The following is a 144,179-nucleotide window of genomic DNA, read 5'->3' as shown; positions in this document are numbered from 1 at the left end:
AATGCAGAAACACTTCAACAAATAACAATCATTTCCTAAGAACTTTCTGTAAAACATATACTATACTGTGTGTAGACCATGTAAAGACCTACCTGTTCTTTACTGTCAAGGGACACACCAATTTGATCTGATAGTGCATGAATTGCACATAACATTCTATCTTGTATTGCATTATAACAGACATAGTGAGGAATATAGCGAGGAACTTTCATTGATATTAGAAATATGTAACTCAGTAGATACGGTACTTTTTGAAAACTGGCTGTCAAGGAAAGGATCACCTTGATTGCCACACCTAGACTTTATGCCTGACATCTAGTGGCCACTATAAGAATTGCAGTGTAGGCGTTCACGATAGCAAAGACTTGGAACCAACGCAAATCCCCATCAATGATAGACTGGAAAAAGAAAGTGTAGCACATATACACCATGGAATATGATGGTGCCATAAAAAAGAATGAGTTCACATCCTTTGCAGGGACATGGGTGAAATTGGAAACCATCATTCTCAGCAAACTGACATAAGAACAGAAAACCAAAAACCGCATGTTCTCACTCACTCATGAGTGTTGAACAATCAGAACACACGGACACAGGGAGGGGAACATCACACACTGGGACCAGGGGGTCGAAGGTTAGGGGATAAAAAGCACGGGGGTTGGGGGGAGGAAATTGGGGAGGGATAGCATTCGGAGAAATATCTAATGTAGATGATGCGGTGATGGATGCAGCAAACTACCACCATGGCACATATATATCTATGTAACAAACCAGCATGATCTGCACACGTACCCCAGATTATTAAAGTATAATAAATAAATTTAAAATTATTAAAGTATAATAAATTAAAAAAAATTGCAGTTCAGGCATATACACCATGGAATACTACGCAGCCATATAAAAGGATGAGTTCATATCCTTTGCAAAGACATGGATGAAGCTGGAAACCAGCATTCTCAGCAAACTAACACAGGAACAGAAAACAAAAAACAGCATGTTGTCACTCATAAGTGGGAGTTGAACAATGAGAACACATGGACACAGGGAGGAGAACATTACACACTGAGGCCTGTTGAGGAGTGGTTGCTAGGGGAAGGATAGCTTTAGACGGAATACCTAATAGAGATGACAGGTTGATGGGTGCAGCAAACCAACGTGGCACATGTGTACCTGTGTAACAAACCTGCACATTCTGCACATGTATCCCAGAACTGAAAGTGTATTTAAAAAAATGCATTGCAGTGCAGGATACCAGATAACTATTGCCTGAGAAAGGCCATATGAAGGATCTGAGGTAGTTGAAATGAAAAATGAATTCCCACCAGCTTTCTCTCTTGCAGTCCTGAATCTACAATATATGTCCATCTTTGAAGAGCATCTTCAAAATATGATCCAAAATAATCACTTAATTTTAGAGATAGAGGCCCACATACCATTTTCATTTAACAATATTCTAATTATTGGGTATGAAAAAAAAATATAAAGAAAAGCAACATTTTAAATGTTCTGACTTTAATGAGCACTTTCTTAGAATTAACTTACTGGAAGAGAAATTGCCTCATGTTTACATCGATTATCTTTTGTCATGTTTTCTTCTTTTAAAAAAAGGGAGGGGGATGGCAATACTCATTTATTCATAGGCTTTACCTATGTCTTTACCTTTAAAACAGTGAAGGTTATAACATAACTTTTAAGCTTTCTGGGGGAATTTAAACAGTTAATTCATGTAAATAATTTTGAACAGTGCCTGGGACGTAGTAAGTCCAAATGATATTTGCTATTTTTTTATTTGGAGTTTTATGATGATAATAAGTATTACATAGTTTTGAATATATGCACATTTGTGGCCTTATTATCTTGGAGAAGTATTGTTTCCTCCTCATAGTAAAGTCTACCTATTTGGAGACTTCAAATATTATATGCGATACGAAATAGTCATAGGGATTCAAAGTTGAAGGGACAGACTGTAGTCCAGCTCTCTCCTTTACGTATGAGGAAATATTACTAGAGATGGTTACACAACTTTTCAAAGGTTATACGGATAGTTAAGAATGCACCTAAAATCTGGGTTTTTAGATCAAGTTTAATCTTGATTAAATCTTGGTTTAATCTACCAGCACCATGTGTCTCATTTTTATCTTCAAACTAATGATGACAAATAAATTTTCACTCATGAAGAGACTATTTTCATACATGGCTATGGATTTATACTATACAATTATAATGAAAAGAATTAATATATTTCTACATTTTGAAAAAATAGTAATAATTTTGAGAGTGTCAAAAAGCAATTCTTTTCACTGTTGGAAATAGTAATATAGGTAAACAAAAAGATGAAAACATAGCCGTAATCCATTGTTCAAATATACATACACATATACACACACACGTAATAAACACATACATATTTATTATGTCTATGTATGTCCTTCCATACTGTTCTATAAACAAGTACATTTATGTTTCAACTAAAAGTTAGATTTAAACTGTATAGTTTTTGTAATTTGTGTTGTTCATTTAGGTTATAACATATTTCTGTACTAAAATTTATCTATGACATAATTTTTGTTGGCTGAATTTTATTTTATGCTTTTACCAAAATGGTTTAATTAATTCCACTTTGATATCATATTAATGATGAAAAAGGAAAATTAGGCAGTTGCTTAATAGCAGGGGGCAATTGAGAGTAAGAGAAAAAATTGGTAGTGTGCTGTTTCTTCCCTCATTCTTACATCATTATGTGCCAGCAAAGGGCATTAAATGATTAAGGAAGACATCCCTAGATAACAGTGTATTTACTTGGGTCCTGATGGGAGAAGAAGTGGAGTGTTCAGTTGAAGAAACATCAAATAATAAACTTGGAAACATGGATTCTGTAAATGGTAACAAGTAGAGTACATTATGGAGTTCAAATGCCTGAGGATAAAATAACAAAGAGAGAGCCTTTGGTCAAAGAGAGTAAGCCTCCAAGTCTTCTAGCACCTAGAGTAGACCTGTACATCACTGAGTTTGGACACAGTTCTTAGTTTATATATGCCTTTAAAAATTTAATATTGGGTTATAAATGTATGTGCTTGAAATATGCATGCGTATCCCTTTCCATGATTGTTTTCTGAGACTCCAGCAAAGGGTGACTGACAGAGGCATATATTCCCAAGTGTGGGGGGCTGAGGACAATGCTACTAGCACATAAGCCACTCTAAGAGAGTGACTTATCCAAGGTCTCATTGCAGAACATTCTGCATAGGTTGGAACTCTAATTGTAAAGAGTTCACAAAATTTCCAGGCTGTAAGAGAAGAACAGATAACAATGTAAAGTTATATGGGAATATGAAGGAGTCAAGGCAGAGCTACATTACTTCTTGTCTTTCTTTGAACCTAATGTTTTCATTTCCACCCATCACAGTTTTATAGTTGAACAAAAACATCTGTATGAAGGATATTTGGAAGTTTCCCCGACTCATACTGTGGTTTCCTTTCTTACATGCACTTCTAGAGCTCTGTGTGACCTCTTTTGAATCCAACATCCAAAACATACATTGTATGTATTTTCTTTATAAGATGTGTTATCACTTAATAGTGTACTCCTTACTTCTTTTTTGCAATACTAATAGCAAATTATTGAGAGCACTAATAATGCTCCTTGGATCCTGCTGGGTGTAACCACAGGGTCTGCCTTTATTCCTCGTATCTGTCTTGTGTACAGCCTGTCACAGTGCGAGTGAACAGGGGGAGCCAAGTGCCAAAGGCCCTATTTGGGGACAGGTTCATTGTGAATGTCCTGCCAACAATGCCGGCCTTTAGGAATTAGAGCACGAGTGGACTGTCAGGTCCGCACCTAGCATGCTGACAGGTGGAAAGCACTGGAGAAGAATTGGCAGTTTGTATCTTCCAGGAGGCAAAGGCGTAAAGTGCCTTATTCTCATCCTTAGGTGGGGGCACTTTCTATTTCTAAAAGACAAAGGTAGAAATAATAATAATCCTGAACAGAATACTATAGTTTACCTATCTCCAACATTTTTCTTTGAGTTTCAAATTCAAATTTGTCTTTTGTGATCTGAGAATAAAATTCCCTGGCCATTTTATAGATGTAGACAATAAATCACAGCTACAGATTAGCTATACCAACTAATTGGGATATTTACTTTTTTGAAAAACTCACTTGCCCTCCATCATTTCTCAGATCAGATAAAGACAGACAGCTCTTCAGAAACAGCACTATTGAAATAGTATTCATACCTTTCCACTAGATAGTTCACACACTTTAATTCCCGCTTAAAAAAAAACAACAACAAACCTTAATTAAATTGCATGATTTATTAGCTCATGTTAGATGATGAGAAAAGTGATTTGGAAAACCTATGCATTCTATGTAAGATCAAGCCAGTTGTCTCTGAGTAAAGACTTTTGGTCTTGTGCAAATTTTGCAAACTACTGAATTGCTGATGGGCTCCTTGTTGGATGTTCTTATACTCTTAATAGACTCTACATCACTTGTAGAAAAAAAAGTGGTGTTCTAAAGGAAGAAGAGGTAATGTCTATTTCAATAAATAAATTACCAGAGTCAATAATGATATTTTATTTGATGCTAACAGATTCTGCTACATTTTTATAACGATCTGTAAAGGTATTTTATAACAGTCTACTTCTAATTTTACTTTCTCTGAAACCAATTGTCAAATATATTTATTTCCATGCATTCAGACCTTTTACGAATACACATCTTCCGTGATCACCTTTAAGAACACAACCTTAATTCAGACTTTCTACACTGTCTGGTTTATGGTGATATTAAACTGAAGTGATTTTATTTATTGAAATCAATCTGGGCAAAACTCACAGGTCTATAATTTAAGATTATTTGACTGCTCACTGGCAAATGATTAGGCAGCATAATCATTTACTGGGCCTCAATCTGCAGTTTTTTGAAAATTCTTTTACATATTCTATGATAGAGGAGAGTAGAGAAATGAGAGAAAAATCGCAGCAAGTATGAGACAACTGAGCCATTTTGCAATGCTTTCGTTACACGTATAAGTTAAAATGCCTTCAGAGAGATTGGGAGAAAGCTGACTACCAGAATCATCCAAGGTATTTCATATTTGTGTATAGAAACACACAGACACACATGTATGTGCATGCACACACTCACACACACATACACACATTTCTTGTAATGAACTCATCAGGGAGCTCCTCCCTAATTTAGGCTCAAGCTTGCAAAGAAGTCAATTGTTTTTTTCTTTTTCCTGACATTATTACATCAAAACAGTATCCAGGCATTAGACATTATTTATTAGCTTGTAAGGCCAGAGATAATGATCCCATTCAATCAGAACACATGAATAATTCAATAGCCCCAACTTCACATAATTTCTGACTCTACTTTTAAAACCAGAAAAAGAACCATTTGTATCATTTATGTATTTTTGGATACAATGGGTAAAAGATAAAGGAGCATTCATTTTGTGTGTGTGTGTGTGTGTGTGTGTCCAAGAAAGAGAGACTTTTGGCCCTTTCATTTCAAATTGGTCAAAGACAGTGCCAAAAGAACATGTATATGTATGTAAATATGAAAAAGCATGATTTTACAAGGGGCACATACAGTAATTACTTCTATGAATTATTTCTACATAAATTTGTTGAGGGTATTTTAATCACTGTAAATGGTTTCATATTATTTTACACACTACTAGGAAACAATTATCGTTTCTGCAAGACCACTGAAGCTATAATTTCAGGGGTCATTTCTGCAGTGTGCAATTTGAAAAGTACATTTGAAAGAGGATGAACTGTTTTAAACACCAAGGAGAAGTTGAAATAATCTTATGACAGAAAATATTACTGTTTCTCATTTTCTAACATGAAAATGAGAAACAATGGAGGAGAACCAGTTTTCCTCTAAAGCAGCTCTGTACTGTAGAACTTTCTGCAGTGTATAATATCAAGACAGCCCAATATGGAAGTCATTAGCCACATGTGGCTATTGAACACTTGAAATGTGACTACTGCAACTGAGGAAATGAATTTTAATTCTTATTTATTTTTAATTAATTTAAATTTAAACAGCCACATGTGAATAGTGGCTCCCTGTCGGACATCACAGCCCTTAAGTCCTCAAGGAGAATGGCTATTACATTGTAAATACTAACAGGTAGATATTTATTATTAAGATATTTTAATGCGCCGGGCGCGGTGGCTCAAGCCTGTAATCCCAGCACTTTGGGAGGCTGAGGCGGGTGGATCACGAGGTCGAGAGATCGAGACCATCCTGGTCAACAAGATGAAACCTCGTCTCTACTAAAAATACAAAAAGTTAGCTGGGCATGGTGGTGCGTGTCTGTAATCCCAGCTACTCAGGAGGCTGAGGCAGGAGAATTGCCTGAGCCCAGGAGGCGGAGGTTGCAGTGAGCCGAGATCGCGCCATTGCACTCCAGCCTGGGTAACAAGAGCGAAACTCCGTCTCAAAAAAAAAAAAAAAAAAAAAGATATTTTAATGCTTCTTTTTTAAGTTTACAATTTCAAAATTCTCACTTTCTTATTACAGACTATCCAGATAGTGTGATTAATCCATCTTGTACTTTATTTTGAGAGTTAATTTCACATTTTGTGAAACACTGTTTCAATTGATGCTTTTGCTAAGGTATACCATATAATGATATACTATAATAAATGATATATAATGTAGCCATGAGAATGTATAAGAGGAAGAAACAGATAAATTGGATGAGAGAACACTTCTATTTACATCTCAATGGCTTAACAATGTGATTGTATTAATAATTTAAAAGACTTTGGAAAAAAACTTTCTTTGGGAAATATTTTCTAAAACAATACCCAGTTTTCAATAAGATAGTTTTTCTAAAAATATAAAATAGTTATAGGAATTGTGAAAGTGTTGATTGACATTATTTTCTTTTTCGTGCTCTTGCAGTGGGTCTTTCCTTTCCTACATCCTGAATATTATAAAGAAGAAGAGTAATCCATAAAATTAAAAGTTAAAGGACAAGAGTAAGTGAGGTTAATCGATATACCCCTCAGGTTTATTTAAAATTTGCAAACAGCGACCATATGCCTTGTTGCAATCAGTTGTCCCATAGAAGGAAGGTCATTATCAAATTCCAAGATACAGATGCTTTGTTAACTTCCAAATACAGTCCAAGTGTGTGCTTACGCATTCATTCTGGCCATTAATTAAGGGCCACTTGGAAAGACTTTAAGCTCTTAAACTGGATTAGTGAAAGTGATCAAAAGGACTAATTGAGTTTTGTAAATTGAGTTTCACATTACAGGGGGTGGACTTTGAAAAGAACTTCCTAAATCAGATATTATTGATTTCCTCATCACAGCCTTAAAATGAAGGTTGTTATTAAGAGGATTGGAGGAGAATCATAGACTGAATGTTGATACTATCTGCACAGTAGATGAAATGTGATATAAGAACAATCAGTGGCAAAACACCAAAAGCAAAATCCAATGATACTTCATGATCTGGAAGTTCAGTTTGACACTGAAAGTTGCTTTCCCTGTAATAGTGACGGATTTAGAACAAAGTATCATAGCAATTCTCAAGAGACACTAAAAATATTTTCATAGGCCTACATTTATGGATTTCTGAGTTAAATAATTGGAATATTGTTAGACACAAGCATGATGCCTATATAGATTTTCTACTATTATTGTTGTATTTCGTTAAGAAGCCACTTTTTGGGTTTCAATTTTGTATATGTTATTTCGAATTCTCACAAAACCATGCAGACCGTGTATTCCTATTTTATGGTGACTCACGCCTGTAATGCTAGCACTTTGGAAGGCCGAGGCAGGTGGATCACATAAATCAGGAGTTTGAGACCAGTCTGACCAACATGGTGAAACCCGCTCTCCACTAAAAATAGAAAAATTAGCATTGCATGCTGGTGTGTGCCTGTAATCCCAGGTACTCGGGAGGTTGAGGCAGGAGAATCCCTTGAACCCCGGAGGAGGAGGTTGTGGTGAGCTGAGATCTCGCCACTGCACTCTATCTGGATGATGCAGTGAGACTCCATCTCAAAAAGAAAAAAAAGAAAAAAAAAAAAAGAAAACAAAGTGAGCAAAAAGGGTTTAAAGGGGATAAATTTCTTTACGGTTTCATGGGCAGTGGGTGCTCAAACTAAAAGTGTATCTTCAACCATTCAGATTAAAAGCCCTTGTTTATCTTCAACACCATGTTATTTCTCTAATCTTCAATATAAGCATACAATATTTAAGTCTGTCTACAAAACATTAATTTACAATAATAAATACATATGATATAGGTCATTTTTCTGGGGAGAAATGTTGTTTACACTTAGGATTCTATGTTATCTATGGAATCAAGCAATTGACTATTACTGTTCATTTCCAAGAAGCATAGAATTCCCCAAGATTAGGCTCAAAAAAAGTCTTTTTTTTGGTTAACACTTGTCTTCTAGCCATTCTATGTTGTTCATTTTTGGATTCAATCGCAATGGTTCTGATTTAGCTTTAGCTTAGAGCCCCAAGACTTGAGTGTGTATGGATTTCTTTCATGGGAGAAAAGATAAATATAAATATATATATATATATATATATATATATATATATGTAAGTAAAAATATATTTCTATATACAAAATAATATATATATAATTTAAATTTACATATGTATACATATATAAATATATGTGTATATATACAATTATCCAGCCTTCAATGACCACTTACAGGTTTATCTAAAGTATGCTAAGGAAGATAATACTATATATGAGTTCTTTATGAGAAGCTAGAGGGGTCAGTGTGTCAGCATCATAGGGTTGCCATAATAAATGGTAAAAAATTTGGTGACTTAAAACAGCAGAAGTTAATCCTTATTCTGTCACTGTTCTGGAGGCCAGAAGTCTGAAATTATAGTGTCAGCATGGTTGTCCTCCCTCCAGAGGCTCTGAGGAAGAATCTTTCCTGGCTGCTCAGCTTCTGATGGCTCCAGGCGTTCCTTATATCTGCATCATTCCAGTCTCTGCCTCTGCCGTCATGTGGCTCATTTCAAGATTCTTAATTCAATTACATCTATAAAGACCTTTTCCAAATAAGGTCACATTAACAATTTCCAGGGGTTAACAACATGAACATATTTTTCATAGGTCATCATTCAACCCACTACAGTCAATAAGGCCTATTTTCTTTTTAATCTCATTGTCCCATGTAAGTGGTCCAGTACGGAAAATATTTCTCATTAAAATGTAATTAACTCAAGGGTGGGGGATAGTTAAAAAATGCAATTAACTCATAATAATTTACAAAATCAAAAAACAGGCAAATTGTAGATCTACATAGGAGATAGTATGTTTAGTGGTAAATGATGCAGATCTGAATGTTGGACTCAATACCTGGGTTACAATCCCACTCACAGGATCTGTGTCTGAGGACAATTCCTGAACATTTGTCTTCACTTTTCTCAGGTGCATAACAAAATGAGTATCCTCCTCATAAGGTTGTTGTAAAGATTAAATGAAAAAAACCCAGGTCAAGAATTTAGCATAGTGCTGACCATGAAATAAGTGCTAAATAATGCTAAACAACAGTATATGCTTCCCTGCAGCATTCCTTGAAGTTTCTTAGGCATAGTGTATCTATCCATCCATCCGTCCATCTGTCCGTCTCTCCGTCCGTTCGTCCATCTGACCATCCATCTATCCATTTTTCATTGACCTATTTATTTGCTTGTTTGTTTTACTAAAAATTATTGTAAATAAACCACAGTCCCAGAAATAAGAAGGCTTTCTTTCTCAGAAGTCATCTTCATGGACATTAACAAGTAAAATGACCATTTTTTTAATCTATAGATATTCTAAATATCCATTCATCCACTCAGTATTTATTAAGCACTATTATTTCTGGTCTCAAGATCGAAACAAAATAACAAATGATAATTTGGAAAATTTCAGTTGTCAAATAATTTACATTCTATTCAGTGAGAGAAATGAGTGATATGATATGGAGAGCATAATTGGTGATTTAAAAATGTAATATGAGGCAGTGATGGAAACAGAATGAAATACAGAGAACAAGCAGTTTAGGAGCATGAGGGTAAATAAAGATCAGAAGACCTTTTCTCAAATGGCAGCATATTATAGAAGAAAGGTCATAGAGAAGTCTGGGAAAAGTCAGGAATGAATCTCATTGTTGCCACTAATGAATGATTTTCTTAAACTCTGAGCATCTTCATCTATAAAATTATATAATATCTATATCACTGAATTATTGGGATTACTGAAATAATGCATACAAAATAATGTCTGGTACCTAGCCCAAGATAAACAAATATTAGCTATTTAGTTGTTGTTATAATCACTATTAGTCAATTTCCTAGTGCACAGCAGAAGTTTAAATAGTTTCCTTCCTTTTCCTGGATGGCAGTTTCCATTTCAGAACCATTTCACCAAGGAAGCCCTTTGTACATGCACTGCTTCTTTCTGCCTCATTTTTCTATAGTCTATGACAGTAACATATAGCTGTTGAAATAATGTCGTCTTCTCTATACTATAATAATCTCCCTGAAAATTGGAAAGATAGCCTATTCATATGTGTTGTCCTGGCATACAATAAAATGTTCAGCAGTTAGTTAGTAAATGTTTCTTGAACTAATACGATGTCAGACACACCTTCCTCCCCTCTACCCACCAAAATCTGATAGCTGTATTAATGCCGTCTAAGATAAAGAAAAATTCCATTTAGATAACTTTAGATTAGAGCTTAATACAAGTCTCCTTTAGTGTCATTGTATTCGTTTTTTATTCCTATATACTAAGTTATCATAAACTGACGGATTTGAAACAACACATTTCTTATCTGATGTTTGGGGTATGGCTTAGCCAGGTTCTTTCCTTTTCCTGATGTATCTATTAGTTGATCTATTATAGCAGAGCCATCATTAGAAAAATAATTCATCATAATGGAAGAGTTACATTGTGTGTTACAAATTACTATAATGATACACTGCACCTGATAGTTATTAATTTAATGCCATCTGATTTGCCATAATATTTAACCATTCTGTATTCGAAGAGAGACAAATACAAGTTCATTTGCTTGGTTTCTGAGAAATGGCAAACAAAATATGCTGAAAAATCATAGTGAGAATTTGGAAGTTACTGTATTTTCTGTATCAGAGTCTGTGATTACCTAGATATGGTAGTTAAATTTCTTAACTTCATTTTTATTAAAGTCAGGTGATGTTTTATTACATCATGATGGTTATAAAGCTGTCCCCTAGTGAATGTCCCACTCCTTCATGTTTTTGGAGATTTTGTCCATTGTATACTCTCTCTACTTCTAAATCCCAAATAATTCTTTGTTGTCAGGGGCAGGGCTATACTGTGCATTGCAGAATCTTTGGCAGCACTCTTGGTCTCTACCCACTAGATATCATTAGTACCTGTCCAGTTGTGACAACCAAAAATATCTGCAGACATTGTCAAATATCAACTAGAGGGTAAAATGACTACAGTTGGGAACGACTGCTGTAATCCTAAACTTACTCCATTATCACCCTCTTAACCTCATATTTTGTCTTTTTTTTTTTTTTTTTTTTTTTTTTTTTTTTTAACATAGCACTTGTCACTATCTGACATTGTTTATTGTCTGCTCATCATTCTCCATTCCACTAATGGACTTGATGAAGTCAGGGACTTTGGTGATAGCTCCAATGTCTAGAACACCACTATATACACAATAGGTGCTAAGTGGTGACTGAGTTAACAATAGAGGATACCCTAGACATTTTTTTCACCACTCCAAATAGTCAAAATGACACAGCAGCTTCCAAAACTCTTTGCACTTAAAACTTTCCTCTAATGAAAGCCCAAATTTCCAGAATGGGGATAATAGTTCACTACAGGCATCCTTTTTCAAGTGTTTATACACAATATATTATATATAATTATATTGTGCATTTAAAAATATTTACTGGGAAATAGTTATTGAATGATTGATGAACTTAGCATTCAGTGATAAATAATTTTATTTGCTAAGTGAAATATAAAATGTATAAGAAAAATAATGGAATTTAAGCCTTTGATTTATTTATTTATTTTTGATATGGAGTTTTGCTCTATCCCCAGGCTGGAGTGCAACCTCTGCCTCCTGAGTTAGAGAGATTCTCTTGCCTCAGCTTCTGGAGTAGCTAGGATTACAGGTATGCACCACCATGCCTGTTTAATTTTTGTATTTTTAGTAGAGACAGTGTTTCACCATGTTGGTCATGCTGGGCTCAAACTCCTGACCTCAGGTAATCCACCCACCTCCCAAAGTTCTGGGATTACAGGCATGAGCCACCTGCCTGGCCAATGGAACTTAAGCATTTTAAAAATTAATCTCTTTGTGGGTAATTAAACTTCAAAAGTGATAGACCCTTCCCTAATCATAGTTCATGGACACCATTAGGCCCACATTCCTGAGTAGGAATAATTCACTGAGCATGAATAATATTTTTTCCTTGTGGATGATGTGTGTATTTAGCTTAATTGCCGGACACGATAAATTTTTACTCTGTAACTCCATCATTCTGGCTCCTGAAGTCATTTGAATGGAGTCCTGATTTAGAGGTTCCATAAAGAAAGCCCAACAACTAGCAAAGTCCTCTTCAAGCTTTGGAGGTTTATTTTTTCATTAGACTGCAGGCTTTAAAGAGGCCTGTAAGGGATAGTGATGAGGGAAGAGGCCACTTACTCAGGTAGCCGGATTGGCCAAATCAAGCAGACAGAAGTGTTATTTGAATTCTGGTGTTAATTGTATTGAAGAACACAATGCAGATGATATTCTGATGTCCTTACCATATATATTGGATTGACACTTGTGAATATCAGATTGGCTGAATATTTCAGCAATAAATTTTCCTAAAATGAGTATTGAAAAATATTGGCTAAGTTAGATCTCAACTGTTTAGTTGCTTTGTTGAAGTATTCTTTTTTTCTTTTCTTCCTTCCTTCCTTCTTTTCTTTTTGTGTCTGAGTTCCTGTTTAGGAAATCATTTTGGGTATCACACAGTTAAATTCTGGAAAGCACTGATAAGTTCGAATTCTATGTAGTGGTTCTTGTTGTTAACTTTAAATAGGCCCGTGCCTGGTGGCTGCTATTATGAAATACAATTGTAATTTTTTTTAATTTTAAGATTTTTCAGGTAAACTTTTGAGTATCTTAGACACTTCTCTTTGAGTGGAATTCACAATCTTATATTGTAGGTGATGGGCCCCTGAAGTGGGTTTAGAATGAATAGTCTACTGGGGAAAAGTGAAAAAGACTTGATAACCCCTGGTTCAAGACTCTTCAGGGTCCTCTAGAAAAAAGAACCAATATAATGGATAGATGAATACAGAAAGAGTGAGACACGTGCAGACACACACACACACACGCACACACACACACACGCACACACACGCAGAGAGAGAGAGAGAGAGAGAGATTTTAAGGAATTGGCTTTCCTAATTGTGAAGACTGGTAAGTCCCAAATCTGCTGGGTAGGCTGGCAGTCTGGAGAGCCAGGAAAGAGTTGATTCTGCAGTTTGAGTCTGAAGGCAGTCAGCTGGTAGAATACCTTTTTCTTTGTGAGGGGTCTGTCTTTATTAAGACCTTCCATTGATTGAATGAGGCCCACCCACATTATAGAGGATAATTTGCTTTACTTAAACTCTACTGATTTAAATATTAAACTAATCTAAAATGTACCTTCATGGAAATACCTAGAATAATGTTTAATCAAATATCTGGATACTATGGCCTAGCCAAGCTGATTGACACATAAATTTAACCATCACAGCCCATATAATATATCTCTTTTTTTCCCCATATCTGACAGCATCAACTGTTTAGGAGAGAAAAGCTGTTGTGAGAATTCTGACTGAGAGCTCTTCTACCAGAGCAAGGAGTATTTAGTAATCAAAAGCCAGCAAACAGGGTCAATCATTTTTGCCATTAAATTTAGAATAGGCTATGCCATCAACTTGCGTGGCTTTAGATATTCATTTAAACAGTTCTAAAACAGTATGCGTCAGTTTCCTTATTGTCAAAAATAACTATACAATCACACAAATGTGGAATGTAGCATACACATTGTAGAACACAATCATTTCTATTGCCTTGTTATTTCTGTGATAAATGCAGAGAATCTAATATTGAATATTGGAAATGGAACCCCAGAGGCTAGAAGCTGGCTCTAAATTTAGAGTGTAAGATCTAATTGGGTTCTAAATTTGACAAAATGATTGTTCCTAGTTCCCAGTCAATGGTGAGTACTAGAAGAGCCATAAACTGCATTTGTACCACATTTTCTTTTACACTTGCAAGTACACCAATTGCTTTTTATCCATGTTTGAATTTTTCCACAAAGCACAATCAAGAATGCTTGTAAAAACATTTGTCTACATGGGAAAGGGAAGCTCCATATTTTGGCCATGTGCAAAGACAAGTAGCCATCTGGAAGGGGACTGTTTCTGTGTGTCTAAGATGTGACTGGCCTTCCCTGGTAATAAACAAAGTGCCCAAAGAACTCGTCAAGGGGTTTGTCATAAGGTAGACCAAGTGCTCACAATCCCACACAAGAAAGACACTATGCAGTGGGGTCTGTTCTCTACTTCATGCGTGCAAGTTCCCTTATAGCTAATGGAAATTACATGTGCATTTTCAGAAAGCGCTATGCTGTGTGAACTGCAGAGGAAGAGGAAAGATAGGCATGAGATTTCAAAGAAAGAAATAAGGAAAAATAAGAGAAAGCAAAAGAAACCAAAATCATTTTTTTTTTTTCTTCTGTGCTCCTGTATTGATAAAAACTGTGGAGGCTGAAAAGGAAAGTGTGCACTTTTTAAAGAAACTGTAGTTATGTGCCCTCCCAACTATGGGGAGCCTAGATTCACAAGAACATATTTGGCAACTGGTACTTTAGCTATTCATTTGGTTCCATAAAACAGTAGGTATACTGCATGGGGTTGTTGACTTTATTTTTCTCTTTTTAGTTCTTTATTTTAAATGATTTTAAAATATTATAATTATAAATTCTGGAATTAATGTAACTGTATAAATATAAACTTCCTTTTACATAGACCAGAAAATACAGGCTGTGGAAAGCATTTATATGTCAAAATACACTTCAAATAGTGACAGTTGTGTAGATAGTATCAGAATATATTTAAAATTGCATTTTTAGGCAATAGTTGATATAAATTATTTTTTATTAAAACAGGTAACATCAAAAACACAAATAAGGATGGTTTTTCTTTGAAGTACATAAAATGTTTGAAATGCATAAATATTTTGAATTCTTGCCACATAACTAAGTATGAATTCCTAGCATGGATCAAAATCTTCCAAAGAAATCTTGGCAGAAAAACACAAACCACACACCACAGAAAATATTGAGTCAGTCCCATGAAAAGAAATAAACAGACTACAAATAGAAATTGCTTTATTTCCAAGTCAATTCATTTTGGCAAACTGCATGGTAATATAATGCCTTTTCTATGGTGATGAAAGAAGTGTAAGTCATAAATAGACCTTTACTAATGGTTAACATTTACCACATGATAGTTAATATTCATAATAGTGATAGAAACAGTTTTATGCAATATAATTCAATCAAATGCCGAAGAATTTTCTAGCTTTTTTTTTTTTAACTGACCAACATCCAATTATCCCTGTGTGTGGTTCTGTGCACAAAGGAGAGAGTTTCTCTTTTATATTCTGCCATGACCCCTGGGGCTGTAAGAATTATTAAGATCACAGCCACTACTTAGATTTGCATGAGCAATTAAAAATTCTGGAACTTTTCTAGTCCCACTGGATGGATTTTCTAACATTTTAATAATAAAGTTGATAAAGATAATTATGATGATGGCATTTATTAAGGTTCTACTCGATGTTCCACAAAGATCACTGTTCCTTCACACAATAATCGTGGTATGTACTTACCGCAAAATGCCTATTACAGACGAGGAAACTGGGCTCAGAAAAACTAAATAACTTTTCCAAGATTTCACAGCTGACAAGTGTCTGAATGACTAAGATCAAATGTGTTTTTGAAGCTTGTGTTTTTCTCCATTTACTATGCTGTCTTATCTTTACGTGGCTAAATGTTTATCTTATACTTAAGAATTAACTGACTATATATATTAGAGATGATCAAACAAAAATTTAATATGCCATAAGAAATAATTTTTATTTAAAAAAGAAAAAAGATATTTCTCATATAACTTAGTTCACAACATAACTTTTTAATTTTAATATAGTCTAAATAAAGCCACTATTATATTTTTGTTATGTTTTAAACTGTAATATAATGACTACAATTTTGATGCAGGTAAAATACACACTTTACCAAATATATATGTGTTATGCAAGTGTGTCCTGATAAAAAAAATGCTTCAGCATATTTATTTAAATTCTGAAATTGGAGGATGTCTATTAAATTAGGCCATTAAAGAGCATCAAAGTACTAAGTTATTTTTGCTTATCTTAGCCATTGTCTAAATTCTTTAGAAATGAGCAATGTGGTAGTCTGAAGGTTTTGAGGGATCTGTTTCCTAACCAAACATTCCATAGAGTTCCAACCAAGTACATAAATATTAGTAGTTTTTGCTAGCAGAATAGATGCTAGATGCTTAAAGCTTTTTATTCCCCCCCGCCACCCCTGCCATGAAGTTTTTGAAACAGAAAAGAAAACTTCCTTCTATTTGACTCAAATTGGGTTTCCAGATGTCCAGGGTCAAAGGTTGGAAATAAAAGTTTTGAGTTTTAGCCTACTCAAACCAGAGAGCATGCTCAAATGTGCGAGAGCTTCCCCAGAGGCTGTCATTTTGTGGTTTTTATGTTTTTTCTGTTCTCTGCTACTAAGAAGTCCATACACCTCTGCTGACTTACGCCATTCTGATTCCACTTTGTAAGTGGTCTAAGCCTTTTGGATTTACCCTTTAGCAGTTGACTATTTTGGACCATTAAAGTTATAAATGCATAAATTTGGAAAGCTGATAATTCTCTTCTTCCTGAGTTTGATGTGTAAGGTTCTATTTGGTAACATCTGATGTTCTCTCTTTCTGTCAACCACCAGTATGAGATGAGACATGGGGGTAAACTAATAAAATATAGATACATCAATAATTTGATTTTATTTTGTTCTGCTGAAGGGTTGATCTTTAATAATTGCTTTATACCTTGAGAATATTTTTGCAGGCCATACTTATTCAGAGAATACTCTGGAAATTGACAATTTTACTAGAAAATATTTAAAACGATTCATCTTAAAGGCATGAATTATGATGGCAACTTGAAATACCATGTTACCAAAAATAAACCAGAGCAACATCTCAAACTTTTGTTTTCCTTAATTATGAAGTTTACAAAATACAGTAGTTTATTATATTATAGGAAGTAAGAACAAATACACTGTGAGGACCTCTTAAGGCAGTACTTACCACAGAGCAGGAGCAACAATACCGAAAATGGTCTCTTCTGTTCTGTTATGATTAAGTTGAATTATGACACATGCTCTCCCTTTTCCATAGCTTATTATAAACTCTGAGCCTTTTATGTGGATTTTAAAACAATAGGAATCTCATGAAACAGTCTGTAAGGCTGTCTGTCTAACTAATACCTCAGAGCCCTTTAGTGAGGAGGCCACAGAGGAGAGTGAAAGAAGTCAAGAAAGACATGATGTGGGGAAGAAGGAATAACAGTCGTAAAATATTAGTATATATACCCAAAGTACCCTATAGTCTGTAATCAATGTGGGAGAATATAATATAGGAAATAATGCAATGCAAATGTAAGCACAGCTATGAACTTGGGTTCTGTTCTCAAAGTCTCAGACATTCCATTCCCATTAATATAAATATGTCCATATTCATTAACTATGTCAAAATTTAAAAATATGTCATATTCAAAAGGAGAGTTTTCTGTAAATTTCCTTTTCAATGACCATCAGGAAGTCACAGGACAAACTTCTAACGTAATCTGCTCATATATTTCAAAATCTGTATTTAACCAAGGGCTCCTTGCTGTAAGAGTTTGTTATACTCATTAAGTATTGTATTTGAGAAACATGAGATTGTTAAATTGCATTTCCCAAATCCAGTGAATAAATAATAAAGTGTGCTAATATTAACAACTATTAAGTTCTTTACATAACCTTAACATAGAATTATATTTTTTTAAAAAGTTATGACCTGCACTTGGTTGTTTTGAATAATGTATCAAACCAATTACTTAAAAAGAAATATACTGGTTGTAAACTGTTAAACTTTAAGTAGTATTCAATGTGGTGCTTGAGGGGTAAGCTTAGAAGTCACATTGCATGGCCATTTAAATCCTGGCTGTTTCCATTTGGCCAGATACTTTATTCATCTGTGTGACTGTTGCTCTATCTGTAACTATCTCATAGATTTATTGTGAGGAATAAAAGATGTGGTATATATGAACCCTTTCGAATAGAATCTAAACACATAACTATTAGTATTAATCAGAATGAGAGCTCCATGAGAACAGAAATTCTTTTTGTCTTATTTGCTCACTGATGTATTTCAAATATCTGAGAGACTGATTTCCAAATAAATAAATAAATCTACCAATTTAAAGAATAACTTTTAATTATACTTTGATAGTAAAGTATGACAATTTATATTAATTAACATCAGCAGAGAGAAAAAATAAAATTCTATTCAAAAGCAAAGAAAATATCATTTTTTTCTGCCTGATTTATTATGTTTTCAAAAGACATAGCTGTGAAAAAAAAACACATAGTAATACAAGAAAAAATGGTAAGAGAAAACGTATACCGGCAACTCTAATTAAAATAAAAATTATATAGCAACATTATTTATATATATATATATATATATATATATATATATATATAGAGAGAGAGAGAGAGAGAGAGAGAGAATTATACATATGATTATACATATTCTCTATCCCTTGTGTCCTCCAAGAATGACCCAAGTCCAAGTTCATTGCATTATGTGCCCATTATGGTTTTTCAAGATCTTAAATGTCTTTCTTTTATTCTGAGCCTTTTCCTCACCCTCCACCATAGAGTAAAAATAAAACAGACATAAAACAACTTTATTAGCTTTATATTGCCGCATAACAATTACAACAAACTCAGTCGCTTAAACCAAAGGCAAATCCGTATTTTGCCGTTGATGTGGATCCGGAGTCTCACATGGCTTGTGCCGTTCTCTGCTCAGGGTCTCTCATGACTGAAATGAAGCTGTTGGCCAAGGCTACCATCTGATTTGAGCCTCAGGATTCTCTTCCAACCTTGTTGAGGTTGTTGAAAACATTTAGTTCTTTGAGGTTGTGGTCTTGAGGTCCCTGCTTTCTTATTGGCACATGACTAGAGGCTGTTCCCAGAGGCTGCCTGCATGTCCTTGCCTTGCGACCTCTCCACAGGTTATTCACAGCATGGACATTTGTTTGTTTGTTTGTTTTCCAGGGGATTTGTAAGTCCTCTCTCTGATGACTTTGGAGGCCAGCCGGAGAAGCTGAGCTTCCAAATGACTTCTCTTATTAGGTCAGACCCACCCAAGATAATCTTGTTACCACGTAAAGTACCATGTATCATCATCCTGAGAGCACCATATCGTTTTATTGACTGGTTCTCTTCACACTTGAATAGCAGGGGATTATGCAAGTGTGAGGCTCATTGGGGATCATCTTAGAATTCTGCCTTCCACAGCACCCAAAGCAAACAGAAACAAAACAAGGAAAATAAAACAAAACGGCCTTTCCTTGCAACCCCCTTTCTTATTTCTCTTCCCTGCTACACTTGAGATAACACTGTATTTGCTGATTTCTATACTTTCTCAACTCTTATTACAAAATATGCTTTTCTTTAAAACTATTCTATGCCTATCCAATTGCTCATTAGCCATCTCCATTCACAACATCTTTAAAAGCATTATGTCCACATAGAAATGTATTTCTTTTCTTCCTTTCATTTCTTTTATTTTTCGATATAATGGCCCAATCAAATATCTTTTCTTCCAAAATAAAAATCCTAAAATTATACTTGATTCTGTCTACTCCTTTATTTCCCACAGAAGGTAGTAATTAAATCTTGTAAATCTTACTTAGAAATGTGAATACTGGTCCATTTCCAAGACGTCCAGACATTGTTTTCACTCAGTTTCTCTTCAGCATATGGGCAGCCTCCTCCCTGCTTATCCTGTCATCTGCAGTCACTGTCTCTGTTTCTCAACAGCACTGTTATTTCCCACTGTTTCCCTAGAGATAAAAATGTCCAACAAATGAATTGAGGCACCTTTCAAAATTCTAGCACAGCGTTTTTCAAGATTTAATACTCAGTAACTTTGTGACTTTTGAAGATGATCATTGGTACTTTAAAATCACAAACTGGTTCGAGTTTGGGGATTTTTAAATTACTAAAAAGTAAATCCAACCTCATTTGTGAACAGTTACAGTTCTCTCTTGGATATGTCATTTACACAGCAGAAATGTTTTCTAAGTAAGGAAACTCTGGCATGATGAAATATTAAATGTTGCTGAATAATGTTCTAAAAACCCTCAGGCCATCTGTAGGCTTAAAATGGGTTTGTGTTTCATATCTTTGCTTTCAAAGTCCTCCAGTGACTTTACATATATTTTTCTGGTAATTTAGATATCATTGAACTGGAGATTCCTTAGTGAAAACCTTTAATACTCTTGAAGAAAAATTAAAAAATAATAGTTTGATACACTAGAAAAGTCTTTTTTCTCTTGCTTTTCCTACACGCTAAATCTGAAAATTTAGTCTTTGCTAAAAGGGTTGAGATTTGTGCCCATTATTGGTTTTCAAGATTTAAATAAAAGTTTTTGTGTTTGCTTCTGGAATAAAAATGCAAAAAGGACCCAAAATACTTTTAAAATATTCAAATTTTCCAACTGTGCCTAACATGACACATTTTAAACTTCAAAGAAATATTGATTTATCCCATAAAACAAGTTGTATGTTTTTGAGCAAAGGCTCAGAGTTCCTTTTGCCTATCTGTGCTTCCCATGCCTGTCTGTGATTTAAGTCACTGAGTGTCTTGTCTCCATTTGGAGGCCTGCATATATTTTTTTTCCAATTTATAGTCTTAATTTACTTCAGATTTTGTGGTTTTGTTTTGTTTTTTTAGAGACAGGGTCTCTCTCTTGGCCACACTGGGGTGCAGTTGCATGATCATGGCTCATGTAACTTCAAACTCCTGGGTTCAAGTGATCCTCACTCCTGAGTAGCTGGGACTACAGACGCCCATTACCGCATCTGGCTAAGTTTTCTCATTTTTTTTTATAGAGACAGGATCTCACTGTGTTGTCCAGGCTGGTCTCAAACTGCTGGCCTAAAGCAATCCTTCTGCCTTGGCCTCCCAAAGTACTGGCATTACAGGCATGATTCCCTGTGCCTGGCCAGTCACTCAGTTTTAATATGGTTTTTCTATTTTTATTTTATTTTTTGAGGGGAAGTATATATATAAATATATATATTTATGGAGTCCATGAGATACAGGCATGCAATGTGCAATAAGTGCATCATGGAGAATGGGGTATGTATCCCCTCAAGCACTTATCCTATGAGTTACAAACAATCCAATTACACTCTTCAGGTTAATTTATAGTGCACAATTATTATTGACTATAGTCATCCTATTGTGCCATCAAGTAGGTCTTATTCATTCTTTCTAGTTATTTCTTTTTGTACCCATTAACCATCCCCACTTCCCCCCTAGATTCCAAATGCCCTTCTCTGCCTCTGGTAACTATGCTTCTACTCTCTATGTCCATGAGTCCAATTGTTTTAATTTTTAGATCCCACAGATAAGTGAGAACATGTGATGTTTGTCTTTCTGTGCCTGGCTTATTTCACTTAACATAATGATCTTCAGTGCCATTTATGTTGTTGCAAATGATTGGATTTCTTTCTTTTTTATGGCTGCATAGTGCTCCATTGTGAGTATGTACCACATTTTCTGTATCTATTCATCTGTTAATATTGTTTTTCTAAAGAAAGAGCTAAAATATTTTATTTAAAATTCATCAATGTATAGACTATGATAATGTGATATGTGAAAAAAATTGCCTGTGGAAGTAGGGGTCATAGCCATAGTTTTACCGAAAATCATGAGCTTGAAAGAAACATCTGAAAAAAAGTTCTAAATAAAATTTTAATAGGAAAGAAAAAATAATCTGTGAAAACACACAACTTTTTCAAATATTAAAAAATATTGCTGAGATGTGTTCCTGAGCTTGCTCCTTTCTGCCTGTGGATGCCGCTGAGGAAGCATTGTTAAAAAGTCCTTTCTTCGCCCTACTGTCATGTCCAAGTCAGAGTCTCCTAAAGAGCCTGAACAGCTGAGGAAGCTCTTCATTGGAAGCTTGAGCTTTGAAACAACCAAGGAGAGCCTGAGAAGCCATTTTTGAGCAGTGGGGAATGCTCATGGACTGTGTGGTAAGGAGTGATCCAAACACCAAGCCCTCCAGGGGCTTTGGGTTTGTCACATATGTCACTGTGGAGGAGGTGGATGCAGCCATGAACGCAAGGCCACACGAGGTGTATGGAAGAGCTGTAGAACCAAAGAGAGCTGTCTCAAGAGAAGATTCTCAAAGACCAGGTGGCCACCTAACTGTGAAAAAGATATTTGTTGGTAGCATTAAAGAAGACAGTGAAGAACATCACCTAAGATTATTTTGAACAGTATGGAAAAGTTGAAGTGATTGAAATCATGACGGACAGAGGTGGTGGCAAGAAAAGAGGCTTTGCCTTTGTAACCTTTGACGACCATGACTCCGTGGATAAGACTGTCATTAAGAAATACCATACTGTGAGTGGCCACAACTGTGAAGTTAGGAAAGCCCCGTCAAAGCAAGAGCTGGCTAGTGCTTCACCCAGCCAAAGAGGTCAGAGTGGTTCTGGAAACTCTGGTGGTGGCAGTGGAGGTGGTTTTAGTGGGAATGACAGCTGGTCATGGAGGAAACTTCAGTGGTTGTGGTGGCCTTGGTGGCAGCCATGGCGGTGGTGGATATGGTGGCAGTGGGTATGGCTACAATGGATTTGGTAATGATGGAAGCAGTGTTGGAGGTGGTGAAAGCTACAAAGATTTTGGCAATTACAACAATCAGTCTTCAAGTTTTGGACCCGTGAAGGGAGGAAACTTTGGAGGCAGAAGCTCTGGCCCCTATGGTGGTGGCGGCCAATACTTTGCCAAGCCACTAAACCAAGGTGGCTGTGGTTGTTCCAGTAGAGCAGCAGCTATGGCAGTGGCAGATTTTAATTAGGAAACAAAGCTTACCAGGAGAGGAGAGCCAGAGACGTGACAGGGAAGCTACAGGTTATAATGGATTTGTGAACTGAGCCAAGCACAGTGGTAGCAGGGCCTAGCTACTACAGAGAAGACATGATTTAGACAAATACTCGTGTGAATGGGCAAAAAACTCGAGGACTGTATTTGTGACTAATTGTATAACAGGTTATTTAGTTTCTGTTCTGTTTAAAGTGTAAAGCATTCCAACAAAGGGTTTTAATATAGATTTTTTTTGGTACACATTTAGTTTTATTGTAACAAAGCAACTTGTACACTTCTAATGTTTAAAACTGAGCATCATCTTTCCTTTCCAGTGAAACAAAAAGAAAATTTAAAATTAAACAGGAACAAAATTACGATAGAGAATGTCAATTCCAAATAAGATCCTACAGGTTCTGCTGATTCTCCCATTGAGTGGCAGGGCTCAAGTCATCATTAGGAGAGAATTTATTTTAAAAGTGTCATCTTAAACTGCAAGGATGTCTGTCAAATGTCACAATTAAACATGCCAAAGGAGAAACCATGTTGTCAAAATGCCCACTTACCCCCGCCAAACATCTCAAACCCACCTTTTGCTGACCTTCTATAACCCCATTTTTTTAAGTTTTTTTTTTCTTTTTTTAAACAAGAGAAAGTAGACAGATGCATGTTGGAAAATGCTAACTGTCCATATTCACATAGAGACACAGTGTACTCTTTGATCCCAATATACAGAGAAAGGAGGAAAAAAGCTAGAGTTCTATGCACTACTGCACAGGGGCCTCGCACCCTCCAGCTTCCAGCAGAGCGAAGAGGGCAGGTTTTTCTTTTTTCCCGCAGAGCTCGATAGTGTTGATTCCATACAGTTTTTGTTAAGACAGGAAGGGATAAAATGAATTTCAAATAGAAAGGGGTAGAGACTCTTTTCCCATTGTATCCTGCTCAAGATATTTCCCCCAAAATAAGTTGAGAACCATGGTGTAGAGAAAAGAGACCTCAAAAACAGGGTGACTGAGCACAAGAGGGAAGAAAAAAAAAAAAAAAAGACTGCAACTTGCTCCCAGGGACTGGAGAAAATTTTAAAAAAGGAAGATTGGAATCCATCAGTGTTCTGTTCGTCATCTTCTCCTTCATCCTCCTCTCCTTCCTCCCCTTCATCATCATCTTCATCTTCTTCACCTTCATCCTCATCCCCTTCTTCATCAATATCTTCTAATCCTTCCTCTTCATCATCATCATCATCATCTTCTTCTTCTCCTTCTTCATCATCCATATCAGGAACCAAGTAGTATTGTAATGGGTTTGGCCAAATATCATCTTTGATGACCTCTCCTAATTCATCAGCACCTGCATCAGAATGGTCAGTAAACCAGGTAAAGAAGCTCTCTGGTTCCTCATGCTGCCTCTTCCTGCTGGCTTTATTCTGCGTTTGACTTGAACGTTTCGTCAAATCCTTTCCAGATTTCCATTTGATTTCGGTAGACTTTGAAGATGGATCACCAGTCTCATTCAGATGAAATTCTTTGGAGAGAACTTTATTTTCAAAGTAAGGATTTTCATCAAAATAAAAATCTATTCTGTAACCTGATTTAATATCTTCAAATTCTGTCACTTCAACGCTGGTCAAATCATGCAGTGCCTCTTCGTCCTCCTCCCCACGCAGTGCAGACACTCGTGGATGGTTGACAAATGTTGTTACCCAAAAATTTGGGATTTTGGCGATCAATTCTGGCCTCTCCTGAGAAAATGGTTGGCAGAGTTTGTTATATTTCGTTCTACTTTCAAAATCTCCTCACTGGCTTGTTCATTAAGTCTGCCTATTTCATTTTGTACTTCATCAATGTGTTCAACTGCTTCTCGCTGTTCTTTTTCTCCCTTCTTTGGCAAGCCTACAGAGGCCGATGTCTCCTCTGAGGAGTCCCTAAGCAGGAGGTGGTCTTGGTTTCTTCTTTTGAGGCGAGAGTGGAGACTGGCGTTTGGGGGCCATGCTGCTGGGGAAGTCTGAGAACCGGAGCACAAGTCTTCTAGCTTGTCCGGAAGCAGGCAGAACGCTCTAGATTTTTTTTTTTTTTTTTTGTACTCATGCTGTTGATTGCTAAATGTAATAGTCTGATTGTGATGCTAAATAGAAGTCTTTTTTTGTTTTTGTTTTTAATTTGCTGTGTAAAGTTAGTATACTCTGAAGCCATCTTGGTAAATTTCCCCAACGCTGTAAGTTAGAATTCCTTCAGGGTGATGCCAGGTTCTATTTGGAATTTATATACAACCTGCTTGGGTGGAGAAGCCATTGTCTTTAGAAACCTTAGTGTAGTTGAACTGATAGTTACCCTTGTAACCTGAAGTTCACCATTCAAAGGGATTACCCAAGCAAAATCATGAAATTATTGGTTATAAAAATGATTCTTGGAACATCCTATCCAATATATCTAAATTGAATAATTGTATCAGATAAAATTGTAGATGGGAATGAAGCTTGTATATCATCCATTATCATGTATAATCAATAAATGATTTAATTCTCTTGAAAAAAAGAAATATTGCTTTACTATGTATGATACTGTGGCTTAAATAAACTTCTTAGATTATTGGACCTAAATGATAATATTCTTCTCTATCATCATTAAAATATTGGCCAAGACTTGCTTACATAAGGCACTTAGTAAGAGTAGGCAAAGTTAGTTAGAAAGATAATCCCTGAACACATAGAATTAATTATTAGACAAAAACTTTTGAGGCCGATATAAATAACTAAAATGTATTAAACACATACTATTTGGCAGTACTTTTCTTTGTATTTAATCCCTTATAGTTATATGCTATTATATATAAAATATCATTTTTCAGATGAGGGAAAATGATGCACGGAGAGGTTAATCTATTGCCTAAAGTAAATAATTAGTAAGTAAAACATTTAGGATTCAAACTCAGAGCCCATAACCTTAACCGTTATGGTATCCAGCCTTTGAAGAATCAACTTAACTTGATTAATGTGATATTTTTAAATATTAGCTTTTAAAAATATTTTTGTGTGTATGTGTGAAATCCTCTACAAGAGTATTAGCTTTAAAGAGACACAAATTTTGCTCTATGTGGAGAAATAGAAACTGGAAACAGAAAATCAGAAAATATGCTTTTTACTAGTTGAGGATGTAAGAGAGTGTGGGGAAGAATCTATATTAGTGTGTTAGAATCAAGGACCTTTAAAGTCATATTAATAAATACACTTATTTTACTTCAACAGTAAAGTTTTCTCAGATTGCTACCTATTTTAAATATAACCTTTGTATTTAATTTATACTAAATGTATTATCTATATTTACCTCCATCAGGAAGGCTTCTGATCTTTCTAAAATAAGCCATTATTTCATTTCTTTAAGAACATTTTTAAAAAAATTTACATTATTTTTTCTATTATTCTGTGAACAGTAACAACATCAAAGGCTTGCAGAAACTTAATGGAATAAAAACAAAATTGAGCTGCTACCCAGACAAAAGGCTTTTATAAATTAATCACTATCATGCAAAAAAGATCAGAAAGCAATTTTTCCAAGAACAAAAACTGCCCTATTTCCTGTCGTGTGACTCGCACTCTGAGCTATAAATAAAAGAGACCCAGAGAGACAGGACAAGAAAGATAAGAGTAAGTGAAAACACTGTTAGCTATGAATTCTGAACTAAATGAATAAGCAATTGACAAGTGGCTCATAGGATTTTTTTTAAACTCTTAAAAAAACTCTATAGGTTTAGTTAAATTCATTGCTTGCCATAAACCACTATAGTATATTTCTGTGGATGTGTGTGTCCATGCATGAAGTCAACTATTTTATGAATCTATATCCCTGTGTATAACTTTAGTTGACTGCAATCACGCTTTTGGAAATAGGGAGAGCAGAAATGAGTAAGTAGCTATATATGTTTATAATTTATAGGAATATTCTGAGATACCAAGAATTATTCTTCTTTGTTAGTAACAGTGAACTCAGAGATACAGTATTTTATTAGTTTTCTCTGTGATGGAATTATACTTACTGCCTCTCGTAATCTCCGTGTATCCCAATCCCATACCATTGTATGACAAAAAATTAGATTTATCAAGTACATTTTTACATACTTTTTTTTTTCAAGATTCACTCTGTCACCCAGGCTTGAGTGCAGTGGCAATCTCGGCTCACTGCAACATCTACCTCCCAGGTTCAAGCGATTCTCCATCCTCAGCATCCTGAGTAGGTGGGGTTACAGGACTGCATCACTACATCTGGCTAATTTTTGTGATTTTAGTAGAGATGGGGTTTTGCTACGTTGGCTACATTGGTCTAGAACTTCTGACCTCAAGTGATCCTCCTGCCTTGGCTTCTAAAAGTGCTGAGATTAGAGGTATGACCACCATTCCTGGCCCATTTTTACATATCCTTAAATAAATAATGCAGGACCCATAAAAACAGCATAAACATTTATACTTATAATTATTTAATTTTAAAATACATTGCCAAATATAAGCTAGAGTAAGAAATAATGAAATATATGAAATATGTTTTTTCAATGAAATATTATTTAACTATAAAAAAGGATGAAACCTTATTATTTAAAGCAGCATGGATGGAACTGGAGGATGTTAAGTGAAATAAGCCAGGAACAGAAAGTTAAAAACCACATGTACTCATTTATATGTGGAAACTTTAATTTATATATAATTTATATATAAATATTATATAAATATATATACAAATGTAATTTATATAGATTCCCCCATATATAAATATATATAATATATTTAGTATAAATTACTCATTTATATTGGGAAACTACAAAAAGTTGATCTGACAGAAGTAAAAAGTAGAACAGGAAAAAACTGATGCTACAGGACAGGAAGGGTATGGTAAAAGGAGAGATAGGGAGAAATATGTTAAGGGATACAAAATTTCAGCTAGGCTAGGTAGGAGAAATAAGTTACAGTGTTCTATACCACTGTAGGATGACTATAATTCACAATAATATATGTTTTAAATAGTTAGTTCTTTTTTTTTTTTTTTTTTTTTTTTTTTTTTTGAGACGGAGTTTCGCTCTTGTTACCCAGGCTGGAGTGCAATGGCGCGATCTCGGCTCACCGCAACCTCCGCCTCCTGGGTTCAAGCAATTCTCCTGCCTCAGTCTCCTGAGTAGCTGGGATTACAGGCACGTGCCACCATGCCCAGCTAATTTTTTGTATTTTTAGTAGAGACGGGGTTTCACTTAAATAGCTAGTTCTAACACAAATAAATAATAAATGTTTGAAATGATGAATATGCTAATTACCCTGACCTGATCATTATACATTCTATGTATCGAATATCACTATGTTCCCCATGAATATGTACAATTATTATTTATCAGTTAATAAAGTAAACTTTAAAAGAAATATATGTTTTTAGTACATAATAATAACAGAAACTGTTCATTAGCTCTAATAGAAAAAACTAGGACATGGATAATTGTAACCAAAGTGTCTGTAAACCTCATATTTATAGTCTTCTGGCTCACTTATTGCCTACTCTTACTAACTGTGGTGAATTGATTGTCACAAAGTGTCTGTTTTTTTTTAAACAGGAAATATGAAAAAGAATAAAATATCTAAAAGGTTTTATGCGCGTATTTACTATAAACCTTTTTCCTTTTCTTGGTATAGTTCTGCACTTTTATCTACAGACTCCAAAATGAGTCAGGATTCGTTTTGCCAACAGACGGGCAATTGAAGTAAATTTCAAATGTAGCCAGTCCTAATTTTACTAGAAATGGCCTTCAGCATTCATTCTTCTCTTTCCTGAAACTTCCCTGGTCCCCTCCTACAAAACTATAGTAGCAACAACTTTGATGTGATTTTTGTCTTTGAGTGTAAAGCAAATGCTTTCAAAATATACTTTAAAATAGTGTTATTGTGATCTCTTAGGCTAAAATGGCTTTATTTATGCACAAATTCAACTAATGGCTCCTAGCTCATGGAGTCTTTGATTGCAAAGATCTATTTTCACCAGATGGGGATGTGGCATTAGGAAAGAGCAGCCCTGTAGAGTAAAAAAACAGTTCTACAACCAGGGAAGTGCAGAGGGCAAAAAGCTACCTGTGCTTTTTAGGATTTGGCCATAAAATAAGTGACAAACATATTTTGAAAATATTTCATGGTGATACTAATCTAGATGATTTACGCTGGTTAGACATCTGCACATTGGACTTGATTTATTTATTTATTTTTCTTTGTTTCTTGCTTGCAAAAGGGACTTTGTTGTCAACTGGCTTTTTTTCTATTCAGGTAAAGCATTTATGAACATCTAAATAAATGGTATTTTAAGAAGAAGGGGCAAGAATTTTTTTGTTTTTTTGAAAGTCTCTTAAGATAGTAATGTGAGGCAGTATTATTTTACCATTTCACAGTTTGTTTGTTTTAAGACAGAATCCCACTCAGCTCCCCAGGCTGGAGTGCAGCAGTGCAATCTCAGCTTACTGCAACCTCTGCCTACTGGGGTCAAGCAATTCTCCTGCCTTAGCCTCCCGAATAGCTGGGACTACAGGTTCATGCCACCACACCCAGCTAATTTTTATATTTTTAGTAGAGACAGGGTTTCACCATGTTGGCTAGGATGGTCTCAATCTCTCAACCTTGTGATCGGTCCACCTCGGCCTTCCAAAGTGCTGGGATTACAGGTGTCACAGTTTGTTTTTTATCCATTTTGCATTTCCTTGTTCTTAGGATGCTGTATTCTAAATTTTCCAAGTTGGTAGTTATTTATAAATATTATTAGTAACCATTGACATATTTTTGTCTATACAGTTAACCCTTGAACAACATGAAGGTCAGGGTGCCAACCCCCTTGCAGTTGAAAATCTATATATAACTATTGACTCCCCCAAAACTTAACTACTGATAATAGCCTACTGTTGACCAGAAGCCTTACCTATAACATAAATGGTCAGTTAACACTTACTTTATATGTTGTATGCATGATATGCTGCATTCTTACAAAACTGTAAGCTAGAGAAAAGAAAATGTTATTAATAAAATCATAATGAATAGAAAATATATTTACTTATCATTAAGTGGAAGTGGATCATCATAAAGATCTTCATCCTTGTCACCTTCACATTGGCTAGGATGAGAAGGAGGAAGAGGAGGGGCTGGTCTTGTCTCTGGGTGGCAGAGGCAGAAAATGCCGTGGAGGTGAAAGCAGAACAGAAGAGGCAGACACACACTCGGAGTTAACTTTTGTTGAAAAGAAAGCCAATAAAAGTGGACCCACATAGTATTGTTCAAGGGTTAACTGCATTATATTTTCACTAGTATTATTTTATCACATTTCTGAATAAATGGGTGCAGTTGACAAAATAAAATTTATAGGTATACCTCAGAGATATTCCAGGTTTGGTTACAGGCACCGCCATAAAGCGAATAGCACAATAAACTGAGGTACATTAATTTTTGATTTTCCAATGTATATAGAATTTATGTTTACATTGTAGTATAGTCTATTAAGTGTTCAATAGCATAATAGGTTAAGAAAAAGCATATATCTTACCTTAATTTAAAAAAATACTTTATTGCTAAAATGTTCTAATGATCATCTGAGCCTGTAGCAAGTGGTAATCTTTTTCCTGGTGGACTTTGGAAGGTCCTGCCTCATTGTTGATATCTGCTAACTGAAGCTTGGGGTGGCTGTGGCAATTTCTGAAATAAACAAGACAATAGAGGAGTTTGCTGCATCGATTGACTCCTTGAGGAAAAATTTCTCTGTAGCATGTGATGCTGTTTCATAGCATTTTACCCAGATTAGAGCTTCTTTCAAAATTGAAGTCAGTCTTCTCAAACCCTGCTGCTGTTTTATCAGCTAAATGCATGGAATATTCTAAATTATTTTTCATCATTTCAACAATGTTCACAGCATCCTCACCAGGTGTAAGTTCCACCACTTGCTTTGCTCATCCATAAGAAGCAACTCCCCACCTGTTCCAGTTTTATTATGAGAGTGCAGCAATTCAGTGACAAGTTCAGGCTCCACTTTCAGTTCTATTTCTTGGGCTATTTTTACCATATCCACCATTACAATAGTAACATCAAAGATCACTGATCACAGATCACCATAACAGATATAATAATAATGACGAAGTCTGAAATATTATGAGAATTAACAAAATGTAATACACAGACATTAAATGAGCACATGCTTTTGGAAAAATGGTACCAATAGACTTGCTCAATGCAGGGTACCCACAAACCCTCAGTTTGTATAAAAAAGCACAATCAAGTGAAGCACAAAAAAGGAGGTGTGCCTGTATTCACGTGATCATCAACATTTCAAATCGTGCTGATTCGATTGTATAACATGTTTTATTGTGTATAGCTCTGAGGTAAACTCTCAGCATTTAGAGTTGGAGAAGAAGTTTTCAGGAGAACTTCATTTTAGGGAATTATTTGATGGGATTAGCTTAAAAATACCTATACCCACAATTTAACAACATAAAAATAGAAATTAATGTGCTCGGATGTTCCCATATAAATTTTAAATGTTCATTATTAAAGCATTATTTTTAGTAAATTGAAAACAACTTGAATATGCATAAGTGGGTAAGTGACTAAATTATAATACTCTTCTGTTATCCTAAGAGGATATGTTCCAAGACCCCCCGTAAATGGCTGAAATCATGAATAATACTGAACTTGATTGCCATTAGTCTCTCACCTGCAAGTTTCGTGACTTTTTCATATTAACTAAGAACTTATCACTGTGGCCATAATCATTACAGTTTGAGATGTGACAGCAAAACTAGCATGAATTTCTTTTTTTTCTTACTACTGCATGGACGGTAAGTGCACCAGAGATGAGTTCTTATGGTAGATCTTAGCAACCTCAGCGTAAGATTTTTTTCTTTCCTTAAGTTGAGAACTTTCGTATTTTCACTTACAGAAAGCACTTAGTTGGCTTCTTTTTGGCATATACAAATTGCCAGCATCACTACTCTTGCACTTTAGGGTCATTATTAAATAAACACTTTAATATCTGACAGTCAATCTGATAACTCAGGGGTAGGGTAGACAGTATGAATATGCTAGACAAAAGGATAGCTCACATCCCAGTGGAAGGGAGCGAGATTCATTGTGCTACTCAGAATGGTGCACAATTTAAAATTTGTAATTGTTTATTTCTGGAAGTTTTTCATTTAATATTTTTAGATCATAGTTGACCATGAGTAATTGAAACCCATGAAAAGTGAAACTGCAGATAAAGCAGGACTATTGTAATAGATAGAGATTAAATTAATTAACAATTTTGCTACTCTAGAATTCCATACTTACAGTAAATGTAGACTATCTTCAAAGACTTGAAGGGATGTCCTTAATAGAGTTTAATTTTTAAAAATGCATGGCCCTATATAGTAATATTTTGTCATTCTGACTTAATGAAGTCTGTTTTTTAATCCCTAGATAACAACAAAAAGCCTTATAAATGGGAACACGCAGATATACACAAAAAGGGCCATTTTGCACTTAATCTATCTATTCTGCTTTAAGTAAACTCCCCAAAATTATACAACACAAAGTTTACTTTTAAAATTTTTGTTAGTCATAAGTGAGCTACAAACATTACATGTCATTCTGTATTTCAAATTGAGGGACTGGAAAAATTCTTCGAATCTTACCATAATACATTGCTTTTCAGATTGCTTTGCCACATCTCCATACCTACATGGGTAGATCTAGGAAACAAAAAACAAACAACAACAACAATTAAAAAAAAAAAAAACACAGCAGTGAATATCACAACAACAACACAAGAAGAAGAATGAAGAATTTATCCTAGATAACTCTCAGTATAGTAAACCCTCCACAGCTCACCTCCCATATCCCAAAGGCAGTTATTGTTAGAAAATTCCAAAAGGGCTGACCCAGCAGCTCTCACAAACCTGTCTGCTATGGCTATCACACTTTGTCCATTCTGATCTTTTCTCCTGCATGGCTTCCACTTACCCAATTCCATGGCCTAAAAAAATGTTGTCAACTGTTCATCATGAAACTAACAATGACCATACAGAGGAAAATATTTTGTCTGACTTCCATCTCATTTAAAATAGTAAATTAAGCATTACTTAGAAAATAAAATATTGGAAATTTTCATATTAAAAATATGTATTATCGCTTCTCGGCCTTTTGGCTAAGATCAAGTGTAAAAATATGTATTGCCAGTAAAATGGGCTGAGCTGAGTAGGAAGCACCCACATTAGAGAAATAGTAGTAGCTCGGAGTATGTGTGCTTTTTCATTGGGTAGTGGCAGGGAAGAGTTGTGAGAAAATTTACTGTTAACACTACTAGCAACTAGTCTATACCAATATTCTTAGAACTTATATGCCCGCTACAGTGCTAAGTCCTTCACATGAATTATCAGGTTGATTTTCAGAATAATCTTATAAAGTAAATATTGTTATTATCTTCATTTATGGAAAGGCAATACAGAAACTTCTATGACTTAAGTAGTGAGGGCACATAGCTAGTAAGGGACAGTCAGGACTGACACCATATAATGTGCACTCTGATATTCAGCATTTATTTTGAGTACCTCATTGGTGCACATTTCTGCATTCTAGATTTTGAGGGGACTATTAAGAATAGTGTTTACACTCTAGCAATGCATGTGATGGTTTTGATTTTAAAATATATTAAAATGTATTACATGAGGGATCCTGGGAAGATTAACCTGGCATTCAGTGGAAGATTGAATTGGAGTAGGGGGAGATTAGAGGGAAGGGTATCAGGTAAAAAGCTGTTAAATAGTTCAGAAAATAAGCTAATGAGGGTGTTGGGAGGGGTGTTGTTGGTAAAGTTGCTTTTACATGAAAAATGGATTCTCTTCAAAGCAGAAGAATATGCATATGTAATATTAACTTAAACTGCAGCTTTGGAATGCCTCTAAAGTAAAGAGCTGTTATTTTACAATCACATATAGGCAAAGGTGTGTGATGTTGAGCATACCACAAAACTATTTCCAATTGAGAAAATGATTTTTATAAACAGCTCAAACTATCACTTAAATTATAAACATTTTCTTATGTAAATGAATAATTATTTCAAGTTTCCTTATTCAACTTTTAAATTAACATTTGTTTACTGAACATTTACTATGTGGTGCCATGAGCTAGAGTTTTCATTCATATGATAATTGTATACCTGAAACAATGTCAACCAATGAAAGAAAAGAAAAAGAAGCTAAAGGTACTTTTCTGAAATCCTTATTAAACTCATTTTTTCCTTCATTTCAGGATAGGTACATTCTTACATTGTTTCTATGTCATTGGAAACTGTTTGTAGTCTTATTGCTGTCTATCAAAACATGAGCATGCTTTTAAAACATGAAATCTTGTGATTAATCTGTTGTCATGCATTGATCACCCATAATACATCTGTTAATCTTGAATCTCATAATCTATCAAATTTGCTTAGAGTGAGAATTATGTATGTTGTTATTTGCCCAAACAACTTATTAAATGAGACCTTCTCTATATACAGGCGAAGATCAATATTAAAATTATACAATACCAATAATCTTAGGAAAAAATTTTGGGAAATAAAAAAGTTATTTTCTAATCCAGATTAAGAAAAACTTGAGCTGCTTAGCATTTCAGTGTCAGTGAAATTGAATATTTAGAAATATTTTACTCCATAGAAAATCTGTCTAGTTTCATATCTCAGTTGCTTTCCAATCAATTGCATTTGTTGTGGTATAGAAATGATTAAATATTATTAAGAAAGTGATATATTGAGTCAAACTTGATTCATTGTATCTGATGCTCTTGAGAAAATGTCAGCTTCCTTTCATGTCTCTCTTTTGCTCACACTTGAAATGATGAGGTATAAATGACCAAGGAAAGCTACGGACTTTTCTAGTCCAAAGGCTGAAGCAGACACTCAAATTGGGATCTTGTCAGAAGGAGGTGTGAAGTCAGGCTGCCAGAATGATGATATCACATTCTTGGCCACTCTGATGTGAACACTAGAGAGAATTATTTAGTGATAAATGCTTCTTAATTCTAACAAAGTGCTAGCTCCTTCTTGGGTAGCAAATAAAACCCAGAAAATTCTCAAATGTTACAGTTATTTGAAAAGCGTTTAATATTCATATTTTATGTACATTAAGTAGAGCTCTGATCTCTGATGTTTGGAGATGCAAATTCTACTTGCATGAATGACATATGAACAAGCTGCAGAAAATATAATGTAAAAACGAGCAAAATGTTATGTAGCAAAAACTAATTGTCTTCCTCTAATTTTTTATTTTTATTCTCTATTTTATGTTCATTATATTGGTTTTTAACATATTAGAATATTAAGAATGAATGTATGTGAACATAAACTATCTATGTCATCAATGATAGGCTGTATAAAGAATATATTTTTATTTTTATTTTTAATTTAATTTAATTTTAATTTCTGGATTACATGTGCAGGGCATGCAGGTTTGTTACATAGATAAATGTGTGCCATGGCAGTTTGATGCACCTATCAACCCATCACCTAGGTATTAAGCCCCAGATGCATTAGCAATTTAACTTGATGTTCTTCCTTCCCCCACTCCCTGACAGGCCCCAGTGTGTGTTGTTCCCCAACCTGTGTCCATGTGTTCTCATTCCAACATTGAATCTTACCAATTTTACACCTAAGATGTCTCTCAAATCTTCCCACTTGCCTTCATCATTATCACTGCCACCTCCTTAGTCCAAGCTACCATCATCTCTTGCCTGTCACTCTAGTGGCCTCCTAACTAGTTTCCTCTTGGACACTCTTGTTCCTTTCTTTCCTCTCCAGGTATTCTTCACATTCAAGCAAAAATCATCTATTCAATATGCAGATCTGATTTTATCAGGCATGTGCTTAAAATCCTTCAATGGACTTCTGATTGATTTGAGGATTAGGACCAAAGTCATTAACAAGGTCTGCATAATCTGGTCTCTCCCTAACTCTTCTCCATGAAAGTCTGCATCATCTAGCCCCTCCATAACTAAACCTTCTCCTTCTTCATAAAAGTGTTATTTATCTTGTCCCATCACATGACTTTTATACTTGCTGCCCCCTCTACCCGACCTGCTCTCCTGATGCAATCATCCTTACCCCAGCTCTCCTGAGTAATGACTATTGATCCTTTAGCTTTCAGCCCAACTGTTTTTTTCTAAGGGAGGCCTATCTGTTGCTTCAGAACATACCAAGTCCTTCAAGAACCTTTTATCTGAAGCTCCTACCATAGTATAATTTACATTTTTCTGTTTGATTATCGGTCAATGCCTGTGTCCCTCCCTAGCCTGTAATCTCTGTAGGATCAGGGAGTTTCTGTATACATTACTATACCCCAAGTACCCAGAATAGATCCTAGAATACTTTTACGATCAATAATATTTGATTGATGAAAGAACCATTGGGAGAAAGGAGGCTTTATAATGAACATCACCAAGAAGCAAGAGGATGCCATTAACTCACTGGGACCTGTGGGTGTCAGGCAAGATAAGGCAAAAACTTTAGGGAATAAACATTATAACTGACATGTTTTGACTTTACCTAGGTTGCCTTTGATGCCCAATTTAGTGGTAGTCCTACCTATTGTGACATGCAAAAAGGTCTTCAACTGAGTTCTGGAAATTAGATACCAAATAATTGGCTCAAAATCATTTTGATTTAAATTAAACAGCACTTAAATTGTAGATTTAAATTATTTTTCATCCTTTAGCACATCATCTGATTTATATAATAACTACATTTAAAAATATTTCAATCCCATTAATCTGGGAACTAAGGGACCTGAAGAAGCTGACCCTGAGATTTTTTTACATTTATAGAACACTTGTTTGCAGAAAGATGAATGTTGGTAACAGCTTAATAGATCGGGCAGCTACACAATAACCCTGCACAGGCGGTATGTATTAAGATCAGCTTTGGGGGTGCTGAGGATTTTTTTCTTTTTTGAAATGTGAGATCTAAAATAATTTGGTTTCTAGCCGTTTGCCACTGTTCTCACTCGACACTTGCCGTTTTACATATGAGTACTGAGTTGACCCCAAAGGCTTTTAGGTTGAGAGGCTGCAAGGTCAGTGTCCCTGCCACCTCCCAATCGCTGCCTGTACCTACCTCAGACGTGTCTTTGTACTATCCCTGCTGGACACTGCACCTTTCCATAATTATAAATGTCTGTTTTCAGTCACTTCAAAGGTTTCCCAGCACTGGGAATCCTCCTTCAAAGCCTCTGCATTGCTGAGGAACTTCTGTCATTGACAGGAGGTCTTGCTTTGAAGTTTTTCATGCCATTTATTGATTTCTCCCTTTAAAGATGTTCAGATTAGAAAATGCTTCATCCCCTTTGAACATGTGCATATTTTTATGATGTTGAAGGGTTAATCCTTTGAAGATATTTACATTTTATAGCAATGTCCTTATATGAATAAATTTGACATCAGATATGCCACATGCTTTATGACACTTTCCTTTTCTCTGCTGGATCCTTCAAGATCAAGATCCTCTCAATTTAGTGTGGTGTTGGTTCTCATATTATGCTTTTGTTCCATTTTTAATATAATGCCCAAGAAATCAGCAAATGTGCTAAAATAAAAGGGTTTGCATAATTTGAAAATAGCCTTTATTCCAGTTATTTATATAAGTTTACTTAAAGTTGGGACATGTTTAATGTTTAAGTGTTTTCAATGTTTTCTGGATCTCATGACCATTTTTAGTGTCCTAAAGTTATACATTAGTACCAACAAAGGTTAGCTTTGAAAGGTAGCTCTATCCTAGTTATACAATGCATGATTTCATGCATATTTTTTCCCTGTATATGTGCTTAAGCCTCAGTTTCCTAATGCCTTGAAAAGAATAAGGATGATATGAGGATTAAATTTGGAAATTTCACTTTAGGAGTTTAGTACAGTGCCTCACACATAGTAAGTTTGCTATGTTTGTGGCAATTAAATGACCAAATCCAATTAGTTCAATACTGGATAACGGCCCATGTAATGTTTTAGGCATTAGCTTTAGGACTGTCCCTGCTGATCAGAAATACACCATCTCCCTCTAATGAACTGATTTCAGCAATTCTACCACTTGGAATTTCTCTCATTTAGCTTAAGATTTCGATTACTAATACAGGTAGAATCAAGTACTATTAGGAGAGGTAATGCTTTAAATCCTGGTGTAAATGAAGACTCTGAAGCATGTTGTGGTGATACAGACGAACAAGGAAAGGAGGAAACAGAGCTTAAGAGTAGAAAAGGAGCTATAAACATTGAGGGAGCAATGGAGGTAAAGAAAATGGGGTTAATGTGAACTTTCACACAATTTTTTCAAAGGTTGAAAATATATACCCACAAACACACCACCCCTAAGCCTATTTTAAAACTAAAAATGATAAGTAGTATCATAATGCAAACTAAACTACAGATGCCAATTCAAGAAATGCCACACACACAGAAAGAAAATAAATATAATTGGCATGAATTTCAATGCCTAGTGGGCTGGTAAACTCATATTAAGTGTAGTCTAGTTGTCAACCAGGAATCATATATGACCTCCCTGTGCATAATAAAAATAAAGCAGTTCTATTTAATTTCTATGTTTGGCATAATAAGATTGTAGTCATAATACCAGGGAAGCATTTTCATTTTCCTGGATGTCAGTGATTGACTTTCATTTCCCTAGCACTCCAAATGTATTGTTTCATTCAGTAATTTAATCATTTATTTATTTGATATTTATACAGTGGCAAAGAAGTACAAATGACCAATAAACACATAAAAGGATACTCAGCTTTACTATTCATGAGGGCAGTATAGAGTAAATGTAGACAACAATCAGGTACATATTTTATCCATTATCCAGTAATAGCAAGCGTTATTATCTTAATAGTATCAAGTGTTGTGGAGGAATTAGTGTTTCTTATACATTGTTGGAGGAGAAATAATTTGATATATATACATTTTGGAATATGATTAGAAATTATTTATAAAAATGTAAATGAGTATATCCTTCAATCCAGGAATGTTCCCTCTCAGTTTTATTTGTAGATGCATTGTGTTTGTGGTAGCATTATATTAATAGGAAAAAAAAAAAAGAAATAAGGAAAAGAAAGAGAAGGGAAAAAAGGAAAGAAGGAAAAAATTAACTTAAATATCTAAATTCCATTAATAATGGAATGTTTAAATGAACTATAGATGTTGAATTGCATAAAATACTGCACAGGAGTTAAGCAAAAAACAAACAAAAGCTATAAGCTACTATCTACATGACCAGACATGGAAAAATTTTTCAGCCATATGGAAAGAGAAAAAAAAGCAAAACGTCAAGAATAATATGGAGAAATAATAATATGAGCGAGACTGGTAATGTAAGATATACAAAGTATAAAACATACGTAGTCATATGTGCGTGTAAGAAATACAGCACTGTGTCATGAGGCTGCATTTGCAGTGTTAATCAATGGCAGTTCTTAATCAATATTTAATTGATTATTATTTGTGCAATAAATGTATAATAATATATAAATATGTTTATATATTCTGTGAAATCCTTTGTGTAATAGGAATATATTCATATATTCTTTGTGTAATTAAAATAATTACTTAGTAAAACTAAGTATGTACATATTTCATCAATCATCTTCTAAACAAGTTAATATACCAGATTTCATTCCAAACATGCAAATATCGAGGTTGTTTGTTAGTCATTAAATTTGTATTTAATTTTATGCAAGTTCTTTATTAGTCAAGTAATCTAAAGTTCTGCATCTTATGAATTTCTTAGAAGGGTACAAAGGGATATGGCTTTATGTTTTTGGATCAGGTAGTAATAAGATTACTGTCCCAAAGATACTTTGGATGTAAGGTGTCTGCCTTTTATATATAATCAGTGGGTACAGGCAAGAAATGTGTCTCAAGCAAAGTCTGATGTATGTTTATACCCATGCAATCTCCCACCAAGGTTTCCTAACCCCAGAGTTGCCCAAGAATCTATAGTGGTGCCAGGACTACCAAACTGTTCTCCACTTCCTCAGTTGGAAGTATTGGAAATAGAGCAATACATTTTCTGAGTTGTATACATAACATCAAAATGTTCAGGTTTTCAAATATATATTGCATGTCAAAGAGTCCTCCTTCTCTTTTCTTAATGTTTCTTACATGAAAATATATCTTTCCTACTCTTAAAAGAACTCAAGCCCTCTTAAAATTTTACTAAAAAATCAGAACCATTGAAATTCCAGTTGATCTTGAACATAGTGTAATGCATTTTACTATATTGATTCTCTTCTGGAGTCTTGTAATTATAAATAAAATAAAAGACATATATACACGTGTGTGTGTGTGTGTGTGTGTCTCTCTCTCATGAGAGAACAGACTCTACAGACTCTAGATATTTGGCCTTCATATTTATTAAATTCTTGCAACTTTTTTGCTCTTAATGTTCATTATATATGAACATGATTTTTTAAGATATAGTTTATTTTAAAATTGCTCTATTTTTGACATCAATAGTTTTATTTGGGATGTAGATTTTAACATATTTCCAACTCCTGAGTCTTGGATTGTATTCCTAGACAGCCAGCTGGTGTCTAGACCTTTTATTTTGAAAATTAAACATAATTTTTGTTTAGCCTCTACTAGACTGTGGTCTGGTTGACAAATTTTATCTTACATTTTTCTCATTAGTGAACATTGTTAAATAAGGCTATTAATAACAACTCTTTCTCTGAGTCACGGAGCTGCATCATTATTCGGTGAATACATAGCAGTCTTTATTGGCCTTTTTATACAATCCTCCACTGTTTCATAGGATTATTTGATACCAAGAAAAACATTAAAATATGCTATTCTAAGGGGAAAACTTGGATTGATTTAGGCTATTTCTCTTCAACTGTGAGTGTATTAGCAATACCAATGAAATAAATTATCCAAAATAAAATGCCCCATTAGTATTTAGGGGAAAAATTGAAACTGTCATAGAACATGTGTCTACAGATTTTTATTTGTTAATATCATATCTAAAATTTTAGCTTTTAAAAGAGTTGCACACCGAGTTTTTCTTTCTTTTTTATACTGAAGTTGTTTTTGTAATTGTCAAACAACGTGTTTTGCCAAATTAGTGCTGCTTATTTACCATGATTTTTTCCCATGAAATAATAAAATTATTTTTGCACGCTACAAGCCACTTTTCAAAACTTTTTGATGTTTCCAAACACAATTTGAAACAACACAGACAAAAATGTTTGTAAAAGCACCATCAGTTTTTATCCCATCAATAAATATTAAATGCATAGACCGAACCAACAGCTGACACCACACAGAGACAAATAGTGTACGGCTTCTGCTCACCATAATGCCCCCAAACAGTCAAAGCCATGTGAAAAGGCTACCATGTAGCTTGACACTTGCAATACAATGAAACAGGTGTAAGATTATGGGAGCATCTAAGACACAGGGAACCTCCCCAAGGTTGGGAAGGGTAAGCACAAGGAATGGTTTGAGGTTGTTTTAAAAGAGGTAACATCTCAATGGAATCTCTAAATATCATAGGAGGTTACCTATTTGAGGGAATGGACAAAGGTAATTACAAACACAAAAGTTGGTGGTGTAAATATGCTAAGACCTAAGACAGCGTAGCATTTCAGAAGACTCAAATATTTCAGCATGTATGACACAAGAACAGGCTCAAGGAGATACAGGACTAGCCCTAGAGAGGTAGACAAATGCCCAGTGTGATGCCATGGTAGGTGGGAGAGTGCTTGGGTGGCAACTAAAGAAACTGGAATGGACACAGTAGAGAGGCATTAAAGATCTTTAGTCATAAGCGAGAGTCAGATGCAGAGTTCAGAGAGACCATCCAGTCATTCAGAGCAAATCAATTCTTTCAAATGCTTAGGGAAAATTTATATGGAGTCCTCCTTTACTCAGTGCCTTTCGTCACACCCCATTTCTGGTTCAGCAAATCTTACCGGCTTTTATCTTGATAATAGGTCCAGAATATCAGCAGTTCTTTCTATGATATCACTTCCACACAGGTCTGAGTCACCATAATCCTGCTTAAAGACTATTGCAGTTATATCCGAAATGATCTCTGCACTTCTGCTCTTGTTCTCTTCTGATCCAGTCTCCACAGGACCCAGAATGATGCTTTTAAAACACATCAGATCATGTCATTACTCTTTCAGTTATTAGAGAATGTATTACATCTTTTGACTTCTTCTTGTCTCTTTATTAGCTTCTTGTTGTTACTCAACAAATTAATACCAACTTAGTGGCTCAGAATAGCACACATTTATTATCATAGTTCTGGAAATCAGAAGCCTGATATCAGTTTCACTGGACAAAAATCAAAGGTGCTGGCAGAGCTGTGTTTCTTCTCCAGACTCTAGGGTAAAATTAATTCCTTACCATGAGTATTTGTCAGGGTTCTCTAGAGGGACAGAACTAATAGGATGTATGTATTTATGAAAGGGAGTTTATTAAGGAGAATTGAGTCACATGATCACAAGGTAAAGTCCCATGATAGGCCATCTGCAAGTTGAGGAGCAAGGAAGCGAGTGGTAGACCATTCTGGGTCCTAAAACCTCACAAGTAGGAAAGCCGACAGTGCAGCCTTCAGTCTGTGGTCAAAGGCCCAGGAGCCCCTGGCAAACCAGTGGTATAAGACCAATAGTTCAAAAGCTGAAGAACTTGGAGTTTGATGTTCAAGGGCAGGAAGTATCCAGCACAGGAGAAAGATGAAAGTTGGAAGACTCAGCACGTCAAGTTCTTCCACATTCTTCTGCCTGCTTTAATACAACTGTGCTGGCAGCTGATTAGGTGGTGCCCACCCACACTGAGGATGGATCTGCCTCTCCTAATCCACTGACTTAAATGTTTATCACCTTTGGCAACACCCTCACAGAACACCCAGGAACAGTACTTTGCATCCTTCAATCCAATCAAGTTGACACTCAGTACTAACCATCAAGTTCATCCTTTATCAACTTGAACTCATACACATCTCCTGAAATCATACATAATCCTCAAGTAAAGACAATAATAAGGCCATAATTACACCTAACATAATACAGCTATCCTTCATACAACCAGAAATGCACTAATCCTTAACCTAAATGGTATTACATAAAGTAACAACACTTAAATGTTGATATGAAGTCAGTAATTCTTATGCCACATGATAAAAAAGAAAGAAAATAAATGAAGATATTTTCTTAGTACAAATATATTCATGCACAAACATCTTAACACTTTAAGGAAGAAACACTTATGACAATTACAGTCCTAATTTCTGCATCTGGTCAAGTGGTTATAGCTGGTATTGATTACTACCTTCTACCACCCATTCTGTATTCCATTTGCCTTCAGCACACATGTCAGTGGATCATGTTTCTTTACCTTGTGGAGTGACCCAAACCTTCATTCCTGAAGGGTGTGGGTAATTTGTAGTCTTGCCTGGATTGGGCTGTTGTAGTTTCCTATTGACCTTAATCACAGGGCATGGTAATACTTAGAAACACCGTAAGGAATCTCCTGCATTCCACGCATACTCTTGCTTGCCTCCATTGTGGAGTAGTAGACTGATTTCATCTTGATAGTCAGGTCTATCACTCCAGCTAATACTATAACTCCCTTTTTAGCCTGTTGACTTAGAGATAGGAGGCACCAAAAGTGGCCAAGTGGCAATCTTAACTCCCAGTTTAATAGAAACATTGTTGTGTCTCCTGGTGGCAGCATTCCTCCCTCTGGAACTAAGACCTCTAGGCCAGCAGAACATAATGTCACAGAGCAGGAAGCAAAAATTTTGTTAGTGGTTCACTGGGGGTGATGATGAGTGGTGCCACTTCCACTTCTACCTCCTGATTCCTGGACCCATGAATCCTGGCTCTGGGAGAAACAGTAACATATACTGGATGCCAATTTAGGGCATACACAGTCTTCTGGAGAACTTTTTTCCTGCCCTGCAAAGTATTGTCATCTAGTTGGCATTGTAATTGTGAATTCAAAAGGCCATTTCACAGTTCTGTCAGTCCAGCTGCTTCAGGATGATGAGGAACATGGTAAGATCAGTGAATTCCATGAGCATGAGCCCACTGCCACAATTCTTTAGCTATAAAATGAGTGTCTTGGTCAGAGGCAATGCTGTGTGGAATACCATGACAGAGGATAAGACTTTCTCTGAGTCCACAGAGGGTAGTCTTGGCAGAAGCATTGTTTGCAAGACTGGCAAACCCACATCTGGGGTGAGTGTCTATTCTAGTCAGGACAAACCACTGCCATTTGCATGATGGAAGAGGTCAAATACAATCAACCTGCCACTAAATTACCACCCCTGCCTCATTCAGGTCTTCAATTCCCTCCAGGAATGTGATACTGTTTTTTTTTTTTTTTTTTTTTTTGTTGTTGTTGTTGTTGTTTTGTTTTACTACTTTTCTAAGTAGAAGCAGCGCTAATGGCTTCCATTTGGCCTTGTCCACCACAACGGGCCTCACCCTACCAGTCAGGAGGCCACTGTGGAGGCCCTGCCAGCTGCTAAGTATGTCTATGCCAATTATGCAATTCTGGCACTGGGGAAATGACCATAGGTTGAACCTAGGGACCCACTGTAAAGCTGGACCTGAGGTAAAACTCTGTTAATTACCTGACCTCCATAAGCTCCTACTTTTAACTGGAGGAACAGAATGATGTTTTGCGTCCCCTGGAATCAACATCAGCTCAGAGCCAGTGTCCAGTAGTCCCTATGATTTCCCTTTCCCCAGGGCACAGTTACCCTGGTAAACTGCTGAAGATCTCCTTGGGGAAGGATAGGAGAAAGAGTAACAATATAAATTTTCAGTAGTGCAGTGGTGTTCTTCTTCAAGGGAACCAGACCTCCACTTCATTCTAAAGGTTCTGGGTCTGTAAACTGCTTTAAGTCTGGAAATTGATTGACTGCCTGTGATTCTCTAATGAGTCTTTTGTCCACTTGACCTGGAAGTTTTCTGCTTATACAAATTAAGTAAGAATGCAGTAGGCTTCCTATCAATTTTACTTCTAGGAAAACGGTGATCATTAAGCCAATGTCAGAGGTATACATAAGTCAGACTATTCCGATTATCACTTTGCCTCTGCTGTCCATTATGGTCGCTACACCCACCTTGCCTTTGACAGTTGAGTGATGCTACTTGGCCTCTGCCACCTCGGGATCCGATTATTCCATTGCATTTAAATTTTGTAATTGAGTTATTGCAGTTCCCACTACAAGATATGGGATACAGAGAAGAGCAATCATTGAGCTCTTCAAGGATGCAGGTGCACCCCTCACAAATGTATTTCATAGGGTATAGATTAGGTGTCCCCAGACTTTTTACACAGGGGGCCAGTTCACTGTCCCTCAGGCCGTTGGAGGGCCGCCACATACTGTGCTCCTCTCACTGACCACCAATGAAAGAGGTGCCATTCCTGAAGTGCAGCGGGGGACCGGATAAATGGCCTCAGGAGGCTGCATGCGGCCCGTGGGCCATAGTTTGGGGACACCTGGATAGATGAAGGATATGTCTTCTGGACCCTCCCAGCTGAGAGGAATGGGTCTACAGTGACTAATATACCCTAGCATCCCAATCTCCCTAAGCCTTTGAATCCCTTTCTTTACATTAGACCAAGAGAGATCAGACATTTGCAGCTCACTCACAGTGGGGGATCTTTTGATCCATATTTCAAATATACACTATTAGAACCTTTTTTTTTAATTCTCCAAGCTACATGAAATACGGAACCCCTACTTAGTGTGCCCAAACCAATGCATTCAACCTGATCCAACTTTATGTTCCTCCTATCATTATCCCACACCCTTACTGTTTATTCCCATGCCTGTTCTTCAGCTTCCTGCTTATATAAATAAGAAAACTCAAGCAATTCTCATGGATCACATTCTGAACCTCACCTCTATGGGGCTGCTGGGACTTTAGTCTAGTTATGGGTCTAGAAGCAAACAGGGATGTTGGAGAATTAGCGTTGTCTTGCCTGGAAACCACCTCAGGGGAGGCCATCGCTGTTGCCTCAGGCAGTTCATGGTTAATCTCCCCAGAGAAAGGTGGAAAGGCTGATGGCAGTGTGGGTTGGGGAGGGGAGGTTGCCCCCACTGGAAGTAGGAAGGCTGTTTCCTCTGGCAAAAAAGGCTCATCAGAGTTTACAAGCTTAGTGTCCGCAGATTCATCATGGTCCTCCCCACATGTCCCCATTCCAAGTTTCAGGATCCCATTTCTTTACAATCAATGTCCTCACCTTAACAGTAGACACTTCGAGAGACTGAGCATGCACCTTTCTGTACAGGTTAGCCACTCGCATGGTAAGAGCTTGTGTCTAAATTTCCACAATTTCAGTCTTCTGTCTACAGGAGCTAAAAGACTCATTCAGGGTAATCTTAGAAGACTTGAGGCTCTGCTGTCAGCAGTTAGCAACCCTGAGCTCATCCTTTTATCACTTTGTCCAGCAAACTTAGAAGCAACAGCCAACTTTATTGTATTGCTCGGTTCTCCATACATGGTCAAAGGTATTATGTATAGAGTCACTAAACTTGCCTCTCATGAGTGATGAATCAGGAGTATCAAATGCATTTACTTTGCACAACTCTCTAAACAGTTCATGCCAAGGACTACCAGTGTTCTTCATACTATCAGAAGGGGAGTCCTTAGTATTTTGGGGTGTAATCAGATTAAGCAGCCAATTCCAGAAACCCCAAAACCAACTAAGGAAATTGATCCTTAAAACTGTGTTCCTCCAGAGCCATTCCTGGTTCCAAATTCCGTATTAGTCAGAGTTCTTGAGAAGGACAGAACTAATAGAATATATGTATCTATGAAAGGGAGTTTATTAAGGAGAATTGAGTCACATAATCACAAGGTAAAGTCCCAAAATAGGCCATCTAGAAGTTGAGGAGCAAGGAAGCCGGCAATGAATTAGTCTGAGTCCTAAAACCTGAAAAGTAGGAAAGCCAACAGTGCAGCCTTTAGTCTGTGGCCAAAGGCTCAAGATCCCCTGGCAAACTAATGATAATAAGACCAAGAGTTCAAAAGCTGAAGAACTTGGAGTCTGATGTTCAAGGGCAGGAAGCACTGAGCACGGGAGAAAGGTGGAGGCTGGAAGACTCAGCAAGTCAAGTCCTTTCTTCTGCCCGCTATAATATAGCTGTGCTGGCAGCTGATCTAGACTCACACTAAGGGTGGGTCTGCCTCTGCTGGTTCACTGAATCAAATGTTAATTCTCCTTTGGTAACACCCTCACAGAACACCCAAGAACAGCACTTTGCATCCTTCAATCCAATCAAGTTGACACTCAATGTTAACCATCACACCATGTCCACCTTCTAGAGGCTGATCACATTCTTTGGCTCATTGTCCCTGTATCATGTCTCTTTTTCTCCCTCTGCTTCCAACTTTGCATCACTTCATCTATGGCTTCAACATGTTTACCCATTATAAAAACTCTAGTGATTACATTGAACCCACCAGGATAATTAGGATAATCTTTCCATTTTAAGATGATTAACTTAATCATTCTGCAAAGCTCCTTTTGCCATATAAGACAATATACTCACAGATTTTAGAATTAGGATGTGAATATCTTTTGGGGACTGTTATTCAGTTTACCATAGTCTCCAAGGTAATTTTGTTTTAGTTTTTGTTATTTTGTGTTTGTTTTTCTCGCCACTAAGAATTACACCTAGAAATCATGAAATCATCCATTGACTTAAGCCTGTATCACCAAATAAGTATGATACTGATTTTATCAATGAAATAAAACTTATGCAAAGCAACATACATTTATAATAACATTGACTACAAACTGAAAGTAAAAACTATGTCACTGATATGTGAAATTTAAGCCTTCTTGATTCCTAGGATTATCTAACAAAGGGTGCATCCTTTTTCTTTGTCCCTACATTGGTTTAAAGTACCTACCTATCTTTTTCCTTTGTGCATTATTATTTCATAATGTTATATATGATTGTTTGTGCTATGAGAGCACTGAGGTTTGAGAAGTTTAAGACTGTTAGACTGGAAAGGGAATAAGGGTTAGAATCTTGTCTCTATGACCTTTTGTAATTTATAAGTCCAAATGGACTGAACAACACTGAATAATTAATTCATGCTGTGTTTAAGCCCCTATGCTTGCATGTTTTACACCCTAATTATTATGAATTCCTTCCTTGTGCAAATCTTTGATTCCCTAACCTAAATCAGGTTAATACAGACTCATATGCTCCAATTATGGTGATATCTTTCTCTTAACCTTGGCAGAAGGAGCATTATAGTAGGTCAAAAAGTATCTTTGAGTTTCATTGAGAAATTAACCCATAAGGGAATTGTGCTCATGGTTGTAGTGTTAATTAGTTTCACCATGAACATATTTTGTGGCTTAGTTAACATTCAGATACTCTCTGCATTTAAATAAAAATATATGCCCCAATATGCTAAAGCCAGTCAAATGTGATTTTTATTTAATGATTTTTTTCTTATAATTCCAGTAATTAGCACATTGCACATTTTGATTAATTAAGAAAAAATAACTGTCACCACACCCCAGTGAGTCATGCTGGTGATGTTTGCCCAGTTATAAAGGTAGAGAAAATAGGGAGTAAGAATAGCTTTTCCACTAGGTCGTGGAAAGAGAAGGAGGAGAAGAGACAACAAGCTCCTAGGATAGAAATCTGAGATATCTAACCCTTGAAAATATTTTCTCCAAAATCTGTGTGCCAAAATGAAAAGAAGAAGGCAGATGATTTGAATAAAACACACTGAAGCAAATAGTTTGGTAAATACATTCTCTATATACATTTCCATTGCATATTCATGGTTAAATATTATGATCAAGATAGGACATTACAATGGGCATGTCTCCCAGAAAAAATAAATGTTGTGTATATTATTATTGCATCCATTAGTCTGATTCCATATTAAGGAAAAATTATAAGTGTCTGGTATTTATAGGATGAAGGTAAAAATTCTCCCAATGCTAGAATTAGTGTCTATAGGCTCTCTTTCAACTCCACAGGAAAGTGACTTTAAAGTAAGATTTTAGAATGAAGAACATGGCTTTTTAGACAACTATCAAAAGTTTCACAGAAGGTTTTCTCCCTTTTTAGAGATTTTGCACATACTACACCTAATTTAAAAGAATGTTTTCTTGAAAAAGTGTGAGCAGTTTCTATTCTCGAATTTCATCTACAAAATTAAGAATAAAATTTTCAATAAAAATATTATCTGACCTTCTTGAAAAGTCTCATGCAATTATAGAATGAGGAAAAGAAATGACCATTCCTTACATATTCTTTTTGTTTTATTCTGTTTGTTTCTCACTAAATAAAAACACTGATGAAATATATTAATTTTCAACATATTTAGATTACTAGTTTTAAGATATCTAGCTCTGATGATTAAATAAAATAACTCCATTTTATTTTTAATGATAAGTAAAAATAAATTTCAGCTGGGCTCAGTGGGTACGCTTGTAAAATCCCAGCCCTTTGGGAGGCCAAGGCGGATGGATCACCTGAGGTCATGAGTTTGAGGCCAGCCTGCACAACGTGATGAAACCCTGTCTCTACTAAAAAAATACAAAAATTAGGTTGGCATGGTAACACATGCTGGTAATCCCAGCTGGCTTAGGTGAAAGAATTGCTTGAACTCAGGAGGCAAGGGTTGCAGTGTGCTGAGATTGCACCATTGCACTCCAACCTGGGCGACAGAGTGAAACTCCATCTCAAAAGAAAAAAAAAAAAATTTCCACTACCAAGACATAGAGTATAGAGATCGTTATAGTATTTAATTATAATTATTTAGAATAACTAAATTGTTACTGAACAAAATTACACATCTCTTCTTTAAACTTAGTTATGGCCTTTAGATAAAACACTGGCCTAAGATTTTATTTCGAGTGCTAATGACTCAAAAGGTATAGACCAAAGTGTGTCGATGTAAGAAATCCTTTAAATTGTTAACAAAAAAATGAGAGCATTTCTTGAACACCTAATGTATGGACAGAAAATATTCTTGAACACCTAATGTATGGACAGAAAAAAAGTATTTTTAAGTTAATATGGTATTAGTACCTGCCAAGTACAAAATCTAGATAAACTAGACCAAATTTTAAAATATGAAACTATAAATAATAAAAATTTATAATCACCTTAAATTATAGCAGTTTGATTAATGACAGTATTTCAACCTTTTATGTTGGATATCTAGATATTTGGAAATAAAGTCATATATATAACTCTCCATTTCTAGATTATAAACAATAATGAGTTAAATCTCCTGTAAATATTGGAGTTCATGCTTTCATGATTATCTCAATCTAGGATACATTCTTAGAAGTGAGATTGTGGGGTTAAAGCAAATGCACAATTTAGGTTCTGATGCACATGAACACACTGCCTTTCAGAGAGGTAAAAGTTAATATCACCGTCAGTAGGGTGTGAGCATGAGAACGTTTATTTCTCTAAGTATTAAGAAACATTTTGCTCCTTTCCTTTATAACAGAAAAATTAATCCTGTTTTAATTTGTATGCACTTGGTTATTAGTAAGCTTGAAGATCTTTTCATATGCTTTTATTTATATTCCTCTTATGTACATTGTGTATCTTTATACCTTGACCATTTTGCTATTAGTGTGATCTCTCATATTTGTTTTTTAAAGTGTTTTATAAACTGTTACTATACTAATGAACTTGTTTATTATTTTAAAATAATTTTCTTATTTTTCTGTTTGCCTATGTTTAAGCATTAAATGTTTCTTTTTTTTTTTTTTTTTTTTTTTTTTGAGACAGAGTTTCACTCTTGTTACCCAGGCTGGAGTGCAATGGCACGATCTTGGCTTACCGCAACCTCCGCCTCCTGGGTTCAGGCAATTCTCCTGCCTCCGCCTCCTGAGTAGCTGGGATTACAGGCATGTGCCACCATGCCCAGCTAATTTTTTGTATTTTTAGTAGAGACGGGGTTTCACCATGTTGACCAGGATGGTCTCGATCTCTCGACCTCGTGATCCACCCGCCTCGGCCTCCCAAAGTGCTGGGATTACAGGCTTGAGCCACCGCGCCCGGCTAAATCTTTCTTGTTCATTTTTTATTCAGATGTTTTGAACTTTACATGCCCAAACTTCATAGTCTATGATTTGAGGGGCATGATTAGAAATAGAATTTATACTCTAAGGGTGTGAAAATATCAATCACACTTATTTTTCTATTTATACTATTATCTCATTTACTGTTAAGATTTAATAGAGGCAGAATATGTTTTAGATAAAGGAGCTGAGTAAAGCTTTTTCTTTATTTTCCTTCAAAATGTCAGCCAGTTATTCAAGAAAATTAATATTTTATTTTATTTTAATTCTTTTTTTTTTTTTTTTTTTTTGAGTCAGGGTCTCACTCTGTTACCCAGGCTGAAGTGTAGTGACATGATCACGGCTCACTGCAGCCTCAACTTTCTGGGCTCAGGTGATCCTCCCAGCTGAGACTTCTGAGTAGCTGGGACCACAGGTGCTCACCAACATACCCAGCTAACTTTTTTGTATTTTTCGTAGAGACCAAGTTTCACTGTGTTGCTCAGGCTTGTCTCAAACTTCTGGGCTCAAGCAATCCTCCCACATAGGCCTCCCAAAGTGCTGTGATTACAGGTATGAACCACAGTGGCTGGCCTTCTGCACTGATTCAAATGTTACTTTTATTATACGCAAAATTTTAACATAAACTTTAGCCTGTTTTTGAACTCTATTCTGTTCATTGATTTGTGTTCCCTCCAAAGTGCTGTCAAAATAAATATAACTTCTCCCTGCTCAGCATCCAACTCCCAACCCCGTCCTCATTCTATTAGACCTAAATTAATCCATTTTGTAGTCTTAGTGGAGAAAGTGTTCTGACTCCAACTATGGAAAAAGAATGAGCCAAGTTCTTACACTCCCTAGTATAGCACAACTGGTAGAATGAGGGGTCACTTTGACGTTAGCAGGTCCAATGATAAGGTGCTTTCAGGATTCAGAGGCAGTTTGAGGTTAAAGTCATAGTAGAAACCTCAGAGACACATGAACTAGATACTCCTTTGGGTGGGTCTTGCTGCTTATTCATTGAAGTAAGTTTTAGCTAATTTTTTTTCTTTGTCATAGAGTTTTATTTCTTTCTCTTTACTTTTTTGAAATTTTGTAATTAAATAATGTATGCACATAATGGAAAAAATATAATAGTTCTTCAAGGATTATCAAGAAAAACAGTACTCCCTTGTTTAACCCACTTCCCCACCTCATTTGAGGTGATGGCTTTCAAAAGGCAGTTGGTTTCAACATTCAACTGTTTCTCTTGGGACTTTTACTCCTATTTCTAATTAACATACTTATACCCTAATTTTTTGAATTTTTGTTTTTATACATTAACTCATCTTCCTATTACAAAAGTTGCCTTACAAAATGTTGCTACCTCCCACCTACATGGCCCCACATATTTGCCAACATGGCCATGTTTTGCTCCCCCACAGCACATATATGCATACATACATACAAATCTTTTTTTCTTCTTTCCAATATATAGAGTAATATAACTTTGTATTAAATCAATACTTTGTAGTTAAATATCACATCTATGTAAACATCATTCACAACACTATCCTTCATTTCTTACACATTTTTTTGGTCTTCCCACTACATAAATTTTTTTCAATTTGCTTAATTTTTTATGAATTGATAGCTAATTTATTCACAAACCCTCCTTTGATATGAAATCTCCTCTCCATACATTTAATTGTACTTTTCTAGTGTGTCACTTTCATATTTTCTTTGAATACAGATCTCCTGGACATCTAAGTCCCCCTGATCCAATGTGAAGTGATTGACCTCTGAGTTACATGGCTGTTCAATGATGTACCCCATATGGTTTTCCAAGTGTTCTTCTGATTTTTTTTTCTTGAATTGGAGATTCTGTTTTCTCTATCCTTTGTATTCTTACTTCTTAGCTGATTCCCTCCAGGATATTATCAAGAAAAGAAAGTTGAGGAGCTACTATGTCAAGACCTTGACTATCTGAAAGTGTTTTCATTATCATCATCATCTAACACTTGTTTAAAAGTTTGAGTATATAAATTTCCGCATTCCTCAGAATTTAGAGGGCTTTAAATTATGCTTTTCAAAAGTTTGATGCCATTCTGATTTCTCTATGCATGAGATCTGATTGTTCCTGTTCAAGAAATTTTAACTCTTTGTTCCTTTTTTGGTGTTCTAAAATTTAATAATTTGCCTTGATGGGGAGCTTTTCAAATCCATTTTGACCAGGTCTTTTCAGAGCCTGTCAACTTGGAAACTTGTATTTAGATAAGAGAAGTGTTTTTTTTGTATTATTTCTTGAATATTTTTCTCTTTTTATTTTTTCCTTTTTGTCTTACCTGATTGCCTATTATTCAGATGTTTATACTTTATCAACTGATCCTGTAATATTCTTCTATTTTCTGCTGTTTTTTTTTCTTTGTAGAAGATTTTCTCAAATTTATTTTCTAAACTTTCTATAAGAAGTTTATTTTTCTGCTATCATAGTTTTATTTAATAAGAGCTTTTGTTTGGCTCTCTTAATATTAAGACATTTTTGTTGAAAATCAATTGACTGTAAATTTATGGATTTGGGGGTTCTTTGTATCTGGTTTTATACCAGAATTATACAGTTTTGATTACTGTAGCTCTACAGCTCCATAATTTCTGTTCAATGTTATTTTCCAGGTTGCATTTTTTAAAAATTTTTATTAAATTGTTTCTTTGTCTTTTCACGACGTTCATTGAGCTTCCTTTAAACAATTATTTGGAATTCTCAGTCAGTTCATATGCCTCCATTTCTGTGGGGCTACTTTCAGCTACTGGAAGATTAGAGTGTTCTTCTGGTGGTCGTTGTTTCCTTGGTTTTTCCTGTTTCTTGTTGAGGTATGTTGATGTTTGCACATTTGGTAGAGCACTCTTCTCTTACAGACTTTAAAGACTAGCTGTGTTGCGGAAATACCGTTCTCCATGGGTGGGGGATGAGGATCTTTGCTAGATAGGGTACAGCAGTGCTGCCACCACTAAGAGTGCCAGCTGTGTAGTCTCCGTGCAGCTTTGTCAGTGTCAATGAAGATGGTAGAGTTCCTCAGCGGCCAACACGGTCTAGAGTGGCAGTGAGAGTTTCTCTTCTCTCCTTTCTAAAATTAATGGATATGTGGATCATTTTCTAATTTAGGGTATATAAACACTGCTGTTATACATATACCTGCCTGTGTTTTTTGTGTGCATATGTGCATAGTCATTTATTTCTGCTAAGCATATACCTATAAATGAAATAGCTGAGTTATATGTATTAATTTGCATTCTAACCATTAATGTATAGAATTTCCATTGTGTCACATCCTCATAACATTTGGTATCATTATGCTTTATCTTAGCTATTCTGATTGTTTATTGTGCTTTCTTTCTAGTTTTTGAATATATTGATGCTTCAGCATCTCTAATTTAAAGGATACATTAAAAGCTATTTGTGGTACTGACACATTTTTTTGAAGTAAATAAAATCTAATTGCTCATATAATATTTCAATCTATAGAAGAGTTTTCTCTTCTTTTCTTGGAAAACCAAGAGTTCTGTGAACCTGTTTCAGGACAAGAGAAAAAGAATTAAAAGCTAGGATCTGGCCCCTCCACTATTCATAAACCAGATCAGCTCTGTTTTTATATCGAGTTTTTAAAATACAATTTTGCAAGAAAAGTTTCTTTTCTAAAACTTTTTAAAGCTACACAATCATTCTTCAAAGAATGAATGGCAATAAAACTGAAGAAATATACATTTTCCTTGACACATGAGCTCTTCGTATAGGCCATTTGCAATCTTATTCGTTTGTGACTAGTATTTTCACTGGCATCTGATCTTGTAAGGGATGGGGGCAGCCAGAAGGGTAAGACAAAGCCTGAATAAGACTCAATAACCAGCATCTTTAGAAATTTTACTTTTACCCAACACTTTTTTTAAAGTGTGGCTGAACCTAATCAAAAGTAGTAGTAGTATCATATTCAAGCATGACTACATATCCTGCTAAGATCTCTAATAGGGTCAATATAAATGAAGGTGTCCAAAATCATATTGGGCCAGCTAATTAACCTCTCAGTCTGCTTTCTTCAACATAAGTGTATAATACTTACGTTTAGTAGGTAATCATGAGGATTAAAGGAGATGATGCATATAAAGGGTCTGAAATATAATTTGTTCAAAAAATATGGTGGTTTATTCTATTATGACAATGGTTATCTGGCAGAGTTACTACATATACTGGCCTTTGATCTATCAGATTTCCAATCCCAGTTATCTATATGCTTTGGGACATCAAAACCTTCATATGTCTCTTCCCTAGTTTTACTATCTTCTGACAGAAGTGTCAGCCCTCTAGTTTCTAATCATCTACAACACCATTTTCTCCTAGACTCTACATTTATCCTCAAAGTAAGGTATCTCTCCTTCTCCCCAAGTCATAAACCCTTCCATGATACCCTCTGTAAATATTGTACCTCATTTAGCAATTATTTTATTGTCTTAAATGCTAAAAGTATTCTCTTCACTTTCTTGCCTTAACTGAACCTTTTTGACACCATTTTTTTTCTAGTCCTCTCAAGTGATGACTTTATCTTATGTACTTGGGGACTAGGAAGAGAGATTAATGAATTCCTTACTCTCTTTTGTGGCTTCCCTAATAATGTTTTATATCCTCTTTTAAAATAACAGTAACACCACAACGCAACAAAATAAAAAATACCTACTTCTTTGAGGCACCCAGTATTAGAAAACCACTATGTTGCCTTCCTCTTAATTGCCATTTTTGAGTTTTCCAGCCCCATCCCTTGTCTGTGGGCAATACTGACACCTCTTTTAGTCTTTTTTCTTCACTCTTTCCAAGCCTCTATGTGACCCCTCATTACCACCCTCATACCCAGTAGGTAATCCTGCAAACACCTTACCAGAGAAAGTGAAACCATTATGAGGGAACCTTTGAGCTTTCCTATATCAATGTTCCTTGTCACCATTTCCCCCCCTTAGGCTGTATTACAGAAGAGTAAACACTACAGGCTAAAAGTAAAGGATAATACTCCCTTTTCCTCCCTTAGGAATCTTATGCTATTAATGATCTTTTCTTGCTTTTGTTTGTTCAATCAGTCTTTCTTAATTGGGGTATTCTTATTTGTATTTCAATATGCCCAGCTCCCTATCCATTTTTTTGACAAACTATAATCATATATAGTTATGCAGTACACAGTAATGTTATAATACAGCCACATAAGGTGGGATGATTGAATCTAATTAATATTCCATTTCCTTAAATAGTCACAATTTATTCCTCCTGTCTAACTGCAACTTTGTACCCTTTGGTCACATCTCCCCATTTCTCCCACCTTCTAGTGACCACCGTTCTGCTCTCTTCTGTTAACTGGAGTCTTTTAGTTTCCATATTTGTCTTTAAAAAATACTTTGCCAACCTTACATTAGTTACTACTTTCTGCCTTAGTACTCATCCCCAAACTCATCTTTTTATTAAACCTCAAAAAGGCCTCTTGAGAATAAATCAAATAGGTATCTTTTACAGTCTTCATCTTACTTGGCGTCAATATCACTTGACGGTTTTGACAACTTCATCTTTCTGAATACACTTTTTTTTTTTTTTTTTTTTTTTTTTTTTTTTTTTTTTTTTTTGTGATACCACACTCACTGTTTTCCTTTGACTACTTTTTCTTAGTCTTTTTTTCAGGGTCATTCTCTCTATTTGGCCACACGTGTTGAAGTTCCTTATTGGAAATCTTTATGTCCTCTTTACTAAGTTTGATCCATCTTCCATGATTTTTTTCTATGCTGATGATATTCAAATGTGTATATTATCGAAGATTTTGACGTTGAACCTCTACCATATGATGGACTATCCAACATCTTCATTAGAATGTCTTTAAAGTCTCCTCAAACTCAACTAAACAAATCTAAATTGATGCTTTTTCCCATTCTATCCAATCAGGTTCTCTTACTTTGTTTCATATTTCAGGGCAATACAACTTATGCCTCTATTTGAATAATAGAAAAACCCTGAAAGCCCTCCTTTGCAACTCTCTTGCCTCCATATCCAGCATATATTATTCTTTTGTATTTTACCTCCCATTTATTACTCAAGTCTGTTTATTGTTTCTGTCTCCACAGTCATCACCCTTTTCTAATCTTTTACTACCCTACTCTTATCTCTTACTCAGCCTTATCTTGTTTTTGTGTCTTCTTGTGCCCTGTCCCTGACTGCACACTGCATTGCAACCAGAGTGACTTTTCGAAAAAGTGATACTTTTTTGTGCCTCCAGTTTTTATTTATTTAGCAGGAGGCTAAATAAAAAATGCTTTATTGTTTATAACAAGCTATCATTATTGATCTCTGTGAAGTCAATTTTTGTAATTTTATTTTCCCCTCTCTCTTTGGTTTCTCTCTCTCCTCTCTGCTTCTGATGTGTTTGGTATAATTTAATTATAAAATATAAAATATTGTTTTATATATAAATATAATTTGCAATATAATTCACTTTTACTTTTTTTTTTTTTGAGACAGAGTTTTGCTCTTGTTACCCAGGCTAGAGTGCAATGGCGCGATCTCGGCTCACCGCAACCACTGCCTCCTGGGTTCAGGCAATTCTCCTGCCTCAGCCTCCTGCACTTTTACTTTTTACTTGACACCATGTTTTTAAAGATCTAACCAATTTCTAACCACTACCTGTCATTTCAGTATGTAACCTTCCTACTTTTTATGCATTCTAATAATAGACACCTTGGCTACTCCCTGCTGCAATGAACTTGCTTGAGCATCTTTTTTCCTAGGGAGGTGCCATAAATTCTTTAAGTTATATGACCAAGTATGTCTGTGGTATATTTAACTTTAATGAATATTGCCAGGTTGCCTTTCTGAATAACTTCACCACTCAACACTCTGTATATATTCCTGCCTTTCAACAACCTTGCAAACATCTGGTTTTGTACTACTGTCTATTTTCACCAACAAGAGTTTTTATTTTCACTGTGTATTGCTCTGATTTCTGATGAGTTTATTTTCATATACTTTTTACCTAGACAGCTTCCTTTCCTGTGAATTGTACATTTATATCTTTTGCTTAATTTTGCACTGAGCATTGATGTTTTTCTTGAAGGAGTTCCTTGTACATTCTACATATAGTCTCTTTTTGGTGCAAGAGATTACACTATTTTCTCTAGTGAGTTACTTATTTGATAATCCTCTCTGAAAAATACATTATTGAATACAAATATTTGATTTTAATAGGGTAAAAAACATGGAATTTGCCTTTGGTTTGTAGTTTCTGAATTTACTAAAGATGTCTTTTTTCACATCTAAGACACAAAAGTACTCTATATTTTTTTTATTAGATTACTAATTGTGCCACTGGAATCTGTAAGTCACCTTATACAAATGGTGAGTCAGTTTCATTAGTACTGTCTATTGAACTAGAGGTCAGCAAACTTTTCTGTTAAAGTATTAAAAAGGAAATATTTTAGATTTTGGGGACAATAATTTTTGTCACTACAACTCAACCTCTGATGTGGTATCACCAAAGCAACCATAAACAAGATATAAATGAAAGACAGTGGCTGAAATTTGAAAAAAAATGTTATTTGCAAAATCAGGTGAAAGCTGGATTCTGTCTGTGGATCAGAGTTTGCATGCTGACCCTGACAATACTGTCTTTACTCATTTGATTTGTGGTGACAAATATATTTGTAAAACAAGGTCCCATTTACATGCAGTTTCTGAAATACTCCCGTTATAGGCCACTTGCATGTACCTTTCCCTGTACTTTTTACCTATTCAACATCCACTTCTACCTACTTCATACCTCATCTGGATTAAGTGTTATTTCCTCAGGAGCCTCTCCTATCTAGTACAAATTTCTTTCTTACATATCTTTATGGAACCATGTTACTTTACTTTGAATCACTTAACACAAAATGTAATTACACAATGTTCTGTGTGGTAATTTGATATCTTTCTCCCTAACTAAATTGTTAATTCCCCAAGAGCAGGTGCTATTTCTGCTTTAATTTATCATTTTACTTCTAGTGTCTCTTATAGTGCCTGCCCAACAATGCTCACTCAATAGATATTTGCTGAAAGAATGAATCCTGTGTCGAAAAAGATTCTGAGAAAACTGGGTCAATTTTGTGACTAATTCAAGTCTCAAATAATTTCTACTGCATGTTTGAGGTTACTCTGGGGTTTTCATCATAATAAAATCTTATTCTCTTCTTTCAGCACTTTTGATTCCCTGGCTTCACCATACCTGCTACAATATATTCTTCTTTATATCTTTGTATTAAAGAAGAAATAGGTCTGCTTTTTTTTTTTTTTTTTTTTTTTTTTTCTTAATAGAGACAGGGTCTCACTCTGTCACCCAGGCAGAAGTGCAGTGACACGATCATAGCTCACTGTAACCTCGAATTCCTGGGCTCAAGCAACTAGGTCTGCTTTTTTTTAAAAAAAATAAACTACTGCAGATATGTTCAAAATTATACCCACGTGGGTTTACTCAGGAACAAAATGTCATATGGGGTGTAACAGACAAAAATATAATTCATGATAATCCTATTTGATACTAGAAGATTTTTAAGCAACTGTGTGAAATTATTTTACATTTTAAAACTCTATAGAGTATTGTTCAGTGACAAATGTTTGTATAATTCTTGAAATATTTGCCTTCCGGTACCACAGACATGATACCTAATCTTACAAGTAAGAAAGTGTTAATTAGCAGTTGTTTATAAATATAGATAGGGAATATAGAGTATGAGATGAAGGGGATAGAAGCTTCTCCTCTTCCAAACTAAGATTTAAAACAACAACAACAACAACAACCACAACAGCAACAACAGCAGCATTCAATATCACATCCAATAATGCCATATGCGCTCTGTATTAACACTTCTGCATAGAAACTCTTGAATCATGTTTAGTTTCCCATCGTTGTCATTAATCAGTTAATTGGGCATGTCAAATCACACTGTTGGGTTCTCTGTTCTTCTCTTTAAGCTTTTTATAATGTATGGCCTAGGTATTTTCTGTTTACTTCTTTTTGTCTCCTACTTTTAACCCCCTCTTATTCGAAATTTATTCATCAATAACCTAATATTCATCGTAAGATATCTAGAATGCCATATATCCATATTGAACATGTTCTATTTTTCAACTCATCTGCTACTTTCATCAGTCATACTATTGAAGACTGAATGTATTCCAAATGTTTCATTCCCTCTCAGAGAGTATCCAGTAACAAATGAAGCCTCAAAAGAATGATATGCACTAACAACTAAGACAAAAATATTTGAAAACTTATAGTAAACTTCCTGAAAACATTGTTATAGAACTTTTGGGTCAGTTTGCATCTATATGTTTTAAAAGATTTAAAGCAATATTTTTTTAAAAGTTGAATTAGTTTTGGGTTTCAAAACAGACAATAATAAATAACATGAGACACTTAGAGAAGAAAGTGGTACATTCAAAAAATTTCATGTTTCTAAAATTTATCTGATGTAAAAATACATGAGAAATTATAGTAATAGACATACCTGAATAGTGGAAAACAGCCATACACACTGTAATATGACATTATTCCCTGAGAACAAAAAAAGAAAGCTAATTTTATTAATTTTTTATTTTTGTTTTGTAAGAAATTGTCATTTTCTATTAACTTATGAGTTACATTAGTTGATGGAAACACAAAGTTGATTAAAACATGAACTCTGCCCTCAAGACACTTCCCATCTAATGCTTAAGTTTATCAAGAGATAAAGTTAAAATATGTCAGTGATAAGACTTTGTAAGAAAGCTAAGTTTAAAAATCATGTTAAGGCTGGGTGTGATGGCTCAGGCCTGTAATCCCAGCACTTTGAGAGGCTAAGGCAGGAGGATTGCTTTTGTCCAGGACTTAGAGACCAGCCTGAGCAACATAGTGAGACCTTGTCTTTATTAAAAAAATCAAGAAAAAGTTAGCTGGGCATGTTGGCTCATGCCTGTAGCCCCACTACTTGGGGTGCTGAGGTGGGATTGCTTGAGTCAGGGAGGTCGAGGCTGCAGTGAGCTGTGATTATACCTGGGCAACAGAGTGAGACCCTGTCTCAAGGAGAAAAAATGATAATGTTAATGATAATTTGTAGAAACATAATACTTAAATAGAACATAAATTGTACTTTACTTAGCTAGACACGGTAAAACAATTTTCCCTTCCACGGAAAGGAAAGAAGAAAATGCTATTATACCACTCATCTGTACTTCATATTACATTTACAAATTTCGATTCTCCTGAATTATTTTCTGTATCTTCTTTATGTGGATTCTTGAATATAAACCTTTACACTTCTTTCTGCCCAACAATTTACATCTGTATTCTTACCAATTAATGACCTGATCAAGACTTCATAAGCACAAAACAAAACTCTACTTATATCAAAAATTTGACAACAGCAGCTGTAAGGACACTCCATTATCCTCGAGGTCAGAGGAGTTTATGTTTGGCAGTTATTTTAAACCACTATCAGACTGCTTCATAAATCTAGTATCACACTCACTTATGATTAATATTTCTAAAAGTCAGTTCTCCCGGCATGTGGTCATTTTGATAAATGAGAGAAAAATAGAAGACAGTCTTGTGTTTTATATGTAATAAAAACCCTTGGTTTAAAAAAAAAAATCTGTCTAAAAAATGGTGAAGTGGTCTTCTCCTGGATCCATTATTGCTCATCAGTATTTATCACGTGGTATTCAAGTGATTGTCATTAAACGAAACAGCTTTTGTAGTTAAGAGCCAGCAAATGCAAACCATTCTGTCAATCTTGCCACTAGTTAACACCTAACTAACTACTACTTAAATATCTTGGAAACTAGCATTTCGTTACCCCTGCCACTCAGTGCTAAGGGACTAAATATCCAGAGAAGTCAAAAGTGAACTCACCAACCTACATAGTCTTCTATTTTCCCTACTTGAATTTCCCATCGCTGAGCCTGTACCGCCAGCATAGCACTGAAAATAATAATAGAGAAAAATTAAATGACTGTATTTTACTTGCAAGATTTATTTCTGGCATTATGAACTAAAAGTGCAGATTGAGCTGTTTGTAATTGACAGAAGTGCCATGAAATTACAATGCAGCCATGATAATTATCCTCTTCATTATTTTTTAATATATATCAAGATAAATATAGTATTTTGTTTCACTTTTAATGGCATGCAGTAAAATAGGATGACAAGAAGTGCGGTGTTTTTCTTACAGTGTTTTAGTTGAAGACAGTGACAAAGAAAAGGATATGACATTGATGATGTGTGAGCATCAATGCTGAAATAGACATCAATTATAATATCATTCTATACAAACTACATAGGTCATTAAAATGAAACAAGATGCACTTTCTTCGCAAAGCTGTAACTGTTGACAAATATCACTAAGAACAAAAATATAACGCATTTGTGGTGGACAAAATGATTCGTTTCTTGACTGAACTATATCAATTATCAAATGAAGTTCACAGAAATTTAAAATGTAGTTAATTTGTTATTGTTTGAAAATATACTCAGCAATTAGAGAGTCTTTGGGATCCTGTATTAGTCCAGCTTCTTAATGTGTCATTTTCATTGGATTTCCAATTCTTTCAAATTGATTTAAGTTAAATTTAATGTAGCATGAATTTCTTCTTGCTTTAATATCAATTACATTTTAAGGACAAACTTCTTTCTGCTTATTATCTTAAACACAGAGAATGAACATTGGAAGTTTGGAGACAAAATTACTAAGGTTATATCTACAGGCTCTATTGGATGAAATCTCAACCCAACTTCTGCTTGAATTTTACTGACCTGCCTTTTATCACTGGTGACACATAGTAGCTAAAATATCCAGAAAATAGTGTTTGTGACACCATTTCTTTTGAACTTGAATCAGATTTAGTGATTCAGAGGATGACTGGATTGAACAAAAATGTTGGATTATAACTCATTTTCCAATGGCACAGTAAATTTTTCATCCATATGACAAATTTACATTTGGCGTTTTTCTAGATTCTTTGAACTTATTGAATAAAAAGGATAAATTGTTTTCTAAACATGACTTCATTGTTTGGGGAAAAGACCAAAGTTCAAGGAAGAAAGCATTCTAGTCTTCCTCTGTCAAGAGATTTTGAGCACTGTGGAAAAGAAGAGCAGATACAGTACTATCTCCTTAACTGCTTTGTGTGTACACATTCGGGAGCAAAGCCACTTTTCTCTCTAACTTTAATTATACAGTGCAAGGAGTTCCACCATATGAGACCAGAGGAACAGATAGCTTCAAAAATGAAAGGTAATATCCCATTCTGGGAAAGTGGCAAGGATCCTGTGGGCAAACAGCTAAAATGTGGAAGGTTGATGTCAGTGGAGAGCCTCTAGATGCACTTTGCTGGTGAGTCTTTCTGCCACTGTGGGTCCTCCGTTGGGTCAGAAGAGCCACAAGGTACCAGTCACCCTGGTGAGAAAAGTAGGAGGATTCTACCTATCCCAGTGGAATCTGCGTCAGGTACGGTGAGTAGAATTTACCAGGGAATAAACTGGGGCAGAAGCTGGGCCAGAAAGAAAACCCAAAGCAAAACTAAACCAGAAACAAAACCATGAGAGAGAAATAATTGGTGGTATCACAACTTTCTCACACTCAGAACACGAACTATAGATGACCAATTTCCTTGCTTGGGCTTCCTGAATCCCCTTCCCATTCAATTGCAATCATTGATCTGGTAATGGACACTCATGTTTATCAACCTTGGCAGTATGATAGAGGAGATATTTAACAACATTTAATTTCTAATTGAAGAATAATGTCGGGAATCTGTTCAAGCGAAGTTTTGTTAAATATCAGACATGGATAGAATGCTCTTTGTTCAAAGGCAGACAAACAAGACCAAACATTCAAAGAAACAATAATGTGATATAAAATTAAACTATTACTTAAGCTAAAAAAGGAATATACATTAAAAAAGTAGTATATGTAAAGAAGAAAATATTATGGGAAACAGAGTACCTTTACAAAGTATGTATGCTGCTTTCTCAATCAAAATATGTCTATAGGGAGATAAAAGGAGATTTTAATACAGCTAATTGACAGGAAAAGACTGACTGCAATAAAAACGTAAAGATGACTAATACTACATTATCACAATATGAGATCTGTATTCAAAGTAGATTCAAGTAAGAAAAGGGAGAACTGACATTTCAAAACAACTAAATCCTGATGTGGCAGGTAACTCTTCTAGAAAACAAAGGAAGAAGGATGAAAGACAAAAACAATGACAAGGAGCACAACAGTTTAAAATCCAGTTTGTATGTCCAAGATATAGATAATTGGGATTCCTAATAAATATGAACAAATATAACAGAAAATAATTAAATTCTGAATTAAAGAAATCTTTCATGAGATTAAAAAAAACACACCCTTAATATGTAGACTAAGAATCTTATTTAGTGCTGGACAAAATTAATGAAAGGAGCCTAGAAATATGCTGCTCAGAGTGTTAAATTTTACAAATAAATACACTTGCGTAATAAATGAGGTAGAACATAGTGAATTGTTTTTAAAAGTCAGTTCTTTAAAATGGCCTGCAGATTCCCTTTTGATTTTCTCCTCCTACGTGCTTCCTTCTCTGACTTCATCTTTTTTTTTCTGTTTCATTAGCACTGGTCTCCTCACAGTTTGTTGATGAGCCAGGCATGATCTGACATTACAGTCTTTGTACTGTCTGTTCCCTCTGCCTCAAAGTCTTCCCTGAGATAGGAATATGACTTCATTCCTCACTGCCTTTTTTGGAGGGGGGATGGAGTGCAGTGGCACAATCTTAGCTCACCACAACCTCTGCCTCCTGGGTTCAAGCAATTCTCCTGCCTCAGTCTACAGAATACAATATAGCTGGGACTACAGGCAACTGCCACCCTGCCCAGCTAGCGTGTGCGTGTGTGTGTGTGTGTGTGTGCGTGTGTGTGTGTGTGTGTGTGTGTGTGTGTGTATTTTTGGTAGAGATGGGGGTTGCACCATATTGGCCAGGCTGGTCTTGAACTCTAGACTTTGTGATCCACCTGCCTCAGCCTCCCAAAGTGCTGGGATTACAGGCATGAGCCACCGTGACCAGCCTCCTCACTGCTTTAAGATTTGCTCAAATCTCACTATCTCAAAGATGCTTACCCTGATACCATATTTCATAATACAATTGCTGTGCCCCTTGTTGACCAACTCTATTAGCTCATATTGTCCCCTTCTTCCCCTTTGTATTTATTTATTTGAATTCTCTATTTTTGGCTGGGCACAGTAGCTCATGCCTGTAATCTCAGCACTTTAGGAGGCCGAGGCAGGTGGATCACCTGAGGTCAGGAGTTCACAACCAGCCTGACCAATATAGTGAAACCTCATGTCTAATAAAAATACAAAAATTAGCCAGGTGTGGTGGCATGTGTCTGTAGTCCCAGCTACTTCGGAGGCTGAGACTGGAGAATTGCTTGAACCCAGGATGAGGAGGTTGCAGTGAGCCAAGATCACGCCACTGCATTCCAGACTGGGTGACAGAGCAAGACTCTGTTTACCCCTCCACAAAAAAAAAGAAAAAAGAAAAAATGATTTCTCTATGTTCATGGAAAATATGTGATACTCATATAATTACATTTTTAAAGAAAGGTTTCTCATTATTAGGAAGCCTATTACAAAGTTTAGCACAAGAAAGGGAGCATAATGAGATTAGTTTCTATGTTATATAACAAATTATCTTAAATTCAGAGACTTCAAGAAAAAATAGTTATCATATTACTGTTCTGTAAGTCAAGCATTAATGAGCAGCTTAGCTGAATGGTTTTGGCTCAGAATCTCTCATGAAATTGAAGTGGACTGGGGTCATCTCATGGCTCAACCGGGTGCCAGAAGAGCCATTTTCAAGACAGCTCACTCTCAAGGGTGTGTGTGAGTTCCTTACCACATGGAGGTCTCCAGATAGCTTGAACATCCTATTGACATGGAAGTTGGCTTCTCTCAGAGCAAATCATCCAAGAATTAAAGTAAAGAGGAAGGTGCAAATGCCTTTCATGACTTAGTGTCACAAGTTACACATGGACACCTTCCCAATGTTCCATGCATTAGAAGAGAGCAACTAAGACCAGGCCACTGAGACATTAAGCTCCACCCTATACAAGGTAAGAGTTTCAAAAATTTTGTGGACATTTAAAAACCACCAAAATACTGCATGAAAAAGAAGGAGGAGGAGGAGGAGGAAAAGGAGAATAAGGAATAAGAAGAAAGGGAGGAAAGGAGAAAAAAAAGGAAAGGAAGAAGGGAAGAAAGAAGAAAAAGAAACGCAGGTAACTGTGATCTACCTGTTTAGAATATGAGACTACTACCTTTTATTAATTCAACATTTTATATTCTTATAAATTCATATATTAAAATGAATGTATTGCTAGAAATACCTGTGTGTTTCCATTGTTATTATTAGCACTTTAGGCAACTATTTTGATTTCAGTAAAATAATTTAAGTGGATGCTTCTGTCCAGCATCTTGTCTTTATGTAAACTCTTTCATATATATCTCTGGATAAAACAGGAAATCTGAGTGCAGCCCATTCTGTGGCAATTTTCTTCATTTTATGCCAAATTCCTATGGCTACTAGGTAACCCCATCCCCTTCTCTGAGCTCAATTTTCTTTTCTGCAAGCCTTTGGAATAAACAGATTTTCAGTTTTGATTCAGTTCTGGTATTTTGAAGTCTGCAGGAAATGTTAAACTTCTATAAGACTAACGTTTCCAGATTTCAGTAATGATAAATATAACTTTAGCAGTACTCTTATGCAAGTTAAAATTATATTTTATGTTAACTAGAAATATAAGTAGAAGCCCAGGAATTTCATTGTAGACTATGACACATTTAATAATTTTATCTTGATGGGAGATCCCATGTACAGCATTCAAGGCCTAAGAGGAGATAGTAGGAGACAATTCTCTCCTAAGAAGACATCATTTTGTTTGCCAGTAATTCAGGAAATGCTTTCAAAGACCCAGCATAGATGCTTTTTCAGAAAAGCCATTTACTGTGAAAGAGGAATGGACAAATATAACATTTTATTTTAAATTTCTGGTTTGATTGAATCTTCATTTTCGTAACAACATTTTTCTTTATGCTATGTTTTTGGTTGTTGAAACTAACATAAATTAATTTTATTTGTTGCCACTTAATTTACCTGATCAATACAAATGCCTCTGCTATTGCAAATTTTCAGTGACATACATACACTGTTAAGGCATCAAGTTCTGTCATTTCATATTACTTTGCTGCCTTATAGAAATAGCCTCTTTCCCTTTTCTTCTGACATGATCTGTTGTGAGAGGTCATTTCAATCTGCTCTATTTCTGAACAAAGTCTCTAAGATTGGTTTTGAGATTTTGAATTTCTATTTTAGCTCCCCACACGAATGACACTAAGCATTTTGCCATGTGTTCTATGTCATATCTTATATAGAAAGAGAGAGAAGAAGGGAAAGGGGCGGAAGTTGGGGGTGGGTGGGGGAGATGCCTTTATTTGAGCACTGTCATTCTGTATTGAAATACACAATTTATCATGCAGTGTATAGGTTTCTTAGTCAAGCTACTAATAATACTCACTGTTCAGGTCAAAGTAATTGACCTGAACCCCACTTTTTACTCCCTCTCTACAGCTTTGTGTTTTCTTTAGTGGGGCATTGCAGCCATACTGCTTCTATGAGCTTAAAAAGCCAATGGTTCACTAAACAGACATCTCCTTTACAGTTTTGTACTACAGAAGACACTACTAGCAATAATTTTATGGGAAATGTGGTCTCTACAGTAGCATTCCCTGCTCCCCTGCACCCACCTCAGGACTTATAATGTTTCAATTAAGTGTAATCCAGTGTTCCCAACATTTACAGTTCTTATTCTTTCCCTAGTGTTTGTAGTGACACATTGCTTTGATTTGTCATCATCTTGCTTTTAGTAAAATCAAACTTCCCACACAATCCTTACACTTACCACTCTGATTAGTGGCAGGCTGAAGTAGCTAGTGGGTTGTGACTCATGGGCATTAAACTAATTTTGTGCCTGGCTCTTATCTTTTCATGCCTGGCCTGTTACTGACCATCTCTACAAGCTCTTCTCAAGAAAGACCATTAGGAGACATAGAATGGGAAGAAATCTGAAGCCTGCTGATTAAATGATAGATGAGGCTTTTGCCATTATGTCTCTGATGCAACCTAATTTATGTATAATTTTGTGACCAGACTCTAACCCTGATTTGCCATCTTTTATTCCAAATCTTGTGCCAGAGATGCATTCCCAAACACAAAATATGTGTATTTTTATGTAATTTCAACTGAACTCTTGACTATTTCAGCACTTATCTAACTTACTCAGTTTTTATCCTTACTTAAAATATGTTTCTGGACTTGGTATCTGACTGGTCTCCCCTCTAGATTTTTAGCTGTTAACTTTGAGCCAGAAAAAGTAGCGTAAGTCTAAGAAGATCATTACTGTAACTTCATTAACAAGTGAAGTATTTCAAGCATGTGTTAGTATTTTTTTTCTATTAGAGCTATAAATTCAGGGCAAAGAGGCCAAAGAAGCAGAAAATCAGAAATATCCATTCATAGAGTATAAAAAGAGAACAAGAGAGATACTGTTAGAACAAAGAGGCCACCCAGAATATGTCTCTTATTTCTCAGTGAGTCTGACCACTGATGCAACTGTCACTGCCTTCATATTGGCAAAGATAGGACCTAGGGATTATGCAAAAAGCCATTTCTGTACATGTTTTCTGGTTTCTCTTAAGGACTTGAATATAGAAAGGCAACATCTTTAAAAAAAAAACAACAAAAAAACACATCTGTCTTGATTATCGGCCACCAGTATGAATGGTGGATAATTCATTTATTTTGCCTTTAATTGTGTCTTGTGAGATGATTCAAACTCAGTATCTGAATCCATAATTATCTGGGCATTAATGATGTTCCACAGGAAGGGTTACATTGTTCAGCAAGCTAAGAAGTTATTTTAAGTTTGGGCTCTCATTAAGAAGAAACTTCCTGTTAATGTAACTGGAAACCTTTTTCACATTGTTGATGTGCATTAATATTCACTGAAAATATTTCATATGTCTTCATAAAGTAAATTATATATGATAAATATAGCAAATTCAAGTTTATTCTCATTACAGAAAAGATGCATTTATTCTTACCAAACCCTTTTGTCCTCATGAAGTTTGAGTAAAAACAACCATTCAAATAGTCATGTGCCACATAACAACGTTTCAGTCAATGATGGACCACATATATTATGGGGGTCTCATAAGATTATAATGAAGCTGAAAAATTCCTATTGCCTCATGACATTATAGCTGTCATAACGTGGTAGCACAGCACATCATTGATGAGTTTGTGGTGGTACTGATGTTAAAGATCCTACTGCATTGCCATTCATATAAAAGTATGGCACATACAATTATGTACAGTACATAATACTTAATAATGATAATAAATGACCATGTTACTGGTTCACGCATTTACTATTACAGTTTGTATTGTTATTTTATAATGTATTTTCTCTACTTATGTAAAAAGAAAGTTAATTGTAAAATAGCGGCGGGCAAGTGCTTCAGGAGGTATTCCAAAAGAAGGCATTGTTATTATAGAAGATAACAGATCCATGCATGTCATTGTCTCTGACAACCATCCAGTAGTACAAAATGCGAAGGTAGAAGCCATTGATATTGATCCTGACCCTGTGTAGGCCTAGGCTACTTATGTCCTTATATATTACTTTTTAACAAAAAGGTTTAAAAAGAAAAATTAAAATTTTAAAAATAGAAAAAAGCTTATAGACTAAGTATATAAAGACAGAAAATATTTTTATATACTACACGATGTTTTGGTGTTTTAATTGAAATGGTTTTACGGAAGAGTCAAAAATTTGAAAGAATTTTTAGTTTCCACGAATAAGTGAGAACATCAGTGGATGAACGCTTGAGTGTATGCATACCCTATTTTTCATGATGTGCTTATGTCACTTTGCATGCCTGTATCAAAACATGTCATTTATACCATGAATATATATATCCACAAAAATTAAAAATTAAAAAAAAACTTTTGGAGATAAAAAATTTAAAAGGATACCAATCATATGCAAACATTCTGACTCCAAAGTGGAGGAAATAGAAAAAATAAAAGAATTCATCATTCCAAACATTTTCAAAATCAGCCAGGTGAATTTTATTTATATTATATATAAATTAATATAATTGTATTATATAATGTTGTGATTGTATTAAGTTATATTATAAATAGCTAGTGAAAAATATAAGCATCCATTGCTTTACTAGTTGTTTGTCTTTCCAAGGTCTGTTTAAATGTCAGTCACTCAAAAACAAAACGTATTTTCCCACATACTCATATTTTTAGCAGAGTGATTAGGTTTGCAGATCATTTCAAAAACTCTATTTTACTTATAATGCACCTGAATTAAAATATGAACAGTTTAAATTCTAGGTTCTGTAATGAATAGAACACTGCAGAAAAAATAATAATATTGATGATTTTTAATAATTATAAATCATTATAATATTATACAGTTGTCATTTGACACGTCTGTATTTTATAGGCATGCTCAATTAAGACATAATTTTAATAGAAAATGTCCGTCTTCTTTTCTAAACATCTATCTCACCTTCTTCTGAATTTATTTCTGGAGTCCTCGGGTACCCAGTGCTCTTTTTCTAATACGTCTGTCTAGAAGGTTTTAGCAGCAGCACACATGTTGAAAAAGATTAGCAGCTGGGAAATAACAGTATAGTGGTGAGAAGGAGATATATCTGTTTTTGCCTTTATAGTTCTACATCCAGTAGCATGCTTAGAAAGTCATCCACAATCCAAGTTTATATAAGTCTTGAACTATATTTTATTATAATACCTGTATCAGCTCATTTTAAAATGTATATTTTTAATTCATTAGAAATTAATTTTTATATACTGTAATGTGCTATATCAATACCATTTCAATTACTTTTCATAATAACCTTATATACTTCCTTTATTATATATTTACTACATGTTCTTAGGCAGGTTTTTGACTTTTATATTTTGTTGCATTGATACTTGTTTCAACATCATACTGTTTAAATTATTTCATCTTTAGAATGTAAGTTAACATTTTGTACAATGAGGCTGTGTCACTATCCCTCCAAAAATGGTTTTGCAATTCTTACATTTATCTATTGTATTCTATATTAACTCATAAATCATTTGGCAAAATTCTGAAGAAAAATCCCTTGCTATACTGAGTAATATTTTACTAAATTAATAGTTTAAAGAAATACATTTCTTTGTTATTAAACCCTTTAATTCAGTACCATAATAAGTCTCTACATATCTTTAAGTCTTCATTTACTATCTTAATAAATCTTTAAATTTTCTTTATTCAGGTTAGTACTGCAGTTAAGCATTTTTCTCACTGTATGTGATACTTCACTATTTTGAATTCTTTTACTGTTAGTTTCTAAATCTAAGTTGCTATAGAGCTGTTAAATATTATTTTGTGACTGACTCTTTTCTTTATTATATTATTGCTTATAATATTTCAATTGATTCTGGTGATTACCTTGGGCTACATAATTTATATGTAGTGTTGTTTTATCTCCTTTTTTTTGGTAATACTTATGATATATTTTATAGCAATTAAATAGAGTATTACTAAGTGTTGAAAGTAGAAGTGACTCCAAAATTTTACCAGTAAAAATTATGTGGTCTGTTTTAAGATAGTCTTTATCATGTGAAAGAGCTATTTATTTCACATTTTTTATCAGTCTTACAGAGAATATTAAATTTTATCAATTTCATATACAAAGAAGACTAAATTTTCTTTCTCAAATTAATTGTCTTTAACGTCTTTAAGTTTAAAAACAGTTAATTTGAAGGAGAAAAGTAATGTCTTTAAGTTTAAATCTTTAAGTTTAAAACCTCCTTGGTTATGAAATACTACTCAATTTGATTTGCTAATGGTAGAAGAGTTCTGTAATCTTATTTTAAAATGTGATTGATATATGTTACTTGTGTTTCCGCGATATCTTGTTTAGTTTATGTCAAGAGGAGTTTGAAAGAATACTAAATATTTTAAAGTTTCTATCTTTTTCTATAACCTGGAGTAACTTGAATTGCATAGGTTATCAAAATATTAAGATTTGACATAACTATACTCAATAATACCTGCAAATTCTCTGATCTCAAGATGTTTATATTCTAATTAGCATTCAAATTTTGTCAAAACACAATGCTATTTCAGAAAACTTATAAAATATTTCCAAGATAACTAACAAAGAGTATAATGTAAAAAACTTTAGATTGAAAACCAGATACCTAGATTTTTGTTCAAATTCTATCACTATCTATATGATTTTGGCTAAGTGTCTTTGCTGCTCTGAAGTCCAATATTTTATTTGGAAAGTAAGGTAGAAATTGACAGATATCTAAGATCATGTGTTTTGTTATGTGATTCATCAGAACAGTTGATTTGCTCCATATCTTAGCTGTATTTTATTTGCAGTCCAATTCAAATTTTACCAAACTGTGTGAAGATTTGAAAAAATATTCTAGATTACTGAGGAACAAATACATGTGGCACAAGCCACATGTGGTATGCTGATAACACTGAAATTTCTCTCAGTACAGATGGTCAAATGAAAATATGTGATGTTCACTGAGAGAAGGTAAATGTGTCCTTAGGCCTCTCCTGCAAAAAGTAAACATGGAACAGTGTTGTGCCCCTCCAGCTGACCTTGCTTTGCTCTCTCATTGTCATATCTTAATTCACCAGATAGGTGATGGTGAAGTATAAAAACATGTTTTATGAGCCTCATTTTATTCTTATACAGTTATAATAGTATCTACAGAATGTGAGCTCTTAATTCACATTTTATCCATCACTTATTTTATCTCCACAGATGTATGCACAATTGTTCTTTTAGGACTCAGTTCAGCCCACAGATGTCTCCACAGCTGCTCTCTATTCCAAAGGGGATTTTTTTTTTCCTTCGAAGCAATCATGTAAGGTTTTTGTTGTTTTGTTTTGTTTTTGTTTTGCTTTTATTTAAAGCATAGTAAAGACTTTTTCCTTTCCTCCACTGGGGGTGGGCAGGTGGGGGGAATCTTACCTAAAAGATGGCTTTGAGATTTACATCAAGAGAATATGAAACTAAAGCACTGCCTGTATTTCTGCTCATTCTTTAAATCCTGCTCAATGTTTTTGCAGACTAGAGGCCCAAGAATTATAATCACCCAAAAGTTGAATCTTCTGCCTCCTATTTCCATGACTGACTTGATATGCTGAGACAAAGTAAAAATTGTCACAATTCATTGAGGGCAGGAAGAGGGAAAAAAACAAACAATCAAACAAATGCCTAGTTTAGGCAAAATTGGTAATTTGAGAATAGCTTGGAACTTGTGGGGAGTAAATGATTCAAATTGCTGCCTATATTATCTGCATTTACTGGGCTTATGAACTTGTAATTTTCTTTGTGTGGTAGGGATGACTATATAATTTAATAGAATAAAATTGAGGTTATATCAATTACATTTTTGTCTTTGTTACTCCAGAAACCTCTGAATATTTATATTTGTGTAAGAAAGATCTTCCCTTCAAATATCACCTATATTCAACATTAAGCATCATTAAATATTCAACTTGTAAGCAGCCTTAGAGAGAACTAAGGTCATTTCTGTCATTTTACAGATTATGAGCTGACAATCTGGATGATGACATGACTTACACAAAATCATCGAATGAGTCTGATGCTTGGTAAGAGATAGATGCCTAATTTTCTGATGAATAGGTCATCAGTACCACATTCATTGTTCATCATTAGTTAAACTCAGCATAGGTTAAAATTACCAAAGATCTCTGATGTTAGAATCTTTAAAAAATAGAGATCTATTGCTTATTTTTTGTCTGTGTGTGTTTTTCTCTTTGTTTTTGTGGGATATGGTTAAAAAACTTGTGTAGACCATTTAAGGAATAATGAAACAGTTTATTTCCTTTTGGGAATTAATGTAGCAGTGGAGATCTTTACAATTAAAAATCACAAGTAAAGTTATTTTTAAAATGTAAAGCAAAATTTGTATACCAATATTTTTAAGAGTGGGTATTTTGAACATTTTAATTTAATTTGTTGGGATAAAAGTAGAAAAACAAGCCAGGCAAATTAAACTTTATAGAAAAATGTTATGCCTTAATGGTTAAAAGTAGAATTTAAATTGGCAATAGAAACTATTGGAATATTGAGGATATTGAAATACTGGGGATGAGTTAGAAAAGTACTTTCATTATGGATAATAAATCATAGACATATATGTATACAAATGCAGGAATTCTTGATTTAGACTAGTCTGATGTTATAAAACATAACTATGTATCTATGTAGCTGATAGAGCATGCATTAAACTTACTGATGATTCAAACTAATATTTCTAACATTTAAGTTACAGATTTGTTAGTAGACTTGGACCTTTTACAAAAAAATTTAACATATTCATTAATTTAGATATTATATGTAGTATCATCACATGCCAAGCAAGCTGTTGATATTGTTTCTATTTCTTTGTTTTTGTTGTTGTTAACAAACCATATTATCATTTCATTTGGTTGAGTTTCCTCATCTGTAATGACTTGGTTATAAAGACCTATGTATTTTGATTAGCAATTTTGTATAGTTGATTTTAAGATCTAGAGTTCCACAGCTGTTAGTATATAATGTTATAAATTGATCTTTCCTTAGAATGGTATCTATTGTACTAAGAAAAATGAATTGGTGTAATGTCTTTATGCTCCTATTTAGACATGAGAATTATATGGTATCTTTCAAGAAGGGTAGCATAAAACAATTTTCGATAACTATTACTCAGCATGCTCTTTCACCAAGATTATTATTGGAACAGTATTGTTAGGAGGCATTAGTGCAACATGCCATATGCTGAAAACTATTTGTTGATTTAAAATTATAAGGACTGAGTTTTCGAAAGGGAGATTTTGGTGTGCCTGAAGTTATACACACAATTGAATTTTCCCCACAATTACCTAGTCATGCTACAGACTATCAATGACATAATATTTTTTTGTTTTTTTCTTTAAGTTTTGCTTTGCTTACAAAAATAATAACATTTTTTCCCTTTTCTCTTTTTCAACACATGAAATAAATTTATGACTACATTTCTTTGCATCACATTTTATAAAATGCTGGACCTACAAAGATCATTCCTTTTCATGTTGCTCTTGAGAAAGTTCCCTATTTCCAAAAAAAAATTTTCTTCTTTTAAGAAATCAACTTACAAAATGAGAGAAATGGATTTTGAGAAATGGTTTAAAATAATAAATCATCAACGGGTAGTCTTTACACATTTATGTATTACATTTATATATAATTCATGTATAACATAATTTACAAATGTATATAATATAAATATATTAAAGGAAGATTACTGCTCAAAATATGAAAAAATTATAATAGCAGTCACAACCTCTATCAAATATTGTCTTCTAAGGTTAAAATATGAAGAAACTGAAGTAATCTATATGTTGATTCTGTTGGGAAGTAAAGTAATTTTACAAATTAAGATTTGATTTTGTCATTTGGTCTTGTTCGCTATAGGTTCACTAAAAGTTGCAGACATTTGAGCATTTTCATGTCATTCTTTTTTTTTTTTTTTTTTTTTTTAATGATAAACTCTTATTCTGCCAACAACAACAACAACAAAACTGTGTAACTTGGATACCAGGTCCTTTTAATGAAGCTTTTGATTCTTACAAAATATGATTAATCTGATTAGTGATTCAGCCTCTTTTTATGCTTACATTATCTAACACAAAGAGCCCCCCTACAGGTTAAAGTTTAAATGTGGATTACCAGATAAAGCTAGTCCTGACGAGGTTTCTATGGTGCAAGGAAAAATTGGATTTGCTTTTCACCTCATCTCAGGCTCTGTCATCCTGGTTTTTGCCTTGTTCCCTTGTTCACAGCAAGGATATTAATTTTGCAGTAAAATCTTTAAGCAATTATGCAGATAGCACTGAAAATGCAACATACACACACAATAAGAGAAGCTTAACTGAAAAATGGACCCCAGATATTCATTAAAAACAGATGGCTACATTGCCAACAGCATAACTTTGGATGTTTGGGCTAAGCTGGTATTAATCTGCCACAACATGAAGAGAAGATGAAACTGCTGGTGTACAAACTGTATGTATTGCTTCTTTTTGCTTAAAAAGGAATATAATGATGATTTATTACTGCCTTTTTGATAAATGTCCAAAAAAAGCATTCCTTACTCAAAACTGAAGTAACATTTTAATAGTACTTGCTCTATCGAGTACTGGTACTTATTTTTAAGACACATATAAAATATGATAAATCATATTTTTAAATTTTTATTTATCAAAAATTGCCATGGAGGTAAATGCAAGGATACCATTTAAAAATCAATTATATATCAATTATATATATATATATATATATATATATATATATATATATATCTGTTTAAAAGGGGGTGTATGGAGTATTTTTGGTTAATAGTATTTCAAAGTCACTATAAAACACATTTTTTAAATTTATCTGATAATCTGAGGACACCTTGACAAAAAGATAATTTTTTTTTAAATGACACAAAAAACTGTTGTTTGAGGTATTTGCTCAGTGGAAACAGTAAAATTTTCAATGTAAACAAAATAAAGTAAAACAAAGCAGAAAAATTTTTGGCAAGCCTTCCAAATAAGGCATGGAAAATAGAAAGGAACTCTATGCCATTGAGATAATTGCTACAGTAATAAATGCATAAAGTATATTTTTTAATTTATAATTTTTAAAACAAGGTAAATAATTGAACAATAAGTTATACCTAAAACTCTACACATACAACAAGTTGTAGAAAGTTACAGAGAATTTCAATCAATGCTTTCTTGTTAGCCAAATTTATCCAACCTCAGAAACAACTTTCTGGACAGGATTGTCCTTATGGTGTTATGTGGACTGAATAACACCTAGTCAGACCACCATAAGGACAACCACATTGAGTGTTAGGTTCAAAGACTAGTTAAAACACCTCGACATTATTTTACTGCTTTATCTACATATGAAGGCAGAACTGGGAATCACTATTTGAAAATTGTCCTTATTACAACTAGAGAGTTTATTGTATCCCTTGAGTGTTAACCATTATTTTTTTCTTACATTAAAAAAACTTTATATTTATTGTAGAAAGAAATTAAACAGATACTCTAAAGATAAGAAAGTTTAGATCATAGCCAATCCTACCACCCTGAGATGACCACCACCAATATACATATTTTAAGGTATTTTTCTATATAAGTAAATGCATATTTTTAAAAAAATTAGGTCCACCTGGGCACAGTGGCTAACACCTGTAATCCCAACTGGGAGGCCAAGGTGGGTGGATCACCTGAGGTCAGGAGTTCAAGACCAGCCTGCCCAACATGGTGAAACCTCATCTCTACCAAAAACATAAACATTAGTCAGGTGTGGTGGTGGGCACCTGTAGTCCCGGCTACTCGGGAGGCTAAGGCAGGAGAATTGCTTGAACCCAGGAGGAGGAGTTTCCAGTGAGCCGAGGTTGGATTGCACTATTACACTCCACACTAAGTGACAGAGCAAGAGTGTCAAAAAAAAAAAAAAAAAAAAAAGTTGGGATTCTACTGTTTATTACGGAATCTGCTTTTATTGGTTTATTTTTCCAACAGTCAATGTAATGACTATCAATTCTATAGAATCTAATATTTTTCTAGATCCTTGTTTTACTGAATCAATCATATTCCATTGTATGAATAATTAAAAATTCATTTCACTGATGCCCTATTTATGATCAGTAGTATGAAATTTTTTATTAGTATTGAAAGCATTACAAAGTTTATGTAGCTAAAAATTGTATGTAATATATGTGTTGTCAATTAGTTTATCCTTTGGCAATATCCTTTTTCACATGTAAATAAACATTTTCTTGGGCAAAATATTCTCGTAGAAGAAAATTCAACAAACTCTTGATTATGTCAACCTGTTTTTTTTTAAATGAGCATTTATAGTCTGAATAAAATAGCTTGTTGCTAACGGAAACTATTACTTTATGTTAATAATCTTAACATAACCCTTTTTAACCTAATAAAATTTCTATGAGCATGCTCTATGTTGCTTCAGCCATGCTGATCATTTGCTATTCCTCCAGCATGCATTCTATTCTTAAATGCCAGCAGATCTTTACAGATGTATTTCCTCCTAATGGCCATGGACCACATTCAAGTCACTTTATTATATCATCAAGTACCCTGTGAACCCCTCATTTAACCCCATCTGTGATAGTCTTTTGCTGTTCCTGTAGATAACCCAGAGTGCTAATCTCTACTTAAGGGTTATTTATTTAGTTATTAGAAATATTTTTTATATGTTCTTCTTTTTCAATCGATTGTGAGCAACTTCAGAGTGAGGTTTATGTCTCATTCATTTTTTATTCCCAGTACTTGATGAAATGTCTAACATCTACTAGGCATTCTAGAAACGTTCATTAAACTCAATAATGACTTGAGGACATCTTGATGAGAAGATAATTTTTTTTTTTAAATGACAAAAAACAGGAGTACAGCTACCTTTGTCAAGTCCTGACTGGGTCTTCACAGGGCTCAGATAACTCTGGTGTCATCTCAATGTCTTTTTTTTTTTTTTTTTAAGAGACGGAGTTTCGCTCTTGTTACCCAGGCTGGAGTGCAATGGCGCGATCTCGGCTCACCGCAACCTCCGCCTCCTGGGTTCAGGCAATTCTCCTGCCTCAGCCTCCTAAGTAGCTCGGATTACAGGCATGTGCCACCATGCCCAGCTACTTTTTTTTTTTTTTTTTTTTTTTTTGTATTTTTAGTAGAGACGGGGTTTCACCATATTGACCAGGACGGTCTCGATCTCTTGACCTCGTGATCCACCTGCCTCGGCCTCCCAAAGTGCTGGGATTACAGGCTTGAGCCACCGCGCCCGGCCTCTCAATGTCATTTTAAAAGATAAAATGAGCTTGTGGATTTGACTTTCTTTCTCCCTTTCACTACTGTGAATGACTCAAACATATGTATGCACTCACCACCACCTCCCTCCACCAAAAAAGGAAAAACCTGAATTTGGCCCCAGTTATGGGTAAGCATAAGAAGATATGGTTAGATTTTGAAGCAAAGAGAAGCAGCAGCAGAATAGTGATTGAATGGGGATTTGACCTTAGGGATCTCTACCCTGTCCTTCCATTAACAGGACTCTTTAGGCAAGGCGAAAGAGGAGAATGACATTATTATAATTACCTTGAAACAGATAAGTTCTAGATACAGAATAACCTAATTTATATATTAATATTCACTTGTAACTAGAATGTGTGCTGTGATGAAACATCACATTAGATTCTTGTAATGGTGGCATGATCAATGGCTCTGAAAATGCTTTGCTCCACCTTCCTTGTGATGAAGCCATATAGTTAGTTGTGAAGAGAGACTTAGGAAGCCAGGGAAAGGCAACTTTGGCTCCCCCAAAAATCCATCTGAAGCAGTTCAAAGGAAACAGAATTCCTTGAGAGAGAGAGACAGAGAGACAGAGAGACAGAGAGAGAGAGAGAGAGAGAGAGAGAGAGAGAGAGAGAGAGAGAGAGAAACTTCTCCTTATTTGAAGGAGCCAGAAAGCAGCTTACTTAGAAGGCTGACTCCTCACTATTGGTGAAGTTGCACTACATGATTTCCAAATGTCTTCCACATCTAGAGTCTATGAATGCTTATAACTACTTATGCACAAAAAGCCTCCATCTGGAATCATCATCCCACTTACAAATAATTTTCATGTGTTTTATTTCACACTTTTGTTTCCAAATGAGAAATTAGGCAGACTCCTTTATGTTTCATTTTAAAGAACTGTCTAGATTAAATTTAGGAATAAGAATTCTATATTTAGATGTAGACATAAGCTTTAAAAGCTAACCTATTGACTGGATATTGAAACCTTTAGAAATATTTTTCTTATATCAAGATTATTTTTCTGTGTTTGCATATGTTGTGACAAGTATGATTAAATATTCTGGCAATGGTATTCAACAGGCACACTATCACAAAAACGATTTCTGTGGTTTAAAAAATGATGTTTAAAGCCATTTCAGTAATACCAAATGTTTCTTTGAGGTTAACATTTTGTGACAGGAAATGAACAAAGTACTTTAAAAAAGTGCAGCTAGACATCATATGAAAATTCAGTATATTTTCTTATGAAGTAATTTCCTTAAACAGATACTTATTTTAAACTTATTGGTTAATAGCATTATATATTGTTAAATTAGAATACTTATAAATAAGGCCTAGAAAACAAATAAAGGTTAAAACACAATTTTATTTTTAATTGAAATTGTTTTTAATGCAATCTTGTGTGTTTTTAAGTTCTGAGTATTCACATTTGAATATGATGAAAGTGTGTATATTTAAAGAAGTTATTTAACATATTATATAATATGAGCCAGATAATCTGCTTTGATAATGAGAACCCGGTGCAAATAAGGCAGCAACACTGATCCCAGGTAGAAAGCCAAAAAAAAAAAAAAAAATTCTAGTTCAAGGCCAATAGCAACACTCCAGTACTCCATTCAACCCTACCAAGCATCCCTGCATGATTTCAGCCACTCATCCCTATAATTTGACAAGATAACCAAAAGTACATTTGATACTGACTATACTTAAAGAGTTTCAAACTATAAACTACAATTTATAGTTGTAAATTTCTGCTTTCATATTATTTTTTTATTTATCAGTTGGTTAGTTTGTTGTTTGACTGACCTTGTTGCAAATGAGATATTATGACACAACATACAAAGAATAATTGGAATTCGAATGTACTTAGTTTCTCATGGCCTATTTTCCCTCTTTTTAAAAAATGGAACAAATAATGTTGCCATATAAATGTTTACCAAGGTATTTAGGAAAGAATATGAAAAAGTTTAAAAGTATTATTTAAATGCTATTATTCTAGTTATTTTTACCACAAAAATTATAACTCAGTCTAAAATAATTTTAAATCTACAAATGAAATATATGTGAGTCACTAGTCAGACTTCACATAGTATCACCTCAGTATTTGCCACAGGTATCTGATGTGGTGCAGCAGGAAAAACAAAAGCCATCATCTTTTTTGTGGTCATGAGTGCAATCCTGGGCAAGCTGTCACCAGTTCCAGGAGATGGACCACAGACCTCTGTGTTGTTCATGGTCCACTGCAGCTCCTCACTGGGCACTTAATCTCTTCTCTATCCAGCCAAGGGAAAAAAAAATTATATACAGTGACAGGAAAAAGATAATTTATTCTCAGGCCCAGGGAGAAGTTGTCCTTGACACTTTTCAGAGATCACTATACCTAAGATCCTATGAAGATACTGGAGGAAAAGTAATACAGTTACAAAGTGCAATGGGCCCGGTGTGCAGTAGGTGATGTTGGATTCAGCTAATGGATTCTTCATGATTTCTCATTTGAGTTCTTGTGCTAAAAATCTGGATGACTTTGGGGGCCAGGCATATAGCTTAAACAAGTGAATCTAGATGGATGTACTTCGTAGTACTTGGAGAAAACACGTTGACAAAGATGAAATAGATAATTTAGACCTCATCAAAAAAAACCCATAGCCACTCATCCACTACCCAACACTGCTACATCAGTCTCACTCCTGCTATCCTTCTGATATTTAAAGAAAACTTAGGAATCTGGATTTTAATTCAAAATCTAAAGTTCAGAAATTGCCAATCAATTCAATAGTAAAATCTGTGTAGGACAAGCAAAACATGTCCATAGGTTGCTTTCAGCTTATAAATATTTGCTTCTACTGGAAATTCTGAGAAAACTAAGAATGGGCTTCAAGCTATCAGATTTTGTGCCTACTATTATTTCTTGCTATTACTGGTACCACATAATAATTGACTGTATAAAATTATTAGAATTATTTGACAAAGCGCCTTTGATGTGGAGCTGGAATATTATGAGCTTTGCCAAGATCTGCTACAGTAATGCTCCATTATATTTCAAGACAATATCTGGTTAAAAATAATTCAGGCCGGGCGCGGTGGCTCAAGCCTGTAATCCCAGAACTTTGGGAGGCCGAGGCTGGTGGATCACAAGGTCAAGAGATCGAGACCATCCTAGTCAACATAGTGAAACCCTGTCTCTACTAAAAATACAAAAAATTAGCTGGGCATGGTGGTGCGTGCCTGTAATCCCAGCTACTCAGGAGGCTGAGGCAGGAGAATTGCCTGAACCCAGGAGGCGGAGGTTGCGGTGAGCCGAGATCGTGCCATTGCACTCCAGCCTGGCAGAGAGCGAAACTCTGTCTCAAAAAAAAAAAAAAAAAATTCAGATTAAAATCATCAATATTTAAAAGCTTATTTATATCTTTTCATTTCTTCTGTTATGGAATGGACTTTGGTAGTCAAGTCTACTTAACAATCTGCAAACAAAGCCTTTAATTTTGGTTTATCATTTAAAAAAATGTGCAGAGCTGAATTATTTATTTTTAACATCTAAAAAAATAACATTAATACAGACATAATTATAATATGAACAACTAGCATTGACTAATTGATCACCTGCTTCTGAGTGCTTTTTAAGGTGTTTATATGCAATATTTTGGTATAAATTGGTTAATGTCTACAGTTACCTTAAGATACAGCTATTATTATTGGCCTCATTTTATAGATGAAGTTATGATGATTCAAAAAATGCAAGCCATTTGCTCAAGGTCACATAGCTAGTACCGAGGCAGTTAGTTTGTGAATCTGAGTGTTTAAGCAACATGCTCTGCCATTCCTATTACTACCTGTACTTATGTTGAGTTCTTTGATGAGCCAGATACTCTCATCACCCCAATAGCCCTTGAAGAATATGTTCTTATCCTCATTCACAGATGAAAAAAGTGAAGCTTTAGGATGGTTAATAATTTTCCCCTGTTTGAAGACTGGAAAAATGGGTCCCAGTACCAGATCTGACATCCAAAGCTAGGCATATTTCAATACATCACAGTGCTACCAGAATGTAATAATTTTAAATATAAAATCTTAAATAGAACCTAAACCACTTCTGTTTCAATTAAAAATAATATTCTTCGGGTTTACATTCAATGTTCATATAGGCTAGCTAGACAAAATATAGCGAATGAATTAAGTCTTTTAAAGCTGTTTAAGATTTCTACTTCATTTCAAGATAAAATAATCTCTTTTCCTTAACACCAATTCTTCTTCATATGCAATGCTTGTTATTCATCTTAAAACACACATTTATTATGTTTTAACAAGTTTTAAACTATGTCTTTTCTGTCCTACCTAATCACTAGATTCCATTTTAGAATATGAGTAAAGTTTTGAGAAAACAGTCTCTTAATTCTGAATTATTTTTAGAACTGAAAGAAAAAACTTTTCACTGCCTTTCCATGATGACATCCAGTTTACTTTTTTGTATTATCGTGACCTTTTTAAGCTACAATTTTTAATAAACATTTATTAAATTATTATTGCAATACTGTTTAGAATATTATATCACAAGAAAATTATAATTAATGCCTGTAATTTCTCTTTACTACACAGATCTTACATTCTCTTGGAGGAGAACATTGTCTTTTTCTTATTTACATACATTTAAATCACACAAATTGGCACGTTTTTATGTACCTACTAAATGAAGTTTCACTATATATTTATATAAAATACTAGGTATGTCATCAATTTTAGAGAGTAAAATACTAGGTATGTCATCAATTTTAGAGAGTATTTAAAATAGTGATATCTTCTATGTTATTAATTGGCTTCCAATCAATTGCAGCAGAAGTACATTCAATCACAGCTACAATTTCTTAATTAGAATAAGCACTTTATATGAATTTAGGGATTTACAATCTGTGCTTTCACTATAGATGTCTCCACATACATGCCTGAAAAAATTTATAATTGAAATTGCACCTGTAGCAACTGGTAGCTTTGATTACCAAAAGCAAGAATGCAGGGCTGTGGGAAAATTTGATAAACCAAACTCTTAGACTCATGACTTAAAAGCTCAATTTTTTCTCCTGCCACCCCATAATGTTGACCTTGGTCTGGTCTGTTTCTCTCTGATTGTTTAAATTGCATTCTCCTTCACGGATGGTGGTTTCTTATTAAATTATTTATTGATGTGGCTGACACTAGTTGAATAGATTCATTAAATTTCACAAGTTGTTAGAGCCTAGTTCACTGGAAAGAAAAACCCCTCTTTAGACTCTTTAAAGGACAAAAAGCGTCATGTTTTTTGAGCTCTTTTAAAGCATTTAATAAAGCATGAAAAGATATGACATCAATCCTACTAAAACACAAGGGAAAATGAATGATGTTACTGTAAATCTTTACATCAATCACACCCAATACTTTGGAAAACAATATAGTTTTGTTTGCATTTCAGAAGTGACAAACAACTCTTGTGACTGGCTTAACATAGTCACTTTCTATTAGTCAAGACCAGAAGCAAGTCAGAATTAAAATGTGGCCCTGCGTTGCTAGGCAGCTGAGTTGTCTTGACATGGTGGTTAGTTTCCTTTTCAGTGACTGACAACAGTGAAATGAAAGAAGTTTTGAAAAACTTGATAATGGTTTTCAAAGGAGGAGGATAATTGGTGGTGCTCGCTTGTGCAGTTCTGTGTGGAAACTTTCAGGCGGCTGTGAGAGAGGACTGTCACTAAAAATTTAAACTCTTGTACACAAACTTGACCTAGAGTCTTCTCCAGGTTTTGGCGGTTCATTTTCAGAACACCCCTCTGAGACCAAGGGGTGTAGGATGAAAGCATTAAGACAGATGGGTAAAGCCCCAAAGGAAAAAAAGAATCAATAGTTGTGATTTAATCCATTGATGAAAAGGAGGAATTAAGTAAAATCTTAAAAATGAGGAATATGTAAAAGAACTTTAGATAGCACCTATGACAAAAATGCTTTAATTGCATACTGAGTTGCAACTGAGCTGAGCAGAAACTTGCATCAAATGCAGGTAGCAAAGAAAAGCACATTTTTAAATTTACTACACCGGAAATAAAACTGTCCCGATGTTATTTTTTTTTTTTAATATTCTCTAGTTGATGGATAATTTACCTCAAAAAAATATGTCCAACGTAACTCCCAAGGCATATAAAATAACTACAACTTAAGCGTTTGTTGTCTGTAGCAATAATCAAATACAGTGTATATTTAACTAAACAAACAAACCAAAAACTCAAGCAAACAAAAAACACACAGAAACTACATGTTGCTCATGATTTTATCCAAAACCACCTAATGCAAGAACATTTTAACTATCTTTGCCATTAATTTACCCAGAATTTTAAAAACTGAGCAAAATGGACTCATACTGAAAGAAGGGACCAATTAGTGTTGGATTAACATTCATGGTTATTTACAGTTGTTTTTGTACTTGTTCTTGTGCTCTGACTTCCTAAAATTTCACAACCCAAAGATTTAGAAAAATGGGGTTGTTTAGACGCAAAGTGCAATGAAGTGGCTGTGACCATTGTGTAGACACCACCTCTCTCATTATACCCTCTCAATCAACGCTCAGTACACAGGAAACCGCAATAAAGCCCATCTGCCACGGTTAATCTGCAGGCAAACCCACACCCATGTCTATGCCCGTTGCTCTCCAGCCTTATTATTCTCAGATCCAAAGCTTCATAAGGGATCAGCCAAAGTCCATTAAAGTAAATAATAGCTAGAAATGACAGGCTTAGCAAGGATTGGGAGGAAGTTGAAGACCAATCTGAGCTCTGAGCTCTGATTAATAGAGAAAAGCATTAGGAGAAAAGGGGAGAAAAATGACCTCAGCCTGCTCCAAAGAATTCCTGAACCTTCGTTGTTAGGGCAAGTGCTACCATCTGAGACGTTAGTGATCCTTGAATTTCCTTCACTTTGATGCAGCTCAAATGGGAAAATTTTGAAAGTTCAGCAAGGCCCCAGACCTCAGCTGGAAAGCTGTCTGGAGTCAACCCTGTCAAAATTCTCTTGTGTAAGAGAAAGCCTTTATTAGCTAGATTGCAACAACAACAATAACAACACCCACAAATGCCCTACACAGACTCGTAAGGAGGGGCTGCTGCTAGAGAGTGCAGATGCAGATATTATTTCTTCACATATAGTCATTTTTTAAAAATCTTCAAATAAATGTAGTAAAATAAAACAATAGTGATTCTCAAAATAAATGCCTTTCAGGAACTAGCTGGATTTAGTCTGCTGGCAGGAAAGTGTGTGTGTGTGTGTGTGTGTGTGTGTGTGTGTGTGTGTGTGTGAGGGAATATGTGTGGGATGGTATTCAAATATTTATTCAGTTTCTTCCTGATATTTAATATTTATTTTCATTGTGCAATACAAAAAAATCTTTCTTGAGAAGTTCAAGGTTTGTTAAGTCAAAATAGAATCATGAAATGTTTTAGTTATTTCAACTGTGTATTTTATATAAATTGACCAGGGAAAAAATTCCAAATTAGTTGCAAAAGGATTTCTCTCCTTAAAAATTTAAAATTATTTTACAGCTTCTGCGTGATAAATTTCCTAATGAAAGAAGCCCAGGCAATGTCATCTCCTCCTGTCTTCCTGCCCCACGTAAGTGTATTTGGTCTTGAAATAAGACAGTTTTCAGTTTCAATACAGCTCTTAAGAGTGCTTTGAAGAAATCTATACCTGGTAGATCTATTTGTAATGAAGAAATTTCAAGTCTGCTGTATACCTTTTAAACATGATTTTCCTTGTATAGAATACCTATGTGAAATGTAGATTAAAATTAGAATAGTAGAGAAAGCTCAAAAACTGTGAAGGCTTTTTAAGATTAAGAGTTGAAGAAAAACAAAGCAGTCCCTGATTATCCGAAATCCCAGTCTGAGGGGGAGAAAGCATTTGGCAGAGGCAGGCAGGTATTGGGAAAGCCCCATGGATTTCTTAGGAAGAGAGTAATGATCCTGATGAGGACTTGATGTCAGGGAGACTCGCCTTTCAATGTATTTCTTATTCAAGTTTATATTGTAGCATGCAATTTTCATAAATAAAATGAAGAAGCAATGTAAAGAACCATGGTTAAGTAATGGTGTTCCACAGATATTGCTGATAACTTAGTTAATGCACTGTTGATATGCACATGGTACAATTTTCATATTTTAATCTTAAGTAGAACTTGAAATGACAATTATGAAAAGACAAAATAGATACCACCAACAGCTGTAATTGCTATCCAGGCTGCTCAAAGATGGGCAAAAGACACAGTAAATCAATATTAAGTTCTCTAGAAATGCAGGTATCACAACAAGAACATCATATAACATCATTATAAGCAAATTCTAATACAATTTGGACAGTTGTAAAGAACACAGAATGAACGCAGGGAATGAGAAGATAACTTGTACTCTGTAACTTCAGTTGGTATCTTATAAAAAAATAAACCTCTGGAAATCATGGCTATGTAACATTTAGTTAAGGCTGTAGACTGTGCTGGCTTTAACAAATGAGTATGGTTTCTTTTTTCACTATTTAATATGTAAAGATCATAAAGGGTTAAATGGTTCTGTACCATGTAATTATAATAATTTGAAATTTAACAATTTTAATACACTGACTTACATGAAATGCTTTTGTATATAATAGTATATTCTAGGCATATATTTTGTGGTGTTAAAGAATACCTAATCAAACTTATGGTTTAATAAACCAACTAAACTTATAAAAACTATTAAAGATTAAAGGCATGGTACAAATATAATTAAAATAATGAAAACTTAATCTGCAAACCTTCAGGATTAGAAATGAAATGGGAAAAAAGGCAAATAGACAAGGAAATAAACAAGAGCTTCAAGGAAAAGACATGACAAATGCAACATATATGTAAAAGTAGTTTGGTCATAAAATTAAAATTAATTATTTGCATTTCAGGTTTTAGTTTTAGAGTGTAATCATTTAAATGGCCTAGAGAAAGTAGTTGATTTTATTCACATCTTTCTGGGACTGTTTCCCTCGTGGGAAATAAAACAACGCATAGTCCAAAAACTTTTTATAAATTCTTACTGATATTTTTGCATTTACTAATAAGTTATTTATGTATTTGTAAATATTGGATGAGTAGTTCACATTTCAATTGAGCATTTTCAATTTTTTAATGAAATAAAATGTTTAGAATCTATTTATTCCCTTATCTTCTTCCTCATTCCTCATAATTGAGCCTTATTGACTTGAATTCACAGGCTCTTCCACCATTACATAGAGATGCAATATAAAAGAAACACTTTTAATCATTATTATGTAGTTTACATAAAAATACTCTAAAAATGAAACTAAATTTGAATCAATTTGAGAATTATTTGGTACCAGAAAATAATCTATTAATCAAAAAATTATCAATTAGAATCAAACGTCCTTGTATGTGTGATAATAACAAGAAAAATAAACAAAAACATACCAATTGTTTACCATGTGGTTTTGCACATCCACAAAATTTTTATCTCTCTTGAACATTGTATTCATGTTAGCATTAGATGGTAAACATTCCTAAGTTACTTTGCTATTTATATAAATTTAAAAATTGAATGTCCATGCAGTATAGTTTATGCATGTGTGAAACGTGTTTATAAACAATCAAGTGCATGTTATTATGCATATTATAGGATATACTGCTCCATATGCATTATCTCACATAACGTGCACAAATAAGCAGCTATTGGGTTGGTGCAAAAATAATTGCAATTTTTGCAATTAAAAGTAATGGCAAAAAGTGCAACTACTTTTGCACCAACCTAATAGATTTTATTACCTTGAGATACATGTATTTTTAGTCACTAAAGGCCACTGAAATTTTAATTTCATTCATGCAAAGCAAGAGTTTTAATAATAAATCCACTGTGTAAATAAATGGGATTGTTATTCTAAATGCTCGCTATTAAACTGTACAATTGAATTGACATTATAAAATTAAATATAAAACAATTTCTCTTTGGGTACATTGCGTTGCTATTGACACTTAAAACTGCATTATTTTTTGTTATTGGTATCAGAGCAGAATATTTAAAAATATATTTCTTACCCTTTTACTGAAGACTCAAAAACAGAAGGCTATTACTTTCTAAGATAATAATAATCTTCAAATTCTCTATATAAGAATGAATAAAGACGTTTACATCAACCACAAGGTGTCTCCAATCTTTAATTCTCTAGATCTTTCCCTCCCCTCCATTCCCATTTTTTTATGCAGAGTGAATATATACAGTCAGATTGCCACATTTGGAAACTTCAAGAACATTCATTCAGATGTAAATTGAAAGTGTATATTATAGAAGGTACTTTATTAAGCTGAAATATATATAATATCCACATGTAACATTATATATGTCATAGTTACATCTATTGTATAATGATATGTATCACATATAGTATAGCACATGTTTAATAAGAATTTATCAGTTATTTTATGAGTATATATTTTGGAAATTGGCCTCAAAAATAGTGACACAACACCAGAAAAGAAAAAGAAAAAAGTTTAATATGAAAGTGTGGCATGTTTTAGTTTATTTATTCATTATCAATATTTAATTTTTAAATAATCCTATCTGCCAGCTATAACCAACTACTCAAAGAAAATAAAATTTCATAGTGGATTATACACATCTTCAAACAGCCACAAATACAACTAAAATCCTGTTTTTTTAAAGCTATTAGTGAGAAGTAATTACTAAAGCTCATCTCATTATGAAATATGAATACATAACTGAATATATAACTAAATATGAATATATAGAATAAATCTGATTTAAAAGAATTCCAACTACAGAAAGTCTAATTCGAGGTTATGTATGGCTTCTCTCTCTCTCTACCCAGAAAGAGAATGTGTGTGTGTGTATGTGTGTACATGTGTGTGTTTAATGGGATGCTGTTTATCCCACTATATCTTACCACTCTGTCTCTTTGGATAACAATCACAGGACCCAGATGCTAAGGGTAAGTGATATTTTCCCACAAGCGGCTTCTGGCTCCTTGGCAGACGTGGTAGGCGGTTGTGTTGGCAGCCACGGTGCTGCCTCTGGCTCTCTTGTGTGGCTTTGCTGTTGAGGGGATACTTGGCCTGCCCTGTCCTCCTGGATACCATTTCCCTCTGACAGCCCTTGGGTTTTGTGAAGCTTTATTCTGTACAAATCCCTCGGGCAGTCTCTGGATGAACTCTCTAAAGGCAAAATAGAGCCTTTCTTTCTGGTTGTGTTTAATGATCAGCTGAATCGCTGGTCCAGGTACTCAGGAAAACCAAAACCAAAACTTTTCCAATTTTTTGTGGCTATTTTATTTTCATTTCTGATCTTGTTTTCACCCTGAGCACATTGTATCCTAACTTAATTGCCAGCAAGTTGGCCAAATGATTTTGTTTTTTGTGCTTTTGGATTTTTATGCTGTAATTTACATGATGTTTAAAAGTCCATTTTCCCATATTTGTTATCATAAACAATTTTTGAAGATTTATTTTAGATAATAAATAACAACATATAAGGTATCTCTCACAAAAAATACAAGAAAGGAATTTCATTATTTTACTGAGTGTGATGCTGATGAGCTATTTAATGAAATAACAGTAGTATGCTTGAAATTGATACAGAAGTAATACTTCATTCCTTGCATGCTTGTAATCTGGATGACATTTTGAAGCATGTGCTCAAGTTGTACAAACAAAAGCACACAGCAGAGCCAAACATGGTTTCAAAGACACCAATATAACTGTCTGCTGAGTAATTTGTGACATTTTCACACATTTCCTCTCAGTGATATCACAAAAGTAGTCATACATGTATATCATGGATTAAATGATTTGCTGGCTTACTGTATACCTGACCACAATCCCCTGTGGCAAAACAATATTTTGGAGGACCGATAGCTGTATTTTCTTTGTAAGCTAAAATATAAATAAACGCCTAGAGTTTCCTAAAGAAATATTAGAAGCATTTTGCATAAAAATGCCCATTCCCGTTAAACGTGGGTTGAAACATATTTCTTTCCAGTCTGCCATTTTTATCTTATATGACTGTAAAACTCTAAAATTATTGATACTGTGTTTTATAGTTTAACAAGTGAATTACTTAGCAGTAAAAAAAAAAAAAAAAGACTATACAAGTTTTAGATGGGCTTTCAGATAATTATCTAAAGCATTTCTTATTAAGTCTTCATGTGCTTTATGAAAAACTGGAATATGTAGTGTCATCATATTGTAAATTAAGAGCAAATGTAATTTAAAGAGGAGCTTCACGGAAACCTCTAGGAGAAATAAAGATCAGGCCTCTTCTTGACAGCTGTGATTCTGTTTTTACAGACACTGTTGTTAATGTTGAACCCTCTCTGATGCAGAGTATGTTGTAAATGTAGCCAATGTTCTGCAAACCATGTGCTTCTAGCTCAGTCGAGAAATTATCACATTCTAATGTGACTCCAATGTTCTATGCCATGTGATAAATCCATGTTCTCAAAGAGCATTTCTGGTTAAATTACCATAAAACCTCAAAGATTATTAACAATTGGGTTGCTATCAAGTGTATATTATTCTTTTTGTTCCTGGATTCACTTTGTTCTTTCTTAAATATAGAACATTCAATAAACATTTGTGGAAACAATCCAAAAAAAAAATGTTAAGTACTTTTTTTTTTTTTTTTTTACAGCATTTCAACTGTTCGTCTTCCATTTCTAACTGGGAAATATGGTACATTTAGTAAAACAATTGCTAAAAACAATTGCTAAATGACTTCTCATTGTCCACAATATTTAAGAACTCAACAGATTGTAATTACATATTCTCTACACTATTTGGTATCAAGTTTGACTATATTCCTCTGCTAGTAAGTTGTTTTCCTTTTTCATAATTAAATACCTGCATTATTCTGTTTGGTTTTTCTCCCTGACTAATCAGTTTTAGTAATGTAGAGTTCTATTTTAGAGACCTGAAAAAATAATTGTAAATAAGGTACATTTATAACAACAGAGTCCCTGGTAAGATTCTCTAAAACAGTAAGCAGGAAGCAAACTGAAACTATTTTTTTGTTCTCTTCCTACCAGTAGGTGTCACTATTGGGACTAAAAGGTAGTGATTTCAAGCCATCTAACAGATTTAATTTTAAGATCATAAATTACCTGTATGATCCAAAGGTAATTTACTGGATCATGCTAACCAAACCACCCTATGAAAAGTTACTTTGTAAAATTTATCTCAAAATCTCAACTAAGCATTTGAAATAAACATTGGAAATTTGAAATGACCCTACTAAAAATATCCTGGCAAGGGATCTTGACATATCAGTCATTACAGCAAAAAATAACTCATGGGATTTTCGGATGATATAAGAGAATAAAGGCAATATGAATAGTATTTTGTTGTGATCAGATTTCAAAAATATTGAATATAAAAATATATAAATTTTGTAAAACAAGAGTAGGATTGGGGTTTTGCCTTTTGAAAAGTTTCAAGGTTACACGTAGTATCACTATAATATTCCACAGTTGAACAAAGACACTTATGGAGTCAGGTCTTTTTTTCTTTTCAAAGAGAAAAGTTCCAGAGCTTCGTTATGTAGAAACAACATAAATATCTTCATCCTAGGAAATATTAAATTAAATAACTTTCAACTTCTCATGGAAAAATTAAATCTTTTCTTCCCCAACCCCCCAAAAAAGTGACTTCACAAAGTGATGAGGCTATTTTCAGCCCAATTCCATGAAAATACAGTGCAATGATATTTTCATATACTGTATTTAGTCTCCTGAGGAGACTATATTTTGTAAACATTTCCTAGGAAATCTTAGCAGTAAACTTTTGCTTTTTGATTAATCAAAATATTTTATGGGCACTTTAGTTTTATCTAAAGATTTTATTTCAGTTTTTGGTTGGTTGTGGAAAATACATGAATATGTGTGTGAACAGTGTGCCTCCCCAACAATGTCAAGAAATACAATTTCATATCAAAATGATTTTAAATCTTAAACTTGAATGGGAGCGTTATGTACAAAGAAAAAAGTGATTACCTGTTATTTCTGTGTTGAATAATCTTAAAATATCTCAAAGAGTCCAAGCAGCTCATACATCAGAGCTTAAGGGTCCTTTTATTACCTGAGAATAAGCAGTTAGACATGACAGCTTCAAAAGTGTGAATGCCATTATTCAGTGTTTTATACAGTATATTCATTGGTCATCGTTCTGGTGAACAACTTTCCAATAAAAAGCTGAAAGTCATTCTGCTTGTTTATCCAGGGTAGTTCCGTAAGGACAACTGCATAGAGAGAGATTCGCCAGTAGAGGCCTCTCTAGATTTGCCTTCTGATTACAGACTCAGAATGTGCCTTGAATCTGCTGCAGTTAACACCACTACTTGAAAAGATTCTTGTTGCATAGGGAAAAAGATCACTCTTTAATGCCCTTTTAAGTTCCATGATGTTGATTAATGTTGCCCTTTACATTAATGATGTTTCAAGTAAAAGAAAACAAATTTAAAATGGATAAATTCTATTGAGGATGCATTAATTAGACAGAGACTTTGCCATATGCTGTGGCTGGAGGGCTTGCTGGCCTTTCTCTTGTAGTTACCTGTGTAAAATCCACCCTATCCTCTACATGAATGCCCAAGCTGAATAGCCATTTGAATGAAGGCTTTAGTTTGATTCGCCATACAAGGGGTCCTGTGTCACTGTGTTTTCTTTCTAGGAGTCACTAAGTGATTTCTATATCTGTTGTCATGGTGATAGAGCAAAGCAGGGGAAAATGGGGGCGACTTCAGGCTTTCTCCTCGCCCTCAGCACTAAGATGTTGTTAGCAAGCCTATAAAACATTGGGCTTTATCTGGGCCTTCTTTTTGTTCTCTGATTGTCAATAAAACTCATTTTAAGGGTAACAAGGACATCTAAATGTCATCTGTCACAGTGTTAGAGAGATTAAGTTTGTTTAGGGACTTGTGCTGGACAAAGGCCACTATTTGTTCCGCAGATACAAAGCAGTGTTGGCTATCACCACTCTTGATTTAGAAGGAGGCCCAGAGACCATCGAGGAAATATCATCTCAGTTGCAGGTGTCTTGACATGACAGCATTAAAAAGACAGAAAAATAATTATGGTTTTGAATGGGAATTTGCAGTTCTGTTTCTCACACCCCTTTGTAGATTCTTCAAACCTAAAGTCTTCTTCTAGAGTAGAGGGAAGAATTTTGAGTTCAATTTGTGAGGGCCTTAGGCCTGTCTAAAAACAGGACATATATACATGATGGTCTCTGAATGAATGATAAAAGAGAGAAAAGAGATTTTGCAAGGAAAGTCCAACCATAATGTACACTGCATTAATTCAACATTTGCTCAATAATGAGGCTAAATGGAACATACAGATTAATGAAGACATTGGTGTTATTAAAATCAAATCCTGTGGTTCATATGCTTTTTTTAAATAATGAACATTGTGGCTATTGGAGAGGAAGAACAGGATTTTTTCTATTAATTTGGCACACATCCCAGATCTCATTCAACCAGAACCTATCCCCTGCAAAATGCAGCCCATGGCCTTTATGTGCCTTAATCTTCCTATTTTATATGTGTTAATTTGAGTGAAAAAATACTTTCCCTGTATAAAAATATTTTTAAAGTAAATATGGAGCCTAAGTAATAATTCAATAATATTATAACTAGGACATTTTTTCTAACATAAAGAAGGATTGGAAATATACAAAATTACATGCATATAACGTGGTGCTCACATCACATCTGCCTGCAGTATGTAAATTGATGCAGCTTTCTTGGGACTTTTACAATCTAGATACATCAATGCATCTCAAATACTATTTTATAGAAAATATTCATGGTAGCGAGGGCCACTATGTTAAAACATAGGTGAACTAATATAAATGTTGAGCAATGGGAGAATCTTTGTTTACCTTTTATTATGTATCAATAATTTGGATATTTATGAAATATGATAAAAATAGAGTAATATGAATCATTTTACAATATCCCTGTGGGCACAATGCCACATATAACACACATGTGTGTACAACAAAAAGCATCACTTGGACCAGAGTTTACACTAGAAGTGGCAATGATAAACTACCTCATGATCATATCTGTGGAGAAAGGAAATACACACATATGTACACGGATATGGTAAACTTGAGTGTCCTTAATTCATGCTCTCTGAAAACAATTTGAAAATTTGATTTTAATAGTACTGAAAGAGATCTGAGTGTACAGCCATAATTGCTTTATATGTCAACTATTGAATGGATTCCACATTAGTTGTAAATTTGGTAGTTAATGATGAAGAAGCTAAACTCATAAAGACTAACATGAACATCTAGAACTACACTTTGTAAAAAATAAAATAGGAAGTTGCACAATTACATAGTTGTAAATATACCTGTAATATTAAACATGTGTAACTACGAAAAAGACTTACAGCTGGATTCCTTTTATAAAATTCCTGAAGCAATTACCACTAAGCTCAGTTTGATTTCTTTTTTAGATAGAAAGATTTATTCTATGCAAACTAATGAAAGCAAATACAGTATTGAGATGCTATTACGTCAATATTATGGACCTAGATGACTTTTGTTTAGTATCTTAATAGCTCGGTCATTTGTTATTCATTCAGCCACACACAGGACACCAGGGTGTTATGCAGGACAATACTCTCGGGGCATTTTGAGTTCAATTTGTGTTTCTCTACTTATGCAGAACATGTGTTGGCATCAGCCATGGTTACAACAGGGAAATCACAACATAAAATGAAGTTTTACCATGTTGCTCTCAGATAATTTTTCATTTTTCAAAACACAATCATCAGAACAGCTGAAGTATACTGTTCTGGTGCTCCATTATTAAAGTTACTGGATATATGCTTTCTATTTTTTATCCTTTATTTCTTATAGTTTTTCAAATGAAGCATTATCTGAAAGAATGAAAAGCAAATCCCTAATTAAAAAAAGGGCATTACGCTGCAAAATAGGCCAACATCATAAAATATTTGTTATTTTTACTAACAGCTAAAATGGTGACTGAAAAAACAAATTGGATATGTCCACTGATACTCAGAGGTACACAACACACACATATACGTGTACACACACACACATACACAAACACACACACACACACACACACACACACACAGATGTGTATACATAAAGCCTTGCTACTTTGTCTTCCAGAAGACATCAATGTTCCTAGAGCTTTTGTAGCTTCACAGCTCAGAGTAATTCTAATTAGAAAAGTTGAAGGAAATGGATACTACAGGGTATCATTCCTTTTCTAAATTTCTTGAGATGAAAATCCTCTAAGTGCCTTTAAGTAGCTATGCAATTTGAATTTATTATTTAATTCCTCTGGCCTCAGTTGTCTCTCAAGGAAAATACGGGGATGGGATTAGATAACCTTTAAATCTTCTTCCACTTTAAAATGCAGTTAACAAATTCATAAGGTTTTCTGTTTTTTTTTTTTTAATGTTTAGTGTTTTGAAAGCCACTATTTTTATTAAGAAAAATAACAGAATTGACAAGATCTTTATGGCAAGAGTAATATTCAATAAAATAAATAGATCTGTTTAAGATTTACTGTGCAAAATTTAGAATCTGGCCATTGTATTCTGTAAGTACTACAGTCTTTTCATTTTTAACAAATACACAACAAAAAGTTCATCAAATTGGTTCTAAGTTAATTCATCAAAGCTACATATTATTCTGGATTTTTAACCATTCCTTTGCATTCAGGAAATAATACAACAACAAATAAAAACTTAACAATGAAATGAAATTTTTATGACAAAAAGTCAATATGTTTGATGAATAATAAGCTTACTTGATATGTCGTTACTTGAACCAAATGAAGCACTTAAGAATATTTCCTTCCCTCCTACTCTCCTGTTCTGCTTCCACATTTTCAAATCATTCCTTGTATTCTTATTTAAAGCACTCATACAATATCTAAATGTATCATAAAACAGCTGACTTTGGTGGATAATTTCTACACGATCAAATTTCCTTTCCACCTTAAAGAAAACAATGTTTGTTTATCAGGTGTGATCATCTTCAAGTATATCTACAATGATAATATGAGTAAAGAATTTTAACATTGACTTCTCAGAAATGTTTTCAGCCAAAGTACTCTATGTACATAGAACAGCTTAATTAAAATATTGGATTGATGTTGTTTATATATAATTCTTTCTCCTGCTTATCTATCTTACTGACTAAAGATTCTCAATATCTTTATTCCAGCTTGTGAATATAAAATTACATATTTATCCAAATTGTATTTTATTCAGCTGCTAATTAAAATTGAAATATGTACTTCTATAGAATCAGTTTTTTAAGTTAATAATAATTCATTTTTATTAACAATAATAACTATATTATGAAGAAAAATTTTTAAATGTTTGAGAAAGTATAGAATCAGTCTGATATTGCATGTTTGGAAAGATAATCCTCATCATATTTTCTTATTAGATATTACTCCATATTATTTTTATCAATACATTCCAAATATTAAAAAATTGAGTAGAGTGTTATAAAGTATTCAAAATTACTAATTGTCTAATCTTAGTTTTTAATAAAATATTTTTATTTTATATATTTTAAATTACATTAATAATTTACCATCATCAAAATTTTTAAAGCCACAATGTAAGAGAAAAAATAATGAGATGATTATATCGTTAAAATAAATTGTGTTCTTTGAGTCTCCGTTAGAGCTTGCTATTTTTAACATAACTGAAATCTTAAATTTTACAAAAAAATTTTATATACCAAAAGATACATAAATTTAAAATCTAATGAGAAGATAATATACATTAAGAATTATTTTATCACAATTTTTACCTTAAAAATGTTTTTAGGGAAAAGTTTTTAAGACAAAATTATAACTTTGAAAATGTTAATAAAATCAGCTTTCCAATCAAATAAATATTTTTGTTTCCAAATGTCTTATCTCCTCCATTTTTAGACTCAATATTCTAAGATAAAATGCACATAATATACACAAAAATGGTTAAAAATAATTAAAATAATCGTAACAAGTTTTACTTGAAAGCTACCCTCTTAATACTTCAAGTTGAAATATTTGAGTTCTTTATTACTCTACCTGAATGTGTACAATCTGAAAAACAAACAAACAAATAAAACAATTTAGTGCATGAAGCCTGGGTAAGTGTGTAGTTCTTTCATTATCATCATTGTAGTATCTGAACAATAGATTTCAACCTATGAAAAGGACAAAAACTTATTAGCTATCTTTTTATAAGCTTTAAGTTTCAGTACTATTCATTTTTGTGGCAAAATTACAGTACATGGTATAAAAGGACAGCTTGTTTCTCTTTTAATACCAATATTTACGTTATACTTTTGAATGTTTTAAGGATTTTATATATTTGCAGATACAGTTTTTTAGTATAGTCTTGGCTAAAGTGAAACATCCATAGAGATTTTTCAGTTCATTTTTAAGATTTATCCTGTTAGTTCTGAAGAAAGAAAAACAGATTAAAAAATAATAACTTTCTGACACCTAATAATAATAAAATGATTATTTGCTTATTGGAATAAAAAGAATTCCATTATTTGAATTTCACCTGAAAAAATTACATGGAATTAGTAATATTGGAGATATTCAATAAGCAAAACATAGTTTCTATAATGTAATTATTTTATTGCTTTCAAATACTGGCTGTCAGGTGAAAAATGATCAATTCTGGTACTATTTAAGTTACCTTTAAATGAAAATGTTATTGCTGATGCAACTCAGTATTAGAGTAGAATAAAATACCTGAGGAATATAGCAACAGCAAAAGAATAAATACTTGTTTTCAGAAAATATCTGAATATGGCTCATCTGTATATCAGCTTATAAAAAATAGCATGTTAATCTAAAATAGCAACATCTTCATTGGGTAGTAGCCATTTAAAAACTCTAAAGACATATCTTTACTTGTTTGCCATTACCAGACTGAGTTTCTTTTTCTTTTATTTCCCCTTTTCTTCCTTCCCATCGATATGTAGATTATGATATTTAGTACTCCTTTCTTCCTTGCATTTTATCACTCTTAGTTTTCTAAGTGTCCCTCTTTTACCAAAATCTTGGTAATTTGTTAAGAATTCTACCTCTTTAATAATAACCTTTAATAATATTATCAATGTTTCACATTTTAGTCTTTCTCAGTATTTAGATTTGATATTTAATGATACTTTAAATAGCTTAGAAGAGTTAGTTTAAAAACAAATAATATTTTTTATTTAAATAATATTTCACTTCCTGAAAATGCTTCCTGAAATAGGACTCAAGTCTCTTTATTAAAACGACTTAAGTCGTATTATAAATTAGGTTCCTCTTCTTGCAAGTGTTTCTTAAAGTTAGAAAATAGTTGCCTTTGCAGTTACAGAGTGCAGGGTGAAGTGCTTTTTAGTGACATTAAAAAGCAGCAAAGGGGATAAAAGAATTTACAAGAGCTTGACAGTATTTAAACATAGATAAGAATTGAAATTTAAAAAAAAAGTAGACTCCCAAGCCTGATGATAAAAATATTAGAAAAGTTATTTGTGTGTGGTATTTCTCCATCTACTTTTTTATTTTAAATCACCCTTTGAAAATTATAAGAGTGAATAGTATGGGTAGAATTCTGGCTTTAGAGACAGAGAGGTCTGAGTTCAAATCCTGACTCTGGAAAAAGAAAGTAAATTCTTAAAGACATATTTTATTCATCTGTAAATTGAAGATAAAGGTTATAGTTATTCTGTGACAAGATAAGGAACATTAAGTATTTATCAGAGACCCTGACAATCAGGAGTAACTCAATAAAGTTGGCCATTGTGATGTCCTTAGTATTTCTAGCCAAAAAGGCATCACAGAAGAAAATATTGGCATAGAGACAGGTGGAACATGTTGGTTGTAATCTGTATGAGATAAGTAGCATTGGACAATTCAATTAATTTCTCTGAGTTTAAATTTCCACTTCTATAAAATATTCTATATCTTTGTGTAGACTGTGAGATCTACATTATGCCATTAAATGCCTGCAACTCTCTGATTTGTAGCATTTTCTGACTTTTGTACTAAATCCTCTCACTATGACCAATTTGAAGTTGCCAACACAGTTGGGCAGAGATTCACAGTTGCATATCTTTGTATTATATATGATACAAATAAAATCCATTTTATTAAGATAAATCATAGTAGAAATATCAAAAATACAAGTGAAATCTCTTTTACAAAGTTTGCTGGGGAGGTACAAAGTTTTAAATAGCTAAGATAAAATAATAACCAGAAGCAGCTGAGAACAAATGTTATATTCAATATCACCTAGTATAAATATCTGTCATATAGTAGATACTAAAGTTTGTAGATCAATTGAAAGAATACACATTAGTAATTAGAAAAAATATGTTTCCCTTTATTTTTTTAATATAGAGTAAGTTAGTATAGTTTTAATATATTTGCATTTTGAGAGTTTCAAGGAAAATGATTTCATTTAATTTACTTTTATCATATTATATATTATTTTTACCATACAGATTTAATAATTGTAAAAAACTTCAAAAGTATATATATGTGAACTACATTATAATAATTAACAATTAGTGAATTTTTTATATTATCTTTGATTTTACTAAAATTTATTTCATTATAAGTATTTGTAATTTCTTTGCTTTTTTAAAAATAATGGCTGTGTTCAGCTTGCATCTTTCCTGAAAATTTAACAGTTATCTTTTCTAGGCCAAGAGGTGCCAGCTCTAATTCACCATTGCATAAGCGACAAATCACATAATGTTTATGAAAGACCCTACATATTTTTTTAAGAAAACTCTTTATATTATAAAATGTCTTTGTTTGTTATCACTATTATTTACCCAAGTTTCCTTGCACACAATATAATGAATTATTGCTTTTGGTTGAGTCAAATGGAGACAGTAGATGAGACTACCAACACAAACAAGAAAACCATTATTAAACGCAACCCTAACTGGAAATTATTATGTTTTAATCAGTGTAATCTGTCAGAACATGTTTCAATGTCAATGAACTGTGCTCAGTGTTGTCTTAATTAATAATTGAAACTATACCTTTAATGATTATATGAGATAAAAAGGCTTTCAACAGTATACTAAAACTGTTTTTTAAGTGCCTAGTTTTAAATCAGTAATAAAAATTCTTACACCATTTAGATATCATTCTGAAGGAAATATTTAGATATTTTTCTTCCTGGACTCATGCATTTGCCTAAGCAAGTTGATTTTTTAAAAATTAAGCATAGCATGATTCAAAGTTGGCACCCTGGGGAATCATTGCCACCATAAGAAATTTTCTGTGAAATCAATTTAAGCAAAGTTAAGTAAATTAAATGAAGTAAATCTCCTTCACTGAAACTCTCAAAATGCAAACACGTTAATACTATACCTACTTACTCTATATTCAAAATACATATGAATTTTTTTTTCAAATTATTAATGTGTATTCTTTCAATTGTTCTACAAATTTTATTGAGTACTTACTATATTCCAGATGTTTATGCGAGGTGATTTTGAATGTTATATTAGTTTTCAGCTTCTTGTTGATATTTTATCTTGGCTATTTAAAACTTTGTATTTCCCCAAACTTTGTCAGAGATTTCACTTATGTTTTTGCATTTCTACTATGGTTTATGTTAATATGGAAGGTTTTATATAGCTATCCCTTTACCTGCTACCTCGTCTTTGACTTTTCTAATATGTTTGTGCAAATACCACATGAAAATTGCTATAAATTTAGTTAGCAGTAGTCATGCTTGGTTGTGTTATGCAAAATAAAAAGAAAAATCGTTTTTAAATTTGTTGAACTTAAAATTTTATTCCTAAATAACTCTGAAAAAAATTGCTTTTGATATTCCCCAAATTAAAAAGAGTAGAAATTAATTTTCTTGTTAAAATAAAAACTGTATTATACTATTAATATCTTAAATTTAGACATATATACACACATATATTTTTATGTCTATTTTGACTTATACTTGAGAGAGAAATTGGGCCTATGATTTTCTTTCCAAATTCTGAAAATAAAATTCAAACTTCCAGATAAATGACAATATTCTGGATTGTTTAAAAAAACCAACTAAATTGAAAAATAATTATGTTTAGGCTTAGGTAAAAAGACAGGTTGTTTTTCAAGGTTATTATCATGTAGAATAAAGTTGTTAGTTTCCCTGACTGACGTAAATAGATCAATACTTACCTAGATATAAAAGAAAATATGTATTATTGTAATTTCCCATAAATATTTTCAAAGTTTCAAGTGCATAATAGTAAGGCTATTAAGTGTTACATTTTTACTTTGATGAAATAATCATTGGAAACTCTCTTAATAAACCAGTACTGTATTTGTACTCTTAATATTATATCAACATTGCTCCATAGAGCAGATCTGTTATTTGTAAGTTTTACTATGATAGAGCAGAGTGGCTTACAGAGAGGGAATGTGTAAATAAATCACAGCTTCTTAAAAAAATACAGACACCTTTAGAAAAATTCCACTGGCAATTGAACTTGTTTTGAACTATATTTTTATTTCAAAATAAATGTAACTTACTGAGATTCACATTCCTTAAAGTAACTGAAGAACAGGAAAGCAAAACAAAGAAGTGAGGTGAAGTCATAAATTGTAGTAGACCTAAAATGTAAAATCGTTCCTTAACCTGAAAGATTTAGTTTCACTTTAAAATGGCAGAAATGGAAACAAAAGATATTTTAAACACTTTTTTACAGTATATTTTAAATCATAATGTTTATCATTAAGGAAACAGCATGTATTACACAACATTCAGTGACATCCATGCTTGTAACCAAAAATGATGAATTATCTGAAATGCCAAAAACAAGAAATAATTAAATGATCTATTGCTATTAAAAGAGTATTAGAATCAGGAATATAATATAGATTTCATTCGTATAGGAAGCATTGTTTATGAATTCAGTATTTAGTCTATCGTTTTAAATTTTAAAACAAAAAAACAACTATTTTTTTTTTTGAGATGGATTTTCACTCTTGTCACCTAGGCTGCAGTGGTACAATCTCTGCTCACTACAACTTCCACCTCCTTGGTTCAAGCGATTCTCCAGCCTCAGCCTCCCAAGTAGCTGGGATTGCAGGTACCCACCACCACACCCAGCTAATTATGTATTTTTAGTAGGGATGGGGTTTCACTATGTTGGCCAGGCTAGTCTCGAACTCCTAACTTCAGGTGATCCACCCACCTTGGCCTCCCAAAGTGCTGCGATTACAGGCATGAGTCACCTCACCTAGCCAAAAGAAATGAACTATTTTAAATTTAGTATTTGGTAACTTTCAAGAAACACATTTTCTATGAAATATGGGAAATATAACATGTATTTTACTTTCAGAGTCATCGAAGTTTTGAAACAATGGCAACAGCCTATCAGAAAACTTTAAAAAGTCCGAATTTTCACCTACTGTCTTTTCTAAAGCAATATAGTTTTATGTATCTTTGAATTTTTAACATAAAATCACATTTATAATCACAATTGAAAATCTTAGTGTGGAGACTGGAAGAGGATCAACTCAATATTGCAATCTAAGTGAACTCAAAACTCTAAAATAATCATGTGTGTTTGGACATGTTTTGTACCCCCACATCCAACTTAGTGAAGAAGATAAGCTCAATTTGTCTTTTGTTTTTTTTTAATTTTTGAGAATAATCGTTGACATATTAGTAATGATTTCCCTTTGTGCAGAATCTGGATTTGACAAAAGCATCCTGAAATTTAAAAAAATATATAAAACATCATGAGCCTTTCTTTTATGTGCTATATATTAAAGGGCCATATTATTAATTACCGTAAATGCACAAGCTACTTTAATGATGCAAGAGGAGTGTTCGTCTTTAGATTGTCTGTCACTAATGAAATTGAAATGTTAAAAACTGATGATTAGAATTTGATGAGTAGAAAAGATTATTTACGGAATAATATGCTTTGTGATTTCGGGTCTAAAGTGTAATGAATGCGTGACTTCATTGTATTTGAAGCTTGGTGACCCCATGGTTAGTGGTGTTCTCAAAAGGAAACCAGACATTTTCACTTCCAAATATACACAGATAACAGGTTAGCAAATATGACAAAATTAAGTTACTTAAAATTGCAATCCATGGACATTTAAAATAATTTAATTCTTGAATTCAAGTATCAAAATCTGAATGTGACCATCTGTAATAACTTTTCTTCAAGGATATTGTGCAACTTGGAAAAATGCTACTGGTTGTAAGAGTGAGAAGAGCATATAATTAGAACTTTAGTAACCTAAATTTGAATCCTGTTTCTATCATTTATTAACTTTATATCTCCAGTTACCAGTTTCAATTTCCTGACCTGAAACAAAATAGGGATAATAAAATTTACCTAAAAGAGGATTTATGAAGATTACATTGGAAAACACATAGAATAGCTGTCACAATATCTGCCATAGATTATGAGCTCAATATCACTCTGTTTGTTCATATTCCCTTGAATTTATAAAATTATATCTCTTTTTAAACTTTGCTGTTATCATTATCATAGAAAATCTGAAGGAAAGTTTTTCCCAAATCAGTGGCTCTAATTTTTAGATTATCTTGGTCAATTAGAATGCTCTGGGCCTTTTCAAAGCTGTACTCTGGTGTTAATATTTTTATAAGAACAACTGACATTTTACAATTTATCTGTAAATTATTTACTAATGGGAAATACAATAAAAAATATGTTTTCTGCAGGGAACTTCCAGAATGTTTCACAGAACACTGTCAGTGTCATATTAGCTGCCCTGCCACTTATGCATGCCCCTCCTGCAGTGACAGTATTACTATAAGCAGTGTTCATGGTTGGAAAGGTAACCTCCCAAATATAAAACAAAATGAAAACAGAGACAAGTAGAAGAGAGAACCAAATGGAGAAGCAAACACTAGGCAGGAACCAGAATAGAACCCAGGGAGGAAGACGAGAAAGTAAGCCATGGCATTAAAGAGAAATAATAACCAAGGAAGGAAGGGTAATCAACATCATCCACAGAGTTCAAGGAGAAATAAGACTAAAGATAGCAACAGTAGGTCATTGTTGACCCATATGAATATAATTTTTATATAGTGATTTAAGCCCATCTACAGGAATTAAAGAAAGAGTGGATGTTCAGAAAGATACTAATACTCTACCAAAGTAACTATGGCTGAGATCCACAGGGACTTCCATGTTCCTAAACTCCATGGACATTTTTTACTTTACTTGAATTTTCAGCTAGATTTGGCACTGTTGACCACTTTTTCCTTAGAAAATTATTTTCCCTTGGCTTGATTTAGAATAGTTTTATTTTCCTGTTTGACTATTGATAAATTTCTGTTGCAGACTTACTCTCCCATATTTGCCCTTACTGTATAATTAGCCTAAGCTTGGTCTTAGGCCTCATTCTCATATCATTTTATAATATCTTCCCATGAAATCTTATCCATGTCTACAGTTCAATTGATTAATCCCAAATAAATCCCAAATGTTTGTTGCAATCCCAGGCTTTATCTTTTAGTGTCAGGTCCGTTAACTCAGCCACCTACTTGGCAGCTCCATCTAGCTATCTCCAAAGTGCTTCTAACTCATGACATCTTCCAGAATCCTTCCTCCAAAACACTTAGAGTACCAATTTCAGAAACAGATACACCTTCTATGCAGTTTCCTTAGCCTCAATCCATCACTAAGTCCTGTCTCTTTTAGTTTATAAATATTTCTCAGACCACTCTTCTTGCCACCAAATTCATTCTCTGTACCATGGGAAGGATGATTTGTTCAAAACTCAAAACTCATCATACAACTTCTTCCACTCTCAACACCTCCTCATTCTTAATTTAAGTGCTTTAATTATTCTAAGAATTTTGTCTATTGCCTATCCATCAATAATCCCAAAGGAGACTAGGGCAATAGTTACTCAGGGTATTCAGTCAAGTGAAAGGTATAACTATATGTAGAGTAGAGCTATACATGCCTAAATATAGAAAAAAACAAAAGTCAGTTGAAAGGATCTTTAAATTAAAGGTAGTAATGGAAGAATCAAGATCTCAGTAGCAGGAGTTAGTAGGTACAGCATAATTGTGCAAAAGAGAAAAGATATAACTTCTAATAAACCAATTGAAAAGTAAAAAGTAGTTAAATTTAAACATGAATATTTATTCTCCATAATTGCTTTTAAATTATATATTAAATGTGACCAATTATAGTTATATGTTCAAAAGATATTAAAACTCACTATTATATAAAATACATGTAAATATTCATTTTTTATTATTGAGCATCAATTTAAAATGTTGTATCATGCTTTGGAAATTTATCTAAATACAGAAAATTATTCATTCTATATTCTAAAATGTCTAATTTTAATTTTTAATAATGACAAAAAGTTGCCAAGTACACTTTGCTACAAAATAAATTTACTCTTAGTTTGCTAGAAGATTTTCTGTGAGTTTTAGAATGAGTAAAATACCACTGGACAATTTTTCTTAGTTGATTAGTCCAAAAACAACTCTACCCTAAAAAAAAGATGTGCCACTATTGAAGGCTTTCAAAAGAAGTTGCTGCTGGCTCTTAGGGCAATTCCAGTTATTAGCAGATGTATGCTCTTGTAGGTATGTAAGCACCTCTTCATATCACTTTATCACTGACAAAAGTGTCACTGTGTAAACTACTTTCTGGGAGGAAGCCAAGCACTTTTAGAAGCTGAATAACTCTTTTGGGCAACTAGAGTTCTATTCATTTCACTGAAACAGTGAATAGTGTATGAAATGGAATAATCTGATTCAATAAGTATTAAATAATTCATTCTCTGTATAATTTTACTTGTGGTGTGACTATAAAGTATGGAGGTTGGTTTTATCAGCACATTTGAACATAAAATCTCCCATAACTGCTATTTGTGTAGATAGTCTTGACATAGTATATGTTTATTCCAACACTGATTCCAGCGATCCCAAAATCTTTGGAATCATCTTTTGGAATGAACTTCAAAATAAGGTTATCAGTCAAACAAGAAATTCTCCAGACATTTTAATCATAAACTCCTTTGTCTAGACTAAAATGTGATTTCCTGGTTTCTGTGCTATTTTTGTTTGTTTGTTTCTTATTAAAATTGGGCAATCTACAGTTGTTCAAAAAATTACTTGCATGTGTCAACTATTTATCATAACAGAAGGTTACTCTAAATTAGAAGTTACATAAATGTTTTGAGGTTTAGCAGCCTCATTTGAATACATTTATAGATATCAGGCAGGATGACATTATGAACGCAGGTATTTAACTGGTTCTTTCTCACTTCACCACCAATATAATTAACAGATTCTAAGCATTAAATCAGCACAAGTTTTCGGGACTGGTGAAAAATTTTGATAAAACTTTCATGAATTCAGTACTAATAGAATCATGTTAAACGAAGTTACCATAAAATAGCAATGTCTCCAGGGAGAAAAATAGGCAACATACAAATAAACTTTAAGCCTAAGGCATCTCTTTCATCATTTTGAATGAAAGAGGTTAACAGAGATTGCCTTCTATCTTTTGAGAAGAAATTTTTGTTACCTCCAAAATCTCTAGCAAGCCAAGTTGTTAGTAAAACCCATGTACACATTGCTAAAGTATGCAGGGCCTGAGAGAGTATACATCTTCCTGAAGATATATTAATTCAACAGTGACCTGGCTGCCTAAGATGAACCTTGGCTAGAAGAGGTAAATGGTGAATATTGAAGCTTACTCAATAATTTTAAAAGTCAGTTCTTATTACATTAACATATTAGTTTATTTCAATTCTAATAATGGTCTCATGTCAATTTTAAAAATCTGAAAATGTGATTTTGAAAAGGAAAAAGGAAAGTTTCTCTGTGATAGATTTTAAATTTTTATAATTCTAAATAATTAATGTTTTGTCACATAGGTAACAAAATAGGTTAATAAAGTACATTAAGTAAATAAATTTACCCAATTACATATAAAAATTTAATATTTGATGAACAGGTCATTTGTATTTCTGAAATAGTAAGTTATTTATTGAATGTTACTGGCAACACTAGGTAGCTATTTGCAAAAATGGTAGATCTTGTTTCATATAAATACTTGATGAACTAAAGATTGATAACAAAAAGGGATTCTAAATATGTGCCAGAAGAAAATATAGCTGAGTGTAACAGGGATATATAAAAATGTTTTCTAAACTTATGTATACTAAGAATGAAAGCATAAATGAATCAACTAAAAGATCTAACCTCATTTTTTTTTCTGGTTGCGTAGCTCACTGTAAGGACTTTTTCTTACACTTCACCAAAAGCAGCAGGGATAATGAAGGACTAAAACTCAAAAACTGTAGAATATGGATGCAGCCATAGTTGACGTTCTCCAAAGTACACATAAACTGTCCAGAACCCTAATAAAAGAACTTCATGGGAAGAAGAAGAGAAGAAAAGAAGCAGAGAAAGCACTTGGCAAGAGGGTTCAGTCACAGCAGATTTTAGAAGCACTACCAAATGTACCTTTCGAAAGATGAGAGGAACAACCAAAGGAGAAATATCTATATAGTTTCTTTAACAGCAGGAGCAAGAACAGAGGTGAACTGCTAGCAGCAGGAATCCTGGACTGGTTTGTTTTCTAGAAACAGAGAAAGTGGGGTTATATGAAGAATCACAGAGACATAGAATTTGGGGCAACCAAGAAAAATTTAGATTTGCAGTATAAAAATCAAGTAGCTGGAATACTACTAAAATACTACTAAAATACCTTTCTGACCAAAGGAAACTCTTGCAAATAACCTGTCCAGGAAATTCCAACTAATTTAACAAAGGACTTAAAAAAAAAAAATAAGTAGCAGAGCTTGGATTTTAAAATCACCATAAAAATAAAATAATATAAATAAGTTGCATAAATTTCTAATAGATGAAGGATATTCTTCAGAAAATGTTGCAACTGAGCTTTAAAAAATGTGAGAAATAATTGTCCAATTTTATTTTTGTAATGAAGGAAGACCTCAAAGAAGAAATGCAAAAATTGAGGGACAACATGGAAATAAATGAAACAAATAAAATAAAATATGATCTGCTAGAACTCTCAAAAGAAAAAAAGAAAAATAATGAACTCATAAAGCAAAATTTTTAAATATAGAAAAATAAAAGAAAATGAAAATCATTTTTAAAAGTGAAGTAATAAAGGAATTTTACAAAGCAACCAAAACTGAGGAACAATTAAAAAGGAGCTAAAAAGAAAAAAAAAATAGTAGTAGAAGAGAAGCAAAGGGAATTAGCCTATACGTAAAGATTGAAAATAATAAATAATGGAACAGATCTTTAAATATATAATTTTGAAAAACTTTCCTGAAATAAAAAAGACCTAAATTAACATGAAAGTGTCAAATAATTTTTAACATTAGAACGTTATGAAAGCACCCAATTTTTTAAAAATTAAATGTTTATATGATTATAAACTTATTTTTTAAATCCTAAAATATAAACGGCCCATAAACAAAATAATTCAGATGTAACTCCACCAAAGATTTTAATCATTATTAATATTTGATGTGTGTCTTAATTTTTCTATATATAACTATGCGTCTGATATAAAATATATGTAATAAAATAATATTTGATATATAGCTTAAGAAAAGAGAACTATGCTTAAATATGGGCTAATAAATAAACATAACTATATTTTGTCATGTATTTAGATATTTTTGACAATAATCTAAAAGTTTATGTTGAAAAATACATTCATGCTCATAGTAGAAAAAATTACATAGAACAAAATTATGTAGAATGAAGAATTATCACCTTCCCATCTTAAGCTTTTTTCTTGGTAGATCTTCCAGAGTCTCTACATCTTAACACAAATAAGAATGTACTGTAAACAAGGTTTTGGACTTTTTTCCATTAATAATGCACCTTTTTAGAGATCCTTCAACATCAATAATGTAGATCTCATTGCTTTTGATGACCATATAGGGTCTCATTGAAAGGATGTACTACAATTTATCTAAATAGACTGTGTGCTTGTTTTCAGTCTTTAGCTTTGCCAACTGTGTTGCAGTGGATACTTGTATACACTTTTATACAAATGTCATATATGTGTTAGTATCTCTGAAAGATAAATATCAGACGTGCAATTGTGAGGTGAAAATATTAATGCATTTAAAGTTTTTACAGCTATTTTCCCAAAGATCTCCATATATGTTACCATTTTCCATACCCAGAAAGATAGAATGTAACTATATTCTTTCACCCTCACCACTCTATATACTAACACTTAAAAAAAATCCACCAATGATAAGTGAATGAGTGGTACTGCATTGTTGTTGTAACTGGAATTTAAACACCATCATTAAGATTGAGAATCCTTACTGTCCACTTGCATTTCTTTGAAAATTACCTGTTGAGAACTGATCTCATTTTTCTGTTGGGCATTTATTGTTTTCTTATTGATTTAAAAGAGCTCTTTACATAGCAATTAAAATAATCTTTTGCATGCCATATGTGTTGCAATTAGTTTTTCCCAGATTGCCATACTTTTCTTAATGTTTCTTTCTATTTCTGCAAGCAGAAGTTTTATACTTTAATGTAGTGAAAATTACTTTGTGACGTAATTAGAAAGTTTTTCCCACACTATAATTTTATTTTTACTTTTTATAATTTTCTCTGTATTTAAACAACATTTGTTAAATTAATTCACAGCATCCCATTGTATCAATGCACATAATTTGTTTTGCTTATTCTGCATTACTGGTTATTTAATTTGAATCTTTTTTTTTTTTTAAACTTTTTTATTTCAATAGTTTTTGGGGTATAGGTGGTTCTTAGTTACATGGATAAATTATTTAGTGGTGATTCCTGAGACTGTAGCGCACCCATCACCTAAGCAGTATACACTGCACCCAATATGTAGTCTTTTATCCCTCACTCCCTCTCCCCCCGCCAACCTTCCCCTTTCCTGAGTCCACAAAGTCCATTATATCATTCTTTTGGCTTTGCATCCCCGTAGCTTAGCTCCCATTTATAAATAAGAGTATATGATATTTGGTTTTCATTTCCTAAACTACTTCAGTAAGAATAATGGCCTCCAGCTCCATCCAACTTGCTGAAAGAAACATTATTTAATTTCTTTTTATAACAGTAGCATTCCATGGTGTCTATGCACCACATTTTCTTTATCCACTTGTTGGTTGATGTAGCTCATTTTCTTTAAGATATTTTTCTTTTATAAATCTTGAAGATAGCTTAAAAATGCTATATTATTTGGTCTTTTCCATGGATCTTATTTTAAGTTCAATTCTTTTTTTCTTTTTTTTTTAAATTTTTATTTATTTATTTATTTTTTATTGCATTTTAGGTTTTGGGGTACATGTGATAAACATGCAAGATTGTTGCATAGGTACACACATGGCAGTGTGCTTTGCTGCCTTCCGTCCCCTCACCTGTATCTGTCATTTCTCCCCATGCTATCTCTTCCCACCTCCCCACCCCCCCGCCCCTCCCCCATTTCCCCCCAACGGACCCCAGTGTGTAGTGCTCCCCTCCCTGTGTCCATGTGTTCTCATTGTTCAACACCCGCCTATGAGCGAGAATATACGGTGTTTGATTTTCTGTTAAAAATTGTAAGCAGTATTATTTTTAAAAATCTACATATTTTAGATACATTATTTTAGGCATGTCTGTTTCCTTATGGTGCATTGTTTTGTACTGTATTTGCAGGGTCAATGAGCATTCTCATCTTCACACTTTATATTTCTAGCCCTGACAAATGGCCCTTTATGAACATAATAATTTACATGCTTACAAGCAGTATATGAAATATATCACTTCTTGACCCTATTACCAATGCTGAGTGTTGTTAGTTTTAAATATATTTTCAATTGTAAATATTATGCTCACACTCACCTCAGAACCAACATTAATTACATTATGTATTCTCAGTCTTTTGTATTTTTTTCTTTCAACTTCATTTCCAGAACTTTCTTTAAAATTATTTTGTTTTCTGTGCCACTCAGAGAAAGGATTTACTGTAAGGAGAAAAGTGACCTCTTGGTGAATGATAGACAGATTGCACAAAGAGAAACTCACGTTGCTACTCCTAGAAAGACGAAGATCACTGTTTTGAGCAATATACCTAGAACTTCCCTTCTTCAAACTAACAGTCCCATTTTTTTCTAGTAAGATAACAACATTGTCTCAATTGCATTATGACTACTTCTGCAGCCCATTTAAACTTCTGTGGTTTTCTGTTCTCACTTGTCTCGGGAAAAGATGGACTATTTCTGCTGGGTTGAATGAAGCACAGACTTCATGTCATTTCCTTCCATATCGATCATTATGGGTGGCAGCAAGAGGAGAGCAATTCAGCCTTTCTCCACTGAAACCCTTCTATCACATTGTGTGCAATGCTGCAGGCAGACAGACTGGAGACTTGCATGTTCTCCAAAGACTGCAGTCATAAAACTGCTCCTGCAAGATCAGGCCTTTGCTAATTACAATACTAACATTAACTTTTTCGTTCATGGTAGATTTTCATTCATTTCTTAAGGCTAATACTAATTGCAACTTAAAAAATAATAATGCTAAATAGGGCAAGCAATCTGGGAACTCAAATGGTATATTCCCCTCCTGATACACATTCTCTCAGACACATGCACAGAGGAGGGGGAAAAAAAATCTCTCCAAAGAGCTGGCACTGCAAATTATTTTTTTAATAAATTATATTTGTTCTGGGGTTATTGAATATACTATTTTTTTATTTATAAAATGAGAGTTTGGGGATAATCGACTTGGTAAGCAGTCTCAATGGAGAATTTAAAATGAGGGAAAACATGGTGAAGAGGAAATAATAAGGGTAGTGAAGTACTAGATCTTGAAAAGTAATCTGGGATAAACCAAAGGGACGTTTAATAAACATGATCTTTGTTAAATTTGCTTTGGATCTAGCTAGCAAAAATTCCAGAAATATTTTGCTAGTTAAGAAAATAACTGCTTTCCTGAAATTTCCGTCTCTGGTCTGTTACTTTTCTTCTAGCTGCAATTATCATATAAAAATGTTAGCTAAATAAAATAAATTCATCTTAATTGGATAAAAAGAAGGATGTACTTTTATTTCTTTATTTATTAATTTGGCAAGAATTTTTTGACATGGCCATCTATATAAGCAGTCATTTCCTTGTTAGGAAAATCAGAATTCTTGCTTGCCTGTGTTATTAACCCCAGAGATTTCTTGCTACAGGATTTGTTTCCGTTATAATTCAAAATTGAATTTTGGGCTTCTCCTTCCTAGAAATGTTTTTCTATCATTATCAGAAGTCACATTAGCAGAGCATTTTATTATAGAATGGGCTAAATTTGAAGGGATTAAATAGAATAGTATAGGTGTTAAATTCTGGCTTGGGTTCAAGTAAATGTTAACTAAATTGAGATAGTAAGCATGTGTTCTGTCCTTAACCCAAGGCTCAGTAGCATATGCTACTGTGTATGTGTGGCACCCAGATGTGGGACTTTGTCTTTTCTGGTTAACCAGTGTATTCAGATTTTGAGGACATGGTTGGAGGCTGAGAGAACCCACAGTTTTCACATATGCAGAGGTGGGTTCTCTTAGCACTTATACTCACCCAGGGTAACCTCAGCCCTTAGGACTTGATTCAAAATGTTTCTTTCCATTCAGTATCTAGTCACTTTCAGGTTTTCCCACAGCTGGAGAAAACGCTATTATGTGCTCAGTCTGATGATTATTTAGGGCCCAGATACAGAGATACTGATGTGGCCGATCTTAAAGGGCCTTGTGCTCCACGTTGTCAGGTTTCTTTTACCAGTAATTAAAAATATATGCATCAACAGAAAGGAGAGGGAAATAGAAACAATAGTACTCACTCTTACTGTTAACATGGACCTTACAAGAATTGAAGACATAATTTTAAATCACTGTTTTTATCATATAATAAAATATACACCATTATTAAACCTACTCAGAAGTAAGTTGCTTGTCAAATTATAGGTTCTGAAATATGACCAAATGCAGCAGAAGCCCATAAAGACAAGCACTTATTTGATGCCTAGGATTGTGGAATGTCAAGTAAATTAAAGGACAATAGACCTCAGAAGAATCAATATGTCAGTTAAAACATGAATGTTCTTTTGCAATCAGTCAATTTCTAATCTAGCCTATCAATGCTACCTTTTCCACTAGTCCTAATTTTGGTTGTAGGACCCTCCACTGGAGTGCTACCTGTTTTTTGTATTTCATGCAATATTACTTCCTTTTTTATTGCTGCTTCCAGCTATTGTTATCAAATGAAAATATATGAACAGCAGCAGTGAAACAACCTTCTCAGGAAGAGGACAACAGATGGGACCTTCTTTTTGTTTTCCAGGGAAGGGGCACTTACTTATCCCTGTAGTGTCAGCATTCCTCTGGAAGAATACCATACACTCTCTAAATGTGAGGATTGTGGTAAAGTGGACCATATTTTTAGCAAAATATAGGTACCCTAAATCTAATAAGGGATTAACATCAACAACAACACAAGCCTTAATGGGAGAACTTTACTCAAAAAACCATTCCGTAAGGCATCGGACTTAGATTTACAAGTGTGTTCTTCCAAATTCTTCAAGAAACAGATGTTTCCATCTAGTTAAACTCTTTGAGAGGTTATTATGTGAATTAAAATGTCACATCAAAGCTAAACTGATAAAATAAAAGGAGTTCAAAAACACTCTGGCACAATCTTACATATGAATTCTCCTAAAAAATAAATAAAATATTAATGAGTGTAAAGCCATTTATACTAAAGTGAATCACACAATAAAAACACTATTGGAGGTAATATTTTGTAACATTTCTAAAGGATCACACTAATGACATTATTTATGAAAATAAAAAATAGAAATATTAAGAATGAGCAATAGTTTTATTGAAATTGTATTTTCTGTATAGAAAAACAAAGTTAATCTACTAAAATACTATTATTCAACTTTTGACTGAATACTAAAGAAATAATTTGAATTCATAAATGTATTAAAGTACTATTGCTTCAATGTAATTAAGCTGAGTTTACTTAAAATATGCAAGTGATTCAATATTGACATTTATATTATTGACAAGTTTTCAATATATTATCTTGAAAAATGCACAAAAATCCTTTATTAAGTGTTTTAGACTAGATTTTTTCAATAGAATTTTATTTCTTAGAGCAGTTTTAGTTTTACCACAAAATTAAGCAGAAGGTAAAACGATTTCCCGTGTATCTCCTGCCTCCCAATCCCACACAAACACCCATTTTCAACATTTCCCACCCATTTTCAACATACCACCAGAGGGGTACATTTGTTGCACTTGATGAACCCACAATGACACAATCATTATCACTGAAAGTCCATAGTTTACAGAGGATTCACTCTTAGTGATGTACACTCTATATGTGTTTAGATAAATTTATAATAACATGTATCCACCATTATGGTATCATACAGAGTAGTATTATTGCCGTAAAAATCCTCTGTGATGCCTGTTCATCTCTCTCTCCCCTAAGCCTAGGCAATCACTGATATTTCTACTATTCCCATAGTTTTACCTTTTCCAGAATGTCATGTAGTTTTAATTATACACTATGGAGGTTTTTCAGATTGGCTCTTTTCACTTAATACGATGCATTTAAGTTTTCTCTATTTCTTTTCATGGCTTGATAAATCATATTTTTAGCAGTGGATAATATTTCATTGTCTAGATATACTGCAGTTTATTTACTCACCTACTGAAGGACATCTTGTTGCTTCTAAGTTTTGGCAATTATGAATAAAGCTGCTGTAAACATCTGTGTGCAAGTTTTTGTGTGGACATAAATTTTCAGTCCTTTTGGGTAAATAGTAAACAGTGCAATTGCTGGATTGTATTATAAGAATGTTTAGTTTGGTAGGAAACTGCCAAACTATCTTCCAAAGTGGCAATACTATTTTGCGTTCTCACCAGCAGTGAATGACAGTTCTCCTTTCTATTGCTGTACATCCTCTCAGCGTTTGGTGGTGTTAGCATTCTGGATTTTGGCCATTTTAATAGATGTGTAGTGATATCTCCTTGTTCTTATAATTTGTATTTCCATGATGACAGAAAATGTGGAGCGTTTCTTTGTATTCTCTTTGCCATCTGTGTATTTCTTCAGGTGAGGCATTCCTTAAGGTCTCTGGTTGATTTTTTTTTTTTTTTAATTGGCTTGTTTGTTTTTTTTATTGTTGAATCTGCATACTTTGAATAACAATCCTTTATCAGATACGTCTTTCACAAATATTTTCTTTTGCTGTTGGGGTTTCCTTTTTCTTTCTTAGCAGTGCTTTTCACAGAGCAGACATTTTTAATTTTAATAAAGCCTAGCTTACCAATGCTTCATTTCATGGATTGTGCCTTGGATTTTGTCTGAATAGTAATCACTAAACCCAAGGTTATCTAGATTTTTCTTGTTATTTTCTAGGAATGTTATAATCTTATATTTTACATTCAGGTCTATGGTTCATTTTGAGCTAATTTTTATGAAGGGTGTAAAGTCTGTGTCCAGATTTTTTTCGTTATGAATATCCAATTGTTGAAGTACAATTTGTTGGAAAGGCTATGTTTTTTAACTGTTTATTTTTACCCCTCGATGAATGATCAGTTGACTATACTTATGCAGGTTTATTTCTGGGCTCTCTCTTCTGTTCCATCAATCTGTTTGCCTATTCTTTCACCAATACCACACTGTATTTATTACTGTGGCTCTACAGTATGTCTTGAAGTTGTATAGTTTAAGTCCTAGATCTTTGTTCTTTGTCAATATCGTATTAGTTATCCTGGATCTTTTACCCCCTCAATATTCACAAAAATAACTTGCTAGGATTTTGATTGGGATTGCAAGTAAGAAAGAACTGGCATCTTGACAATATTGAGCTGCCTTATCCATAAACATAGAAAATCTTTCCATTTATTTAACTCTACTCTGGTTTTTCTTCATCAGTTTTGTAGTTTTCCTTATCCAGATTATGTACATATTTTGTTACATTTATAGCTAAGTATTTCATCTTTTGGACGCTAAGGCAGATAATGTTACATACTTTTTATTTCATATTCCGTTTGTTCATTCCTGTTATGGAGAAAAGCGATTGACTTTTGTATATTAATCTTGTAAACTATAACCTTATGATAATTGCTTGTTAGTTCCAGGAAGTCTGTTTTGTTTTGTCAGTTCTTTGGATTTTCTATATATATGATGATGTGATCTGGGAAAAAAGAGTTTTATTTCTTCCTTCCTGAGCTGTCTACCTTTTCTTTCTTTTCTTACTGCATTAGCTAAGACTTTCAGTGTGATGTTAAAAAAAAGCATTGGTCAGAAGAGGCATCTTTGCCTTATTCCTTATCTTAGTGGAAAAGCTTCAAGTTTCTCACTACTAAGTACAATGCCATATGTGGATTTTTGCAGATATTCTTTGTCAAGTTGAGGAAGTTCTCTTCTATTTCTATCTTACCAATATTGACTATGATTTTTTAAATCAGCCACATACATAAAACAAACCTGAAAAAGTACTACATATAAAGGTTTAAAAATTTTTCAAAAGGTATCTGGAAAAGATGGACAAAAGAGGCTAAAATATCAATGTTAAAATTATTCAAAATAGATCATGCAAAAACATTAGATAGACATGAAGTATGTGTAATGTGATAAAGTTTCGTCCTGTCAAAAACATGCAATTATCCCTAATCTTTATGTAAACAAAGTACTTTATTAAACTTCTTAAATACTTTACTAAGCATCAACTATATGTTAATGTCTACTAAAAATATATAAACTTCAACTGGCAATAGAAAAAAGTAAAAAATTAACACATTGTCATCATAACACAACACCTAAATTCATTTTACTCAACAATTGCCAGATAAACAAGACCATATGAGAACATTGAAAACTGGAATGCAAATAATCAGTTTCATGTAATATAGAGTTTACATTATCTTCAACTACAAATAAAACCTTGAATTTCAATAAACATAATTCATATAGACCACATTGTTTAACTACAATGAAATTAACAGTAAAAGAATAACAATAAAATAAAATGTCTCCACTTAGAATGATAATAACATGGCCTTGTAACTATGACATATTATAAATAATTGAAAGAATTATGACTGTTGAGAAGACCTAAAGGTCACATTGTGACAGTTTAAAAAAGATATGCCTACTATGTACTTATTACTATCCAAAGGAAGACTATGTGTGGAAGGAAATACAGACAATAAGTAGTAAGCAAACTTTAACTAGTTTTCCCCAATGTTACTATTAGGGAAAACTGGTTAAAATGTACACAGGATTTCTCTGTCTCTCCACATTATAATTACATGTAAATGTACAATTATCTGAAAATTTAGAAAGTTTTAAAAAGAACTATCTGACGTCTAACTCCAAAAACCAAGATATTTTCTCTATGCCATGACATTTTCTCAGAGAAATAGTACTAGGGGTAGATTTGAATTAATAAAAGTGTTATCTTTGGACTGTTAATGGCTAAAACACAGAATATTTGTACTGAAATAAGTTCTAACACCAATAGAGTCCAAACAGAATGTGTCTTAGCATTGGTACTTTTGGTCTTCCAAATTTGCTGAACTAGCTATGTTCAGAAAGTTCAGGATAGGAGAAATAAAGCTAAAAAATAAAATTACTGAAAATGGCATTAATTTATCCTTAGTTTCCCCTATAGTGATAGTTGTGTTGGTAGAGGTCGAAAGGTGTTGCAATTCAGTGTTAACTGTTCATTTTCAGGTCTTTCTAATTTTGTAGCAATAAAATCATGATTGACAGAATTGATGTGGTATAGCATAAAACACTGGAAAGAGAAATTTAAGACTTTTGCGATCTTAGGGAAAACAAACCACTTAATTTCTCATTGTTTTACTTTTACTTATTAATCTATAAAAGATGAGAAATACTAATATTTGCCTATAAATTACAGAATATCTAGACACTGCTAAAGCTCAAAGAGCAAAAAAAATGAAAGAAATAGAAAGGAAGAAACTGAACACTCATTATTCTCAGATGATACAGCTTTTTGCGTTTTTAAAAATTCAAAATAAGCTAAACATAAATGGTTTTAATTAATTAAAAAACTTAGCGGTATTACTGGAAAGCATACATACAAATGACATACATATAATAGCAACAAATAGAAACTATTGAAATGAGATAGTTCTCTTGACTCCTTCACAGGAATTGTAAAGGGGCTGGCTCATTTGCTCAGCCCTCAGCTCTCAACTCCTCACAGGAAGGGGAGCACAGAGGTGAGTGAGAGCAGGGGCAGAGACAAGTGCTTCTGGATGCTGGCAGGAGCAGGGCCCTGTGGCAGCATCTGAGGGGTACCTGTGACCCTTGGGGCACCACAGGGCATATGTTACAGTGTGCTCTTTTAGCATTACCATCCACTGACAGGTTAAGTATTTAACAGCTTAGTGAGGGTGAGGGTGGCTGTCTTTTGCACCTGCCCTCTTGGTCCTTGAGTGCTTGTAAGAATCAGGCCACATGAATGAACTGCATCCAGTAAGAATCAGGCCGCATGAATGAACTGAAGGGTGGTGGATATGGAGGATTTTATTGAGTGGTGAAAGTGGCTCTCAGCAGGGTGGGGAGATGGAAAGGGGATAGAGTGGGAAGGTGGTCTTCCCCTGAAGTTTGGCCATCAAGCTCTCCCTCCAAAGTCAAGCTATTGCTCTATGATGCCTGGCTGCCTCTTCTCTTCTCTCCTTTGCCACTCTGCTCCACTACTCAGCTCTTATGCCACTCTGCTTCCCATCTTCTGGTGGAGCCTGGGTTTTTATGGGTACAGGATGAGAGGACAAGACTGGCCAAAAAGCAGCATTCGAACCAGTAAACTGGAATGCATGTTCTCATTTTGGGCTGTGGCCCAGGGCTTAACAGTGTGGCCCTCTCCAGGAACCACCTTCTACCCACTATTTCTCTGCCTCCTGTCCATATCACTATTTTTAAAAAGGCTTTTCCCCCAGTTTTCAGCGACATAGAACACAAGAAAAATTTACCAAAAATTTACCAAATAAAGCTCAGTGGATGGGATCAGTAGCAGAATGAAGAAGACATAGGAAAAAATAATGACTGAAACATGTAAAAAAAAAAATAGAAATTATCCAATCAGCAAATGAAAAAAATCATCTGTTTCATCTCAAGAACCTAGAAACATTACAATAAAATACACCAAATCAAGCAAAAGCAAAGGAATGATAAAGAGAAGACTCAATGAAATTGAAGACAGAAAAATAATAATACATTTCAGTGAATCAAAGCTTTTTTTTAATTATAAAATTCAAAAACTTCTGGCAAAACTGACAAAAAGGAGAGGGAGGGCACAAATTACTAATATCAGGAATGGAACAAACATAAATTTCACAGCTTAGACTAATGGACCACTTCCTAAAAAAAATACAAACCGTCACAAGTACCCCATGTGTTTGCATTTTTATCTATTTTCTGCAAACTTACTAAAGTCACTTATAAGACTCAGAAATTTTTTGTAGACTCCTTAAAGTTTGTTCCAAATAAAGAATCATGTCATATGAAAATAGAGACTGTTTTATGTTTTCCTTTACCATCAGTAGGTTTTTTTTTTTCCTTCTTCTTCTTCCTCTTCCCTTCCCCTACCCCTCCCCTTTCCCCTCCCCTTCCCCCTCCCTCTCCTTCTCCTTCTCCTCCTCCTCCTCCTCCTCCTTCTCCTTCTCCTCCTCCTCCTCCTTCTCCTTCTCCTCCGATGGAATCTCATGCTTTCTCCCAGGTTGGAATGCAGTGACGCAATCTCGGCTCACTGCAACCTCCGCTTCCTGGGTTCAAAGATTCTCCCACCTCAGGCTCTTGAGCAGCTGGGACTACAGGCACGTGCCACCATGCTCGGCTAACTTTTTGTATTTTCCATAGAGATGGGGTTTCATAGTGTTAGCCAGGATGGTTCTGAGTGCAGTGACTCATGCCTGTAATTCTAGCACTTTGGGAGGCTGAAGTGGGCGGATCATGAAGCCAGGCAATCAGTAGGTTTGTAACTTCCTTTCCATGTGCTAATACACACATATTACACTGTGTACAATTTCCAATACAGTGTTTGGTGGGAGCAGACATCATTGACTAATTCTTGATTGTTGGGGAGGAATTCAACCTTTCACCATCAAGTAAAATGTTAGCTGGAGGTTAGTTTTGGTAGATTTTCTTTATTAGCTTGAATAAGTTCCCATTATTCTTGTTTTTCTGAGAGTTTTTACCAAGAATGGGTGTTGGTATTATATCAAATGCTCTTTCTATATTAATTGATATAATTGTGTGAATATTCTTCATTCATCTTTTAATATGGTAGATTATACTGCTTATTATTATTATTTAAATAATGAACTAGTCTAAATTCCCGGGCATAAACATCCCTGGAATAAACCCCACTTGATCATGGCACATATTCTTTACATACATTGTTGAATTCTATTTGCTAATATTTTGTTAAAATTTTTGTGCCTGTGGTATTGAGATATTGATCTGTAGTTTTCATTTTGGGCTTGTTTTGTTATCAAAATAACATTAGCTTCATAAAATTATTTGAGAAGTGTTTCCTTCTCTTTTATATTCTGGAAGAGATAGTGTAGAATCAGTTCTTTAACATTTGGTAGCTTTCTTCAGTGAAACAATATGGGCCTGGAGATTTTCTTTATTTGAGGGGTCTAAAATCATGAATTCAATTTCTTTTAAAAAGGCTCCTCATGGAGCTAGTCATGTTATTTATTGCATATGGGATATTTCTGTACAATTAGCAGAGTTGCTAAAATGAAAAAAGAAATAGTGACAACACAAGATGCTGATGAAGGTGCAGAAAAACTGGTGAATTTCTGGACAGACTGTAAAATCGTTCAGTCACTTTAAAGAACAATATGGCAGTTTTAAAAATTGAGCACAGTTAAATATGTAACTGCATTTCTGTAATTCAGTAATTGCATTTCTGGGCATTTATCCCAGACAGAGAAAAAAACATATTTACACAAATACTTCTAATGATTATCTGTAGCCCCAAAATGGAAGAAGCCCAGTTGTCCTTCAGTAGGTGAATGGCTAAACAAACTGCAGTGCATCTCTATCATGGAATATTAATCAGCAATGTAAAGGAACAGACTGTAAAGAAACACATTAATGTGAATGAATCTCTGGAGAATTATGCTGAGCAGAAAAAGCTAATCTTACATGATCACATTACATCATTCCATTTATATAAAATTCTTGATATGACAAAACTATAAAAATAGAGAATATCTAAAGGTTTAAGGAAGGGGTGGGAATATGAAGAAAGTTTGTGTGACTCTAATGGGCAACAGGAAAGATCCTGGTGATGAGGAAAATGTTTTATGTCTTGACTGTGTCAATGCCACTATCTTGCCTGTAATGTTATATTACAGTTTTGCAAGATGTTACCTATGAGGCAACCTGGGTAAAAAGTACAAAAAAACTCTCTGTATTATTTCCTACACTGAATGCCAATCTACAATTACCTCAAAAGGAAAAGTTTAATTAAAATTATTGCAGACTTCCAAACAGTGGATGGAACAAATGTAAAGCAAACACTAAGATAGTGGAACTAATGCTAAATTATTAATGATTACATTTGATATATAATATTCCATTTGAAAAACAAAGACTATGAAGCTGGATAAAATAAAAAGCAAAGTTAATTTATATACTACTTACAATAGACATCTTTAAATAGAAAATAACCCATGATTTTTGAAAAATAGGGTGGTTAAAAAGCTGTACTATGAAACACTAACTAAAAGAAAATTGGTTTACTTTCCTTTTATTAGGCAAAGTCAATTTTAAGGCAAGACATATTAGATCTAGAGATAGACATTTTTTTTCAAAGAAATAAAAAAGCTGAAGCTTTGCCATGTTTCTTAAGATTATGTCATTTTTCTCCATATTAAATGTGAATATGTCTTTGAAAGCATAGGGAAAAATCAAGTTTATTAACACAGTTTTTACATTTGTGTTTTGTTTCTGGTACAAGCTTTTTTTCTGAGTTTTCTTTTTTTAAAAAAAAATATATTTTTTTAATTGCATTTTATGTTTTGGGTACATGTGAAAAACATGCAAGATTGTTGCATAGGTACACATATGGCAGTGTGATTTGCTGCCTTCCTCCCCTTCACCGATATCTGACATTTCTCCCCATGCTATCTCTCTCCACCTCCCCACCTCCCCGTCCCTCCCGCTTTTCCCCCCAACAGACCCCAGTGTGTAGTGCTCCCCTCCCTGTGTCCATGTGTTCTCATTGTTCAACACCCGCCTATGAGTGACAATATGTGGTGTTTGATTTTCTGCTCTTGTGTCCGTTTGCTGAGAATGATGGTTTCCAGGTTCATCCATGTCCCTACAAAGGACATGAACTCATCATTTTTGATGGCTGAATAATATTCCATGGTGTATATGTACCACATTTTCCCTGTCTAGTCTATCATCGATGGGCATTTGGGTTGGTTCCAGGTCTTTGCTATTGTAAACAGTGCTGCTATGAACATTCGTGTGCATGTGTCCTTATAGTAGAATGATTTATAATCCTTTGGATATATACCCAGTAATGGGATTGCTGGGTCAAATGGAATTTCTGTTTCTAGGTCCTTGAGGAATCACCACACTGTCTTCCACAATGGTTGAACTAATTTACACTCCCACCAACAGTGTAAAAGTGTTCCTATTTCTCCACATCCTTTCCAGCATCGTTGTCTCCAGATTTTTTAATGATCGCCATTCTAACTGGTGTGAGATGGTATAGAGATAGACATTTTATATGATAAAAGTGTTAAACTACTGAGAAGATATAACAATCCCTGATATGTGTGTACCTACTAACATAGTCTCAAAATATGAAACCAAAACCTGACAGTTTTAATTGGAGAAATTGATAAATCCATAATTGCTGGATATTTCAGCACATCTTTCCCAGTATGTAGCAGAATTGTTAGTGGGGAAAAAATATAAATTGCAAACTATGTGCATAAACAGTCCTATTTTTTCTTTACATACATATAAGAAGCCATATTATACATTAAAAAGGGCAGAGGAAAATAAAAGCAGTCAGGGAGGAATTAACTTTCTCTCTGTATATTCCAAATTGCTGAAATGTTCTGGTAACATGTTTAACTTTCATCAACAGTTACTTAATGCTTTTGGAATTTCAACAATTTATAGTACAAATGATAAAAGAAAAAAACAGCAAGGGAAATACTCATTCAGTTTTTTTCGTTCTTACTCACATCTTCCTAATGTTTGTTTGCATCATGCCTTTGTCCAATTTGACAATATGCCAACTGAGTCAGGACCATGTCTAATTCTTTAATTAGAGGGCTGTCTAGCACCATTATTGCTGCCTAGCAAATGTTGCAATAAAAGTGATAAGATGGATCATGTTTCCACATCTGTAAAACAGATACAAGGAGATGTTGTGGATATGTCTTCTTGATACTGTTTAGCTTTAATCTACTATTGGATTAATAGCTTACTAGACTGGACATGCAATGAAAACAATTTTTCTGATTTATGTACAAATCTAGTAAGAAGCTGAATTTGTCAAGAATCCAGCACTGGTGGATTAGAAAAGTATAAAATAGTTGTGGTGGAAAAATTATGCAAGAAGAAACTCATCTGTAGATATGAAGCCCAAATATTTCCCAAGTGAAGATGGATATTATGTGTATTATTACAACGTTTTCTTTCTTTGTTTTTCTTACTGTTGTGTCCTCGGCTCCTTGAATAGGGCCTGTAATACAATACATGCTGACAGTGGGTTCAACTGTGTCCCTGAAAAACATAACGTTGAACATATTCCAGTAACTGTGAGTGTGACCTTATTTGAAAATAAAGTTTTTGCAGTTGTAACCAAGTTCAGATGAGATGTATTATGGTGGGCCTTGAACACTAAGATGATGATGTCTTCATAAGAAAAGAAGACAGAAACACACAGAAGGAATATCATGTGACAGTGACAAATTGAAGAGGTGCAGCTCGAAGCCAAGGAATGCCAAGGATTGATGGCCATCAATACACATAGGAATAGATAAGAAAGGATTCTAACCATGGTTCAAGGGATAAAAGTTCCTGCTGATCCTTTCACACTTCTAGTCCCCAGAACTGAGAGAATAAATTTCTCTTATTTTAAGCTCCCCAGTTTGTGGTAGAGTAGTCCCTTGGTATCTGTGGGGGTTGGTTCCAGGACACACCATGGGTACTAAAATCTAAAGATACTTAAGTCCTTCATATAAAATGGTGCATGTAATATTTACATACAACCTATGCACATCTTACCACACACTTTAAATCATCTCTTAAATTACTTTTAGTACCTAATACAATGTAAATGCTGTGTGAATTGTTATTACACTGTATTGTTTGGAGAATAGTGACAAGAAAAAAAGTCTGTTTTAGTACTGATGCAATTATCCATTTTTCTTTCAAATATTTTCAACTCACAGTTGGTTGAATCCATGAATTTGGAACTCACATACACCAAAGGAAGAGCAAGTGTGCTTTGCTATGACAGCCCTAGGAAACGAACACAACACCCAATAAATAGTTCTTTTGCAATGTATGAGGTGAAATTATATTTTCATGTTAAGCCTTCACTTAATATTCACTAGAATAGTGTTATAAATAGACATAGAATAAATTAACTGTGGATGAAATGAATGCATCTAAGAAAACATGCTATCTCATTTATTTGTGTCTTGGGGAATTTTCATTTTCCTATAATGCTTCAGTAAATAATCTCAAATTATTTGTATTCAGATTCACAAATAACCTCATGGATACATATTTTGTAATGGAGACATAAAAATCTGAAGAGCAAAATAAAATAATTCTGAGGAGTATTTGTGCGAGTGTGTGCCCATTTAAAGGTAGTACCATTAAAACGTTCTTGAGTATCATTCATTTACCAAGCACTATGAAATAGTCTTTTCACATAAGGCAGCTCATTTGGGGGAAAGTATAAAGCCTTTCCCCAAAATTGTTATAAAGGACAGCACCTGCATCCAAGATTAAGTGTTCTCAGCTCTAATCTGAGTCTTTCATTTTATTACATAAATACAGTTTTTTCATTAATTAAAAAATGTATTAATATCTTATTAAATAAATATTGATTGGCCTTTATAAGTATGTGTATTTTTCTTTAAATCATATTGTAAACATTTTTCATGAGTCTTCTCCAATTCATTTTGAAAAGAGTTAGATTATTTAAAAATTAGATAAACTGCCAAATCAATCTTCATTGGAAGATAGTGTTAGAGGCAATGTAGTGGTACAAAGAAGAAATAAATGCAGATCAAACCTGAAACAAAAACTTGATGGAAACAATAAACTAACTACACAAATAATTATAATCTAATGTAGATGTTGATAAGCCACTGGTAAATTACTATTAGAGTGCTAAGCTGAAATAACAACAATTCGTCTATAGTGACATCTTGCTTTGTTCTAGGCACTGAGCTAATCCACTGAATAGTCACTATCAGTTTATATGGCAGGTAATTATATTGTTTCCATGGCACAGATAAAGCTACTTAGAGAAGTAAAGCAACTTGCCCAAGAAAACATTTCTAATAAGGTAGAGTTAGAATTTGAACCCAGATCTGCCTGACTGACTATAGCCTTCATGCTTTAATCCACATCTTTACTGCTCCTTTTTGGATGAAGCCTTCTCTGATTTCCCTGATGTTAGGATACAATTTTCATGCACTCTGATATTTTTATACATGGGTAGAAATTGAAACTTGTAAATTAATAGATAGTACAGGTTGAACACCCTAAAATCTAAAATGCTCTGCAATCTGAAACTTTTTGAGTGCGCCATGATGCTGCAAGTGGATTGTGCTGTACATGATCTCATGCAACAAGTCACAGTCAAAACACAGTCAAAACATTGATTCATGAATACAAATACTCAAAATGTTATATAACATTAACTTAAGGTTATGTACATAAGATGCATATGAAACATAAATGAATTTTATGTTTAGACTTGGATACCATACTAAAGATGTCTCATTATGTAGATGCAAATATTGCAAAATCAAAGAAAAAAAAATCCCCAAATCCAAAACAGTTTTAGTCCCAAGCATTTAGGATGAGGGATACTCAACCTGTGCTTCATATATAATTTTGTTTCTTAGATTCCAAGTGTATGGCGATTGTAATGAAACGTTTTCACAATTTGGAATGATTTCTTTCTACAAAAAGATCTTAATGTATTTGAAAAACTGCCTTATTTCTTCTATGATGCAATAAGTAAAGAATTTCCCCACAAATTTATTCTTGTGTTGTTATTGGCCCTGAGATTTTCCTTAAGAAGACTGAACTTAAGCATTTATACAGTCCTCAAACCCCTTTTGATGAAATATCCCTTAGGTCACATTTTCTACAATTGCCCATTTTTTGATGGGGTTGTTTATTTCTGTTCTAAATTTGTTTAAGTTCTTTGTAGATTCTGGATATTAGCCCTTTGTCAGATGGGTAGATTACTAATATTTTTCCCATTCTATTGGCTACCTGTTCACTCAAATGATTGTTTCTTTTGCTGTGCAGAAGCTTTTTAATTAGATCCCATTTGTCTATTTTGCCTTTTGTTGCCATTTTTGGTGTTTTAGTACTGAAGTCCTTGCCTATGCCTATGTCCTGAATGGCATTGCCTAGGTGTTCTTCTAAGGTATTTGTGGTGTCATTTCTTATGTTTAAATCTTTAATCCATCTGGAGTTAATTTTTGTGTAAGGTGTAAGGAAGGGGTCCAGTTACAGCTTTCTGCACATGGCTAGCCAGTTTTTCCAACAGCATTTGTTAAACAGGGAATCCTTTTCCCATTGCTTGTTTTTGTGAGGTTTGTCAAAGATCAGATGGTTGTAGATGTGGTTCTGAGGTCTCCGTTCGGTTCCACTGGTCTATATCTCTGTTTTGGTACCAGTATCATGTTGTTTTGATTACTGTAACCTTGTAGTATAGTTTGAAGTCAGGTAGTGTGAGGCCTCCAGCTTTGTACTTTTTGCTCAGGATTGTCTTGGCTATTTGGGTTCTTTTTTGGTTCCATATGAAGTTTAAGGTGGTTTTTTTCAGTTCTGTGAAGGTCAATGGTAGCTTGATGGGGATAGCATTGAATGTATAATTACTTTGGGCGGTGTGGCCATTTTCATGATATTGATTCTTCCTGGCCATGAGCATGCAATGTTTTTCTATCTGTTTATGTCCTCTTTTATTTCCTTGATCAGTGGTTTGTATTTCTTGAAGAGGTCCTTCACATTCTTTGTTAGTTGTATTCCTAGGTATTTTGTTCTCTTTGTAGCAATTGTGAATGGGAATTTGCTCATGAATTGGTTCTTGGTGTATATGTTATTGGTGTATAGAAATGCTTATGTTTTTTGCACATTAATTTTGTATACTGAGAGTTTGCTGAAATTGCTTATCACCGTAAGGAGATTTTGGGCTGAGACAATATGAGACAATTTTGGGTCTTCTAAATATACAATTATGTATATTTAGAGACAATCATGTATATTAGAGACAAAATGAGACAATTTTGGGTCTTCTAAATATACAGTCTTGTCTGCAAATAGAGACAGTTTGACTTCCTCCTTTCCTAATTGAATATCTTTTTTCTTTTTCTTGCCAGATTGCTCTGGCTAGAACTTCAATACTATGTTTAATAGGAATGGTGAGAGAGGGCACCCTTGTCTAGTGCCAGTTTTCAATGGGAATGCTTCCAGTTTTTGCCCATTCAGTATGATATTGACTGTCGGTTTGTCATAAATAGCTTTTATTATTTTGAGATATATGTCATCAATATCTAGTTTATTGAGAGTTTTTAGCATAAAGAGCTGTTGAGTTTTGTCAAAGGCCTTCTCTGTACCTATTGGGATAATCATTTCATTTTTGTCTTTGGTTCTGTATATGTGATGGATTACTTTTATAGATTTGCATATGTTGAACCAGACTACAAGGTGGTTTTCTATCAGCATCACTCATCAGATCATCTTCTATCTATTATCTATCTATCTATATCTGCTTTGGAATTTCTCATCGAAATCTTTAATTTTTATATACAACAAAGGTCCTTGAGGTTACTTTATATTTTTAGAGTATTTTAAATATCATCATAAATATTATTGGTAGCATAAGAAAATAAGCAATTGTAAATAGTTCAAAAATTTTAAAGAAGAAACACATTTCCATTATAAAACAAACACCTGTGTTACAACTAGATATAACTGAAAGGCTGTCAAGTTTATTCCAACCTCTTATATGTCTGAAGATTGGAAAATTGTCAGATGTATTATTATGTAAAACTAATACATGCTGTATGAATAAAAGCTAAAACATATGGAGAAAGTATTACTTTCCTAGTAACAGATATCATGCATGAAAGCAAATGAGCATTAATTAGGATTTAATTTGCAGTTGAATGCTATAAAACTTAGTGAATTTCTCCAAAACATGAGATGTGTAATTTATCCAAAAGATTAGTGAGTAAATCCTAATTTTTTTGACCAAAAATTAATTTACATTTAAACTGGTAGAACTTTGCTTGTCTACTATGTTAACCATTTGCAAAAGTTAGTTGAATATGTGTGCCAAAATTTTCTGGTATGTCATCATGACTCTAAAATATCTGACAGTGCTGTAAAATATACAATACACATTTTTTTTTAAATAAGAAAGCTAGTTTCAGGACTTCAGGTGGTTACTTTTAAAGCCATTTATTGCGGAAACCTTATGTGAGATTTATAAACACTGAGTCACTAAATCTCCTAATGTTTCTCAACTCTTGAAAAATTTTCTTTAAATTCAGGTAGAGATAATAAAAATTCTCTAATAAAAGTACCTACAAATTTGGCAGACATTTCTATGATACTAAAAATACGTTTTTGGAATGAATAAATACTAACAGATACAATATTAAAATTTTCTAATTCCTAATATGATGAAGACTAAATAAGTAATTTCCTTAATGACACAATAATTTAGACTTAATCCCCTTCTGTGGAAATAAACTTTAAGTGCAGATGTATGAGACAATTGTATTGCCTTTTAAAAATTTTCTGAAGTCTTTCAATGGCTGAAAAAATTTCTAAGTAGGGCAAATCGTTACACCTGTTTTTAACCATTCCAGCATTTTAGTATGTATGGGAGGGAAGAATGTCTAAAGAGTCTCAGGAGATATGCCCCTTGAGGGATGGAGCACAGATTAGGTTTGGTAGATTGAGCCTCCTGGACAACACATGCCATGCTGGGAAGACAGATATGGGGGACTGACAGCAAAGAGACACTGGGTGCTGGAAGGCGACAGCCAATGGACAGAATCAAACAAACAAACAAACAAACAAAAACACTCTGTATGAGAAAGGGAGCCTTGCGTACTACAAACTCTATTTGCATAATTGTTATCAGATATCTCATCTTATTTCTTTCATACTTTTAGCCAATAAAGAGTTGCTACTATTCATGATTATACTTTTCTGTAAAGCTTTATACCACCTGTAGGAGACATGTACTAATCAATAAGTTTTCTTTAATAATATTTTTACAATTTTTAAATATCTTGAGTTGAAGAATCAGAGATTCTAAATGAAGAATTAAATAACAAGAGAAGCCTGAAATTTGGGATCTCAGTTCAGAATCTTGTGAAATAGCCCAACACCAAAGCCAATTTCAGGTGCAGCCAACATCTCCCTCTTTAGTAAATAAAACTACAGCCTAATCTCCAGTGTTGATATGCAATCAGTGAGATTTTGCCAGCTGACTGTGGGAACTCCCTTGTATCAAAGCCTGATGCCATGCTAAGGTTTTTTCCAAACAGAATGGAGAGAAAGCAACTATAAATCAAGCTGTTCTTTGTGAATTCAGTTCAAGATCTCCTTTTCTGGTGAGAAAATGAGGATGTTTATATCTAATGGAGGTTATAATGGTAACTGTACCAGATGTTAACTAACCGAAATTGTGGATATATTGTGTGTGGGGAAAAAAATGCTAAAATTTTACTTCTTAAATTTGTAAAAACAAAAACAAACAAAAAACTACTCTAAATCAAAATCAATAAAAAAAGACTCCAGCAAGAATAATTAAATTATTGTAAGTAACAATGAAAATACTTACTTTAAAATTTAAATTGTATTGTTTGTTAAGAACTATTGAGATAAATGTATCTATCATGTGTCTGCACAGAAATATAAACAGGTCAGCATGATTTGAAGGCTCTTCAAAGCATAAAATGCAAAATAATTCTTTTCTCTATCTCCTTATAACTCACAATTCTTACCAGACTTAAAGAGAATTGAACTTGAGTAATAGCTCCATTAGAGCTCTTTTTCGGGAGCCAGTTCCTGTGGTCTCTCTGGGTCCAGCTGCTGATGACTCACAGAGGAAGTGATAGAGATTAGGGTGTATGGGGGGAAAAATCAGAACAGCACAGAAATAAAGCAAATCAACCAACCATTACCTTTGTGCCAAACAGAACAATGGTTTAACTACTGTGGTTCAGAATGATCCTTCTGATTCTACTCATTTATGCTATTCCCATTGGAAGGACCACCAGGAAACCTGTGAACCACTATGGAACACACACCGGAATCTATGGCACATCTCAATTAATATTCCCTCCTGACTCAACTAGAACAATGGAGAACATCAAGCAGTTTAATCTCCGGCAATAATTCCTTTTGTTAGGTTGAGAGGTTTTCCCCTTGAATTAGGTTCAAGATCGGATTTTCAAAATTAGTTAGTTAGTCTATGTATTGTAAAGCAGAAAGCCCAGATTTTATAAACACATGCATATGTCTAGGTAGAACATAATGAAGTCTGTGTGTTAGTTTGGGCTTTGCTACTATTAGCAATTTTAACTTTCTCTGAAATAAAATTAGTATTTTATTAGCAAACAATTGTAACTAAGCTGTACAGTTGTTAAAACTCTTTTTACAACTTTCCTTAAAGTGTTGGGAATGTAAATAGATCCTTTATATCACCAGAAAATTAAATTTGATCAGGAAGATTTTAAAAGACTCCACTGCAGATTCTTAGCTTTGTTACTGATGAACTGAAATATTCCATAAGTTAAAAAACCTGCATGTTCTCAAATTTATATTACACATATTATATACTTTATGTTTTCAATGTTTATAAGATACATATATATATATTTCTTTCAATATATAAGTAAAGATAATGAGCATGCGGTTTGTCATACACACACACATATGACAAACTACATGCACATATATATAGAGAGTGATAAGACAATTATATATCTATATATAATATATAGATATAATGCACACACACACACACACACACACACACACATATATATGTATATATATATATATAGAGAGAGAGAGAGAGGCAGAGAGATTAAGAAAGAGGAATACATTTTTCAAGGTATTTATTTTCAGATCTTTTATATGTGACCACAATAACCTACAAACACTGACTAACGCAGAAGCAACTTAATTTCATATGACCAATTAAAAACAAATAAACTTAAGATTAGAATCATTAGTTTATTCTGAATACCGGCAAATTATTTACAATTTTAATAAAATTTAGAATACTAATTAAGAGATGAATATTTTTTATATGATCATATCCAGAAAGGGGAGTGGCTGAGAAATTAAATTATACAAATATTAGAAACTTTGGTTTTAGTATTCAATGGGTGTTATTTCTCTAATAAAATAATACCAATTTTCCTATAATATCATATGTTTAGAATATTTAAAACAAACCTGGTAGGATATTTTTTAAAACTTAGTCATAAAACAAATTTTCTTGTTTTATAATAATATGAAAAAGCATATTTTGAGACCCCTGTGTGATATAAAATCCTTCTAAATGTATGAAATGATTTATAGATAAAGCATTCAGGTTTATAGACATAGATATGATTTATGTTTTATTGACATTAATATACTTTAAAAATACTTTATTTTGCCAATTTAAAAAATAACATTCCAAAATAAAAAATCCTTGATCTGATTGCTTTCAAGAGATTATTTTATCAAATTCACAAAGTTTAAACATTTAAAAATTTAATATTGGTTATTTTGAATAGCTTTGATTTGTAAGTAAATCTACATAAGTGATATCATCCACATGGGTCATTACTTTTTATTATTTTGCCAACATGATTTGTTGATTAATCTTTCTAAGACTACCCTAAGTACATTGTAGAATCAGAAAACACTGAAAAATGAGATTTATCTAGTATTGAACAGTGTTTATTCACATTTCCTTGGGAAGTAAAAACTATTGAGAAAATTTCTGAAACCAGAAAAACAACTCAATAAAATTTCTAGATATTGTCTGATTTGGTTAGCCATGTAGAAATTTGTTCTTATAGTAGAACATCATTCATTGAAATTTAAAAAATAAATAGCCAGATTTATAATACCTGTAATCTGTCTCTGGACTTCCAGTTGTCCAGTGCAAATCAGGAACCTAATGTCTATGTGAATTGGTTTGCCCAGGTAACTATTCATCAGAATGCTAAGTGACGTTTACAGAGGCACGTTTAGTCATCCTAATGCTCTGTATTTACCAAGTGCCTCACAGCTTTGGCCTGTTCTGGGTCCCAAGACACCTTACCAAGCTTATTTCGATGTTTTGTCTTTGCCTACTCTGGATTTCCAGTTTCTCATTTTGGGGAGAGAGAGAATTAGATTGGCCCAACATATTATTTGCCAATTAGCTGTGGTCAGCAAGCAATATATTCTTTAAGAAAGAGGTTGAGAGTGGGGAGGTGGTTATTGTCATGACTGGGCAATAATGGGTGAGAAATGCTGTGCTAATAATAGTGTTTAGTCAACAGATATTTGCTACTCACACAACTACCATGAACCAGGCATTGCTTTAGGCATCAGTGGATTTAGAAAGTAATGGGAGCTGCATAAAATCAAGATTAATTTTGCTGTGATGTTTGAAGGACACAAATCGCTTTTGATCCACAAAGATGCCAATTGCATGGCATTCAACTGCATGTGTTCACACTTCTATGTTTATGACATAAAGGTATTTCATATCTGTAAATAATTACAATTACACAGAAAAATATGTGTTTAGTTTCTACCACAGGATAAGTGTCAGGCTTTTTTTCTAACACATAATTTTACCATGTATTCTACTGGCTTCTCCGTTATATGCTCCTTTTAAATTATTTTGGGGCAAACATATGGGAATTTTGCACTGTTATCCTTTTAAGGCAAAAATCCCCACATATATTTTATCCTGTACTTATTATGATATCTTAACATTTAATTAAGTTGTTGCTTTGTATGGTTATAGTAAGGAGATGATCAAATATGATTTTGCAAATCACACAGTTTATTGTCATATAAATAATTTTTTCTTGCATTCACAATGCTTAAAGAGGGAGAAAATAATGATAACAAACCTCACAAGGAATACACTTGATAAAAGAGGCACATTAACCACAAAGTGAATGAGTTCCAAAATCATTAAAGTCTAGATGTTCAATTAGGGTGGAAACAGGCCTCTGTGAAAAATAGTCTAACTGAAGTTTGAGGTGCACCTTTATAGAGCAGTTCTCCAACACAGTGGCGATTCATGATACATAAGGTCTCTCCATGCTAGAAATCAGTGTCTGGGTCAAACGGCAAGGTTTCTGAGAATTGCTCAAAGGCTGACTGAGTGTAGCCTGCCACAGTTTAAAATCTCAAAGTGTCTGTCAAACTCTTGAATTGGTCTGTATTTTGATGTCCAGTGGATTGAGGCCAGTGACTAACATATGGGATCTGACAAAGTGTGATATAAGATTTCTGAGGAAAGAGGGAGTTCACTCCACCCTCTCAAAGAAAGGGGACATAGACTCCAAGTTTTTTTTTTTTTTTTGCATTTTTCTTATTTTTTTAAATTGCATTTTAGGTTTTGGGGTACATGTGAAGAACATGCAAGATTGTTGCATAGGTACACACATGGCAGTGTGATTTGCTGCCTTCCTTCCCCTCAGCTATATCTGTCATTTCTCCCCATGCTATCTCTCCCCACCTCCCCACCTCCCCGTCCCTCCCCCATTTCCCCCCAACGGACCCCAGTGTGTCATTCATGTAGCAAAGTACAGAAGTGTTTAGAATCATTTCAAAGTTTTACACCCACCTGTGTGTTTCAGCTTACATTCACACTTAACACTTCATAAACTTCAGTATATAGAGTAACAAAGAACTCGTTGTCTACAACAGGGGTCTCAACATTTTTTTGATCAGGTGATAACTGCTTAATTTAACCTAATGCTTACAAAAAAATGAACATTTTTAGTTTTAATACATATATTTCTAATTGTACAAATATATTCTATTGATGTTAATGTATTTACTATATTCCAAAAGTTAGAATGAAATGAGTCTAGAATAAAGAAAATGTTAAAGCATCTACTTTACTTATTAATGTTACCAGCTCTATCACTCAAACAATATTTGATAGAAGCAATGCCATTTGATATTATTTACGATTTAAATGTTCTAGTGTTATAATTTGAAATGTAGATGTTAATTTAAAGTTCTAGTTTTAAATTTAATTTGTATTGATACCTGCTTACTGCCACCACTGAAGCAGATACTTCTCAAAGACAAGTAGTCCCAAATGGAAGAAGTGCATTATCGGTCTCTCTTACTAAATCAGAATGCTAATTTTTCAATCTCTTCTCCAATTATGCAAAGATTTTTGTTGAAATTCACTTGAATTTGCACGATGAGTATGTTCAGCTGCATTTTCTTTGCAGGAAACCTATAAAGTCACTTGTCAATTTTTTGATGGCTAGTTTAATTAAAACTAAATAACATGGTTCACAAATCCACTTAACTATACACTATATGAAAATATACCCAAAGTAAACAAAGGCCTTTATGAATCCTCCACTGATACTTTAATGCTGTGAACTTACTCTCTTGCCCTACGTACGGCACATTGCACCTTGTATATGACATTAGGTCCTCTATGTAGGCTCTTGATACAGGACAGCGTGAAGACAGGAATGTCAGTTATATATTAAATTTAATATAGTGTAATATACTTCTTTTTCAGGCAAAATGTAACTCAAATTTTGAATAGTTTTTCATACCTGAAACAATTGTCTAGTTTATCTAAGTGGCTAAAAGGCACTTGAAAGACCATAGGCCACAATCACTAATAATGGCAAACTCACAAAGCCTACCAAGAAAATAAATGTTAAATTCTTCCTTTATAAAATAGTAATTTTCCTCAAAGCATTTACTTTCTTCATTTTAGTAAACTTGGATAGACTTTAAAAAATTCAGTCAAATTTAAAATAAATGTCTATTCAGGGAGGGGAACATCACACACCAGGGGTCTGTAAGGGGTGGGGGGCAAGGAGAGGGAGAGCATTAGGATAAATACCTAATGTATGCAGAGTTTAAAACCTTGATGATGGGTTGATGGGTGCAGCAAAACACCATGGCACATGTATACCTATGTAACGAACCTGCAGGTTTTGCATATGTAGCCCAGAACTTAAAGTAAAATAAAATAATATGTCTATTTACTATGTCCAATAAATGTGTGTATAAATCCAGCATGGCATAAAACATATTGATTACCCTATGAACTGTTAACTTCTTATATTATACTTGTTTGCAATTTGTAAAAATACAATTTTAATTGCTAAATTGATTATGAATTGAAGTGCTTAATACTTCTCAAATTTGGAGCATTTCTGTGCAGCTTGGTTAGAAAGAAATAGTAAACCTGTTCTAATTTTATCACAATATATTACATATATATTACTTATATAATTACTATTAGAAACATTGTTCTTAATTTCCAAATAGTGATGTTGAGATAAAATAATAACTTTCCCCAGATCTTTTAGTTAAAAATAAAATATTTTACTCTTAACCTATTCATCTACACATTTTTTTTACCAAAAAAGTACCCCGCACATTAAATATTTAATTTCCCTACATTATCTTCAATAGCTGCTGTGACTATTTCTTTATTAATTTTAAATGCCGTTTAATAGCCATTGTACCAACAAGTACAGATGAATTAGGAGACATAATGATTTTATTGTACAGAGAGTGGCCTGTGTAAACTCTCAAATTAAACCCACACTGTAGTCAAAACTCATTTGATGTTTGCATTTCCTACTTTATAGATGAGATGGTCTCAAAAGGCAGAATAGGCTAAAGATGTGTTGGACAACTCTATAAGTACAGTCTCAAGACTCTTGTCATCTTAGCTGTCTAAATTACTTCAACAGGACTCAAGGGAATTTAAAGGGGAGAAATGACATGACAAACAATTATATTCTAACACTCTATTTATAACAATGCCCTTTCAGATTATTGTTCCTCTAGACTGACACATCACTGTAATCCCAGGGATGAATCAAGGGACTTAGAGTTAGATCTTGCACAGCTTGTAGGGAAAAAAAAAAATACAAATGAAGAGCTGACATTCAGGAAATATAGAGTGACTCAAGGATAAATTCAGCTGGGATGAGCTTAATTTATCAATGTCAATAACAACGGTGAATACATCGCTAGCATACATGCATATTAATTGAAAATAATTCAGATTAAATCACTACAGTTTGACATTTTGAGATAGGCACTTTATCTTTTCAAGAAAAAGAGCACTATAAAATCTTTAATCTGAAAACACATCTTAATTGCATGTTATCACCTCCTAATTGCTTCTATATTATATTAAACATTTTGCTAATTACTAGCCTGATCATGGTGTAAATAGCTTGAGGCAAGAGCTCACATCCAGCTGAAGACTACCAGGCTCAGGAGGGCCAGGAGAAGTTCAGCACTCAGTGGATTCAAGGGACTTGTGTCTTCTTCAGGGGCCACTAACCTTTAATTCAGATCTCTGGTGAGATAAAGAGATAATGAGGCAATGGTGAAGATCAGAGATGTTTTATTCAGCTGTCAGATTCTAATACTATTCTTGGAAAAAGATGGTCTTTCTGATATTAGAGATATGCTGTTTCAGATGTGGCATGTGAGTTCATGTCTTTATGATAAAAATAGCCTCAACGAAAGGCAAAGATACATCTACTTTTTAACTTTGATCTTTGAGATTCTTGTCAAGATAAGGTCTTTCTAATTCCTTATATGAAATTTTTGGCCAGTATATGTGTAAAGTATTTTATATATAATTAGAATTTAGAGTCCTTTACGAAGTAATAAATAATTTAGGATAGGTAAACCATCTATTACTGAATGACAAATGTTTCTCTGAGAAAAAAAAATTAACCAAATAGTGACTAAATTTTCCATTCATCAAAAATATATGCAAGCAAAAAGTTAATAATAAGCCCATATACTAATAACATTTTTTAAGTTTATTAAAGCAATTAAATGATACTTTTAACACTATGTTTGGCAAAGGCTTTCTCCTTTCTTCCTGTCCTCCTCCTTTTCTTCTTAAATAATAATGCATAATGTTTGCTAAAATTTAAGGATTTTGGATGATTCCACAGAATTTTTAAGGAGAAAAATTGTCAATACATAATAAAAGGCTCAAAATGTTCTAAATTGCTTAATATATCTATTTCATTTCTAAGAATTTTTGTGTGGAATTTGTAATGGGAAAATAATAATCAGGGCATTGTTGATTAGTTATAAAAACAATAATGCAATAGAACATTATACATGTTGTAATAGGCATTTGAGATATTGATCAATATTCCAGTTTTCCTCTTTTCAGGATCATGATAGATAGGATTGCATCTTTTCCTTTGAAGTTACTTACGGTTATGTGACTTTCAAAGCAACTGTTATGAATAGCAAGCTTGTTCTAATTTTACTACTATTATGTCTGAATTACATCTCCCCAAAATCCATGTGTTGAAGTCTTAACCCCCAAAGTGACTGTATTTGGATTTTAGGCATATAGAGAGATAATAATAATTCAATTTGGCCCTGAAGGTGCTACTCTCATCTGATAATATCGGTTTAGACGGGGAAGAGACACTAGATCAGATCACTCTCTGTGCAGAAGAAAGGCCACACATGGAAGGACAGGATGAGAAGCCAGCTGTTTATAAACCCAAATAAGAGGTCTTCCCAGAAACAAACACTGAAAATATCTTGGATTTGGAGCTTCCAGAACTGTGGGAAAATAAGTGTCTGTTGTTTAAGCTACTCAGCAAGGGGTGTTTTGCTCTGGTAGTCCAAGCAGACTAATGCAACAACTCACAATTGGTAATATTGCCTGAGTGAGAAAAATAAACCTTTTCTGTTTGTTTATTTCAAGTCCCTGAGATTCAGGAATTTTTTTTGTTGCCATGGCACAATCAAGCCTAATCTGATTAAAATATAGACATTTTTCTTACATGTTTTACAGAATATTTACCATAAAATAAATAAAAATCAATTTTATAACATAAAAAAGAAAATAATCTCACTATCAGTAAAGAAATATTAAGAATAAACTAGATTGTTACTCTAATATAGTGTAATAAAATAAATTTTGAGTTAAATTATTTTCTCCTCTACTTTTCTTTGTGTGTGTGTGTGTGTGTGTGTGTGTGTGTGTGTGTGTAATATAAACACTATGTTCCATATTAACTTTGCTGTGACTACATTTCTGCTTCCACTGTTATTGATATAATTGCCTCTAATCATTTGCTTCTTTAATATTATTTAAAGGTTTTTGAAGTGGTTCTTCAAATTTCTGTTTTCTTTTTAAATTCCATGACATGCTGCATCTGGCTTATTGGCTTCCACGTGGGCATTGATTTTCCTTTAATTATCCAGAGGACTAAAGATTATCTTTAATAAAGAAAGAGAAAATAATAAAAGAACATATAAAACATTAAGAAGAAATTAATACTGCTCTTTCCATTGAATGATCTTTTTCCAGATATTTATTTTCTCTCTTTAGTAATAGCTTAGTGTTGTTTCAAAAAATCGTTTTATAACATCGTCCTCTTTGCTTGCTTTTAGTTGTCTATAATACTTCTTAATATTATAGAAGAAAAAATAACTTACCTATGATTTTGATTCCTTTCAATCATCTGTAAGCAATTTGCTCTTTACTTATATCCACATGTATCTGCGTCTCTCCCTGGTCCTAAGGTGTGGTTCTCTAGAATTTTTATCACATATAATTTTCAATTGTATTTCATTTTAAATGTAAATATAATACTGACAGCATTAGGTAGTTGTGAAGGTTAAATAAACAAAGCCAAGCCTCTAGTGGATTTCATTAAATATCAGTACTGTACTCTTTTGCTTCCCTTTCTCCATTACCATAAATTATAGGAAATCACTTCAAAATTATTTTCTTCATTTAGTAAATGCTATCACCTATTTAAGCTGTCGTTAAATTGTCTCTTTTATACCACCACTCTGTGATGTTTCTTTATAGACACATCTTTCATAATTGCTCATTTTTTCTTTCCTTTTCCCTTTTCTTCCTTTCTTATTTAAAAAAATTATGCTCTGAGATTCTGTACAATCCTCTGCTGTTTAGGTTTGATTTTTGTATTTGAGGAAAGAGTAATTATACATAAATATTTTGAATTAATATTTATATGCTCTTAATTTTTCATTCATATGTCTAAATTAAGAATGAAAGTCTTGTCAATATTTCTAAAACAGAAATAATTGCTATTGGATGAAACAACTGATCTTTCAAATTTGTATTGAATGTGGAACTTTGCAGAAGATTCTATTCAACATGTTTACTTCATATTCTCAGTACTACAGTACAGATACTATTTACTTGAATATTTTATCTCATCTATATTCAAATGTAATATATAATAGCTAATACAATTCCTGATAGAAATTATAGTAAGTAGTAAAATATGGTCCATTAGCTGTGTTCTACATATATAAATAAATACGTAAAGAAATATTAGGAATAAACTACATTGTTACTCTAATATAGTATAATAAAATAAATGATCTAATTATCAAAAAACTTTTGAGTTTAATTAAACCACTTCTTATTTTCTTCTCTACTTCTTTTCTTTGTGTATGTGTGTATGAACATATATTTGTTACGTACATATGTTTATATAGTAATTTTAACAATATAAATTAAGTATGTGTAGCAGCAGAGACTGTGCCTTTCTGAACAGATGAATTTTCCTCAGAAGACACTACTATATTTTTCTTATTGAAGCTTTCATTTAAGTGGAAGTTACTCCTCCTTACCCACTTCCTGCTCCATTTTCTAAGATCTAAGGCTGGTGTCTGCCAATTTGAAGGAAGAGTATAATTTTACTTAGATTAAATTAAAATTCTGAATATTTTCAATCTTGACCGAGAGAAATGTCAATGAAGATTTAGTTAACATGAGAAGATAAAGCTATTTTTTGAGCAACTACATAGTTATTTCTATAAAATCAGATAATTTAAAGGTGGAAAAGGACAGAGTGATCATCGAGTCCTTCTAATTTTATGTACAATGAGCGTGAGAAAATGAGAGCATTAGTAACTTATCTATGATAGTTATACAGAAGTATTTAGGCATGATTAAATAATTTACTCACTAATTGCTTTGTTTTGTACTATCCAAACAGAGGGGGCTATGCCAATGTTTTTTGTCCTCTACTTATATAGCCCATAGAGAAGCCTTTTAAGTTTTATGTAAACAGATTCAGAATCAACTCAGGGAACATGAAGTTGAAAATGTACCTGAAAATAAGATGCTAATAATTATTAAGAGGTGTTAGGGAGCACGAGCTAAAAATCAAGTGATGTTAGCCTTGCTTCAAGCTAAAGAAATTTTGAGGACCATAATTTTGAAATAATTGTGAGTTATTTCAAAGTTTGGAGCATTTTTTTTTCTTTGAGGTATGCATGTAAATCAGTATGTTAAATGGAATAGCTTTGTTTAAAACCTACAGTGAAATTTTCTCAATTTTTAAAGCAATGTAACTAATGTTTTCCTACTGCTAAAGTCATTGCACTTTCCCCATAAATTTGAATTTAATCTTTCTAAAGTATTACTTTCATTACATCACTCCTCTTTTAAAAGTCGGCAGAAGCTCCCCATTACACACAATAGAACCAAAATTTCCCCAGGCCACACCAGCCGATGGAGATGGAAGCAAATGAGATCGCATTAACGTTAATGACTGGAATCTCACTGCCTTGTGCCCTCACAAGCGTTGCATAGGACCTAACCATCTTGCAAAGCATACACCCCACCCAAGTAGTTCCAGAAGTCCCCAGAGAGTGTTTCACTCTTGAAGTAAATTCCCACTGGGCATAGTTGTTCCCCTGATTGGATTTGTATTTCTCCCGTTTCCCCCAGGCTCTACAGGCAGGGCAAGCTCACGCTTCCTGTAGGCACCACATGAAGCCACATGCTGTGACTGTAAACCACAGTACCATTCTCAGATTAGCCCTGCTCGGTCATCTCTGCCCTGTCATCTTATTCTCCTGCTGGGGCCACTTCTGCTTTGAAGGACATGGAAGTTTCTGCTATGGAAGAAGACACTGCCGATGTTCATTTGCCTCCATTACTCTGCTGGATGCTGCCGTTTCTGGGTATCACCACCGATGTACTACGGCTGCCATTAGCCCAAGGCTGCGGAGGGGTTTACAGTAAGCAACAGCACATGGTATTATCCCTGTATGGGCTATTGCCAATACTGCCTTTTTTTTTTTTTTTTTTTTTTTTTTTTTTAACCAACATTGTACAAAGTTTTCTTTCTTTCTTTTTTCAGTTTCTTTTTATTTTTTAGTACAGGAAAGGTGGAAAGAGAGGAAAACATTGTTTTATATTAATGAAACTGTTATTTCCCATGACACTGGCCTATGAGTTCTGAGACCTGCTCTAGGAGTGGCATCCCACTGCCTCTGTTAACTAAGACTCTACCACTAGCAAGGTTCACACTGCAAAATGAGTTCTTTAAAGAAGTTCTTCAGTTTACATTGTCAGCATCTAAAGCTAGAGTCTGAATCTCATCTAGAGAGCCCAAGTCTGAATCTTAGTTACTTACATAATGAAGTTCACTTTTTGACTGACAACCACAATTTAGGTTAATACCGTCTGTTCAACCCAATGCCTCATTAAACTCCCATATGTAATCCCTTTCTTCTTCTCAGATAATCCTGACCATGGAGGTCCAGTTGTAAGCCATTCCCTAGAGCACTCTGTTTTTGCCTGCATCAGACTTTTCAACTGGTTCAATACTTCTCTGTAGTCTCAGAAATAAACCCGCTCACATCAAGGCAAATACAGAAATTTCTTAGGACGAATGCTGTGAGCAGTGTCAACTGCAAATCCTAGCAATTGCCTCCCACCTCTCTTCCCCTCCTCTCAGCACTACATCTTTTCTTTCTCACCTTCCTCCCTTTGGCCTCTCTCTCCCAAGATATCTGGCTGGCTACATTAAAATTTGTCTTCTAGCCTCTGATAGCTCATTCCTTTCTTAAAGAAAGCAATTGAGCTCCCACCTAACTTTTGCCTCCGAGGTTGTATATCTGCTATTTGTCATGCACTTGGCATTAGAATTTATCCTTCTTAAAGAGCAGTGTTTGCCCTTAGAAAATTATCTGCCACTGTTCCACAAAATCTTTGAGTAAATGCAGATAGACAAAATCACTCCTGGGGTACACCTGGCCTTAATCTCATGGCTCAACCAATCTTTTCTCCTAATGGCGTTAGTGAAACT

General features: G+C 33.8%; 2 pseudogenes; one reads left to right on the top strand and one right to left on the bottom strand.

The window, feature by feature from the left end:
- The first annotated feature begins 22,331 nt into the window (after positions 1-22,331).
- LOC101038927 (heterogeneous nuclear ribonucleoprotein A1-like) lies at positions 22,332-23,287 on the top strand (annotated as a pseudogene).
- Positions 23,288-24,041: 754 nt separating this feature from the next.
- Positions 24,042-25,283, bottom strand: LOC101038618 (protein SET-like; annotated as a pseudogene).
- Positions 25,284-144,179: the final 118,896 nt, after the last annotated feature.

This window comes from Saimiri boliviensis, chromosome 9, assembly GCF_048565385.1.
Source record: "Saimiri boliviensis isolate mSaiBol1 chromosome 9, mSaiBol1.pri, whole genome shotgun sequence".
Taxonomy (NCBI): domain Eukaryota; kingdom Metazoa; phylum Chordata; class Mammalia; order Primates; family Cebidae; genus Saimiri; species Saimiri boliviensis.
Note: the sequence above shows the minus strand (reverse complement) of the source record. Positions and strands in the feature narration are given on the sequence as shown.